This window comes from Bos mutus, chromosome 18 (genome assembly GCF_027580195.1).
Source record: "Bos mutus isolate GX-2022 chromosome 18, NWIPB_WYAK_1.1, whole genome shotgun sequence".
Lineage (NCBI taxonomy): Eukaryota > Metazoa > Chordata > Mammalia > Artiodactyla > Bovidae > Bos > Bos mutus.
Genome location: NC_091634.1, coordinates 44,087,169 through 44,231,347, shown reverse-complemented (window position 1 = coordinate 44,231,347; position 144,179 = coordinate 44,087,169). Strand labels below are relative to the sequence as shown.

General features: G+C 41.9%; 2 protein-coding genes and 2 non-coding genes across 4 annotated transcripts; 3 read left to right on the top strand and 1 right to left on the bottom strand.

Annotated features, from left to right (window-relative positions):
* The first annotated feature begins 51,611 nt into the window (after positions 1–51,611).
* Positions 51,612–66,275, top strand: CNEP1R1 (CTD nuclear envelope phosphatase 1 regulatory subunit 1). Its single transcript, XM_005902645.2, has 6 exons — positions 51,612–51,748; positions 52,801–52,872; positions 55,078–55,151; positions 59,852–59,961; positions 60,077–60,131; positions 64,915–66,275. Exons 1-6 carry the CDS (start codon positions 51,724–51,726, stop codon positions 64,954–64,956), a joined length of 378 nt encoding a protein of 125 aa, XP_005902707.1. The 5' UTR covers positions 51,612–51,723; the 3' UTR covers positions 64,957–66,275.
* Positions 66,276–80,837: 14,562 nt separating this feature from the next.
* On the top strand, positions 80,838–121,426 carry HEATR3 (HEAT repeat containing 3). Its single transcript, XM_005902643.2, has 15 exons — positions 80,838–81,134; positions 81,262–81,434; positions 85,956–86,043; positions 87,410–87,522; positions 89,775–89,884; positions 92,048–92,188; positions 93,635–93,912; positions 99,217–99,307; positions 99,413–99,570; positions 99,838–99,920; positions 101,441–101,577; positions 107,096–107,184; positions 112,106–112,249; positions 116,125–116,301; positions 120,664–121,426. Exons 1-15 carry the CDS (start codon positions 81,000–81,002, stop codon positions 120,784–120,786), a joined length of 2,040 nt encoding a protein of 679 aa, XP_005902705.1. The 5' UTR covers positions 80,838–80,999; the 3' UTR covers positions 120,787–121,426.
* On the bottom strand, positions 88,429–88,501 carry TRNAG-UCC (transfer RNA glycine (anticodon UCC)). The gene has a single exon. It is a non-coding gene; the product is annotated as a tRNA-Gly (tRNA).
* Positions 121,427–124,656: 3,230 nt separating the features above from the next.
* On the top strand, positions 124,657–124,761 carry LOC138991886 (small nucleolar RNA U13). Its single transcript, XR_011467784.1, has one exon. It is a non-coding gene; the product is annotated as a small nucleolar RNA U13 (small nucleolar RNA).
* Positions 124,762–144,179: the final 19,418 nt, after the last annotated feature.

Genomic DNA, 144,179 nt, shown 5'->3' with positions numbered 1-144,179 from the left:
AAGGTGTGATAGCAGTATCATAATTATATAAGGGAATGTCTCTATTCTTAGGAGATGCATGTTGAAGTATTTAAAGATGGCATATCATGAACTTGACATCTTATTAATATTTTTATGATCGAGGAAAAGTTTTATTTATAGAGCATATATATAAGTTTTTGAAATGGCACAATGCTAAAAATTACTGAATCTAGTTATAGAATACATGGGTGTCCATTATACTATTCATTCAAAATTTTATACATAATAAAATATTTCATAATAAAAAATTGGAGCATAATAAAATTAAAAGGGGCCTCAACGCAATGAGGTAGCCAGAACAAGTTCCTGAAACAAAAAAAAACATTAGTAGAAAAACTGGTTAAATATGAATAAAATCTGTAACATAGTCAATATTATTGTACTAATGGCAATTTCCTAGTAAATGCGCATGGTTCTATAAGACGTTAAGGGGAAGTTGGATAAAGGGAACTCCCTGTACTATCTTTGCAAATTTTCAATAAATCTAAAATTACTCCAAAATAAAAATGTTTTTTTGTTTGTTTTTTGGAAAGGGGGTTGGGACTTCCCTGGCAGTCCAGAGGTTAAGACTCCATGCTTCCACTGCAGAGGGCACAGGTTTGATCCCTGGTCAGGGAGCTGAGACCTGCCATGCCTGTGCAGTGCAGAAAAAAAAAAAAAAAAAAAAACGGGGACAACCCGTATATAAGTGGCTTAGTGGTAAAGAGTCTGTCTGCCAATGAAGGAGACACAGAAGACACAGGTTCAGTTCCTGAGTCAGGAAGATCCCCTGGAGGAGGAAATGGCAACCCACTCCAGTATTCTTGCCTGGGAAATCCCATGGACAGTGGAGCTTGGAGGGCTACATGGGGTTGCAGAGTCAGACACGACTGAGCACACAGACACACACACACACACACTCCACTTGACCAGTCCTGCAGTCACACCCACCTTTGCAGGACAGATTGGATTACCCAAGTTGCAACATCAGCAGTCATCCATGCAGTTCTTAACAGCCTAAAGTATTTTCAGTCATATTATCTCATTGAATCCTGGTGACAGCCCTCATTTTGTAAAGGACCAGTAAACACCTAGCCCACCTCACTGAATCATAAACACTTTTCACCTGAAGGTCCGTCTCTAACAGGAGATTCCCACCCACCTTGGCCCAGGTACCCAGATATTTGATTTCCTCCAAGGTCAGCCCTTCCATTGGGCCCCTGGGGCTTCACCTGAGACCCACATTAATGGTAGTACCTAGCAGGAATTTAGTGACACTGTTTTGTGTTCTTTTTCATTATGATTTGTTGTTGTTGTTTAGTTGCTCAGTCATGTCCAACTCTTTGTGAACCCATTGACTGCAGCACACCAGGCTTCCCTGTCCTTCACCAGCTCCTGGAGTTTGCCCAAGTTCATGTCCATTGAGTCAGTGATGCCATCCAGCCGTCTTGTCCTCTGTCATCCCCTTCCCCTCTTGCCTTCAATCTTTCCTAGCATCAGGGTCTTTTCAAATGAGTCAGCTCTTTGCATCAGGTGGCCAAAGTATTGGAGCTTCGGCTTCAGCATCAGCCCCTTCAATGAATATTCATGGTTGATTTCCTTTAGAATTGACTGGTTTGAACTCCTTGCTTTTCAGGGACTCTCACGAGTCTTCTCCAGTTAAAAAGCATCAATTCTTTATGGTCCAACTGTCAAATCCATATACAATTACTACAAAAACCATGGATTTGACTGTATGGAACTTTGTAGGTAAAATAATGTCCCTGCTTTTTAATATGCTGTCTAGGTTGGTCATATCTTTTCTTCCAAGGAGCAAGTGTCTTTTAATTTCATGGCTGCAGTCACCATCTGCAGTGATTTTGGAGCCCAGAAAAATAAAGTCTGTCACTGTTTCCATTATTTCCCCATCTATTTGCCATGAAGTGATAGGACCAGATGCCATGATCTTCGTTTTTTGAATGTTGAGTTTTAAGCCAGCTTTTTCTCTTCTCTTTCACCTTCATCAAGAGGCTCTTATAGTTCCTCTTCACTTTCTGCCATAAAGGTGGTGTCATTTGCATATCTGAGGTTATTAATATTTCTCTTGGCAATCTTGAATCCACCTTGTGCTTCATCCAGCCCAGCATTTCACATGATGAGCTCTGCATATAAGTTAAGTAAGCAGGGTGACTATATACAGCCTTGATGTGCTCCTTTCCCAATTTTGAGCCAGTCTGTTGTTACATGTCCAGTTCTAACTGTTGCTTCTTGATCTGCATACAGATTTCTCTGGAGGCAAGCGAGGTGGTCTGGTATTCCCATCTCTTTCAGAATCATTATGATTACCTTCTATTTTATAGCAATTGACTATGATATCCATTCACGGTAGAGATATAGTATTTCCCTTTTTAAGGATATTGGCAGCTTTTTAAAAGGGGAGGAAGAAAAAGACTAAGAAATAATAGATTTTTACTTGGTAAAAATACAACACACTTTCTTACCTATTTCTATATCTTCTTGGTACCTCTGACAGCCCAGAACTATGCTGACCATTACACAGTAGCAACCAGCCACATATGACTACCATGCAATTACTATAGTATTGTCATTTAAATGAATTAAAATTAAATAAGATTAGAAATTCAGTGAGTCAGTCACACTGTCCCCATTTCAAGTGCTTGGTAGTCACATGTGGCAATGGCTACCATGTTGGACAATGCAGCTACAGAACACTCCTCCCATCACAGAAAGTTCTACTGGTCAGCGTGGGCCTGGAACGCCACTCACGGCTCACCTGGCTACTCATCCGGCAGTGGTGCTAAAAGGCATGGTTTCTCCCCAAGTAGTGGTCACTTGGCAGGCTGGAGAGAGGGGCATCCCAAAGGAGGAGGGCCCTTGGAGGGGGCTGCCAGAATTGGGGAAGGGGAAACAGACCTTTTGTGCTCAGTCGCTCAGTTGTGTCTGATTCTTTGAGACCCCACATGGACTGTGGCCTGTCAGACTCCTCTGTCCATGGGATTCTCCAGGCAAGACTATTGGAATGGGTTGCCATTTCCTCTTCCAGAGGATCGTCCCAACCCAGGGATTGAACCCACATTTCCTGTGTCTTCTGCTGCATTGCAGGTAGATTCTTTACCTGCTGAGCCTTGGGGTTGACCAATCCTGCAGAGAACAAAACCCAAAACATAAAGGGGAAGATGCCTGATGAACCCACTTTGTGGCTACAAACCTTGGTCAAAGATCTTCTCTAAAAGTCTTACCTGTATTAAAACTTAAGGCAGCTCACTAAGAGAAATAGCACCCAGTGAGCTACAAAGTGCCTCCTGTGGTCTTCTGCAGATGTAATATTCATTAAAACTATGACAGCAGACACTGCAACTCCTCTAAGCTGTCCTACTTCCTCAGGAAAATTCTCATGGAAGCAAGAAAGCTACCGCTCCACTGAAGCCCTGCAGGGAAGCACTGACCTGCAGCAGAAGGAGACCTCCCAGCCTCTCACCTATCAAAGGGGCCTTGGCAGCGACCAGGTCAGGAGAGCCTGGGAACCATCTCTTTCCAGGGGTTGGAAGGAGTGGAGGCAGGCTGCCCATGATGGGGGTATGAGGAAATGAGGAATGATCACTGCCAGCCAAAGGATTTGGCATCTCAAAGCCTGGAAAAATGAAGAAAACAAACGGAAGGCGAACACCTGCTGCAGAGGCCAGCGAGCTGCACAGGGAACAGCTCGGGCAACTCTAGGAGACCTTCACATCTTGGAATTCAAAGTTTCCGTGATCCAAATGCAGGATGTTAGCTGGACTTGCTGAGATGAGCACCACACAATACACACAAATATTGAACCATCAGGTTGTTCAGCTGAAACTAATCAATGTTAAGGGTCAAATCTCAAGTAAAATAAAGACAAACTGCTCAGAAAGACACAAAACTGTTACATTTTAAGCTTATGAGTTCCCTCCCCACCCTGAGAAAGTGAGTTCAATAAAACACATTCTGCATTTAAAATATGAATAAAATAATAATAATAAAATATATTCTTTGAATATGAATAATGAAAATATTAATAAAAATATGAAAAATATGAATAAAATAAAAAATAAGAATAACAATTTGTTTAAAGCTTTTTTAACATGGTCCTGTAACTTCAGCTACTTTTCCCTACAAGGGACAAGTGAGTATTATTTTCTTCTCACCTACTTAACTCAAAACAAGCAATCTGAAAAGTCACTGCTTCAAGGACTCGGCTTATAGCTGAAGTGCTTTTAAAATCAATGAGGAACTGCTTCTTCACATTCACCATACACTTCAAGGCACTCTTCAAAATGTCTCAATTAACAAACTTAGAATCAGAAAAATAAACAGATAGAGAATTGGAACTATTTCCTATGCGCCCATCTATATAAAGAGGCTATCCCATTTGTGTATTATACTCTGGTTCAAAAGAAAATGTAGCTTCAGAAGAAGCATTTTAGCCTATAAAGGTTAAACATTAAAATAGTGTGTTCCCATCTGGAACATGTTCAAATCAGATATCGTTGTATTACAGAGGTATATTCTCTTAATTGAATGAAAAATTCTTACTTTTCTATCATACATTGCCAAGTCGCTTCAGTCATGTCAGATTCTGTGTGACCCCATAGACAGCAGCCCATCAGGCTTCCCCATCCCTGGGATTCTCCAGGCAAGAACACTGGAGTGGGTTGCCATTTCCTTCTCCAATGCATGAAAGTGAAAAATGAAAGTGAAGTTGCTCAGTCGTGTCCGACTCCTAGCGACCCCATGGACTGCAGCCCACCAGGTTCCTCCATCCATGGGATTTTCCAGGCAACAGTACTGGAGTGGGGTGCCATTGCCTTCTCTTCTTTCATACATAGATTCGTAGTAAAGAAATTTTGGGGGAGACTCATAGACTTAGAAAATGAACTTACGGTTGCCAGGGAGAAGGGACAGTTAAGGAGTTTGGGATGGTCATGCACACGCTGCTATATTTAAAATGGATAACCAACAAGGATCTATTGTATAGCACACGGAGCTCTGCTCAATGTTACATGGCAGCCTGGATGGAAGGGAGGTTTGGGGAGAATGGATACATGTGGATGTGTGGCTGAGTCCCTTCCCTGTTCACCTGAAACTACAACACTGTTAATCAGCTATACCCCAATACAAAACAAAAAGTTCAAAAAATAAACTACTTAATTAGAGAAGAAAAGGGACAAGGCCAAATACCTTCCTCTTGTCCTTTCCTGGTCTCCAGGTAGTTGATGAGTAGGTCCAGCTCATTCCTGTACAAATATTTGCCCTCATTCAACAGGAAGAGAAGATGCTGAATGCCCAAAGGGACAGTGTAGCTGGTAAGGCATTCCTGGGCCATAATGTCATTTACCAGATGTCCAGCCCTCAGAGAAATGCCAGTGTGTTCCTGCTGCTCCCATTTAGCAAAAAGTCTCCTGTATCCTTCAGCCATCAGCACCAGGGCATTCTCCAAAGGCACATGACGACGCACCAGGGATAAGAGCCCGCGTGTGCTGTGTGCTTAGTCACTCAGTCGAGTCCGACTCTTCGCGACCCCATGGACTGTAGCCCGCCAGGCTCCTTTGTCCATGGAATTTTCCAGGCAAGATCACTGGAGTGGGTTGCCATGCCCTTCTCCAGGGGATCTTCCTGACCCAAGGATCAAACCCACGTCTCATTTCTCCTGCATTGCCAGGAGGTTCTTTACCGCTAGCCACCAAGAAGAGCCTGCTTTACATCAAATGGGTGCCCTAGTTTCTTTTAAAACACATTTACACATTTAAAACACATTTAAAAGACAAAGGGAAAAGCAATCAGAGAAGAACATAGTTAACCTAACGATATACTATTGAAACTGTTTCAGCTTTCAGTACAGATGTGACTATCTACTGGTTCAAGAGACTGGGACCCTCAACAGCAGGTGCCCTGTTGGATTTCAAAATCAAACAGTACATTCTGTTACAAAGAGACAGAATGTGACAGCTCGGTTTACTGTTTGAATGCAAACCCTTACTTCATAATTGGGTAGTTTCATGCTAAGCTAATGAGAGAGACACACACAGACAGTGAGAGCAAGGAAGGGAGAGCTAGGAAGGGCGGGTGGGGACAGAGGGAGAGAGAAAGAGAAAGAATGAGAGATGGGAGAGGCAGGAAGGGAGGAATAGGTGGCCTGCAAGTCAATGGGAATTTCTATGGTTAAACAAACCTAGCCTAAAATTAAGACAGGATGCAACTGAAACCATCACTGGCCACTTGAAAAGCTGAGTAAGAAACAAAATGACAACAAAACCCCTAAAGGTGAAGGTTTGCATTTGGTTTCAGCAGTCAGGGTATATGACTTGAGTGTGATTCACAAGAATCAACCAGGCCCTGAGAACGGCAGGCTTTAGACAGTAGAGTAGGGCGGAAAAAAAAAGTGAGGCAGGGGCTGATGTTTTTCATTATGAACCTTTTAGTGTCTATCTTTTAACTTTGTAAAAGCAATAGAGAAAAGGCAGACAGACAGACACGCCGTGCAGGACTTCCAGGCTCTGTCACCGGAAGACGCTGCTGCTGCTGCTGCTAAGTAGCTTCAGTCGTGTCCGACTTTGTGTGACCCCGTAGACGGCAGCCCACCAGGCTCCCCGGTCCCTGGGATTCTCCAGGCAAGAACACTGGAGTGGGTTGCCATTGCCTTCTCCAATGCAGGAAAGTGGAAAGTGAAAGTGAAGTCGTTCAGTTATGTCCAAGTACCGCAATCCTTTACCTGGCTCCTGTCTGCAGCCCAGGTCTATGAGAGCTTAAACAGTACTGAAAGCCCTTCCAGGTCAGATCAGCAGAGCTCCAACTACTACATAAAAAATAAATTCTAGACGCCAAGAAGAGCTTCCATGAACTGAACTTTCTGGCTGTAGTCAATGCAAGGTATCTTCTGACCTCTCCCAAGCTGATTTACAGGGAGTAAGACTGAATAGAAGTTTCATTTTAAGTGGGAGGCCCCTACCCTATCTTGCCATATATCACTGGCTTCTGAACAAATTTAGGACCCAAGGGACACCATGGAGCTAAAGTGGAGATTATGGTACTTGGCTAAATCTTAAACTATGTTTATTAAAATTACATTTAGGAAGCAATATGAACATATATTTCTCTTCAGGTGTTGAAGGTTCATTGTTTGACTATTTTAAATATTTGTCTCGGTGCAAAAGCAGCTCCACACACTTTTGAATAATGGCTGCATGCAAAGTAGGAAGCAAGCTGCTGGCTATAAAAGCATCGTTAGAGAGAGCCCAGCCAAGACAAATCTTGCTAAAATAGATGGAGCTTATAGGAGAAAACAACGTGCTCTATTTACCTATGATCTGTGTGCAGGAATTAAATTCATGGATAAGAAATGAAACACTTGTCTGTTCATACTATTCTGGACATGAAAAAGAAACTATCTTCTGAGTTTCTTACATGTCAAAAAATAGATTATGCTTTTTTTGAAGGAGTGCTGGAGTTTTTTTTTAAAGTATTTTAGTATTTAACAAATTATTCAATCTACTTGAGTGATAATCTTCTAAACGATCTTGCAGGAACATAACATGCAAATAACCACATATGATTAGACTTTTGAACAACCTGTTCAAGTTACACCGTTCCCCACCCTAGCCCAGGAGATTGGGATTTGTGATTTTTGAAAATATGCATTTTCAGGACTTCCCTGATGGACCAGTGGTTAAGACTTCACCTTCTAATGCAGGAGATGTTTGTTCGATCCCTGGTTAGGAAGCTAAGATCCCATACGCCTCATGACCCACTGAAAAACCAGAACATAAAAACAACAGAAGCAAGATTGTAACAAATTCAAAAAAGATTTTAAAAAGGGTCCACACCAAAATTTTTTTCTAAAAACTTATTAAAACTTGAATTTTCTTTTACATTTTCAGAACTTATATATGATACAAATATGGTTTGGTCTTACTGTTTCTTTAAAATAAATTAGACATTTCCTATGATTAGAAAAGGGGCTTCCCAGGTGGTGCTAGTGGTAAAAAATAAAAACCACCTGCCAGTGCAGGAGACATAAGAGGTGTGGTTTCCATGCCTGGGTCGGGAAGATCCCCTGGAGGAGGGCATGGCAACCCACTCCAATATTCTTGCCTGGAGAATCCCAGGGCCAGAGGAGCCTGGAGGGCTACAGTCCATGCGATCACAAAGAATCCGACGTGACTAAAGTGACTTAGCACACATGCACACATGCTTAGAAAAATTGCAATTTCATACTCTTGAGTAAGAACTGGCTAGGGGGTTGTGCGTGGCTACAAAGAGGCAAAGCAAATGGAATGGTCAGAGTAAAAGATATCCTGGCCTTCCCCCAAAGACAGGAAGCAAGTGTTCTTCACTACCGTCTTTTCACACCCAATATTATGGCTGGATTATAGACCATCAGTCCTACACGGGCCTCTCTGCAGGCTCCAGGAGCTATAAGCAGTATATAAATTCAGCTACTAGTGTTCCACAAGGTCTCTGTCCAAAGCAAATTTCTCCTGACTCAGCAATGAAAACCCTACACTGCTAAGGAGACTTGAGCTGGGACTGATGATCCAGGGCCTGCAGGAGAAGTGGGCCTGGTTGTTGCTCACCTGAACAGAGAAAACAAGCAGGGTTGGCCTGACATCCTATAGACCTCCTGGCGCAGGAGGAATTCAACACATCAGGACCAAACAGAAAATTTCCAAGAGCACCTGAAAAGATGAGAGGACCAGAAAACCCATGGTTCTCTGGGGTATGGCTCTAGGCAAGCTACTAAGGACCTTCAAAAGCCGGCCCCCTCCTCTCTTTTTAAAAATTTATTTATTTATATATATTTTTAAAAATCGTCAATGGGTATGCTATTTTTAAATTTATATATTTTTGGTTGCCCTGGGTCTTTGCTGCTGCACACAGGTTTTCTCTAGTTTCAGAGAGCAGGGGCTGCTCTTTGCTGCAGCGTGCTGGCTTCTCATTGCCTTGGCTTCTCTTGCTGCAGGGCACAGGCTCCAGGCAGGTGGGCCTCAGTAGTTGTGGCTCATGGGTTTAGTTGCTCTGCATCATCTGGAATCCTCCCGGACCAGGGATCGAACCCATGTCTCCTGTGTTGGCAGGCACTTTGCCACCAGGGAAGTCGCTCCTCCTCTCTTGAGGTAGCAGTTCTGACCAGGAGGGAGAGGCAGAGGGTAGTTCAAGATGTGTGCATCTGCTGAAGTCTGGGTATTTTAAGGGGAAAGAGTTCATTTCTGTGGACTCATGAACCTGCTGCTGCTGCTGCTGCTGCTAAGTCACTTCAGTCCTAAGAACAGTTAAATGTTTGAGATATCCTAGATGGGCTTCCCTGGTAGCTCAGACAGTTAAGCGTCTGCCTACAACACAGGAGACCTGGATTCAATGCCAGGGTAGGGAAGATCCCCTGGAGAAGGCAATGGCAACCCACTCCAGTACTCTTGCCTGGAAAATCCCATGGACAGTCCATGGGGTGGCAAAGAGTTGGACTCGACTGAGTGACTTCACTTTCACTTTTCACTTTCAGAGAAAGCAAAGTTGGCAAGAAAGGTAGTGTAAGAGAATGAAGGCGACAATGAACAGAGGGTCTTATTATCACCAAATGTAGAAAAGGTGATGACGGGACCTGGTCAAAAGTTCTACATAAGAGAACTGAATGGATTACATAATATTTTGGTTGAATATTGTTGATTCTTACATAATAAGCAGTAAAGATGATTTAAGTTTCAACTGTCTCTAGTCACCAAAGAGTACTCTGTGATAACCGTCCAAGTCACTTCTTCCAAACTGGGTTCAGTTTAGTTACTGACAAATGTGAACCTTCAAAGCGAACCAGCACACAAAGAAAAAATATTACATTTTAAAAGCAGGATCTATTTTAAGCAATTGTTCTATATTGAGCTAGACTTACTTTTGACAGACTCATGAAGCATAATGATGGTGCAAGGGAAAAGTTTTATATTAGACCGTTTGACAAGAATACTAAATGGGGATCCATCATCTTTAACTTCTGGAGTGCCTGAGTGAGGCCTGACTCAAAGGCAAGGTGAATCATTTCTACCATGAGGCCATGATCCTACAACTGATGACCTATGACTATTGCATATTCCCTTTAAAAAAATACATACACACACAGACACACACACCCATAAATGCAAGAAAAATGTGAGTTACTTTCAATCAAACAACTGAAAAAAAATCTGTGTCTCAAAGCAATTGTTCCCTTTGATGCACCACAGATTTAACTAAGTGAGGGGATAGATACTATATTTTAACTGTATTTAGGTAAGTGAAGTGGAAGATGTATTTTTCTAAAAATCATGCATGCCGTACAACTTGTTTTCATTCCCAGGCACAATGAAAACATTCTCAGTTCAGTTCAGTCGCTCAGTCGTGTCTGACTCTTTGCGACCCCATGAATCACAGCACGCCAGGCCTCCCTGTCCATCACCAACTCCCGGAGTTCATTCAAACTCATGTCCATCAAGTCGGTAATGCCATCCAACCATCTCATCCTCTGTCGTCCCTTTCTCCTCCTGCCTTCAATCTTTCCCAGCATCAGAGTCTTATCCAATGAGTCAACTCTTCGAATCAGGTGGCCAAAGTATTGGAGTTTCAGCTTCAGCATCAGTCCTTCCAATGAATATTCAGGACTGGTCTACTTTAGGATGGACTGGTTGGAACTCCTTGCAGTCCAAGGGACTCTCAAGAGTCTTCTCCAACACCACAGTTCAAAAGCATCAATTCTTCGATGCTCAGCTTTCTTCACAGTCCAACTCTCACATCCATACATGACCACAGGAAAAACCATAGCCTTGACTAGACGGACCTTTGTTGGTAAAATAATATCTCTGCTTTTTAATATGCTGTCAGGTTAGTCATAACTTTCCTTCCAAGGAGTAAGCACATTCTAGGGTGTGTTATTCATCTGATAAAAGATCTGTTAAGAGGACTGGAGGCAACCCCAACCAAAAGAAAACTCATTTTTTTTAAATGTAGTGCCCTCATTTGGTTGGTTATGTACATAATTTTATAAAGAAAGCAGAATATGTTAAACCTTATTTTTGTGTGGGAAGCACCATGAATGTGGGAGGCATTTTTCAAAATGGAATCATTCACGTGTTATTTGATGTTGTTCGATCGCTCTCAGCAGTATTCGACTCTTTGTGACCGCGTGGACTGCAGCACACCAGGCTTCCCTGTCTTTCACTATCTCCCAGACTTTGCTCAAATTCAAAAATATCAGTCAATGATGCCATCCAACCATCTCATCCTCTGTCGCCCCCTTCTCCTCCTGCCTTCAATCTTTCCCAGCATCAGGGTCTTTTCCAGTAAGTTGGCTCTTCCCATCAGGTGGCCACAGTATTCATCAAAATTATTTAAATTGAAATTTAAAGACCATGAGAGAAATTTTTAAACTGTTTTAAAGAACCGATAGGACTTTTATCTTCAGAAAAATGAGAGACTGCTCATTCACAGTTAGTTCCTGGGAAAGACCAATACTTGTTGAGGTTATTACCACTTGGACAATTAATTGCTAAAGAATAAATGAATGATACTGCAGTTAACCATCTCATCCAACATCAACTATCATCCCAGAACTAACCTTGGATCAAAACCCAGCCATTGGAGCTTCCCTGGTGGTCTAGTGGTTATGAGTTCATCTGCCAATACAGGAGACACAGGTTCCATCCCACCTACCATGCATGGAGTATGTGCCACTACTGAGCCCCTGAGCCGCAACTACAGAAGCCTGCATGCCCCAGAGCCAATGCTGCACAATGAGAGAAGCCCCCACAACGAGAAGTCTGCCCACCACACCAAAGAACAGCCTGGCCCCAGGCAGCACAACTGGAGAAGAGCCCATGCAGCAACGAAGACCCAGCACAGCCCAAAATCAATCAATCTTAAAAGACAAAAAACCCAGGGTCATCTCATCACCCACTTCCTTAGCCTCGGTCCTCAAGTCCTGAAGAATCTGTCCTAGACCTCTCCCTTGTGTTTCTGTTTCCATTCCTGCCCAAAACTTTCTGAGAAGCTGCAATGGCCTCCTACCACATCTTCTAGCCTGGATTCTGTTTCCCACTCCAATCCATCCTACACATCAATCTGAGTATTACTCTCAAAAATGCCACAGTAACTGTTAAGCATCCTAAACTTCTCACGCTTGCTTCCCAAGTCCTGGCAAAAGGGGGCTCCATCCTATCATAAGAGGTCTTGTAACCCACTGAGCTTCAAACATTTTGTTTCTCTTCCCAAATTTAAAGTCTTGTGATCTCAGGACAACCAACTCCTCTCACACTTTTCTCAGCTGTGCCTTCCCTGCCATTCTGTTTGTTAGACTCTTAGCAGTCCTCACCTCAAGGGCCCAGCTCAAATTATTCCCTGAAATCTTGATTCAACTCATTGGCCCCATAAAGGTAATACTCTTCCTGTATGTATATTCTGCTTAGAGTATAGGCTATCTTCTGCTTGTTATTTATACAGGTATTATCTTATTAGACTACATGTGGTCCAAATAAGGATTGTTATTTAATTATCTTTAGGTTTCTCTCTGTGCCCAGCACAGAGCTTTACACAGAACAGCACATAAAATGTGCATTTTGTAAATGAAAAAGTAACATCATGGCAAGGAAAATGCTTTTCTGGCAATTTAGGAGAGTATGGATGACTTCGGGTTTTCCTGGTGGCCCAGACGGTAAAGAGTCTGCCCACAATGCAGGAGTCCGGAATTCGATCCCTGGGTCTGGAAAATCCCCTGGAAAAGGAAATGGCAACCCACTTCAGTATTCTTGCCTGGCGGGCTACAGTCCATAGGATCGCAAAGAGACAGACATCACTGAGTGGCTACACGTTCTTTTTTTCCATGGATGATTTCAGAAAATAAATTCAAGAGGAAAACAAGGAAAACATGACATAATTCATATTCACAGAGTAACAGCCCATGAGTCAAAATTATCACACACAAAAAACTATCACAAAAATAATTCACATTTAGATGACATGATTTGAAAATTAATTACTGCTTTGGAATATAAAGGAATGAATGAGCCAACTAATTGATCACTACACATCTTTCTGACACTGAAGAGATGCGCAGGCCAGATGAACGGCCTAGTTCACAAGTTCCCTGGGAGAGGCAGACCCCACAGGTCTGCCTCAACTGCATCTACCAGGGTCCGACTCCACGGCTAGGTGCCAGGCAGAGGAGTGACCTCCACTCCAGATGGAACAGAGAGAAGAGCACTCCCCATAGAACTCTGCCCTCAAATTAATACTGGAGATGGGAAGGTGGCAAGAATACCAGGGTGGGGAACATCGCACAGCAGCTGGAGTTACTCGCGATTCTAAAAGAAGCGCAAGATGCCACAAGACGGGTATGATTCTTGCTACAAGTTTTGAGAAAGCTAAATGTAGTCCAAGATTAACGTAGTTTCCCTGGCTGATGCAGAGTATGGTAGTAAAGTTGCCAAATGCTGAGGGAAAACAAAGCTACGAGGCATGCTGAGTCTTTACTGCCTCTGGGTTCAAAATCAGTTTAAATTACTACATGATCAAATTAATTCAGGGCATGCCTGGTCGTCTTTCAATTATTAAAGGGAAATTCCATAATTTTTCTAATGTAAAGGGAACTGGCCTCTCCCACCCTCTGCACGCTATGACTGACCTCATTTCTTCCACTGTGCTGTCTCCCAAGGTCCAACCTGAATAACCCTGAAAAAAAAATGATTTTGCTTTCACAAACTCAGAGAAAAGATGCTACCAACAAATAGATATCTGTAGAGGAGATATCACAGAATAAAAATTCTGAGGCAAGTCTAAATTACATGTTTTCTTTCTTTTCTTTTTTTTAAATTCTTTCTTTCTTCTAGCACCAGGGCTGCATTTTTGTTTGTTTGCTTTTTAAATATTTATTTATTTACTTATTTATTTGGCTGCATCACTTCTTAGTTGCAACACATGGGATCCCTGTTGTATCAGGTGGATTGCCTAGGTGTGGCGCCTGGGCTCCTGAGCACATGGGCTCTGGAAGTTGCAGCACACTGGCTCAGCTGCTTCTCGACACATGGGATCCAAGTTTCCCAACCAAACGCACATCCCCTGCATTACAAGGCAGATTCTCAACCACTCGACCACCAGGGAAGTCTCATAAATTGCATATTTTCATGTTTAAAAAAGTAGGAAAACCAATGCTGCCTTAACTGATGGGTTATGTTTTGTGTACGCCTGGGCTCCTATTCAGGAATTATCAGTTCTCATCATGCCTGGATCTTCCCTCTCAGTACCTACTCAGTACCTACCTAACCTGGAGTAACTGTACACACCTCCAGCCAACGAGTCTACGAGCCAGACTCTCTGCCAAGCACCATGAAACCCAACATAATCCAGAGACACAGTTACCTTCGCATATTAAGTCTCCATCTGCCCTCAAGTGCCAGCCAATGGTGTGCAGGATCAGGGCCCTGCAGGAGCCCAGAGTACAAGCTGGACACTGACCAGGCTGCAGCTGTGCTTAAGCGGCCCTTGTGAGTGAGGCAGGCGGAGAAGAGAGAACAGCATCCCATGTTAAAACCAAAACAGCACAGAGGCTAAGAGGAATTCAATATGCAGTTAAGAAATGAGAGGACCCAAACCTCCCTGGTGGTACAGTGGATAAGAATCCGCCTGCCAATGCAGGGGACACAGGTTCAATCCCCGGTCCGGGAAAATTCCACAGGTGGCACAGCAAGTAATCCTGCACACTACAACAACGAGCCAGGGCACCTAGAGCCTGTGCTCCACGACGAGAGGGGCCACGGCAACGGGAAGCCTGTGCACCTCAACGAAGGGCAGTCCCCGCTCACGGCAACTAGAGAAAGCCTGCACACAGCATGGAAGACCCAGTGCAGCCAAAAATTAATAAGTAATTTTTAAAAAGAAAAAGAAACAAGAGAACCCTTCTCGAAAGATCAGTGAAAGCAATTTTTCAGCATACTGCACTAGACGGTCAGTGCCTGGGGCAGGGGTTTGTCTGTTATGTTCATCCAAATATCCTCAGAGCCTAGATCTGTGCCTGGCACATGGGCCCCAACCTTAAAAATAGCTTTGGTTTTTTTCTGATTATAAAATTAATAGATGCTCACTGTAGAAAACTCAGGCAATACAGAAAAACTGAATAAGACCGTCATCTTCAGAAATCTCCCCATCTACTGAATGCCTCTACCACCGGTTCAGTAAACCCAACAGCATAATTCTCATAATTCCTAACTCGGGGTTCTAGCAAAGCATTTCGAGAATTTCAACTCTCAGCAACTTATGTATGTAAGGCTGAAGGCTTCGTTATTTGGTTTTACACAACCTCATTTGACACACTAAAAAGAAATAAATCTACCTCTGCTCTTTGTAGACAGAAACAATAATTAGCACCCTAAAGACCATTCTCGGTCATGTTCTTTCTGAATCACTTGATAATAGAGCTGGAAAAACCACCCTTTCAGAGCATTCCTGCCACTGGCATCATCTGGAATATATTGATATATTCATGCTTTTTGCAAGGCCAAAAGCAATGCACAGGTGAACATAAACTCTCCAAAAGAAAGGTCTTCAGGGTTTCTTGCTGCTGCTGCTGCCAAGTTGCTTCAGTTGTGGTTTCTTACCAAAGTGTAAATGAAAGACAGCATGTCTACCAAGAATAGACAAGGAAAACAGAAGATTCTCAACAAGGCTCTTACTTAATAGCGCATGGTTATCTTCATTCCCTTTGGAATAATCAGCCACCTTGTGTCATTATTCTTCAATGCTGTTGGATGCATGAAAATATAATACTTTGTGCAAACACAGTCTCCCTCTATAAGTGTCCCCAAAAGCCAAAAAGTAAATACCAGATCACCAAGCAAAATATTTGCTGCTGTTTAGCCCTAAGTCATTTCTGACTCCTTTATGACCCCATGGACTATAGCCCACCAGGCTCCTCTCTCCTTGGGATTCTCCAGCAAGAATACTGCAGCGGGTTGCCATTTCCTTCTCCAAGGGATATTCCCAAACCAGGGACCAAACCCACATCTCCTGAGTCTCCTGCATTGGGAGGTGGGTTCTTTACCACTGAGCCACCTGGGAAATCCAAGCAGGACAGACAGGCACTTAAATAAAGACTGTGTCAACTCAGAGATAAAACAACACTCAATAATCTGTTCTCATTTTAGAATTCTATTAATATTATTTTCTGGGATTTTCTGCCCTTTTCATTTCTTCTCACCTGTTACAACAAAAAGTACTAAATGGAGCCATTGATCTTTGTCACGGAAGACTCAGATATAGGCAGACAGTGCGATTCACACTTTAAGGTGTTGATTCTAAAGGATATAAGATCATTTTATCTGAACTGTTCATCTCTTGAAGAAGGGGCAGCTATCTCTGAAGGCGCTTATTGGATATGGGTGCACAGTGAATCAGCGAGATCTGCTCACATTACTCCTGAACACTCTACAGCTCCTGTGAGCAAGCTGTGTTCCCTTGCTAAAGGCATGCAAGAGTGCACAGATGCTGGATAATCCATCAGCCATCTAAAGTGGTCCCCTTTGCTGTGATTTAATAAGAAAGGGGGCGTTCGATGCATGATGCCCCCTAAATCAGGCATTTTTACTGCAGCTCCCCAGCATCCAGGTGCCGATGTTTCTGTCCACAAGGAATGTCCTGCCAGGGAGAGAACCACCTGGGCAGGCAGCAATTAGCTCTTTTCTCACCAGAGGCCTCGGGCTGCGTGGCAGAGCGGCACAGAACCCCTCAGTCAGACCGTGACTACTCAGCAAGCTGCCAACCAGCGTCGATCCCTTTGCTGTTCCCCTGGACGATTTTCATTCGGGTTCTTGTCCACACCTGACCTCCCAACAGAGCAGAGTTCTGGCTCCAGATTTCCGATGCAAAGCTTTGCCTGAGTCCATGCCTCCCGTACTGCCCCAAGAATCCTGAGCTACACCAGCACGCTTCCCACTCCGCAGCAGACTCCATCTTTGCTGTCTCACAATAGCTGCCTCTGATTCCACGGCCATTCCTTAGGCTGTCTGCTCTCTCCAGCCTTTGCTACACTGTGCTCTTGCTGGCTTTCTCTCAAACTTAATATACTTACTTTCTTTTAATGAAGTGGCATGTAAACACCCTCCCCCACTCCCCTAAGTAATTAGAGGGGATTTGGAGGCGCCCCAGAAGCGGCCTCATCCAGGAAAGGTGGTGTATTGGTGAAATTGTAACTGCCTGGATTTGAGTCTCAGCTCCTTCACTCACTAAGCAGGGAAGCCTGAACACAATATTAATACTTATGTCGTTACGCCTCAGTTTCCTCACCTGTGAAATGGGGATATTTGGAGACCCTGCCCCTAAGTGTTGCTATGAGGATTACATGAGTTAATACAGGTAATTCCCATGTAACAGTGCCTGACTCAGAGTAGGCCCTCGATAGATGTAAGCCGTTATTATCCACCTCTGCCTTTAGGTTTCTGTCAGGCCCAAGGCTAAGAAAATCTCTCCTTCAGAGGAGCACGTAACAGTGTAAGCATTCTAAGTCTCCTTTTCAGGAAATGCTGCCTGAGAGAAGCTAACCTCCATTAATAGTCACTCCTGAATTCTATACTTCCAAGCACTTCTGCAGTTGAGGAAAGCATTTTTCAATTTTGAATTATTAATCTAATCTGACACAAATCTCATCTTTAATGCAGGCAAGAGAGAAGCCCTGTCAAGGTTCATACATTCAAAAATCAATGCAAATACAGTTCAAGGAAGTCTGCTTTTACCAAAACTACAGAGGTAGATCCAGGCCAGGAATCCTGAGCTGCCAGGTTGATTTATCCATTTCGTTTCTTAGAAGAACTCCACTGTTCGGTGTAGTAAGGCAGAGTAAACTAAATAAGGTAAGCTTCAGAACTGGTCGACTTACTTTGGGATACTACACCATGGTCAAAAACAATGAGGATGAATACTCCTCCATGACATAGTGTTAAGTGAAGGACGTTCCAGAACAGTATACTAGTGTGAGCCATGTAAGCTACAGGCAAGCAGAAAACAACTGGGAGAGTTCTGAAACGGGATTTTCTCTTTTTATTACCAGACACTTTTACATCTATTTACCCATTTCTTGGGTTTAAAAAAAAATTAAGTGACTTTTAGTTCTATACCAGGCTCTGGAGTATTGATCTGTCTCATAGTAGAACAAATCAGTATTTTTTGAGCACATACCTAGGGCTGGATGGTAGCAGAGAGACTGGGTGGAGGCGTGTGAGGGGAGAGTCTTAGAAGAGACGTAGGGCCTCTCTACTGAAAACCCACCAGGTGGGTCGCCCACGTGGAACTGAACGGACCCACCCACAAAGAAAAGGCCTCGGGGCTGAGTCCCCTCAGGCTGTACATCTGTTTTAGTTCCTAGAGCCCAAAGGTCTATGAAAAGGTAAAAGTTAATGTGGAATGGCTTAATATGATCAAGTTGACCTGAGGGACTTCCCAAAAAGCAAATATTAATAACATCAATTTGAACAAACACATAAGTCTGCACAGTAAGACCACATCTAAATTATTACCAAAGCTTTTAGCAAATTGAGCCACAACAATAAAATTTTACCTTAGCATGTCTTCACCCTCCTTTAAGTAGCCCTCTTGGGGAGAATAAGAAGTCGGCAGAAAAGGTTTATACATTTTACTGCTAAAAAACCAACAAAGACAAAATTACACTTAAGAAGAAATTATTTCCCATCGTCCTCACATTGGTTTCCACAGTTCTGGTACACTCAAAGGTGATTAAGTCTTCAGTTCAGCTGGGTTTTAAAAACTCGAACAATGGTTTTTCTCCAGATTTTTTTTTTTCAGAACCCCTACTTTATTTTGTAATGCCTTTTTCTATTTTTGTCTAGTTTGTTTGCAGAATTGACAACGGAAGGCTCGGTTCTGTCACAAGAAAAGACCATTTGAAACTCACTGACAGCAAAGAATCGACACAATGAATCTGATTTGCCCCACTGAGCCGAACTAAACCTCAGAGTAAGTATGCAAGGCTGGTGGCGTTTGGCAATTATGAAAAATAATAATAACGATAAATCACTGTTGTGTTTTTTTAAAGCTTTTCTATGCCAGATGCTCCATCAATAGCACCGTAAATTTTCGTGGATTATCTGACACCTTTAATGTATCTGACACTAACTCCACAATGGAGCTTATGAAAGAAAATTCCTAAATGACTCATGTGTATCAACTGCAAGTATTAAACATCCTCAATTAAGACTTCTCTTATAAATACTTACACTCCAAACACATTTTAACATACAGTGACACCTCCCTCCTCATTCGAAGTTGTGTGGTTAACGAATAACGTAGGTCCAAAACTAAGACAAAAATAAAAGGCAAAACCTAAGAAGAAAGTGCCTGCTGCAAATCATTTAGCTGGAAGCACCAAGGAACAAAACAGGATTAACTGTTATCAATTCGGACTGAGACGGTTAAAGAGTTACTAGAAAGATTTCTGTTTCCAGAAAGGATAAGGAGCGCAGATGCTCCGCTCGACCCTTTCCCCGACGATCCTAGCCAAGTTTGAAGGCCATGAGAAGGAATAAGCAGATGGTTCAATGTGAGTAAGTCAAAAGGAAGTTGCATTTGCCTTATTCGGCTTCCTAGCAACTAGACTGAATGATGCCAAGAAAGCCAGCCGGCTCTGAGGAGAAACACTGCAGGATACTTGGAACCCAGCGGTCGGGCAGGGGAGAGAGGGCCTCCAGATACCCCCACCTGGCAAAACGAATTCTGTGCCTGCCGACACCCACACCTCCCACCTCCCCGGGTCCTCTCATTCCCCTCGAGGTTCCCGCTCTGGCCTACCTGGCCTGGCTAATGCCCACCACCCAACCACACAGAGCTCCTCTCAGGACCACCTTTCAAACTCCAGTAACCTCAGATGAGCAGTTTGGCCCAGCCATCAAAGAGCAACTTCCACTTCTCCACGGGAGGGACGGCTTCACGCTCTCCTCATGCAACTTGGCCAGCTGGACAAAGGATTTCACAGGCCAAAAGGCCGGGGCTCAAACACTGCAGGCCAAGCACTGAGAAAGGAGGGCACACACATCGGCGAGGATCCCGGAGGCCTGGAAACATCCCTCCTTCCGCGCAGATATACACTCAGGCAGGAATTGCCTTTGTGGGAGAACATAAATATGCACATGAAGTACATCCCCTTTATAACTCAAATGGCCAAAGGAAGGCTTGCGCATTACTAAGTGTTGGAAGGTCACCCTGAGCTATGGCAACACCACTGTGTTTCGCCACGTTCTCCGTGGCCTCCGTCTAACTGGTGGCACCCATTAAACTTCAGGTCCTCTCCTACTCACTTCATGAGCAGCAAATTAACCACTATCAAATAGAAAATGGAACTTAAAAATACATCCAAGGAAGTGAATACTGTTTCCCAGATGTTCCCAGAAAATGTTTTCAATGCATTATATCTAAGCCTTACCACAAGCATACAATCTGGGTAATATCAACCTTTCCACACACACTTTTTAAAAACAGATGAGGAAGGAAGTCCCTGGCTATCCAGTGGTTAGGAATGGGTGCTCTCACTGCCAGGGGGCTGGGTTTAAAAAAAAAAACCACATGAGGAAACTGAAGCTTCAGTCATACGACTTGCTGCACAGCTAAGCTATAAAGCCTAAATCCAAATCCATGTGTGTCTGACTCAGAAACCATGTTCCTTTTATTATCTCACAGTCGAGAAACTCGAAGGTTAACCCAGGAAGTCTGCAAGTAAAAAAGTTAGGAAAAGTAATGAAAGAAGGATGCGTAAAAGGAATAAAGATATCATTAATAAGTCATCTTATATTTTTATGGAAACTAAATTCACATACACAGAAAAGTTTCTCATTTAAGAACATAAGGAGTAGGAGGGAGAAGGCTGCACAGTGCTGGGACGCCTCTCCTGGCCGTTTACAGCAGGTGAAGAGTCTTCCTTCACACATCTAAGCAAGAGCAATTCAAACTTCAAACCTCAAGCCTAATGTGGAGAAATGAGAACTCTAGTGTGCTGCTGGTGGGAACATAAAATGGTATAATCACCTCAGAAAATGATTTGGTAGTTTCTAAAAAGTAAAACCACACCAGGCCAGTCCACACCTAAATTTTTAATCAATAAAAATGATAGCAAATGTCCACGCAAAGACTTATACACAACTGTTCTCAGCAGCTGTATTTGTAACAGCCAAAACCTGGAAATATCCATCAAATATCCATGTGAATGAAAAAAACAAACTGTAGTATATCCATATGTCTTAGCTTGCTCAGGCTGCCATAACAAAATATTGTAATCTGGGTGGCTAAAACAACAGAAATTTATTTTATCAAAGTTCTGGAAGTTCAAAGTCTGGGATCAGGATGTCAGCACGGTTGAGTTCTCTCCTCCTGGCTTACAGATGGTCACCTTCTTGCTGTGTCTTCACATGGCCTTCCTGGGTGCATGCACATGGAGAGAAATGTCTCTCTCTCTGTTCCTCTTCTTATAAGGCCACCAATCCTATTGGATTAGGACCCCATCCTTTTGATCTCATTTAGCCTTTAATCACATCCTAAAAGCCCTGTCTGTCTCACACTGCAGTCACGTTGGGGGGTTAAGGCTTCAACATATGAATTATAGGGGATACGATCCAGGCCACAGCACCATAAAATAGAGAACTACCTAGCAATAAAGAAACAAAGTACTACCACACACCACAACTAGAGAGCCCGCGTGCTGCAGCCATTGAACCTGTGTACTCCAGAGCCCGTGTGCCGCAACTGGGAAGTCCACGCACTACAACGAAAGATTCCGCATGATGCAACCAAGACCCAATGCAGACAAATAAATAAATCTGTTTTAAAAAAAGAAAGTACTGATCTACCTGACATGGAAGAATCTCAAAATAATTATGCTGAATGAAATCAGAAACTTCTGCTCCAAAAAAATATACAGTAGTCTACTCTTATCTACAGGGGATACATTCCAAGACCTGCTGTGGATGCCTGAAACCTCAGATAGCACCAACCCCTATATATACCATGTTTTTCCTAAATATATATATCTATGTTTAGTTTATAAATTAGACACAGAGATTACAATAGTAATAATACAGATTAATTATAACCACTGCAATGAAAACTATTTGAAAGTGACCTTTTTCTTGAAATATCTTATTGTACTGTACTCCCCTTCTCGTGATGATGTGAGATGATAATATGTCTGCATGATGAGATAAAGTGAGGTGGATGACGTAGGCCTTGTAACACAGCATCAGGCTACCCCTGACCTTCTGATAAGTAAAAATGAGAATAATCTGCTTCTGTTGATTCTGGCTAATGGAGGTGCGAGATATTGATGGTTGGGGATCCCAGGGAACACAGAATATGACAGTGAGAGATTTCATCACGCTACTAAGAATGGCAAGTAATTTAAAATTTATGCATGGTTTATTTCTGGAACTTTCCAGAAATATTTCCATTTAATACTTTTGAACTCTGATTGACTATAGGTAGCTGAAGCCACAGAAAGGAAAACTTCAGATAAGGGGGGACTACTACATTCTGTACAATTCAATTTAAATAATTTATGTAAATTATATATAATAATATATAAATTTATATAAAGTCCAAACTAATCTATAATAATAAAAGTGAAAAATCAGTTGGTGCATGGAGAAAGGGGAACACAAGGAGGAGTGAGGCAACTTTGGAAAGTAATAGGTGTATTCATTATCTTTATCGTGCTGCTCTGACATCCATATGTCAAAACTCAAATTGTACGTTTTAAATATGTGCAGTATAGTATTACATAACAATATTATACATTAATAATTGTACATCAATAAAACAGGAAAAATCCAAGCCTCTTTATTGCTTCATTTTTTTCCTTCTTTAACATCAATAGGTTTCAATGTGTTTCAGGTCTTAGCACCAGTCAGAAATCATGTAGATTCTGATGTCTTTACACAGAGAGCACCTTATACATCTATGAAGACAGAGTCTGTTGAAACACTTCCCTCCCAATTTCAAATTAGAAGTACATGTCACTCCCAAGGCCTCTAGAAATGCTAGTACAATTATTTTTAACTTTTTACTGTTGTATCTCAATTACTCAACTTATTAGACAGCTGATCTATTAAGTTCTCAGCATAGGACCCACTGGGAATAAATTTTAAAATTAAAAAGATTTTTAAGAATCTACTCTTGGAAGTTCCATCATAATTTCAAATTTCACTGAAAACAATTTGAATTTTAACACTCCTCTAGAGAAATTTCAATGAAGCTGCTAGAAATAGAAGAGAGTACCTAGTAACATGGCACTGTTAAAAGGACCAAGAAGTCATTGGTTCCTTCCATGACACTCTAAAAAGCAGGGTCAGTGTACAGCTAAACCGTGTTATCATGCAAGTTATCAATCACACCCAACTGATTTGAAAATCAGTTCACATAAAAATATCCACACAAATGTTTATAGCAGCTTTATTCATAATTGCCCCAAAACTGGATGCGACCAAGAGGCCCTTCAATAGGTGAATAAAAAAACTGGTACATTCATACAAATACTTTTAAGCAATAGAGAAATTAGCTATCAAGCCACAAAAAGACTTTGAGGAATCTTAAATGCATATTGCTAAGTCAAAGCAGCCAATCTAAACAGGCTCCATAATGTACTATTCCAATTATTAAGACATTCTGGAAAAGGCAAAACTGTAAAGATGGGGAAAGGATTGGAGATTGCCAGGGGCTTGACAGGAAGGAAAGGAGCTGAGAAGGTGAAGCACAGAGTTTTTTTCCAGGCAGTGAAATTATTCTGCAAGATACATGACACTTAATGCATTTGTCAAAACCCACTGAATACAGGATAAAGGATAAAGGATAATATATGCAAATTTTGCATTTAGGAAGTCAGGAGGATCCGGGATAGAGTACAGAATGTGACAAAACACTTACAAACTGTACTTCGAATGTATGAAACAACTTTGCTGATGGGAGAGAGGGAAAAGATATGGGCTTACTTGGTAGAATTTTGTACAAAAACGGGTGGGAGAGGATTTGGCCCTAAAGCTGTAGTTTTCCAACCCCTGCTCGAAAGCCTAACGATGCCCTCAAGTGGTAGCTTTCAAAGCCTGTGAAAGGCAGGCCACTGTGATGTGGGATCTCTGCCACAGGGAAGAAGGCCAGGTCCGCGGCTCCGCCTGCATCTGGCCCCGAGTTGATGCCAAAGTCCTGACCAGGACTTAGAAGGTTCCTGAGGCCCAGCCCCCTCCCCAGCTTGCGTCCACCGCCTGTCTGACCTGTCCTCCCCAGGCTCCGCCAGCGGCAGCCAGCATGCCTCCTACGTGTTCTCTCGTGCCAGGGCCTTGCCCCTTGCTGTTTCCCCTGTCCTGAACACACACCCCCGAAACCCATGCGGGCAGCTCCCTTGCTCCCATCCAGAGCTGTGTCCACTGTCACCTTCTCTGCAGGGCCCTCCTTCACCTTCCCCATTATCTGTACGCCCTGCCCCTCTGACTTGGTTTTATTTTTCTTCTTGTCACTCATCAACATCTGCTATCACACGTACACACACCTTTTTAAAATAAACTTCATATTTTTACAACAGTTGTAGATTTTCAGAAAAACTGTAAAGAGGGTACCTGTATAAGATAGCTCCTATATAACTTATACCTAGTTTCTCCTATTACTAACATCTTACACTTGTATGGCACATCTGTCAAAACGAATGAACCATTATTATGAAATAAGGGCTTCCTCAGTGGAAGAGAATCTGCCTGCCAATGCAGGAGACACAAGAGGCGCGGGTTTGATCCCTGGATCAGGAAGATCCTCTGGAAAAGGAAATGGCAACCCACTTCAGTATTCTTGCCTGGAGAATCCCATGGACAGAGGAGCCTGGCAGGCTACAGTCCATGAGGTTGCAAAGGACTGAATGTGACTAAGTGACTGAACAACAACAAATGCCACATAAAAACCACAACATAGCCTGATCCCTCAGCTACTTCCTGGTTATCAGCATATAAAAAATTGAAAGTGAAGTCACTCAGTCTTGTCCGACTCTTTGTGACCCAATGGACTGTAGCCTACCAGGCTCCTCTGTCCATGGGATTTTTCAGGCAAGAGTACTCGAGTGGGTTGCTATTTCCTTCTCCAGGAGTTATCAGCATATGATCACAGGGAAATCTGACTAACAAAACTGTCAGCAAGATGAGAAGCATTGCTAAGCAACTCCACAGAAATACTGGGGCTTAATGGTCACCAAGCAATCCCATGTCAGTGTGTTTTCAGTTGCTCAGTCGTGCCCGACTCTCTGGGATCCCATGGACTGTAGCCCGCCAGGCTCCTCTGTCCATGGGATCACCAAGGCAAGAATACTGAAGTGGGTTGCCATATCCCCCTCCAGGGGATCTTCCCAACACAGGGATGGAACCTGCGTCTCTAGGATTGGCAGTCGGATTCTTTCCCACTGCACCAACTGGGAAGCTCCTCAATCAATTCCGTAACAATTTATACCTTTCACCTCCCCAAGGGCTAGGTAATTAATGTATTCTATTGAAATGATGAAAGAAAATATATGACCAAAGAACAAAATACAGCATATTAAAGCAAATACTCTCTTAGATACACAGAAGTATTCTCTGCCAAACGTATATTCTGAGATAATTCAGAAACTTCAAGCAAGTCAAGCTGATAGACTTAAGGAAATTTTTACTTATGCGTTTTTATTCTATCTGGTTCCAAACCATTAGGGATTCCACCTAGGAAAGGTGATTCCCATATGGTAGCATTTCATTTTCCAGTATTATTGGGGTACAAGATGGTTCACACACACACACATACAGTGCCGAAACGTTTCATTTTAAGCTTTTTCTAGTGGGCCTTTCTAAAACATACCAGACCCATCCCATCCTTCTTAACAGCTGAAATGTATGTGCTAAGTTGCTTCAGTCGTGCCCTACTCTTTGAGACCCTATGAACTGTATGCCCACCAGGCTCCTCTATCCTTGAGGTTCTCCAGGCAAGAATATTGGAGTGGGTTGCCATGCCCTCCTCCAGGGGATCTTCCCTACCCAAGGATCAAACCTGCATTTCTAATGCCTCCTGTATTGGTGAGCAGGCAGGTTCTTTATCACCAGCGTCACCTGGGAACCCCAACAGCTGAAATAGTCTTTGATTATTTATCTGTCTAACTGACTATTTAAGGTCAATTATCACCATCAGCTACTTTTTTTTTTTCAAATGTAAGACTTACAATTTTCCTTTTTAAAAATTTTATTTCTTTATTTTTGGCTGCACTGGGTCTTCACTGCTGCATGTGGGCTTTCTCCAATTGCAGTGAGTGGGGGCTACTGTTCATTGTGTGAGTGGGCTTTTCACTGCAGTGGCTTCTCTTACTGTGGAGCACGTATTCCAGACACACAGGCTCAGTAGCTGTAGCTCCCTGGCTCTAGAGTGTGGGCTCAGGAGTTGCAGTGCACAGGCTTAGTTACTTCATGGCATGTGGGATCTTCTGGACCAGGGATCAAACTCATGTCCCCTGGATTGGCAGGTGGATTCTTAACCACTGGGCCACCAGGAAAGTCCCCAATTTTTCTTTTTTATATCTGGAATTAAGGATCTTTCTTACAACTAATATGTAAATTTAATGTTGTATATTTTCATATTATAAGCTACTACGATAAATGATTTTTCTCTCCAATTGGAACTGTATCTCATAATAGAATAAACAAACAGTTTATAAGGGGTATTACAGAATTTGTACAGTTAATAAATGAGAGAATAATAGAATTGGTTATCAACATCTTATAACAGCCAATGAATTAATGGACCTAGACAAAGATAAATAGTTGCTAACAATATAAACAGAAAGACCACTAGGCACTGAGTACTTCTCAAAAGTGAACATCACCTATGGAATTATATTGCCAAAAAAGAACCCAAATCATGCCACACCTCTAGACTTGCATGCAACATACAGGAAATACAAGAGGCAGAAAGACAGGCTAAATGACACCACAGGATGCAACTGGCACAATCTAGGCTTCAGGAAACTCTAGAGGACAGAGGATCTGCTTCAACAGTAACAAAATACTTTTTTAAAAATTGAGGGAACTTATAGATTTGAGATAGCATATTGAAAAGCAGAGACATTACTTTGCTAACAAAGGTCTGTCTAGTCAAGGCTATGGTTTTTCCAGTGGTCATGTATGGATGTGAGAGTTGGACTGTGAAGAAAGCCGAGCACTGAAGAATTGATGCTTTTGAACTGTGGTGTTGGAGAAGACTCTTGAGAGTCCCTTGGACTGCAAGGAGATCCAACCAGTCCATTCTGAAGGAGATCAGCCCTGGGTGTTCTTTGGAAGGAATGATGCTAAAGCTGAAACTCCAGTACTTTGGCCACCTCATGCGAAGAGTTGACTCACTGAGACTCTGATGCTGGGAGGGATTGGGGGCAGGAGGAGAAGGGGATGACAGAGGATGAGATGGCTGGATGGCATCACTGACTCGATGGACGTGAGTCTGAGTGAACTCCGGGAGATGGTGATGGACAGGGAGGCCTGGTGTGCTGCAATTCATGGGGTCGCAGAGTCGGACACGACTGAGCGACTGAACTGACTGACTGACTGATAGATTTAAGAAGGCTTAAGAGAAATCAACCACTACAGAAAATTCCACCCTGCAGTAGCAGAACATACATTTTTCAAGTGCACATTGAACAGTCTCAAGAATAAATCATATTAGACCACAAAATAAGTCTTAATAAAACTAAAGACATTGAAATCATAGTAATTCTGATAACAGTGGAATAAAACATCAATAACAGAAGGAAAACTGGAAAATCCACAAACATGTAGAAATACACACTTCTAAACAACCAGAGATCAAAGAAGGAATCACAAAGAAAAATAGAATATATCTTGAGGCAAATGAAAATATAACTTACCAAAACTTTTGAGATACAGTATGGTTGCTAAGAGAAACAATTATAGCTATAAATGCATTTAAAAAGATTTTAAATCAACAACCAAACTTTACAACTTAAGGAACTAGGAAAAAAAGGACAAATAACCTGAAGCTAGCAAAATGAAGGAAATAATAAACAGTAGGTCAGAGATAAATAAAATAAGGACTTGAAAAGTTAATGAAACCAAGAGCTGGTTCCTCAAAAAGGTCAACAAAACTGACAAACCCTTAGCTGGATTTTAAAAAGAGAGAGATAATACACAAAAAAACTTAAAATCAAATATGAAATGCACATTGCTACTAGTTTCATACAAATAAAAAATCTGAGTACTATGAATAATTATACACCACAAACTCGATAACCAACATGAAAGGAATTAACTCCTGGAAACATATAACCTACCAAGACTGAATCATAAACAAAGAAATCTGAGTTGACCTGTAACTAAGCAGTAAGGAGATTGAATCAGTAATTTAAAACCTCCGCAAAGAACAACCTGTGACCAGATGGCTTCAGTGGTGAATTCCACCAAATTTCTCCTCATTGACTCCATAAGACCAGCATTACCCTAGTACCAAAGTCAGACAAAGACACTACAAGGAAAAAAAAAAACAACTACAGACCAATGTCCTTTATGGATATTGATGCAAAACTCCTCAACAAAATATGAACAAACAGAATTCAGCAGCACATTAAAAGAATTATATACCATACCCAAGTGGGATTCATTCCTTCAATATAAGGATGGGTCAACATAGGAAAATATTACACCACAGTAACAGAATGAAGGAAGAATCCACATGATCATCTCAACTGATACAAAAAGCATTTGACAAAATTCAACACACTTTCATGATAAAAAAAAACACCCACAAAATGGAAAAACTACCTCAATCTTTGCTGACAATAGTCCATATAGCCAAAGCTATCGTTTTTCCAGTAGTCATGTACGGATGTGAGAGGTGGACCATAAAGAAGGCTGAGCACCAAAGAATTGATGCTTTTGAGCTGTGGTGTTGGAAAACACTCTTGAGAGTCCCTTGGACCGCAAAAGAAATCAAACCAGTCAATCCTAAAAGAAATCAACCCTGACTATCCTTTGGAAGGACTGATGCTGAAGTTGAAGCTCCAATTCTTTGGCCACCTGATGCAAAGAGCCGACTCACTGGAAAGGACCATGATACTGGGAAAGACTGAGGGCAAGAGGAGAAGCGGGTGATAGAGGATAAGATGGTTCGATGGCATCACTGACTCAATGGACATGAGTTTGAGAAAACTCAGGGAGATAGTGAAGGACAGGGAAGCCTGGCGTTCTGCTGTTCATGGGGTCACAAAGAATCAGACACGACTTAGCGACTGAACAACATCAACAACTTAAACAAAACAAAAGCTATAAATGAAAGTCCCACAGCTAACATCATGTTCAGTCGTAAGACTGTAAACTTTTCCTCCAAGATCAGGAACAAGACAAATATACCCATTTTCATCACTTCTATTCAACACAGTCCGAGAAGTCCTAGCCACAGCAATTGGACAATAAAAAGAAAATAAGGCAACAAATTTGATGAGAAGAAGTAAAATTATGTTTGTTGATGGCATCATCTTAAACACAGAAAACCTCATAAGTATTGAACAACAACAACAACAAAAAACCTGTTAGAATTAATAAACAAATTCAGCTAAGTTTCAGGGTATAAAATCAACTTGCAAAAGAAAAAAAAGTTGCACTTCTATATACTAACAATGAACAATGTGAAAAGAAAAGAATACAATCCCATTGAAAATAACATCAAAAAGAATAAAATACTCAGGAGTAAATTTAAAGAGGTAAAAGACTCTTAATGCTGAAAATGACACCTCCCCCTAGAAGTTATTGGTATGTACTCAAATGTAAGCGCAGGGGATTCCATCATTCTCAACAGTGAGGGCAGTATTTGAAAGCCAACACTGAACTGTGGGTGGCCTCACGTCTCATTTCTCCATCACAAAAGAGCTATAGCAGGAGGCATTTATCTTGCAAAACAACTGGTCTTGGCCTCTACTTTCCTGGGACTGGGAAAAAACTGAAATACAAAGATGACCCAAAAGAGTAAACGCCAGTCTGGGGCTTTCAAGATCCAGTTCCTACATGAGTAATATTGACCTGAACTGATTTTCCCCAGGCACGAGCTCCCAAACAAGTCGACCCTGCTATCTTTGTTCAAATGCCTCTTTCAGACCTAGGGCAGAACTGTCTTGACTGCTCTTGTAGCCCAGCCAGCGCTGGCTTCAGACTCCACGCAGATATCAACCTAGATCAAGGGATACAAGGTGAACAAAGATAAGAGCACTGTCCTGGGAAAAATTCATTAACAAACATTAAGCAGTGAAAAGAGTAATTAAATCACAGAAGCAAAATCACAACTGTGAGGTAATGAACAAGGAAGCAGAGGCATGAGGCTAGGGGTGAAACAGGAGGACATCTCCTGAAAACTCTATCCATACTAACTTCTTTAAATATCAAAAAACCCTACAGGTAAGTTCTGTTACTATTCTATTTTTTAGGTATGAAAAAAATAGAGACATAGCGAGGTAAAGGAACTCAACTAGGGTCACACAGCACAAGTGATCCACCCAGGCTCATGACTGGCCTGACACCAGAAGCCTGGTGTCCTCGCCAAATTTGCTGCCTCAAATGTGGGAGGAAGGAATGAATGGAGACAGACACAACAGGTTAGTAGGAGGAATTCTGCTAAAGAGGTAAAGAGGCAGCAGGCCGAGGAAAGGCTGATTCAGACAGCACCAGCCTGCACCAGGTAAGGGCTCGCCAAGGCAAGAAGTCGAGAGGATCAGCCAGGAGTGTAAAAGGAGGCGCTGCTGGAGCTTCCAAGTTCGCTCCGAGGCAACGCGTCGCGCCCATCTACCCACTTCCCAAATGGGGAAACTGAGGCCACCAAGGAGTGGAAAACCGAGGTTCTGAGGCACTACCCCGCTTGGGCCTCCTATCCTCGAGGTCACTGGCACGCCGGGGCTGGGCTGCAGTGTGGTCGAGCCAGACCTGCCTGCCCTCGGAGGCCGCTGACCTGGCCATAGGGTGCTTCAAGGCTCCCTCAAGCAGCCTCCGCGTGCCTCCTTCCCTCCAGCTTCTCTGCTCCCACCTTGCCCCGCCTGCCTGCGGCCCCGCCCATCGGAACCTCCCTGGGGCCGCAAAGCGGCCACCAGCGCCCCTGCCGGCGGGGAGGCGCAGGCCACGCACTGCTTTGTCCAGTTTTTTCCACTTCCTATGACTTTTCCTCTTTCTTCTCCTTGTTACTTTTTCCTTTCCCTGTCTTCTGTCACTCCTTTCCCCTCCCTCCTTTTCTTTTGTTTCCTTTGTCTTTCGTTTTTTTCAATCAGATAGTTCTTCCATCCATTCTTTCATTCAGCCAGTATCTGTGTGCCAGAAACTCTTCAAAACATTGGGGGATAAGGCAGAGAAGAACATTTATTCTAGTAGCGGAAGGCGACGTTCAATCACTTTTACCACCACCTACAGTTGCAATACGTTTTACATCACTTTCCAGTAAACACAGACACATACATATGCACATACATGAAACTGAAACTCGTTTCACAAAACAGTTCTTACCTTGTAGACTGTCAGCATCTCCAAAGATGACCAGGAAACCTGCTATCAAGCAAAGCTAACTTTGCTAGACTTGTTGCAGTGACGGAGAACATGATCTTGACAATCTGAGTAGGGGGTGGTGAGAAAAGGAAACTTAAAGCGCTGGGGTCTATACTTAGGTAGTTCAAAGCAGGTCTTTCAAGAAAGGAATCAGTTGAAATCGGGCAAATATCGTGACATAGTATGACACCATTTTAGGATTGGTGAACACAACAAAGCAAAGGTCTGAAAGCAAGTTTCAATAAGTAAAACTGCTGTTCAATAGGCAAGGTGTTTTCCCAGACGACCAACCTTGATGGAGGTCCTGATGAGAGAGTCCATCCAGCAAACGATCCAGATAAATAGGCTTGGATGAAATCCCTAAAGTTAGTTATTGGTTTACAGCCTTATCTTGCTGAGCATGGATTCATTTTTGCTGTATTCTGAGGTGAAAGCAATAGTAGAGAGAACCCAGACGCAAGAGAATGGGATGCAGACTGACCTCTTGATGTAAGGAATGTCAAAGATTTTGTGACCATCTTAAATCCCCCAAACTTGGGTTATTTGGAAAAGAAGGAGTTCTTTCCTTCTGAGCTGAAGAAAAAAAGAGGGATCAGGCAGGCTGCATGGATTGCCTGGGCATTGCAGTTAAGCTTTCCTTCTGGCACAGACACCTAAATGCACGTTCTACCCTGAACATTATTTCCCTTTCTGTGAATCACATCACACAGTGAATCAGGCTGGTATTGCTCATGTCTATGGTTACAGAGGATGAGATGGCTGGATGGCATCACTGACTCGATGGAAGAGAGTCTGAGTGAACTCCGGGAGTTGGTGATGGACAGGGAGGCCTGGCGTGCTGCAGTTCATGGGGTTGCAAAGAGTCGGATAGGACTGAGCGACTGAACTGAACTGAACTGATGGTTACACTGACTTTCAAAGAAGTCCTTAGGTCTTTTATTTTAAAACTGTTGTTCTTGTCTCTGAAAGGGATGTTTTACTTGTTTTGGCTATGGAATGGGGAATAATGGGGAGTGACCACCCAACAAAGCAACATGAAAATACACTGAGATGCTTTTTTTTTTGGGGGGGGTGGTATTGGCTATTGAGAAAGCTACTTGTAACCAGCTATTAATATCATATCCAGAAATTACCACACACACACACACTCACACACACTCATAAACCTAGAAGGGGGAAAAGGTTAACATAAAAGCAATTCTTTGGGGCTTCCCTGGTGGCTTAGTGGTAAAGAAACCACCTGTCAATGCAGGAAACATGAGTTTGACCTCTGGTCTGAGAGGATTAGAGGATGGAGCAACTAAGCCTGTGTGCTGCAACTGTTGAGCCTGTGCTCTAGAGCCTGGGAACCACAACTGCTGAGCCCACGAGCTACAACTACTGAAGCCCCTGTGCTCTAGAGTCTGTGCTCTGCAAGAAGAGAAGCCACTGCAAAGGGACACCCCTGCATTACAACAAAGGGTAACCCCCGATCACCACAACTAGAGAAAGTCCACAGGCAGCAATAAAAACCCATCACAGCCAAGTGACAGTCACTCAGTCGTGTCCGACTCTGCAACCCCATGGACTGTAGCCACCCAGGCTCCTCGGCCCATGGAATTTTCCAGGCAAGAATACTGGAGTGGGTTGCCATTTCCTACTCCAGGCCAATAAATAAATAAATAATTTTTAAAAAGTAATAATTTCCATCTTTACATTACTGAACAGTATGTGGGCAGAGAATGAAAGCAGAATGACAAGAATAAGCCAAAGATTTAAAGAGCAAAAGAAGGAAGACAGAGTGAGGTTCTGACCCACATTTTTGTGTGGAAGCTACCTTTCGTCCATTTCCTCCACTTGCTCTGATGGTCACCGAGTAGCTATGTTTCTTCCCATATTGTTTGTCTTTAGAGAAATCTGAGGCTTCTCAGATGGTTGTCTAGTTAACAAATGGTAATGAATGGATCAACAAAATGGGGTATATACATACAGTGGAATATTACTCACTCTTAAAAAGGAAGGAGAGTCTGATGTATGCTACAAAATCAATGAACCTTGAGTTTGTTGTGCTGAGTGAAATGATCAGTCGCAAAAGGACCAATACTCTGTGAGTGCATTAATCGAGGAGCCTAGAGTCAAAACCATAGAGGTAGAAGGTAAAATGGTGGTTGCTAGGAACTGGGGGAGAGTGAGTTACTATTTAATAGGTACAGAGTTTCAGTTTGGCAAGATGAGAAGTTTGCACAACAATGAGAATGTCCTTAAATGGGACAGGACTACACAGCTAAAGATGGTCAAAATAGTAAATTCGATGTGTAGTTCAATACAATTTAAAATCCATTAAAAACAAACAAACAAATAGGGTGTTAAAGAATCTATCCCTGATATTTTCAGAGGTTTCACCTTTCTTACTTGTGTGTCAGGATATGACTCCAATCAACTATCACAAGATATTGGCTCCAGAACTTGTCCAACACCTGCAGCTTTACAAAACCCCTCTGAATCCCTGCACAATAAAGGATTTGTTAGGCCACCCTCCGAGCCTTCCACTGTAACTTTTCTACCCAATTTTTTGCAGCCCGGCTTCTGACTAATGAATGAATCAATTGGTATAGATTGTGAACTCTACCTTCCTAGAACTATTCTAAATTCATCTGTAAGATCTTTTTCCTTTTTAAAACTTTAACCTTTTATTCCTTCAGCACTCCAAATACAAGAGAATATACATGCTTTCAGTGAGAGTTTTTTTTTTAATTTTTGGTAAAATATGCATAAAATTTACCACCTCAATCAATTTAGAGGTATTAAAAGTACATTCAAAAAATAAAAAGTAAATGAAGAAAAAATAATTTAAAAATTTTAAAAACTAAAAAGATTTAAAAATACATTTATATTATTATGCAACCATCACTACCATTCATCACCATAACTCTTTCTACTTTCTACCTCTATAATTTTGACTCCTCTAGGTATTTCAAACAACTGGAATCATATAATGTTTATCCCTTTGTGACTAGCATATTTGACTTAGTATAATGTCCTCAAAGCTCATCCATGTTTTAGCATGTGTCATAATTCCCTTCCTTTTTAAGGCTGAATAATATTCCGCCGTGTTATAGGTTGAACGTTCATGTCTCTCCCAAATTCATATATTGAATTCACATATTGAAGCCCTGACCCCAATTGTGGGTGTATTTGGAGGAAGGTCTTTTAAGGAGGTAACTGAGTTTAAATGAGATTATAAGGATGGGGCCCTGTTCCTATGGGATTAGTGTCCTTATGAGAAGAGAGATCAGAGGGTCCTCCCTCCCTCTCTCCCTCCCTCTTTCTCTCTCTGTCTCACCGCTACCCACCCATCTTCCCCCTAGTGCCTCCCTGTGCAAACAAACACCTGTGTGCACGTGCACACACACACACCCAGGAACAGCCTTAGGAGGACACAGTGAGAAGGCAGCTGTCTGCAATCCAAGCAGAGAGCCCTCATCAGGAACTGAATCAGCTGGAGCCTTGATCAGCCCTGTAGGCCAGTGTATAAGAGCAGAGTAATCAGACAGATATCCATCCTCTTTCCTTGGAACTTCCTCTTACTGACTTGCAGTAAAAAGGGATGAGAACAGACCATAGTAATGCAATAACATTGTTAGTAACAAGGAAGGTTTCTGCCAAGGAGAAAGGTTTCACACAAGAACTATTAAGTTATGGTTCTATTCATGATTTTAAAAAAGAAAAGTCTACATGTGTATAGATGTGTTAAGATATTTGCCAAACTAGCAATAAATAGTGCTTACCCTTGAGATGAGAAGTAAGTTTGAAGACGGGATGGTAAAAGGAAACCTAAATTTCTTATATTTCTGTATCATTTGAATCTTCAACCACTAAAATGCATTCTACATTATATTAATGATGTAATTTTTTAAAGTTGTAACCAAAAAGGCCCATTACTACCTTTTTAAAATCCGGCCCTTTTTTACTCCTAATGCCCTTTATTGCTTCTTTCCTATCTATGGGATGGAAGTCCTTCCCTCCCTTCCTCTCTTCTTCCCTTTCTTCCTTTAACAAGCATTTATTGAGTATCTATTATGTGCTAAACAATACACCAGATGCCTTGGTGAACCAGAGCCAAGGTCCCTCAGGGGAGTTGCAGGCTGTTAGGGGAACCAGACATTAGGCAAGCACACACATAAATGAACTAAGCAACCGTCAAGAGTTGGATGGTAAAAGAACAGGGCACTCTCTCTGCCTGTAAAAGGGCATAATTGGATGACTCTGAGTAGGATTTTCAAAAAATAAGTCTCTTTGCAAGAGAGAGATTTGAGCTGAATGATAGATAGACAGCGGGTGGGACCTTTAGGTACGAAGGCTTCGTAGTAGAGGGTAAACACTGATGGTGATTGCAACTTCCCTAAGGTAATAAACAAGAGGGACTGGCCAGAAGCTCATGAGACTGTCCAGTTCTGCGTGAGGGTGCTAGATTTAGAACAAAGTTGAAGTAGTCAGGGCCAGGGTGTGTATATGCAGGTAAGGAATTCAGGCTTTCTTTTAAGGGCAGGGGAAAGGTCATTATCAAGTTATAAGCAGAAAAGGGAGGAGATCTAACATACATTTAAAAAACTCTCTCTTAAACCTACAGCATGGAAAAAAGACCAATCATTAAAGAAGTTCCAGAAATAAACCTGCACATGTACAGTCAATTAATTTATGGCAGAGAAGCCAAGAGTATACAGTGGGGAAAGAATAGTACATGAAAAGGTGGTCAGCGTCACTCAACATCAGGGAAATGCAAGTCAAAACTACAGCGAGATATCACCTCATGCCTGTTAGGATGCCTTCTATTGAAAAGTCAGGAGGTAAGTATTGACAACTATGTGGAGAAAAGGGAACCCGGTGCACTGTTGCTGGAATGTAGCCACTATGGAAAACAGTATGCAGGTTCCTCAAAAAATTAAAAATAGAACTATCTATGATCCAGCAATTCCATTTCTGGGTACTTATGCAAAGAAAATGAAATCATTCAGAAAAGATACCCGCACCCTCACGTTCAATGCAGCATTATTTACAATAGCCAAGACATGGAAACAAACTAAATGTCCAATGATGGATGAATAGATAAAGAAAATGCGAATGATGCACGTATATAATGCAATATTATTCAGCCACAAAAAAGAAGGAAATCCTGCCATTTGTGAGAACATGTATGGAGCTTGAGGTCATTATGTTAAGCGAAATGTCAAACACAAGAAGACAGATACTGAATGATGTTTTTAAAAAAAACTTTTTATTTTATACTGGAGTATAGTTGATTAACAATGTTGTGTTAGTTTCAGGTGTACAGCAGAGGTGATTCAGTTATACACATACACGTATTCTTTTTCAAATTCCTCTCTACATATTATTACTGAGCAGAGTTCCCTGTGCTGTACAGTAGAGACTGAATGAACGGTTCTACCTGCAAGACCTTTTAGAACTAACACCCAAAAAAGATGTCTTTTTCATTACAGGGGACTGGAATGCAAAAGTAGGAAGTCAAGAAACATCTGGAGTAACAGGCAAATTTGGCCTTGAAGTACGGAATGAAGCAGGGCAAAGGCTAGTAGAGTTTTGCCAAGAGAACACACTGGTCATAGCAAACACCCTCTTCCAACAACACAAGAGAAGACTCTACACATGGACATCAGGAGATGGTCAACACTGAAATCAGATTGATTATATTCTTTGCAGCCAAAGATGGAGAAGCTCTATCAGTTCAGTTCAGTTCAGTCGCTCAATCGTGTCCAACTCTTTGCGACCCCATGAACTGCAGCACGCCAGGCCTTCCTGTCCATCACCAACTCCTGGAGTTCACTCAAACTCATGTCCATCAAGTCAGTGATGCCATCTAGCCATCTCATCCTCTGTCGTCCCCTTCTCCTCCTGCCCCCAATCCCTCCCAGCATCAGAGCCTTTTCCAATGAGTCAACTCTTCTTATGAGGTGGCCAAAGTACTGGAGTTTCAGCTTTAGCATCATTCCTTCCAAAGAATACCCAGGACTGATCTCCTTTAGAATGGACTGGTTAGATCTCCTTGAAGTCCAAGGGACTCTCAAGAGTCTTCTCCAAAGCATCAATTCTTTGGCGCTCAGCTTTCTTCACAGTCCAATTCTCACATCCATACATGACTACTGGAAAAACCATAGCCTTGACTAGATGGACGTTTGTTAGCAAAGTAATGTCTCTGTTTTTGAATATGCTATCTAGGTTGATCATAACTTTCCTCTCTATACAGTCTGCAAAAACAAGACTGGGAGCTGACTGTGGCTCAGATCATGAACTCCTTATTGCCAAATTCAGACTTAAATTGGAGAAAGTAGGGAAAACCACTAGACCATTCAGGTATGACCTAAATCAAATCCCTTATGATTATACAGTGGAAGTGAGAAATAGATTTAAGGGACTAGATCTGATAGACAGAGTGCCTGATGAACTATGGACCGAGGTTCGTGACATTGTACAGGAGACAGGGATCAAGACCATCCCCATGGAAAAGAAATGCAAAAAAGCAAAATGGCTGTCTGAGGAGGCCTTACAAATAGCTGTGAAAAGAAGAGAACCAAAAAGCAAAGGAGAAAAGGAAAGATATTTCCATCTGAATACAGAGTTTCAAAGAATAGCAAGGAGAGATAAGGAACCCTTCCTCATGATCAGTGCAAAGAAATAGAGGAAAACAACAGAATGGAAAAGACTAGAGATCTCTTCAAGAAAATTAGAGATACCAAGGGAACATTTCATGCAAAAATGGGCTTTATACAGGACAGAAATGGTATGGACCTAACAGAAGCAGAAGATATTAAGAAGAAGTGGCAAGAATACACAGAAGAACTGTACAAAAAAGATCTCCATGACCCAGATAATCACGATGATGTGATCACTAGCCTAGAGCCAGACATCCTGGAATGTAAAGTCAAGTGGGCCTTAGAAAGCATCACTACAAACAAAGCTAGTGGAGGTGATGGAATTCCAGTTGAGCTATTCCAAATCCTGAAAGATGATGCTGTGAAAGTGCTGCACTCAATATGCCAGCAAATTTGGAAAACTGGAAAAGGTCAGTTTTCATTCCAATCCCAAAGAAAGGCAATGCCAAAGAATGCTCAAACGACCACACAATTGCACTCATCTCACACACTAGTAAAGTAATGTTTAAAATTCTCCAAGCCAGGCTTCAGCAATACGTGAACCGTGAACTTCCAGATGTTCAAGCTGGTTTTAGAAAAGGCAGAGGAACCAGAGATCAAATTGCCAACATCCTCTGGATCATGGAAAAAGCAAGAGAGTTCTAGAAAAACATCTATTTCTGCTTTATTGACTATGCCACTTTGTGTGAATCACAATAAACTGTGGAAAATTCTGAAAGAGATGGGAATACCAGATCACCTGACCTGCCTCTTGAGAAACCTATATGCAGGTTAGGAAGCAACAGTTAGAACTGGACATGGAACAACAGACTGGTTCCAAATAGGAAAAGGAGTACATCAAGGCTGTATATTGTCACCCTGCTTATTTAACTCATATGCAGAGTACATCATGAGAAACACTGGACTGGAAGAAGCACAAGCTGGAATCAAGATTGCCGGGAGAAACATCAATAACCTCAGATATGCAGATGACACCTTATGCCAGAAAGTGAAGAGGAACTAAAAAGCCTCTTGATGAAAATGAAAGAGGAGAGTGGAAAAGTTGGCTTAAAGCTCAACATTCAGAAAACGAAGATCATGGCATCCGGTCCCATCACTTCATAGGAAATAGATGGGGAAACAGTGTCAGACTTTATTTTTCTGGGCTCCAAAATCACTGCAGATGGTGATTGCAGCCATGAAATTAAAAGACGCTTATTCCTTGGGAAGAAAGTTATGACCAACCTAGATAGCATGTTAAAAAGCAGAGATATTACTTTGCCAACAAAGGTCCATCTAGTCAAGGCTATGGTTTTTCCAGTAGTCACGTATGGATGTGAGAGTTGGACTGTGAAAAAAGCTGAGTCGAAGAATTGATGCTTTTGAACTGGTGTTGGAGAAGACTCTTGAGAGTCCCTTGGACTGCAAGGAGATCCAACCAGTCCATCCTAAAAGAGATCAGTCCTGGGTGTTCATTGGAAGGACTGATGTTGAAGCTGAAACTCCAATACTTTGGCCACCTGATGCGAAGAGTTAACTCATTGGAAAAGACCCTGATGCTGGAAAGATTGAGGGCAGGAGGAGAAGGAGACAACAGAGGATGAGATGGCTGGATGGCATCACCGACTCAATGGACATGAGTTTGGGTAAACTCCGGGAGTTGGTGATGGACAGGGAGGCCTGGCGTGCTGTGGTTCATGGAGTCAGACACGACTGAGCGACTGAACTGAATTTCTGAAGTTCTGACTACCTTGTTTTTGTTGCAAAAATGCTTATATATCCTGGCAGTCCTTCAGAGGTATCTGAAAGGCAGGTCTGGGCTGAAGTCCTCAGAAAACCCGCCAAATTAAACACAATTCTCAACCCTTAAGTTGTGTATTTTTTTAAGGTGACATTGTATGTTTGAAAGTTGCTAAGAGAGTAAATCTTAAAATGCTTTCATCACAAGAAAAGGAGTTTTGTAACTATATATGGTGATGGATGCTAACTAAACTTACTGTGGTAATCACTTCACAATAGATACACTTATCATATTTTTATACTGTACACCTAAAACTAATACAATGTTATGTGTCAATTATATCTCATTTCTTTAAAGGATAACTATATGATGCTATTGACAGGATAGTCAATATCATCAAGATGTCAACTCTCCTCAAAACAATTTCTAATGGAAAAAGAATCTAAAAGAGAGTAAATGGGTTCACAAGGTTTTTTGTGACCATGGTTCATAACCTCCACACATGGTCCTTTATGTTTTTGTATGAATCAAACATTTTGTCATTTTAAAAGGGGATTGGGTCTCTTGAGCAGCAATAAGAAGAATAGCCAAGGGTGGGGGGCTGCAGAGTGGAAGTGGGGAGGAGGAGCAGATGGGAGCCATCACAAGTGTCCCGCTAGGAAATGATGGCATAAGTCGAAAAGGTGGATTCAAGAGGTGTTTTAGACGTAGGAGGGATTTGCTGATGGGTTACACATAAGGGATGAGGAGGAAGGAAATCAGTAATGCCTGGCCAATGGATCAGAGTCCAGAAACAGACCTTCATGGTCATAGAAACTTGATGAATGACGGTGCTGCCCAAGTAGATCGACAGGGACATAACAAGCTATTCAGCAATGGTGCTAGTAGTCCATACGGAAATGGAGAGAAATTCATTATATCTTTGAACAGGCTAAATACATCAGTGTAAAAGGCAAAACTTGAGAACCTTTAGAAGAAAAAGTAAATGGATTTAAGATACGTTTTGAAGAATGGAAATGGAGGGGGGGTGGAGAAAGGGCATGAATAGTTATTTTTAGCTAACAGGATGGATAATAAAAAGAGATTAATAATAGCTTCCCTGGTGGCTCAGACGGTAAAGAATTTGCCTGCAAGGCAGGAAACCTGAGTTCGATCCCTGGGTTGGGAAGATCTCCTGGAGAAGGGAATGGCAGCCCACTCCAGTGGGCTGGAGAATTGCCTGGAGAATTCCATGAACAGAGGAGCTTGGTGGCTACAGTCTATGGGGTCACAAAGAGTTGGGCACAACTGAGTGACTAACACACAGTTGTATAGCAATTACTATGTAGAGGTGGGCACTCTTCTAAGCATTTTACGTACTTTATCCCACCCAATCCTCACACCAATTCTGAAAGAGAGCTTCTCTGACTGTCGACATTTATTGGGAAGCACAGGAAGTTCAGATAACTTACTTGAGACACAGTATTGATCAGCTGTGGAGACTCTGTCCTTGGAAGACTGACAAACCCAATGTGTCCAGGTTGCACCCCTGAAGTACTATGTGAAGAAGGTAGAATTCTCAGGCATTTCAACCACTGCACAGGTCTCCTGGGATTCCCAGGCCCCACCTCCATTAACCTCCTCAGAGAAGGTGTGCATGCCTGCCAATGAAAGGTAGTGAAAAGGTGAGTGTCCTGTAATAAGCTCCAGAAAGCTGCTATCCAAGGCTCCCCACTCTCCAAATGCATAACCACTCTTTGGATACTGGAATTTGGCTTCATTCATTCTTTTTTTTTTTTTTTTGTAACTAAGTAAGTTATCAAATATGTATCATGTGACATCAGTGTGCATTTTTATTGTGGTACATGCTAAGTCACTTCAGTCATGTCCAGTTCATTGCGACCCTATGTACTGTAGCCCTCCAGGCTCCTCTGTCCATGGGATTCTCCAGCAAGAATACTGGAGTGGATGACCATGTCTTCCTCCAGGGGATCTTCCTGACCCAGGAATCAAACCCATGTCTCTATATCTCCTGCACTGGCAGGAGGTAAAATAAACATATTTACTAGAAAGATTGATTCTGAAGCTGAAGCTCCAATACTTTGGCCACCATGACTCATTAGAAGACCCTTATGCTGGGAAAGATTGAGGGCAGGATAAGAAGAAGGCGACAGAATGAAAAGGTTGGATGGCATCACCGACTCAGTGGACATGAGTTTGAGCAAACTCCAGGAGATAGTGAAGGACAGGGAAGCCTGGCACTCTGCAGTCCATGCTCTCACAAAGAGTCAGACACAACTGAGTGACTGAACAACAACAAAAATAAACATAACACAAATATCACCCTTTGCCATTTTTAAGTGTACAATTCAGTGGCATTAGATACATTCACGTAGCTGGCAACCATGAAGCTTCATTCATGCTCAACACACATCTTGAGCTCTTGACAGGCACCAGGCACTGTTCTAGGCACTTAAGGATGTAAATCGGATTTTCACCTTTATTTTCCTGCCATGCTGGCATCTAGGATCTTAGTTCCCTGACCCAGAATAGAGCCCAGGACACCTGCATTGAAAGTGTGGAGTCGTAACCACTGGACCACTGTTGAAGGAAAGGGGACCCCTTCCAGGGCTCGAAAGGAGGATCTTGTCTAACACTCAGAAATGTCTCTAAGGAGACACATGTGTTGACAAAGCAAGAGACTTTATTGGGAAGGGGCACCCGGGTGGAGAGGAGCAGGGTAAGGGAACCCAGGAGGACTGCCCTGCCATGTGGTCAGCTGTCTCGTGTTTTATGGTGATGGGATTAGTTTCCAGGTTGTCTTTGGCCAGTCATTCTGACTCAGGGTCCTTCCTGGTGGTGCCCTCAGCCAAGATGGCTGCCAGCGAGAGGGATTCTGGGAGGCGCTAGGACACACGGTGTCTCCTGTTGACCTTTCCTGAACTCTTCTGGTTGGTGGTGGCTTATTAGTTCCATGTTCCTTACTAGGATCTCCTGTGGAAAAATAACTCATGCAGATGTTTACTATGTTGCCTGGCCAGGGTGGATAGTTTCAGTCAGTGTGTTTCCCCTAACACCAAGGAAGTCCCTGGGATATATTTTGGAAGTAAGGTGGCAGAACTTGATGGGTGGGATAAAGGGTGTGGGGAGTGGAAAGGACTCCAGGATGACCCCCAGGTTCTTGGCTGAGCAACTGGTGGATGCTGAGTCATTGACTGCTGTGGTGAAGATGGGTAAACAGCAGGTTTGGGGCTGAGTCCCTGTAAGTGCACATCCTCTGAGTGGTCTCCACCTCCTGGACTGACAAAGTGAGGGAGGGAGGCTCTAGAGAACAAGGATGCCCAGTTCCCTCTCCCTTGGGCCTTCCTTCTCCTCCCCTCTCTCACGGTTGCTCTAAAGCCCTAAAGCCCACTGTACAAAGGAAAGGCCCACTCCCCACCCTCCAGAATTACAATGGGGCCTGGCACTGGCACTGGTAAGCCTGGGGTGTGGGTGGCAGGAACAGTCAGGGTATCTTATTTGAAATAGAACACCTTTGAAGCCTTTTAAACCAAGGCACGTTAAACCCATCCTATGCCGTTGGCTTTCTCGTCTTGTCAGATTTCTGTTAAGAGTGAAACACTGTTTGGACATGAGCAATTTGGGCTCCTGTTGATTTTTCTCAGGGATTTACAGCTGAAGAGGGTAGGAAAGTTTCTGACAGAAATGAAGAGTGATTTCGCTGATTGTTTTGACAATAAGGACTGATTTGGCCAATTACAGTAAATGGTGAAGAGTGTCTAGAAATTAAATGAGCTCAATCAGCATCTTCCAGCTTTTCATGAAAATATATTTATCGTAGAAGATAAAAGTGTTTTTATTTTTCAAGAAAAATATTAGCAAAGCTGTGTTTAAATTACCAGCACTGCCATTTTCCCAATTGTTTCTGAGCATATTGGGTTATACAAGTTGTCTCCAAGTGAAGGAGAACCAGGTAAAATTAGTTCTCATTTGATAAGTTTTGGTAAAGCCTTTTTGATATATATTCCAGGAACTGAGGAGGTGACAGGGTCTAAGGACAGAGTAAGAAATCCTTTTACAAAAGAGGAAAATCCCACAGAACTGAGGACCTAATCCAGTGAGAGAATAAGAAAAATACTTTTTGATAATAATCTATTATATGATTTTAAATTAAAAAAAAAACTTGGTAAAATATACATGTGATTACCATCCTAGCCATTTTTAAGGCTGTGGTTTGGTGGCACTAAGTACATTCATATTGCTGTGCTTCCATTACCTCTATCCATCTCCAGAACTTTCTTCACCTTGTAAAACTGAAAATTTGTGTGCATTAAGCACTCACTCCCCGGCCCACTCTCCCAGCCCCTGACAACCACTATTCCGCTTTCTGTCTCCGTGATCTTGAGTACTCTAGTTGCCTCACACTAAGTGAAATCATACAGTATTAATCCTTTGCTGCTGCTAAGTCGCTTCAGTCATGTCTGACTCTGTGCAACCCCATAGACGGCAGCCCACCAGGCTCCGCTATCCCTGGGATTCTCCAGGCAAGAATACTGGAGTGGATTGTCATTTCCTTCTCCAATGCATGAAAGTGAAAAGTGAAAGTGAAGTCATTCAGTCGTATCTGACTCTGAGCAACCCAATGGACTGCAGCCTACCAGGCTCTTCCGTCCATGGGATTTTCCAGGCAAGAGTACTGGAGTGGGTTGCCGTTGCCTTCTCGGAGTCCTTTAGTGGCTGGCTTATTTCACTCAGCATAACATCCTCAACCTTGATCCATGTTATAGCATGTGTCAGAATTTCCTTACTTTTTAAAGCTGAATAACATTCCATGTATATACAAATACCACGTTTTGCTTATCCCTTCATTCATCAGTGGAAATGTTCCTCCTTTTCCCCTATTGTGAATAATGCTGCTATGGAGCATAGGTGCACAAACATCTCTCTGAGACCCTGCTTTCAATGCTTTTGGGTATGTATCCAGAAATGGAAGTACTGGGTCACATGGTTTTATAGTTCAATTTTTAATTTTATGAGGAATTACTATGCTGTTTTTCACAGTAGTTGCATTTTATACTTTATTTCCCACCAACATAAGTGTTCCAATTTCTCCATATCCTCACCAACACTTTTTAACATTAACCATCCTAATTGCATTATCACATGATATTGGCAGATGACTCAAAAGGACTTTAAAGAACTGAGTAACACTGATTTTAACAAAATTCCTTCCATGCCCATCCACTTCTTTCTGTGAAAAAGATTTTTCAGTGCTTCAGTTCAGTTCAATTCTGTCACTCAGTTGTGTGAATTGACTCTTTGCAACCCCATGGACTGCAGCACGCCTGGCTTCCCTGTCCTTCACCAACTCCCGGTGCTTGCTCAAACTCATGTCCATCGAGTCGGTGATGCCAGCTAACCATCTCATCCTCTGTCGTCCCCTTCTCCTGCCCTCAATCTTGCCCAGCAGCAGGATCTTTTCCAATGAGTCAGTTCTTTAGATCAGGTGGCCAGAGTATTGGAGTTTCAGTGTCAGCATCAGTCCTTCCAATGAATATTCAGAACTGATTTCCTTTAGGATTGACTGATTGGATCTCCTTGCAGTCCAAGGAACTCTCAAGAGTCTTCTCCAACACCACAGTTTAAAAGTATCAATTCTTTGGCACTTAGCTTTCTTTGTAGTCCAACTCTCACAACCATACATGACTACTGGAAAAACCATAGATTTGACTAGATGGACCTTTTTTGGCAAAGTAATGTCTCTGCTTTTCAATATGCTGTCTAGGTTGGTCATAACTTTTCTTCCAAGGAGCAAGTGTCTTTTAATTTAATGGCTGCAGTCACCATCTGCAGTGATTTTAGAGTTCAAAAAACTACAGTCTCTCACTGTTTCCATTGTTTCCCCATCTATTTGCCATGAAGTGATGGGACCAGATGCCATGATCTTACTTTTCTGAATGTTGAGTTTTAAGCCAACTTTTTCACTCTCTTCTTTCACTTTCATCAAGAGGTTCTTTAGTTCTTCACTTTCTGCCATAATGGTGGTGTCATCTCCATATCTGAGGTTATTGATATTTCTCCCCAGCAATCTTGATTCTAGCTTGTGCTTCATCCAGCCAGGCATTTCGCATGATGTACTCTGCATAGAAGTTAAATAAGCAGGGTGATAATATACAGCCTTGATGTACTCCTTTCCCGATTTGGAACCAGTCTGCTGTTCCATGTCCAGTTCTACCTATTGCTTCTTGACCTGCATACAGATTTCTCAGGAGGCAGGTCAGATGGTCTGGTATTCCCATCTCTTGAAGAATTTTTCACAGTTTATTGTGATCCACACGGTCAAAGGCTTTGGCATAGTCAATAAAGCAGAAATAGATGTTTTTCTGCAACTCTCTTGTTTTTTCAATGATCCAACAGATGTTGGCAATTTGATCTCTGGTTCCTCTGCCTCTTCTAAATCCAGCTTGAACATCTGGAAGTTCATGGTTCATGTACTGTTGAAGCCTGGCTTGGAGAATTTTGAGCATTACTTTGCTAGTGTGTGAGATGAATGCAATTGCTTGGGAGTTTGAACATTCTTTGGCATTGCCTTTCTTTGGGATTGGAATGAAAACTGACTTTTCCAGTCTTGTGGCCACTGCTGAGTTTTCCAAATTTGCTGGTATATTGAGTGCAACACTTTCACAGCATCATCTTTTAGGATTTGAAATAGCTCAACTGGAATTCCATCACCTCTACTAGTTTTGTTTGTAGTGATGCTTCCTAAAGGCCCACTTGACTTCACATTCCAGGATGCCTGTCTCTAGGTGGGTGATCACACCATCATGGTTAGCTGGGTCATGAAGATCTTTTTTGTATAGTTCTTCTGTATATTCTTGCCACCTCTTCTTAGTATCTTCTACTTCTCCAGGGGATCTTTGCAACCCAGGGATCTAATCCAGGTCTCCCACATTGCAGGTAGATTCTTTACCAGCTGAACCACAAGGGAAGCCCAAGAATACTGAAGTGGGTAGCCTATTCCTTCTCCAGTGGATCTTCCTGACCTGGGAATTGAACCATGGTCTCCTGCTTTACAGGCAGATTCTTTACCAACTGAACTATGAGGGGAGTTCTTTTCAGTGCATAGATGTATAATAATGAAAAAATAAGAATAAAATTGCTATTGGTAGAGCCATTTTAGAAAATAGTACAGAGATTTAATTTTAAAAATTTAAAATAGGGAATTCCCAGATGCTCCTGTGGTTAGGGCTCTGTACTTTCACTGCTGTGGCCTGGGTTCAACCCCTGGTCAGGGAACCAAGATCCCACCAGCTGAACAGCATGGCCAAAAAAAATAAAAATAAAATACTATCATTTGATCTAGAAAGAAACCCCACTTCTAGGGATATATCTGAAGGAAATTAAATCAGTATATCAAAGAGCTATCTGCACCCCCAAGTTCATCATAGCGTTATTCACAACAGCCAACATGTGGAAACAATCTACCTGAGTGTCTGTTGGTGGTTGAATGGATAAAGAAAACGTGAGCTACACACACACACACACACACACACACACACATAGAGGAATACTATTTGACTATATAAAAGATTGAAATCTTGCCATTTGTGACAGCATAGATGAGCTTTGAGGATATAATTCTAAATGAGCTAGACATGGAAACTACTGTGTTATCTTATTTAAATGTAGGATCTAAAGAAGTTGAACTCATAGAAGCAGAAAGTAGAACGGTGGTTGTAGGCACTGAGGGATGGGGGAAATGGGTGAATGTTGGTGAAAAGGTGTAAATTCTGAGTTATAAGATGAATAGTTCTAGAAATGTACAGCACAGTGACTGTAGTTAATAATAATAAACTATAACTAAAGAGCCTCTTGATGAAAGAGGAGAGTGAAAAAGTTGGCTTAAAGCTCAACATTCAGAAAACGAAGATCATGGCATCTGGTCCCATCACTTCATGGCTAATAGATGGGGAAACAGTGTCAGACTTTATTTTTCTGGGCTCCAAAATCACTGCAGATGGTGATTGCAGCCATGAAATTACAAGACGCTTACTCCTTGGAAGGAAAGTTATGTCCAACCTAGACAGCATATTCAAAAGCAGAGACATTACTTTGCCAACAAATGTCCGTCTAGTCAAGGCTATGGCTTTTCCAGTGGTCATGTTATGGATGTGAGAGTTGGACTGTCAAGAAGGCTGAGCGCCGAAGAATTGATGCTTTTGAACTGTGGTGTTGGAGAAGACTCTTGAGAGTCCCTTGGACTGCAAGGAGATCCACCCAGTCCATTCTGAAGGAGATCAGCCCTGGGATTTCTTTGGAGGGAATGATGCTAAAGCTGAAACTCCAGTACTTTGGCCACCTCATAAGAAGAGTTGACTGATTGGAAAAGACTCTGATGCTGGGAGGGATTGGGGGCAGGAGGGGAAGGGGACGACAGAGAATGAGATGGCTGGATGGCATCACTGACTCGATGGACCTGAGTCTGAGTGATCTCCAGGAGTTGGTGATGGACAGGGAGGCCTGACGTGCTGTGATTCATGGGGTCGCACAGAGTCGGACACGACTGAGCGACTGAACTGAACTGAATTGTAAAGTAGGTCCTTGTCAGTTATGCATTTCAAATACAGCAATGTGTTCTCTCAAACTCCCAAACTCCCTAACTATCCCTCCCCCTAACCCTTCTCCCTCATAAACCATAAGTTCATTGTCTAAGTCTGACGTCAAACCAACTTTGCATTCATGGGATAAATCACACTTCACCTTGTTGTGTACTGCTTTTTATATGTTGCTGGATCTGATTTGCTAATTCTTTAAAGAATTTTTATGTCCATATTCATAGCAGATATTCATGTATTTTTAAAGGGATGATGGTGGGTGTCAAATTGCCGTGGTATTTTGATTCCATTGAATACCTTTAAAAGAGTCACATAAGAGTTTACTTCCAAATGTCAATATTTACAATACTATAAAATACATCTTTTACAAGGATTCAAGTCCATGATGAAAATCTCAGATGTAGCTTCTGAAACATGTGAGGAGGCATACAATTTGTCAAAATTATTTTAGAAGGTGTCACCATGGAGATGGCAGGAAGATCCCTGTTGTAGTCACTCCAAGGGGCCATTGGAAGTTCCTGAGGACAACGTGTGATCTTTTAGTATTTTACAAATCACTATTTGGCAAAAGGGTAGGAACAGGAGGCTGGTGAGAGGCCACAGCTGTAAATCCAGGCTATACGGTGGCTTGGATTAGAGTGGGAGCTGCAGAGGTGGTGAGACGTGATTAAATTTTAAATCGATGTGGATGGTAGAGCCAAGAGATTTGCTATAGAATCTGATCCACCGTGTGGAGAGAGAGAGGGAGAGAGAGTCAAGGATAATCCCAGCGGAAGTGTTTGGAGCTAATCAACTCATCTGCCTATTTCTAAACGCAACCCTAAAATGGATTTGATAACACCTTTTGGTTCATATTGCTGCTGTGGGGTTTAAGGAGGTTTACATACTCCTGAACTATAAAAGATGTAGCACCAGACCTCCAGGAAAATAGAAGAAACTTTAGTTATTGTACTGGCTATCCCTCTTTGAAGCAGATCTTCATCTTATCACTGATGTTTTAAGGGTCTTCAGTGTTCTTTTGTTTTTACACTAAACACTATCTTTTACACAGGGCAGAAGACCCTAGAGGGAGACCTTTGCATTCTCGGCTTATATCCCAGTGTCTGAAACATGTATTCCTTAAATATTTGTTAACTATCTTCTTGACAAATCTCATTGATATAATGTTTCTACAAATCTATATCCTTCGGTCTCCCCATTACTTCAGGTTCAAAATTTTTTATCCTGACTATGAGCCCCTATTTTCCTCTCTTCCTCCCCTTACTGTTCCCCAGGCCCCCGTGATCCATACATGCAGGTGCCAATAACAGGATAAAAATACACACCCTTTCAAAGGCATGTTCAATGTTTTTGTTTTTTTTTTTTTAACACAGATGAAAATGAATCTGTGACATGAGTGTGTGACTGATACACACACTTCTGGGCAAGTTTGTTTTACTTTTCTCATTGTAAATGAGCCTATTAATACCTACATTGGTGGCTTTCAACCTTTTTTTTGTTGGAATGCTCAGTTACATATATGTTTTACATTATGATCAGAACATAGCACATATGTAATACACACACAAACAAAATAAAGAATCATGAAATGACACATTCTTACTTCTAGTGATGCTAATATTTTAAGTTTTACTTTAGCTCATATTTACAAAATAACAATTATGGCTCATTTCATGCCTTTCATGATCTTCTCAGGGGTTTTGACCCACAGTTTAAAAAAAGATTGTGTTGGAGCGCTAAATGAGATAATGTATGTAAAGGGTTTGGCTCAGAGGAAGGCTCTGGAAGTGTTAGGGTAAAGGAACCTACAAAGTGAAGTAATGGGCAAGAATGTGTCAGTTCTAATAGCAAGTGGGGAAGAGGAAAACTGAAGGATGAGTAAATAAAATACCAACAGTGAAAAAATCCCAGTGCCACTTGGAGCTTCTTAGCACCTATCTTTGTATAGCCAGTTGCTTTTGGGGGCTCTCAAATCAAATCGCCCTATGTATTAAATAGCTCTTCCCTAGAACTAGTTCGGAGAAGGCAATGGCACCCCACTCCAGTACTCTTGCCTGGAAAATCCCATGGACGGAGGAGCCTGGTAGGCTGCAGTCCATGGGGTCGCTAAGAATCCGATAGGACTGAGCGATTGACTTCACTTTCACTTTTCACTTTCATGCATTGGAGAAGGAAATGGCAACCCACTCCAGTGTTCTTGCCTGGAGAATCCCAGGGACGGGGGAGCCTGGTGGGCTGCCGTCTATGGGGTCACACAGAGTGTACACGACTGAAGCGACTTAGCAGCAGCAGCAGCAGAACTAGTTCCCATTTCCCACCACCAACCACCCCACCATCCACCTCCCACTCTTATCTCATTGTATCCTATTACCCTGTTACTTCCTTCACAGAACCAAGATTATCTGAAATTAACGATCTATTTGCATGTTTATTGTCTGCTGTAACCCTTCCATTTTGAGGATAGGAATCTTGACTATCTTGCTAAACTGAATCCCTGATAAATACAGTGCCTGCCAGACATGCAATAGTTCTTGAATGAAAGAGTGACCACAAGGAAAGGAGCAAGACAGCGTTTTAATCAAATATAAATGTAGTCAATGCCTTACAGATTTTTTTTAAAGTTCCAGAACACTTTGCTCATTTTACGATTTATGAAAATTGGATGTCATGAGAAAAAATAACCAAGGGAGAAATGTGTACTTAAAGGGTTCGTCGTCGTTCAGTCGCTCAGTCGTATCCGACTCTTGGCGACCCCATGGACTGCAGCACGCCAGGCTTATTTAAGTAATGAAAGAATCAAGCCGGAAACTAGAAATACACACACGAATGAATGAACTTTCCGGCACAGGCTGCAGTTCCTCCCCAGGGCAGGAGGCGGCGCTAGTGTCACGCCAACTCAGCCGCCGACAACTCTTGGTCCCTCTGGCTGACCGTCCAACGCCGGTGCCCGAGGACCGTGAGGGAACTAGCCAGTAGAAAGCCGTCTTAGTTATAGGGTCTGGCGGAAATGTCCAATGAGCGTAGCGGGTCTATTCAAGGGGCGGTGCCAAGAAGAGGGGCGGAGGGAAGCGGTTAGAGGTGGGAGTTGGCGCTGCGGGCCGGGTAGGGACCGCGGAGCTGAGATGCGGACGGGGCCGCGCCGGTGACCGGAGCTGCCGCCCGACATGAACTCGCTGGAGCAGGCGGAAGGTAGGGTGCGCCTCCTGGGCCCTTCCCTAACTCCTCCCGGAAGCTTGCGGGGCTCTCGAGGCGCCGGAATCGTGGAAACTGGTCGGGAGAGAGGAGGCCGCGAAGGATGGACTGACGGGGCCCGGAGCTGGGGGCGCGGGGGCCGGCCCAGGGGCCAAGGGGCGGCCGGACACGGCCAGGCACTGCTTCCGGCGCGCCTGGCCTCCGCCGGCGCTGGAGAGGCGCTGCGTCAGCTCCCCCCTCATTCCCCCTGCGTGGACCAGGGAGCTTCTCGCCCGGTTACTTCTATTTCTTACTCGTTAGCAAACCGTTGTACTTTGTGCCTTGTAGGGCGCTAACTCACTTAATTTTTTTCTGATAGTCGTTAAGAGTTGTATCCCTAATTCCTGCCTTGGTTTTTGGTAACTGCCGGGGTAAGGGAGTGCTTCTTGGTCTCCTTTTTAAAGTTTGAAAAGCGCAACTGAAAATGATACCTTACCTTGCTCATTCAGAGGGAACACCTTAAACGCCCCTGTCTTGTAGAACCAGGCGTCGGCGCTCCAGAAGTGCCACATAGATCGTCTTGTAAGCTCTTGGGAGGCTGGAAAAGGGAGCGTCTTTCCATTATCCCTCCGTTAGCTGTATCAGTTCAGTAAGAGCAGACTGAAAGCGTAGCTGTTAATTAAACATAAGGGCATCGAGACTTTGGTCCTAGGTAAGACATTATCCAAATACGGAGTTCTTGATTCCAACAGAGTTAAAACTCGACTTGATTTTGATCCTTGTTTTGCAACCCCAAATTTCTAGCTTTTGGCGCCGACTGAGGCTGCTGCTGATTTTCCACATACCATTTTACGAGGAACCAGCTAGTTTTCTTATATGTGAAATTGGAACTATAGAAACCTAGTGTTTCTGTCAAGTGCATAAAGGTGTCATAGTGAAGAAGTAAACAGTGCAGTCATACGTGTAAGTTGGTGTGCAAGACCTGAAGCAGTTAGAGTATTTAAAATTCATCGTAATAGATTCAGACTAGTAAGAGTAGCTAATTTCAAAATTGAAATCTTTTTACCTAGATCTCAAGGCTTTCGAGAGGAGACTTACTGAATATATTCATTGTTTGCAACCTGCCACTGGACGTTGGAGAAGTAAGTGCTTAGACATTTTTTTAAGGGAAAATAAGCTGACAGTTGATACTTTTATTCTACCTAGCAGTGATTTGCTTTCACGTAAAACTTTTGATTAACGAATGCTTGCTTAAAAAGCAAACAAATGCTTGCTTTATTAAACCATAAGGTTCCCTTTTGTTTTGACAGGTTTAGATCTATTTAATTTTGTAAATAACAGCATTTTAAAGAAATTTTAAGAAAAGAAACTGACAGCCCTAAAAGGATAGTCTTATTTTGTGTGGTTGAATTTTTATTTTTATATTAAAATACATATATTTTGTTAGACATATATGGCAAATCTGGTTACCAGAACACGTGATAAAAATTTCAGTGATCTGTTTAGCAGTTTTACAATTTTGCCTATAAACTATTGAAGTAAAGTTTGTTAAAGGAAGTGATATTCACCAATACTGTAAAATGTGACTTGAAAGAATTGTAGTTACTGCCCCATGGAAATATATAGGAAATAGGAAATGTAGACAAATATATAAGTGATAAGATCAGTAAGCAGAATACTTTGGTAACTTATGTTGGGAGAGTCTTAATTTCTTGGCTGTTCATTGCTGAAGTCTAATTTTTTCCAAGAAGAGTGAAAAGTGAAAATCATTCAGTTGTGTCCCACTCTTTGGGACCCCATGGTCTCTATTATAGTCCATGGACTTCTCCAGGCCAGAATACTAGAGTGGGTAGTCTTCCCTTCTCCAGGGGATCTTCCCAACCCAGGGATCACACCCAGATCTCCCGCATTGCAGGCAGATTCTTAGATGAACCACAGGGAAGCCCAAGAAGGACATCCTTTATTTTGAAGTAGGATTCAGTTGGTGGGACTGAACTGAAGAGCACTGTTGAAGTCAGGGGTCTTTTCCTATGTCAAGATTTTTTGTGTAATTTTTAGTAAATCTGTGTACAAAGTGCTAATCATACGTTACAGGAATTCTGATTGGTCAGAATTCACTAGTAGTAATGATTTTTCTCAAGCTCTCCCGTTTACCTAGGAATTATCCCGAAAACCTTATTTCACTGTTACTTGGGAATCTTTTTAAATGTATAGGAGTATAAAATGTAATATAATGAATACACTTTTTCTCTGGTTCACAGTCTCAGTGCTTCCATATAAACGACATCAGCTTGTTTAGTATACCCATTTGTATGAGGTCCTGTCTGGTGGGTTTGATTATGATTTTGCTTCATTTTAAGAAAAGAAAAATCTGTATACTTTAGTATATTTCTTATTGGAAATATAGAAATGTAAGAAACTGAGTTTAATCTGTTCTGAGCTGAGAGCATAAATTTGAAATTTTGAGTATTATTAAATAACTAAAATGAGATTGTTTTTCTGTGATTTGCCTCTTCTAAAAGTGCATCACCAGAGGTTCTAGATAATTAAGGTTTCGCAATATTTCTGTTGGTCTTTGAAGCTTGATCTGTAAATTTTTAAAAATGTTTGCATCCCAATTGAAAGAAAGTAACTGTCTTGGTCTCTAGACCATTAACTAGGTCTTGGTGCCCCTGTATTATTTTTAATAGTATAATAGTATTTTAGTAACACTATTTATTCTCAGGTTTTACTTATGCTCTATCTAGAATTTCTAAAATAATTCTACCTTAATGAGGAGAAAGAATCTTTCTAACTTGTACTGTCAGTAATTCTACCCCAACTTTCCTTAAGTCCCTTAAAGAAAATCTGATACTGATGGGTGTGTTCCACACTCCCTAACACTGACCTTTGTTTAATTCAACAACAGGCAGTTGTCTGCAAGGCAGAATTCTTTAGTCCAGGTTCTCAGTGCATTCATGAAAGAGTCTTTGTTTGGTTTGTTTACATTAAAAAATGAGGTTTTGGTGGGGAGTGTTTTTTGTTTTGAATCTGCAGAAAGCATAAAGCACATAACAGAAATTTACATTAAAGTTTTACCACTTTGGTTCTTACTGCTTTTAATTTCATAAATCTATAGAAATACTGACTAAAAAATTCAGGGGGACAGTATCCGCCTCAGTTACTAAGGTTCACATTGTTTTAGAGAATTCCCCAAGGTCTTGTGGCAAGTTTCCCTAATTCCTGAGTGGAGTACATTTTCCCTTTAGTGAAGTGCTGCATCCTCTGGCTGTTGTTTATTAAGAACTGGTAGTAGTATCACATTAATGGCTTATTTCCTTACTAATTTCGTGTTTATCTTTCATCAGTGCTTCTTATAGTGGTATCTGTCTGTACAGCTACTGGTGCCTGGAACTGGTTAATAGATCCCGAGACACAAAAGGTAGAAGTTTTGATTTAAAATCTTTCATAGATTAAGTGAGACAATGGCTATAGCAGTGCTTTGTTTTTTGTAAAGTATTAATCAAATGCTTCCTATTAGTACTAGTAGTGATATTAATCATGTTAAAAATATGCCTTATATTAATTTGCTTGGAAAAAACTTCAGCTGGCTATTGCGGGTCAAGTATCTTTGCCAAGAAAAAGGTCTAAGAAATACTACTTATATTACTTTTCATTTCTGAACTTGTATGCAGTTGTTATGTATCTCCCTATTACATATTTCAGTGTAAACACTATATTTTGTTTTGTTCGTTTAGTATCATCAGTACCAACTTTTAAAAACTATACAGCAACATTTTCTTCTATGAGTTACTTTTGTTAATGCCTTTCCTCACCCCGTAAAGCATTCGAGACAACTTTGCAGTAAGCGTTATGATTAAATAGTAGATGTAAGTGTACTAAGCAGCCAAAACCAGAAAAAAACAGGAGGACGTCAGAACCAGGACGGAAACCAGCTCACTAATACCATAGACCATCTGGGCCAGCATAATTGCCAGGGTCTCTGAAGTGGCACACCACCCTTATGACAGAAAGCGAACAGGAACTAAAAACCATCTTGATGAAAGTGAAAGAGAGTGAAAACGTTGGCTTAAAGCTCAGCATTCAGAAAACTAAGATCATGGCATCTGGTCCCATCATTTCATGGGAAATAGATGGGGAAACAGTAGAAACAGTGTCAGACTTTATTTTGTGGGGCTCCAAAATCACTGCAAATGGTGATTGCAGCCATGAAATTAAAAGACACTTACTCCTTGGAAGGAAAGTTATGACCAACCTAGATAGCATATTCAAAAGCAGAGACATTACTTTTCCAACAAAGGTCCATCTAGTCAAGGCTGTGGTTTTTCCAGTGGTCATGTATGGATGCGAGAGTTGGACTGTGAAGAAGGCTGAGCGCCGAAGAATTGATGCTTTTGAACTGTGGTGTTGGAGAAGACTCTTTGAGAGTCCCTTGGACTGCAAGGAGATCAGTCCTGGGATTTCTTTGGAAGGACTGATGCTAAAGCTGAAACTCCAGTACTTTGGCCACCTCATGCAAAGAGTTGACTCATTGGAAAAGACTCTGATGCCAGGAGGGATTGGGGGCAGGAGGAGAAGGGGGCGACAGAGGATGAGATAGCTGGATGGCATCACCGACTCAATGGACATGAGTCTGGGTGAATTCTGGGAGTTGGTGATGGACAGGGAGGCCTGGCGTGCTGCGATTCATGGGGTCGCAGGGTCAGACACAACTGAGCGACTGAACTGAACTGAAGTCACTGCCAGTTCCATGGTTTTCATCATGAAGAGAACAGATGTGTAAATTCCCTAAACTGTCAGAGCCCTTCTTTTTCAACTTCATTTTATCTTTAAAAAAAAAAAAAATCTGCCTGAAGTTTAATATAGGAGACGCAGAGAGATCTCCCATTGGACACCAAGAATATCGCTGTGCCAAATGCAATAACAGATTTCATAATGTTATTTCTTGAAGCATCCTTTGATGAAACATGATAGCATGTTTCTGAAATTTCTACCTCTTTCTACCAACTTGTGCCTTAATTTAAAACTTGAGCTTTTTTGTTAAAGGAAGTAATCATCTTCAGTTTTTCAGCGAAGTTTCTTTTCTCTCAGTTCAGCTTTCTTTAGGTATTAATGATATTGTAATTTTCACAAAATTAACCTTCCCCTTTTAAGCTATAACTAGATAAACTATTTTCAGTAGCTTTATTTACAACCGTTAAGTTATATAGAAGAAAAACTTATTAATAAGACTTTTGTCAGCAGTCTAAATGGCAGTTCAGACAACCAGGGGGTTATTTACCATGTAATCTCTCTGACTTTATCCACTGAGGTGGAAACACAAAAGAATAGGAGCAGGGGAGGTTGGTGATGGGATTTCACGTTAATAGAGGGGTTTTTATAATGGATAAGAAACCCTCCTGTGTGTCCCTTTATAGCTGGTACTCATCCTTAGGGGAAGAGTGAAGGAGGCTGGCAAGAAAAAGGTCTGTCTTGGGAAATGAATCTGACTTCTAATTGGGAAAAACATAAGCTGATTTCAGCTAGTTGACATCTTAATAAAACATAGAATTAAATGTAATATGAAATAGGCTCAAAATTCTGTAGTTAATGTAATTCTCTAAATTAGGTGAGAATGTAAATATTAGCCTAAATGTCAACTCTGTATTTCAATATTTAATAACTTCAAACCTGACAAACAGCGATTGTGTCTGTAAGAAGAGTTGCAGACTCGAAAGCCAGTGGCTAGGTGGAGGAGCACAGGGGAGAGGGAATGTGGCAAACTGGAAAGTACAGGAGTGCCCAGACTAAAGGAGAAAATTGTTACTTGGGTGCAGTTGACTGTTGCCATGGAGGAAAGAAGGCGGATGCTGACCTAATTAAAACTAAAACACTGTATGTGCTAATATTGTGCAGGGCTCATAAAACACAGCTAGCCTGTGGGAATTGAACTGTCCTCAAGGGTTTAAGAAGACATTACTCTGGAATATTAATCTTTCTTCAAGATCCCATCCTTCTGGGAGCTTTCTCCTTCCTGATGTTTTCAACCTGTCATCTCTTCACTTGACAAATTTATTTAAGCAGTACCATGCTAGGCCACTGTTCTTCCTTAAGTTTAGTTCTCCGTCTTGAAACATGTACACATATCTTAGTATGAGAGTGGAGCACAGATGCCCTTAGTTTGATTCTGTTGCTCCCATTTAGTTTCTAGTCCACTTGATTTCTTTTTCTAGACTCTAAATACTTGCCTTCTCCATCTGCATTCTGATTCCCAGTAGTCTGGCTTCAGTGCCTATGCTTGTTCCCATTCTGGATCCTGTTCCCTTGTCCTTCTACATAGTCTCAGAATTGTGGATGGTTCTGTTTTTTTTCTACCATCTGATTATGCTCATATCTGAAATTAGCTCTTTGTTTCTCTTGAACTGTAGTTTTTTATGGCTAGCTACTAATTATTCTCTTCTACTGGAATGTCTGTGGCCATCTAAATCTAGTAACTTCAAAAGCAAACTCATGTTTTGTTTCTTTCAGAAAGAAAGGGTGATGCTGAAACTCAGTCTTGTAAGGATATGTAGGAGCTAGCCAGGTGAAGAGAGAAAAGGAAAATGGTAGTGATTAGACTGAGACCAGGTTGTGTATGCAGTTTGATCACTTCTGCTTTTTAACAGGGAAGATAACTAGATCATGTCTGACTTGTGTTTTTGTTGAGATTAGAGGCTTCATCTCCATTCATTCAACAATATTGAGCACCTATATGTGCCTGGGTGGTTGCTCAGTCGTGTGCACCTCTTTGCGACCCTTTGGACTGTAGCCCGCCAGGCTCCTCTGTCCAGGGGATTTCCCAGGCGAGATTACTGGAGTGAGTTGCCATTTTCCTCCTCCAGGGGATCTCCCCAGCCCAGCGATTGAATCCCTGTCTCCTGTGTATCCTGCATTGCAGGCTGAGTCTTTACCCACTGAGCCACTGGGGAAGCCCCTGAGCACCAATATTTGCCAAGTCCTATTTCAGGTGTTGGGAAAATAGCAATGCCATGCCCAGAACAGTATCCCTCCACCTGCAGAACTTTTTTCTTTTTTTTTTCTCTTTGGCCATGGCACTTGGCATGTGGAATCTTTTCTAACCAGAGATCAAAGCCCTCTTCTCTGGGAGCATGGAGTCTTAACCACTGGACCGCCCGGGAAGTCCACGGAACTTGTAGTCTTACGCTTTTTAAATTACTTCTCACTAGGAAGGGTTCAGTAAATATTGTCAGTAGGGTATTTTTTTAATTATAGAATTGAATTTGTAATGGTTCAAGCATTTGGAATGAATGGAGGGAATATTACTATATTGTTTTGCTGCATTGAAGATTTAAAACAGACATTAATTTGTGTAGCATAACAATAGGAAGAACTGGGATTTGGGAAAGTCCTCAAATTCCTTTTTTTTTTTTGCCTTGCCTCGCAGCTTATGGAATCCCAGATCCCTCTTGTTCCTTGTTCAGTGGCTAAGTCATCTCTGACTGTTTGCGATCCCATGGACTGCAGCATGCCAGGCTTTGCTGTCCTTCACTGTCTTCCAGAGTTTGCGCAGACTCATGTCCATTGAGTTGGTGATGCCATCCAACCATCTTATCCTCTGTTTCCCCTTCTCCTCCTGCCCTCCAGTCTTTCTGAACATCTGGGTCTTTTCCATTGAGTTCGCTCTTTTCATTAGGTGGTCAAAGTATTGGAGCTTCAACTCCAGCATCAGTCCTTCCAGTGAATATTCAGGGTTGATTTCCTTTAGATTGACTGGATTGGTCTCCTTGTCCAGCTGACTCTCAGGAGTCTTCTGCAGCACCACAATTCAAAAACGTTGATTCTTCTTTATGGTCCACCTCTCACATCCAGACATGATTATGGGAAAAACCATAGCTTTGACTATACGGATCTTTGTCAGCAAAGTGATGTCTCTGCTTTTGAATACAGTCTAGGTTTGTCATAGCTTTTCTTCCAAGGAGCAGGCCATGGCAGTGAAAGCCCAAAAGCCACCAGGGAACCCACCAAATTCTCGTACTTTAGAGAATTAAATGTTACATGTGTTCATGTACAAGTAAAGAAGTAGGAACCAATACTGTTCTAAGATTTTTAACATTTTTATATTTCAAACTCTTGTTTTGACAGGTGTCCTTCTTCACATCCTTGTGGAACCATCCGTTTTTCACCATTAGCTGCATCACTCTAATAGGCTTATTCTTCGCTGGGATTCACAAGAGAGTGGTCGCACCGTCAATGTATCCTTCATCATGAGTTGAATTTTGTTCTCTGAACTAAACTAAAGCACCTCTCTACGTGTTGTTAAAAGCTTACTTTTGAAATACAAATTTTCCTTTGACCGTATTTATTCAGTATAGCTGCTCGATGTCGAACTGTGTTAGCGGAATACAACATGTCTTGTGATGATGTGAGTATTTTCATTAGAAAACTGTAGACAACATGTGAAAGGACTGAAGTTCTTTGGTTTAAGTAAAACAAGCATTAAAGATAATTTGTCTCAATGGAATTAATAGGGAGAATATTCATTGTAGCATTGATTTGAAGACACTTTTTTTAAAAACACTGTAACATCCCTGAAAATTGAGATATATCTAACAGTCAGTGGTGTCTCATAGTTAAATTGGTAGAGAGTGTAATCTGTCTTAATGACAGAAAGTCATGATGCACCTTCTAACTGAAGCTGTCTTAGATTCGGTGAAATACAGTGGTCATTATTGGCCAAAAATGACTCTCTGGGAGTTGGTTTTATGAACTACTGTTATTTATCTTATGCTGTTGTGTATATAGAGTTTTAAATAGAGTAATAGATTAATTGATAGACTATAGACATATGAACCTGCCGTGTTTTTAAAAAAGTTAATCACATATCAATATGATGAGAATATGTCACAATTTTGATTTTATTTATAAAAAGCATTTTTACCTTCAACTTAAAAAAACTATTTACTAATACCTACCCAGTATAGAAGATTAGAATAAAAGGTCAAAAAAATTCTAGGGCAGGATAACAACTGGATTGGTGAAAGAGAATGATAGAGGATAGTATCCATGATATTTGAAGACCTATTAAAAATTAATAATAAAAAGACAAATAGTACATTTTTAAAATGGGAAAAGGTTAAGTCATATCACACAAGTGGAAATACAAATGGATAAAGGTGAAGACTGGACAGCCTCATTTATCATGGAGGAAGTACAAAGTTAAACAGTTCATTTATAAATATCACCTGTCAGATTAGTAAAAATTAAATACTTTATAACTAGTGTGGTGGTGAAACGATGCAGCCACACACTGCTTGTTGGGACTATACATTGATACAGTGGGTTGCCATTTCTCTCGCCAGGGAATCTTCTTGACCCAGCGATTGAACCCACAACCCAGGTCTCCTGCATTTTAGGTACATAACTTTACCATCTGAGCCACCAGGGAAGCCCTTTTTGAAGGATAGTTTTCATCAGTCTTATAAAACGTAGTATGTGCTTGCCTCATGACCTAACCATTCTGTTTTTCTTCTACCCTGGTTGGGGGTACCATCCCACAGGTACACAGGGTTGTTCATTATAACCTCCTTAGTAGTGAAAAAAAAAATGGAAATAATCTTTGTGTCTCAACAAGGGAGTGGTGAAATAGGCTGTGGGAAAGCCATATCATAGGAAATCAGAAGTAAATCTGTAAATACAGACATGGAAGCATCCAAGACATAATGTAGGAGCAAAAAGTAAATTAACAAACAATATGCTCAGTTTGGTGCTTTTTTTTGTTTTAAGTTTTAATTAGGGAAATTTCCAAACATAAGAAGGCAAAGAGAAGAGCTAAATGAACTTCATTTATCCTCAGGCGGTGTCAACAGTAAATCAGCTCTTGGCCATTCTTTTTTGTTTTCATGGCCATTCTTATGTCATGTGTACCCCTCCCCACCTTCCCCATCATCAGGTTATTTAGAAATGAAACGCTTAATTAGCATGTTAGAAGCACCAAATTTTTATTCATATATGTGAATATAAGTCCATTAAAAAAACAGTATGTAAGAATTCATGCTAAAACTGTTTTCTTCTGTAAGAGGACTAGAATTTGAGGTAAATGGAAAGGATGACTGGCTTGTCTTGTTTGAACTTTTTATTAAATCCGTGGTATTTTTATACAGTGGAATACTACACATCTTATAATAGCAGGCTAAAAAGGTACAAAAGTGCTGAAACATAGTGGCGCCAGTGAGTTTCAGAAACACACTGAGTGAAAGAAGCAGGAGCAGAAAAACACACGGTGAGGTTCCATTTATTTAAAGGTCAGAGACAGGCAGGTTAATCTATGGTGAGCAGTTATGTCGGGAGCTCAGGTTCCATTGACCTTGGAAAGAAGTATGGAGGAACTTTCTAAGTGGTGACGATGTTCTGTAGCTTGCCTTGAGAGGTGGCAACTTGGGTCTATATATTTGTCAGAACTTAACAATTTTATATGAATTACACCCCAGTAAAACTGTAGAAAACTTAGTAAAAGTTCTACCAAGATACAAAAGTATTACCAAAAATTAAGGGAAAGTAAGACTTGAGATAATCACGATGGTGTGATTACTGACCTAGAGCCAGACATCCTGGAATGTGAAGTCAAGTGGGCCTTGGAAAGCATCACTACGAACAAAGCTAGTGGAGGTGATGGAATTCCAGTTGAGCTCCTTCAAATCCTGAAAGATGATGCTGTGAAGGTGCTGCACTCAATATGCCAGCAAGTTTGGAAAACTCAGCAATGGCCACAGACTGGAAAAGGTCAGTTTTCATTCCAATCCCAAAGAAAGGCAATGCCAAAGAATGCTCAAACTACTGCACAATTGCACTCATCTCACACGCTAGTAAAGTAATGCTCAAAATTCTCCAAGCCAGGCTTCAGCAATATGCGAACCGTGAACTTCCTGATATTCAAGCTGGTTTTAGAAAAGGCAGAGGAACCAGAGACCAAATTGCCAATATCCGCTGGATCATGGAAAAAGCAAGAGAGTTCCAGAAAAACATCTATTTCTGCTTTATTGACTATGCCAAAGCCTTTGACTGTGTGCATCACAATAAACTGTGGAAAATTGTGAAAGAGATGGGAATACCAGACCACCTGACCTGCCTCTTGAGAAATCTGTATGCAGGTCAGGAAGCAACAGTTAGAACTGGACATAGAACAACAGACTGGTTCCAAATAGGAAAGGGAGTACGTCAAGGCTGTATATTGTCACCCTGCTTATTTAACTTATATGCAGAGTACATCATGAGAAACGCTGGACTGGAAGAAACACAAGCTGGAATCAAGATTGCCGGGAGAAATATCAATAACCTCAGACATGCAGATGACACCACCCTTATGGCAGAAAGTGAAGGGGAACTCAAAAGCCTCTTGAAAGTGAAAGAGGAGAGTGAAAAAGTTGGCTTAAAATTCAACATTCAGAAAACGAAGATCATGGCATCCGGTCCCATCACTTCATGGGAAATAGATGGGGAAGCAGTGGAAACAGTGTCAGACTTTATTTTTTGGGGCTCCAAAATCACTGCAGGTGGTGGCTGCAGCCATGAAATTAAAAGGCACGAATCCTTGGAAGGAAAGTTATGACCAACCTAGATAGCATATTCAAAATCAGAGACGTTACTTTGCCAACAAAGGTCCGTCTAGTCAAGGCTATGGTTTTTCCTGTGGTCATGTGTGGATTTGAGAGTTAGATTGTGAAGAAAGCTGAGCGCTGAAGAATTGATGCTTTTGAACTGTGGTGTTGGAGAAGACTCTTGAGAGTCCCTTGGACTGCCAGGAGATCCAACCAGTCCATTGTGAAGGAGATCAGCCCTGGGTGTTCTTTGGAAGGAATGATGCTAAAGCTGAAACTCTAGTACTTTGGCCACCTCATACGAAGAGTTGACTCCTTGGAAAAGACCCTGATGCTGGAAGGGATTGGGGGCAGGAGGAGAAGGGGACGACAGAAGATGAGATGGCTGGATGGCATCACTGACTCCATGGACGTGAGTCTGGGTGAACTCTGGGAGTTGGTGACGGACAGGGAGGCCTGGCGTGCTGCGATTCATGGGGTCGCGAAGAGTCGGACACGACTGAGCGACTGAACTGAACTGAAGACTTGAGAGGGAACCAGAATCCTGACAATAGTTTTGACCTAGAACCTTGCAACCAAAGATAATCACCATGTTTTATGTTTTATTGTGTATCTCATGTACTTATTATAAGAGAAAGAGGTTATAATCAAGCTTATGAGTAAAGAACCTCTAAACAGTGTTACAGGGTTTTCAATTCTGCTCTTTGACCCAGTGTTAGGATTTCAGAGCTGCCATATATTGGACATTAACTGTATACAAGGTCTTGGGCCTGTTTTTCCTTTTTATTTACATGATCTCAGTTAATGTCATCCATTTTGTTTAATTACGTAGTGCTCCACTTTATGGATGCATCGTAATTTCATCCACACTTTGCGTGTTGTATATGTTATGCATATTTCATTAGAGCTTAAGCTCCACAAGGACAGGAAACTGTCTTGTCCGTTACTGGGTTTCTAGCATCTCTTGAGGCCTGGCACGTGATAAGCACTCAGTCAATCCTGAATGAAAGAACAGGACTTAAATGAGCATCCTTAAACTTGGATCTCTTCAGATAAGTTCCTAGAAATGAAATTCTTTGGATTATATGGTACGTCCTTTTTTTTTGGTAACTATGACACTGGCCCCGCACGGGCCCTACTGTACCCATCTGCACATGGAAACAGAAAAGTTGCATCCGTGTGCGTGAGTACCAGCAGCATATGAGTGTCTGTCATTCAACCTTAGGTGTGCATTTTAACTTGAGGAAATTAAAGTTTTGATGTTAGAAAATGGGAAAGTTTTTGTTCAGATACACAGTTTTATTTATGTTTTATAGACTCCACTTGGTAAGGAGCATAAATTAGCCTATACAAGTCTGGATTTTATTTTATCCAATGGGTTGGTTGGCTGATTTTCAGGAAGACTGTGTGTGTGTGTTTTAAAGTACTAAAGATTTTAGAAGAAAATTCTACACAAAGAACACTTAGAAAATATAACTATTAATTGCTTAATCTTGACTAAATGTTGAGGGATGTTCTGATGCCTTATAAGGCTTTTAGGAAAGTGGTGATAGTTTTAATAGAATTGTATATATATATATTCTTAACCTTTTTTTCTTTTTATTTTTACAGACAGGAAAGCTAATTTTGAAACCTAGGCCTCATGTTCAATGACAATCTACACTCATTGTTTTGGGACTTAAAACAACCTTTCTTCAAAAAGTGATACAGCAAAAAGCCATAAAAGATTCCTTTTACAGTTGGATATGTGACTGTCATAGCAACAACGGACAAGAAATGTGCAATATTTCCCCAGATTATCTTCATGATGATGACTCTCGTTATCAGTGCTGTGGTACCTTGATTATCTGTGTTTCAGTATTAGTGTCACTTTAGTACTTCAGATCCTGCGAAGGTTTTTGCAGATGAAGTATGTATGTAATATGTTACTAAGTTAAACTTAGAAACAGAACCTCATCCAGTTTTTATAATGTATTTTTGCAAACTACTGTAAATAGCCAATCAATGCCAATGTTAAAGAGGAAATGTTATGTGGACTTTGTTCTCCTGCACCAGTATTTCAAGAACATCCGCTTGCCATCTCCACAGCTCTTTAAAACCGGCTATTACTTATAGCTGTGCCTTTCACTTGAGACTCCTCTTTTAATCATAATGCAGGAAAAACATCGGATTGAGCTTAGGCTAAGGAAAATTCATCTCCATTATGTTGTAAGAAATTGTAGATGTTTTGAGAAACAGTTTTTGTTAAACCAGATAGTGAATTTCAGCCACTGTAGTGCTATTTTCCAGGTTCATTGTTTTCATTTAATGCTAAATATACTTTATATTTTTTTAAATGATTTTAAGAACACTCCAAAGGCTTCTAAGTAGACAGATTTAGTTATAAATTACGTATTGTCTGGGAATTTGACCGTCATTGTTTTAGATTATTGGATTTTATGCTGTGGTAGACATGCTGTTACACTAGTATTGTGCAGGTGTGATTGGTCATCCACTCTGTCATGGGATCACTTGGGAGCAGCGCCACAAACCAGAGTCTAAAATTCTCACTGTTTAGAGAGTGTTAATGACATACTGTGTATGCATATTAGCCACATGTACTATAATAACCCTGAAGATTAAACTATTGGGATTGCTGTAAATATTTTAAAGAACTGGAGGTGCCTTTTACCTGTTTATTAGAAGATTTTGAAAAGGTTTAAATTATTTCATGAGCAATCTTTTTAATTTCATTTAATGTAAAGCTGAAAATTCAAAGACAGGACAAAAAATTTTTAACAAGGCTGCCATTTATCTTAAATGTGTTCATCTTGGCTTTCACATGTACAAAATTTTATTCTTTGAACTGCAGCAATAAACCCTCTGCTCCTACTAAGTCTTAAGAGGGTATTCTATATATTCTTCATTGTTTTATTTCCTGTAAATTTTGTAGGTAAATATGTGCATAAAAATAAATACTTTATATATACATAGTGATTGGGCTTTTCCTTGGTGTAAGTCTGTAACTGAAAAGAATTTTAAACATACTGTGTGTCAGATACAGGCTAGTTCCAAATGAGATATTTCACTCTAACTGTAGTCAGTAGGTCCAGTAGAGCAAATTGCAAGTGACAGTTGAAGGTGCACAGTTTATCAAGCTGGCAGTACTTTTAATATGTCTTATTCTGTGTGCTATGTGCTCAGTTACTCAGTTGGGTCTGCTGTGGACTGTGGTCCACCAGTTTCCTCTGTGCTTGGAATTTTCCAGGCAAGGATACTGGAATGGGTTGCTATTTCCTACTCCAGAGGATTTTCCTGACCCAGGAACTGAACCCAGGTCTCTTGCGTCTCTTGCATTGGCAGGTGAATTCTTTACCACTGTGCCACCTGGGAAACCCCATTTCTTATTCATCATTATCTAATAACATTTGGCTCTTAAAATTCAGGTTTTCTCAAAAACTGATCGCTAGTTTCCTCCAAGAGTATAAAACTAAAGAGTGATTTTATATGTCCTTAATCCTTTATGGAATCAAAAGCTACTTCATGTATTTAACAAAAGCCTTGACTGTCCTTCCCTAGAAAACTATGTCTGTGTAATGCATATACTTCACATGTACATGGAGAGGATTCCAAGGATTTCCTGATGCCAGGCTGCTTGGAATCCAGTGGCTCCAAGAAAGAAACTTTTGTAACAGTTCCAAAGACTTTTCATACCTTAACTTCTAGCACAACAATTTCTTTTCCAAAAAAGTCTTTACTCTGATTGAAATGGCCCAAGGATCCTTGCCAAGCTAGCTTCTTAACCACCAGCACCCTCACTCTTGAATATCCTTCCACACTGTTAGGAAATTACTGTTGAGACTAGTCCTCTAACTTTACAGGTGGGAAAGACATTCTTAGATTTGCAAAGTGACTTTACATCCACCTGACTTACTGAAGACAACCAACACTAAGTCTCTTGACTCAGATTGAACGGGTGTGTGTGTGTGACTTAAGTCATGAGCCATTACAATGGTATGGTTAAGAATGTACACTCTCGTGCCAAACTGTCTGGATTCTGATCTCAGATCTACTACTTGCTACTTTTGTAACCTTAGGCAAATTATGTAGCCTTGGTTTTTTCATTTATAAATTGGGCATGATGCCAGTCTTCTAGATAGGGAAAGACACAGTGTGTAAGATAAAGGTGTGTTGCCAGTCATCCAGGCTTATATCCAGTATTACTAATTCACGGAGAGCACTTAACCAGCGCTTGGCACAGAGTCAATGCTCAGTAAATCTAGTTGTTAAACACTAAAGAAAGAAAGAGTTGACTCATTGGAAAAGACTGATGCTGGGAGGGATTGGGGGCAGGAGAAGAAGGGGACGACAGAGGATGATGGCTGGATGGCATCACCAACTCGATGGACATGAGTTTGGGTGAACCCCAGGAGTTGGTGATGGACAGGGAGGCCTGGTGTGCTGCAGTTCATGGGGTTGCAAAGAGTCGGACACGACAGCAACTGAACTGAAAGAAAACCTCGTTATAGCTACTTTACCTAATATTAATATCTCAGTTGAGATAGCCATGAGGGGAATTTTCAGTTAGAAGGCTAAATGCTAAGATTTGTAATGTAAAAAGTCATAGTGCAACTAACATAGCTTCATTATAACTTCATTAAGTCAAAAGAAACATCGTTTATCTTTGCTTTCTGTATTCTAATTTTCGACATTTGCCCCTGCTCTACCCTAAAAAATCATTTTTTTAAATCTAACAAATTGTTAAGAAAAATTTTAAAACAAATGTAAAAGTAGAGAAAGTGATATAATGGACACCCACGGACACATTGCCCAACTTTAACAGTTAGCAACATAAACGTAACCAATTTGTCTTGTGTTCTATTTCCTCACCCCCACAGAGGATTATTTTGAAGTAAAGCCTAGATAATTTTTCATTAAAACCGTAAACAGTCCAGTAAATATCTCCAAAAGATATTTCAACATAGTCAACAATACTGTATCACATGTAAAGCAATAATTTTGTACTATCAAAGGTACAAAGGGTCTGTTGCCCCCTTCTGCCTTCAATCTTTCCCAGCATCAGGGTTTTCCAGTGAGTCGGCTTTTGGCATCAGGTAACCAAAGTATTAGAGCTTCAGCATCAGTCCCTCCTGTGAATATTCAGGGCTGATTTCCTTTAGGATTGACTGGTTTGATCTTGCTCTCCACGGGACTCTCAAAAGAGTCTTCTCCAGCACCACAGTTTGAAAGAATCAATTCTTCGGTGCTCCGCCTTCTTTATGGTCCGACTCTCACATCCATACGTGACTACTAGAAAAACCATAGCTTTGACTATACAGACCTTTGTTGGCAAAGTGATGTCTCTGCTTTTTAATACACTGTCCAGGCTTGTCATAGCTTTTCTTCCAGGACGCAAGCATCTTTTAATTTGGTGGCTGCAGTCACCCTCTGCAATGATTTTGGAGCCCAAGAAAATAAAATCTGTCACTGTTTCCACTTTTCCCCATCTGTTTGCCTTGAAGTGGTAGGATTGGATGCCATGATCTTAGTTTTTTGAATGTGGAGTTTTCAGCCAGCTTTTTCACTCTCTTACCCTCAACAAGAGGCTCTTTAGTTCCTCTTCCTTTCTGTCGTTAAGAGTGGTATCGTCTGCATGTCTGAGGTTGTTATTTCTCCCTGCAATCTTTTTTTTCCCTCCCTGCAATCTTGATTCCAGCTTGTGATTCATCCAGCCCAGCATTTCACATGATGTACTCTGCATAAAAGTTAAATAAACAGGGTAACTATATAATCTTGATGTCCTTCTTTCCCAATTTTGAACCAGTCCATTGTTTCATGTCTGGTTCTAACTGTTGTTTCTTGACCTGTATACAGGTTTCTCAAGAGTCAGGTAATACAGTCTGATATCCTCATCTCTTGAAGAATTTTCCACAGTTTGTTGTAATCCACACAGGCAAAGGCTTTTGTGTAGCCAATGTAGCAGAAGTAGATGTTTTTCTGGAATTCTCTTGCTTTTTCTATGATCCAGTGGATGTTGGCAATTTTACCTCTGGTTCCTCTGCCTTTTCTAAATCCCACTTGTAGGATTCAGGTACTGTTGAAGAAATTTTAAAAAAGAATCAGATAAATTTGAATAGCCACAGTTTGGGGAAAAAAATAAAACAACAACCTAGGGTCTGGGACTGGATTTCTGAAATCCCTATTTCTGAATGTCTGATTACGTTTGTGAACTCATGCATGTAAAATATTTTTTCAATAAATTATGTAAAGTGACTCCAGTCAAGAGCTTCCAGAGTAAACAGCATTATCACAGTGAACACCACTGCTATCTCTTCCGTGTATCAACAACTTCAAAGGAAATGGAGAACCCACACGCAATCCACCTTGAAAGTCCAGTATGACTGCTATGCAGCATAGACAGTTCCTAGTCCGGATAAGGGCAGGAGGAAAGGAGAAGGATGACAGGGAGAAACTGGAATGGATATGTGTGAACATGTGAGAAATACAATTGACAAAGTAATGAAAATAAGGCAATTATTAAGTCCAAGGAAAATGAAGGATTGTATAAGAAAGAGACTGGTTTTAGTGGACTTCTTAGACATTTTAACTTTCCTGATGGTTCAGAATGTAAAGAGTTTGCCTGCAATGCAGGAAACCTGGGTTCAATTCCTGGGTTGGAAAGATCCCCTGGAGAAGGAAATAGCAACCCACTCCAGTATTCTTGCCTGGAGAATCCCATGGACAGAGGAGCCTGGAGGGCTACAGTCCATGGGGTCGCAAAGACTTGGACACGACCGAGTGAATAATACTTAATACTTAGACATTTAGCAGTGTCCAAGTAATTTGAATAGCGATAGCTGATTTAACCAAGAATTGTGGTATGGTTTTGTCGGAGGAAGTAGAAATGGAGGAGAAGGTACAGGAGAGTAAAATCTTTATACCTCCCAGGGCAAGAAGGCAAGAAAGAGAAATAATAGCTTACTCTTGGGAATGTGGAGATAATAACAGGAGAAACAGTTGAGAATGTCTACTTCCTAGTAGACATTGGCTTGGGGTTGGGGAGAAGAAAAGCAAGGGACTGCTGTTCTTTTATAACTTTTCAAATTGTGCATTTATGTAAGAGACTTCTTTTCAATGAGGTAGTAAAATAAATACAAGTTTGCTGGGGGCAGTAGTTCATTTTATGAAACACATTTAGAGCATTTTGCCCAGTTTGGGAGCCCTTGCTCTGCTCTTATACTTAGTCATTATGTTCCTCCTTTTACCTGGTGTTACCCAATAAAACTTTGGTGTTTTGTTTTTTTTTTTTCAATTTGCTAGCTCTTCAGTAGATACCAAAAAATTCATTAGGAGACAATGTATTGGAGTTATTTTGAGCCAGTTCAAGTCTGTGTGAGTAGGGTCAGTCCTATCTTTGTCATTTAGAAATCACGTGCTCTTAGGCAAGTAACTTCTCAGTGCCTTGCTTCTCTCATCTCTGACATGGCAGTGGGTGCCACGTGGGGTTGTTGATGGGCTAAACAGCTTAATCCACGCAGAGCTCTCGGAGCACTGTCTGGCACACAGCGATGGCTCAATAAATACTGTCAAGGGTACCCTCACTCTCCAAATAGGGAATGGAATCCATTATAATTACCAATGAGTATGGGGGAGATGATCAAACCAGGGATAGGTTCTGCAGGCTTTTTAAAAAATCAACTTTATTGAGGTTAATTTATATGAAACAACTCTAATTTTTATCATAAAATGCAATTTTAACTGTACAGTTTGATGAACTTTGATAAATATAGTACCCCTGCAACATCACTACAAGGAAAATGCAGAACAATCACCCCAAAGGGTTCCCTCACCCATGTGCCAGTCAGTTCCCATCCCCAACCTCTGGCTCTGGGCACCTCTTGGCAGCTCTGTCACTATAGACGAGATTTGTGATTTCTAGAGATTCACACAAATGAAATCATGGTATAATCATACAGTACAATTCTCTTTTGTCTGGTTTCTTTGCCAAACATGTTTTTGAGATTTTTATCTGTGTTAATACATGTATCTGTAATTCATTTCCTTCCGTTGCTTTTTTGTTTTTTCATTTACCTGTTGACAGGTATTCCAGTTTGGGGCTGTTATTACTAGAGCTTCTGTGAATATTCATCTACGGGTCAGTGTGGATATATTCACTTTTCTGGGAACACCTGGATCATAGGCTGAGTATATGTTAACTTTATAAGAAACCACCAAAATGTTATCTTTCTTTTTTTCATTATTTATTTATTTTTATCCTTCTCAAATTATTACTACAGTGGCTTCTCTTGTTGCAGAACTTGGGCTCTAGGCTCATGGGTTCAGTAGTTGTGACACATGGGTTTTGTTGCCCCGAGGCATGTGGAAGCTTCCCAGACCAGCAATTGAACCTGTGTCCCCTGCATTAGCAGGCAGATGTCTCACCATTGAGCCACCAGGGAGGTCCCCACTAAAATGTTTTCTGAAGTAGTTGCCCCATTTTACATTCCCACCAGCAATGTTTGAGAGTTCCAGGAGCTACACAACCACTAAAAAGGCTAAAATGAGGAAGACTGACAATACTGGTTTAGGGGATAGCTGACTCTGTTGACTTTGGGTTATATAGGATGCTCTTAAAATGTACTCCCATCACTCTCTTTGGATCAAAACCATTAAGGTTTGTTGCTTTCCAAAGGTTGATTTTGAACTGTGCTGCTGAAGACTCTTGAGAATCCCTTGGACAACAAGGAGATCAAACCAGTCAGTCCCAAAGGAAATGAATCCTGACTATTCATTGGAAGTTCAGTTCAGTTCAGTCACTCAGTCATGTCTGACTCTTTGCGACCCCATGGACTGCAGCAGCACGCCAGGCCTCTTTGCCCATCACCAACTCTTGGAGTTTACCCAAACTCATGTCCATTGAGCCGGTGATGCCATCCAACCAACTCATCCTCTGTTGTCCCCTTCTCCTCCAATCTTTCCCAGCATCAGGGTCTTTTCCAATGAATCAGTTCTTCATATCAGGTGGCCAAAATATTGGAGTTTCAGCTTCAATATCAGTCCTTCCAATGAACACTCAGGACTGATCTCCTTTAGGATGAACTGGTTGGATCTCCTTGCAGTTCAAGGGACTCTCAAGAGTCTTCTCCAACACCACAGTTCAAAAGCATCAATTCTTAAGTGCTCAGTTTTCTTTGAAGTCCAACTCTCACATCCATACATGACCACTGGAAAAACCATAGCCTTGACTAGACGGACCTTTGTTGACAAAGTAATGTCTCTGCTTTTTAATATGCTGTCTAGGTTGGTCATAACTTTCCTTCCAAGGAAAAAGCGTCTTTTTATTTCATGGCTGCAGTCACCATCTGCAGTGATTTTGGAGCCCCCCAAAAATAAAATCTGCCACTGTTTCCACTGTTGCCCCATCTATTTGCCATGAACTGATGGGACCGAATGCCATGATCTTAGTTTTCTTAATGTTGAGCTTTAAGCACAAGCTGGAATCAAGATTACCAGGAGAAATATCAGTAACCTCAAATATGCAGATGACACCACCCTTATGGCAGAAAGTGAAGAAGAACTAAAGAGCCTCTTGATGAAAGTGAAAGAGGAGAGTGAAAAAGTTGGCTTAATTCATTGGAAGGACTGGTGCTGAAGCTGAAGCTACAGTACTTTGGCCACTGGATGCGAAGAGCCAACTCATGGGAAAAGACCCTTTGCTGGAAAAGATTGAGTGCAGGAGGAGAAGGGGTCAACAGAGAATGAAATGGCTGGATAGCATCATGGACTCAATGGACATGAGTTTGAGCAAACTCCAGGAGATGGTGAAGGACAGGGAAGCCTCGTGTGCTGCAGGTCATGGGGTCACAAAGAGTCGGACACACAGGACTTAGCAACTGAACAACAACAGCAAAGGTTGGTTGAGTTAGATGGAGTTTAGGGCGACTCAGGATTAAATCCTATCAGGTAGAAATTGTATGTTCCAATCTAGGTATTTTTCATAGTGTTTATTTCAGCCAAACAGCCCACAAAGCAGGCAATAGCTTTCAAGGGCAGAAATGTGAATATCCTACAACACAAAATTGATTTGGCTCATTTTAGGCAAGACCACTAGGTTTCAGCTTTCTTAAAAAAATTTTTTTTAATATTAGTTCTCTATTTGAAGAAAGTTTTAACCTGCTAGGACAAAATTTAAAAAAATTGAAATGCTATTTATTTGAAGAAAGTTTTAACCTGCTAGGACAAAATAAAAAAAGTTGAAATGCTATATGAGCAACTGGTATTATTTCTGTCACTTTTGCTATTGGCTAAACACGTGAAATGACCATTTAAACCTGAACTTTTTATAGAGAGGCTATTACTAAAAGCTCAGCCTCTCTATAATACCAGTGCTAAATCAAATTCTGGAGACAGAGTTTGGAATGAAGTAGGAAAGGACAGCTTCATTGCTTTGCCAGGCCAAGGAAGACACACCAGGCTCTGCCTCGAAAAACTGTGTCCCTTACCCCAGAGAACTTGATGAGGGCTTTTGTGTTAGTGGGTCAAAGGTGGGGTCTCTGACAAGATGAGGGTGTGAGCAGAGTCTCAGGTGTTCAGTCTTCTAATCTTGATGAGCTTTTCTGGTCCCCTTAATCCTGCATCAGGTGTTACGTTGGCTACTCCTCCTTTGATTAGCAGCTGTTCCAATCTGACCTTCGGAACCCAGGGAAGGTCATGATGGCTGGAGTCTTGCCTACAAGAAATGGGGGAGAGAAAGGCCTCTGTGCCTGGGAGCCCCACAGGGCCCCACTTGTTTTCAAGGCTATATATTTCTTTTGGATGTAAAATGTGGTATCATTAACCATGATCTTTTAATTCATATGATTTTGCATGTTTTATCACATATGATACAGATTCCCTAGGGAGTCAATTTGTAACATTTTTTAACATTTGAGATACACAAAAACTGTCAGTCATCTAAAAAAATCCCTTACTTTCAGTTTTACTTGAGAATTTGATAAATCCTGATTTTGATCTGGCTTAGAAGGTAATGAAAAAGCAAAATTATATAATCACAGTTACTTCAGTGATATTATCCCCTGATCAGTTAAATAAAACATATACGAAAATACAATAATCTTTAGACGCCCTAAAGCTAATTCCTGACAAGCTCATTTAAAAACAAATGGGAAGACTTCCCTGGGTGGCCCAGTGGCTAAGACTCTACAATTGGGAACCCAGGCTCCAAATGCAGCGGGCCTGGGTTCCATCCCTGGTCAGGGAACTAGATCCTACATGCCACAGGTAAGGATCCCACGTGCCACAACAAAGATGGAAATTTCCGTGTTCCACAGGAAGACCCAGCACAGCCAAATAAAGACAGAAAAAAAAAAAAAAAAGACAAGTGAATTTTAAAAAACACGTGGGAATACACCAGCTCTTCACTGGAGAGCTTGGTCTTGTGGTCTTTGCACTCAGTCGCTCAGTCACGTGTGATTCTTTGCAACCTCGCGGACTGTAGAAGCACCTAGACTGAGAATGGATTCATGAAGAGCTGGGTAAAGAAAGTAAGCAACTACCAACAGGAAGAAAATGTTGCCCGTCTGGAGAAAAAAGAACTGCAGAATTAAATGGGTTTATTTGGAAAATTACAATTTTTTTAAAGTGAGAAATTTTTAAGAACTCTACGAACATAAGACTGTTGTACGGGACTCGTGCTACAACTAACCTGGAAACAACATTCAACAATATTCAACAATATTCATATTAATGGTATTGATCTTAACAAAAGATACAAAATGCCGATCTAGACACAGGAGTCATGGGAGGAGCCCTGAATGGGGCAGAGTCTTTACAGCAGAGTCTCTGGCTCCAGGGGCAACCGCTGATCTGTGGCAGGTAGTTGGGTAATACGAAAGGAATAGGGACTACATCAGGAAATTGAGTCACATTTCTTTTTCTTTTTTTAACATTAAAAAAAAATTTCTTTTGGCGTGCTGGGTCTTCATTGCTGCATGCACACTTTCTCTAGTTATGGCGAGTGGGGGCTACTCTTCATGGCAGCGTGAGTTTCTCTTTGCCGTGGCTTCTCTTGTTGAGGAGCCCGGGCTCCATGGTGCCTGGTCTTTGGTGGTTGTGGCACACAGGCTTAGTTGTGGCAAGGCATGTGGAATCTTCCCGGACCAGGGATTGAACCCATGTCCCCTGCTTTGGCAGGTGAATTCTTAACCACTGGATCACCAGGGAAGTCAAATCACATTTCTTTTTTAAATTGTTCATGATTAAAAAAAATATATGCGAAGACTACCTGCTCATTCTAGAAAACCTCCAAAATAAGATAGTTCAAAAGTAAGATAATTAGATAATCTCCTTTAGTTCCCCCACAGTCAAACACAAGTTACGCTTTGGTATATATGTGAAAGAAAAGTGTTGGTCACTCAGTCGTGTCCTACTCTTTGCAACCCCATGGACTGCAGCCCATTAGGCTCCTTCTGTCCATGGAATTCTCCAGGCAGGAATACTGGAGTGGGTTGCCATTCACTTCTCCAGGGGATCTTCCTGAACCAGAGATTGAACCCAGGTCTCCTGCATAGCAGGCAGATTCTTTACCATCTCAGCCATCAGGGAAGCCCTTGGTATATATACTTTCAGAGATATTCCCTCTGTGTGTGCTTTTCTATAAGTGGGATTTTACTATATATGCTGTTCTGTAACCTGCCATTTTACTTCATATCTGGTGAACACCTTTCTTGCCTTATGAATAAACACTGTCAAAGGATGATTTCCACAAGTTTAAATTTTTGTGTTTATCATATAAACATATAGTGATCATGCGTCAGTTCCTTAATGAAGGAACCAGGAAGATGGAAACATTGGTTTAAAGGAGGAACAGAAATTTAGTCACTGAGGAAAAATATGCTTAAAGAAGACTTCTAGGAAACCATAAATCTTCTAGAAAGAAGCAAACATAGGCAGAACTCCTTTTTTTCTTTGTTCTTTTTTATTTATTTTAAAATTAATTTTTATTGGAGTATAGTTGCTTTACAATTTTGTGTTCATAGGCAGAACACTTTGACATAAATTGTAGCAATATTTTTTTGGATTTGTCTCCTAAAGCGAAGGAAATAAAAGCAAAAATATACAAATGGGACCTAATTAAACCTAAAAGCTTTTGCACAGTGAAGTAAATCCTCAAGAATATGAAAAGACAACCTAGTGAATGAGAGAACATATTTGCAAATGATATTACTAAGGGGTTAATACCCAAACTAAATAAACAATTCAACATCAATAAACAGACAACCCAATTAAAAAATGAGCAGATGAACTGAACAAACATTTTTCCAAGAAGACATACAGATGGCCAATAGACACATGAAAAGATGCTCAACATCATTAATCATCAGAGAAATGCAAATTAAAACCACAGTGAAATATCACCTCACACCTGTCAGAATACCATCAAAGCTACCATCAAAAAGAACACAAATAAATGTTGGTGAGGATATAGAGGAAAGGAAACACTTGCACACTGTTGGTGGGAATGTAAACTGGTGTAGCCACTGTGAAAAACAGTATGGAGATCTCTCAAAAAACTAAAAAGAGACCCAGAAATTCCACTCCTGGGTGTGTATACATAGATACACACACACATACATATGTGTGTACGTGTATGTATATGTGTATGCACTCATGTATGTATGTGTGTATATATGTATGTGTATATATGTATATATACATAGAGTGCACTAATTTAAAAAGATCCATGCACCCCAATCTTCATAGCAGCATTATTTATAACTGCCAAAATGTATTTGTGTTGCTGTTGTTCAGTTGCTAAGTTGTGCCCAACTCTTTGCAGCCCCATGGACTGCAGCACACCACGCTTCCCTGTCCTTCAACAGTGTGAAAGGTGAGAAATAGGAATCTGAGAAAACAGCTCATTCTTATTTGAAACAGAATTTGTCTGCAGATAATTGATTACAAGCATTTTTATTGTCTCAAAAGTGAGGAGGATTCTATGCAATCCAATTCAAAAATTCCCTCTTAACAAAGATAATTTGTAGGAGTATGGATGGTTGACTGGATCACTGACACTGATCATGTCAATTATTGCTTGGCTGGATTTTTTTGTTTTAATGACTGGTTAAGGATAGGGCTCCCCTGATAGCTCAGTTGGTAAAGAATCTGCCTGCAATGCAGGAGACCCTAGTTTGATTCCTGGGTCAGGAAGATCCACTGGATAAGGGATAGGCTACCCACTCCAGTATTCTTGGGCCTCTCTTATGGCTCAGCTGGTAAAGAATCTGCCCGCAATGCAGGAGACCTGGGTTCGATCCCTGGTTTGGGAAGATCCCCAGGGAAGTGAAAGGCTTCCCATTCCAGTATTCTGGCTTTGAGAATTCCACAGACTGTATAGTCTGCGGAGTCACAAAGAGTCAGACATGACTGAGGAACTTTCACTTTCACTTTAAGGATTATTAGACTGGTTAAAGGTTGCACTGCCTCTGAGACTGATGTGGGTTCTGGAAGGGCTCCTAAGTTCATTAAATAGTTTTTTGTTGTTGTTCAGTCGCTATGTCATATCTGACTCTGCGACGCCATGGATTGCAGCATGCCAGGCTTTGTCCTTCACTGTCTCCCGGAGTTTGCTCAAATTCATGTCCATTGAGTTGGCAGTGCTATCTAACCATCTCATCCTCTGTTGTCTCCTTCTCCTGCCTTCAATCTTTCCCAGCACCATGGTCTTTTCCAACAAGTTACCTCTTTGCATCAGGTGGTCAAAGGATTGGAGCTTCAACATCAGTCCTCCCAATGAATATTCAGAGTTGATTTCCTTTAGCATGGACTGGTTTGATCTCTTTGCAGTTCAAGGGACTCTCAAGAGTCTTCTCCAGCACCACAATTCAAAAACATCAATTCTTCAGCGCTCAGCCTTCCTTATGGTCCAACTCTCATTAAATAGTTCAGTATTCATTTTTTAGCAGAAATGTTAATTTCTTACTGGAGATATTAATGAAATAGATCCCAAAGTTCTCCCTGGGTTTAAGGTTTTGAACTTTTTTTTTTTTTTTGCGCTCATCCCTACAGTGGGAGAAATAGCAAGAATCTGTCTCTCCCTATTCTGTCTAGATTGCTTGCCCTACTCTTTCAGTTCAGTTCAGTTCAGTTGCTCAGTCGTGTCTGACTCTTTGCAACCCCATGAATCGCAGCAAACCAGGCCTCCCTGTCCATCACTAACTCCCGGAGTTTACTCAAACTCATGTCCATTGAATCGGTGATGCCATCCAGCCATCTCATCCTCTGTCGTCCCCTTCTCCTCCTGCCCCCAATCCCTCCCAGCATCAGGGTGGTCTCTATTCATTTAAAAAAATGGCATGCTTATTTTGTGCCAGGTTTTGGCCAGTGTTGAGAAGACAGTGATGTGTTAAAACAGGCAGTCTTATCCTCACAAGGTTTAGTGTGCAGTTGGACAGAGCATGGGCATACTTATAACTTAAATTTACTTGTGTATAGTTGTAATTTTGAACTGTGCTTTGAAGCAAAGGAACAAGATGAATGTCATTTCAAGAGAGATCCATCTCAGACTTCAAAATCAGAGGCGGCACCTATGAAGAAGCGACTCTTGCATTTACCAGGACATGGGTTGGGTCTGGGGCTTGTCCAAAATCCTAAGGCAGGAGAGAGGTTGGCCCTTTGGAGGGTGGCTAAAGGACTGGATGCAAGAGGTGACATGAGATGAAGCTGGAGGCTGAATGAGACACTGCAGCCAGCCAAGGTTTTGATCCCTGTCCTAAGAGAAAGTGAAGCCACTGAAAGGTTTCAAGCAAAGGAGTACATATGAAAAAGTTGGAAGGATATTTCAGTTTGAAAAAAAAAAATCACTCCAGCTGCTCTATAGATGGGCAAAGTGGGGAAAGCAAGGCCAGAAGGCCATGTGACAAGACAAGAGCAGACAATAGCCTGGACTAGGGAGGTATACAGATCAGTAACCAGATAAGAGAGATCTAGGAAGTTAAGGTTACCAATGTATGCCTGGGGTTTCAACTTTTCCTTGTACCTAAACCTGGTCTTTGATAGGCACGAGCTTCTGTACAACTTTAGTTACACCTCCATGATTATTTTCCAAAATATACTAAATTAATTAATCATTTCCCTTACTAGAAAGTCAACTCTTTGAGGGCAGGGTTGCATGGAGTGGAACTTTTCTCCCATACATTGTTGACCTGCAAGCTATGTATCTATTGGGTGCTCAATACATACACGTAATTATAAAGAGTACATATGCTATGCTATGCTAAGTCACTTCAGTCGTGTCCAACTCTGTACGACCCCACAGACAGCAGCTCACCAGGCTCCCCCGTCCCTGGGATTCTCCAGGCAAGAACACTGGAGTGGGTTGCCATTTCCTTCTCCAGTGCATGAAAGTGAAAAGTGAAAGTGAAGTCGCTCAGTCGTGTCCGACTCTTTGCGACCCCATGGACTGCAGCCTACCAGGCTCCTCCATCCATGGGATTTTCCAGGCAAGAGTACTGGAGTAGGCTGCCATTGCCTTCTCCAAAACAGTACGTAAGATTCTCCTATACTTTCCTCCTTTCTTATTACTTACCATAATTGTAATTAAATATTCATATAATTATATATTATTTAACACACCTCTCACTAAACTGTAAACTCCATAAGGACAAGGGTAGGGTCCATATCTGTCTTGGTTATTGCTTTATCTCAATGCCCCACACTGCACCTGGTACTCAGTAAATATTTGTGAAAGAATCCTTCTGTTAAGTAAAAGTTTCAACCAAACATTTATATCATGCTTATTTTGTGCCAGTCTCTGTCTTAGTGTCTTACAAACATTAGAACAGTTTTTCTCATTACAACTTCATTGGGTATATATTATTGGTACCCCTATTTCACTGATGAGGAAACTGAGGCAGGAAGATTAAGCAACTTCTTAGGGAGTCCATCTTATGGACCAATACATGGACCTTGTCTAGGACAGGACCTGGGCTAGGCACCGAATAAAATCATGGTTAATATTTTGGGGCAGTAGTGGTAAAGAAACCGCCTGCCAATGCAGGAGATGCCAGACACGTGCGCTTGATCCCTGGGTCGGGGAAGAGCCTCTGGAGAAGGAAATGGCAACACGCTCCAGTATTCTTGCCTGGAAAATTCCATGTCCATGGGGTCGCAAAGAGTCGGATAGGACTGAGCACAAAGGATAGGAGAGGATAATATCTTTTGAGTACCAACTATAATACACATATCAGGTTTGGAGTTAGGGGCTTTACATGGTATTTTTTTAAGCCTCACACTAAGGTTAGGCAAGTTAGGTATCCTTAATCGCCCTCGATTATTATGGAAATACGTAAAGGTTTGGCAGATTCAGTTTCTTGATAGACGTCACTAGCTCAGTGGAGGAGGAGACAGTGCCATCGTTCAAAGGCAACCTTTCCTCTTCCGAGCAGGTCCCCAGGACCTGCCCCTCCGCAAGGCCTGGCCCCGCCCGCCGTCCCCTCTACGCCTGCGCGCTCCCCGCGCCTGACCCCCGCCCCCGCCGCCGACTCGCCAAGCGCAAGCGCAGTGCTTCTCCATGTGGGCGCGAGCCGTCATCCGGCCCAGCTGAGCAGTGGCACGTAAACCTCTAGGTTGCAAGACCCTCCTGCCCGCCTGTACCGTCTTGCTGTAGCCCTCCTCTCTCGGTCTTCCCACCCCCACACTCCACCACAGCGCACTTCGCAATGGGCAAGAGCCGGACGAAGCGCTTCAAGCGACCTCAGTTCTCGCCTACGGGCGACTGTCAGGCCGAGGCGGCGGCGGCGAACGGGACGGAGCCAGAGGAGGACGACGGGCCAGCGGCGGAGCTGCTGGAAAAAGTGAGGCGAGGGCTCGCCGGGGCCGCGCAGGGAGGGCGGGGAGCAGGGGCGCCGAGGCCCCCAGCCGTGCCGCGCGCCCCTGCGCGTGCGCTCTGCTGTCCCCCTGACCACTTACTCTGTCCCGCAGCTTCAGCACCCGAGCGCCGAGGTTCGCGAGTGCGCCTGCGCGGGGCTGGCCCGGCTGGTGCAGCAGCGGCCGGTGCTCCCGAGCCTGGCTCGCCGGGACGCCGTGCGCCGCCTCGGGCCGCTGCTGCTCGATCCCAGTCTGGCGGTGAGGGAAACAGCGACCGGCGCACTGAGGTGAGCGGGGAAGGGGGATACGGGCTGGTGCCCTCGGATCCGGGCATTGGCGTCCAGCCAGCGCCTCCTGTGCGCCTGGCTCCGTCGCTCATTGATTTCATCCTCAGTGCTCTTGTCTGCGGCACAGCTCGGGAGGGCCAAGAACTGGCTATGCTCTCCTGTTTGCAGAGGAGGGATCTGAACTCAAGCTTCGGATTCCGGAGGACCTCATGAGCCCCGGACTACCCGTATTCCATCTGTCCGCCTGACTGCTTCAACTGCAGTAGCCATCTGCCAAGCGTTCTCTGCTCAAGGCTTATTAGGGCACGTTGTACCCTCCCCAAGGAGACTTCATAGAGTCCTGAGGTTCGGTGAACTCTTCCATTGTATGTGCCAGATTTTCTAGATGCGAGGGATTTTGAGAAAGCAGGACACTGAACAAGACAGCCAGGATCTGTGCCTTCACAGAACCATGTTGATGCAGACAGGGAACTAGTAACCAGATGGAACGTAATATTAGGTTTTAAGAGGTGGTATGGAGAAACCAAGGAGGTGATAGCCGGAGGTGGGGAGTTACTTTAAATTGGATAATCTCTAGATAACATTTGTGAGCTAAGAGCTGAGGTAGCCTAGAGCCAGAGGTGGACACACAAGGGGAAAAGCATTCCTGACAGGGAGTAGCAACAGCAGAGGGCTTGGCACGGTTAAGGAAAGGGAAGGTTATGTGGCTGAGCAGAGTAGAGGGTGCACATTATAGGGATTGCAACTGGAGATAAGGACTCAGTGGTGCAGAGCTTAAGGACCTATTCTAAGCTAGAGTGACTGGTCTAATTTGCCTTTTCAAAAGGGCTGGTAGCTGCACTGAGAATGGACTGTAGAGGGGGCCAGAGTAAAGTTAATATTTGTAGTTCTCATCAGATCAGATCAGATCAGTCGCTCAGTCGTGTCCGACTCTTTGCGACCCCATGAATCGCAGCACGCCAGGCCTCCCTGTCCATTACAAACTCCCGGAGTTCACTCAGACTCATGTCCATCGAGTCAGTTATGCCATCCAGCCATTTCATCCTCTGTCGTCCCCTTCTCCTCCTGCCCCCAATCCCTCCCAGCATCAGAGTCTTTTCCAAGCAGTCAACTCTTCACATGAGGTGGCCAAAGTACTGGAGTTTCAGCTTTAGCATCATTCCTTCCAAAAAAAATCCCAGGGCTGATCTCCTTTAGAATGGACTGGTTGGATCTCCTTGCAGTCCAAGGGACTCTCAAGAGTCTTCTCCAACACCACAGTTCAAAAGCATCAATTCTTTGGCCCTCAACCTTCTTTAACTCTCACATCCATACATGACCACAGGAAAAACCATAGCCTTGACTAGACGGACCTTTGTTGGCAAAGTAATGTCTCTGCTTTTGAATATGCTATCGAGGTTGGTCATAACTTTCCTTCCAAGGAGTAAGCGTCTTTTAATTTCATGGCTGCAGTCACCATCTGCAGTGATTTTGGAGCCCAGAGAAATAAAGTCTGACACTGTTTCCACATCTATTTCCCATGAAGTGATGGGACCGGATGCCATGATCTTCGTTTTCTGAATGTTGAGTTTAAAGCCAACTTTTTCACTCTCCACTTTCACTTTCATCAAGAGACTTTTTAGTTCCTCTTCACTTTCTGCCATAAGGGTGGTGTCATCTGCATATCTGAGGTTATTGATATTTCTCCTGGCAGTCTTGATTCCAGCTTGTGTTTCTTCTAGTCCAGCATTTCTCATGATGTACTCTGCATGTAAGTTAAATAAGCAGGGTGACAATATACAGCCTTGACGTACTCCTTTTCCTATTTGGAACCAGTCTGTTGTTCCATGTCCAGTTCTAACTGTTGCTTCCTGACCTGCATACAGATTTCTCAAGAGGCAGATCAGGTGGTCTGGTATTCCCATCTCTTTCACAATTTTCCACAGTTTATTGTGATGCACACAGTCAAAGGCTTTGGCATAGTCAAGAAAGCAGAAATAGATGTTTTTCTGGAACTCTCTTGCTTTTTCCATGATCCAGAGGATGTTGGCAATTTGATCTCTGGTTCCTCTGCCTTTTCTAAAACCAGCTTGAACATCAGGAAGTTCACAGTTCACATATTGCTGAAGCCTGGCTTGGAGAATTTTGAGCATTACTTTACTAGCGTGTGAGACGAGTGCAATTGTGTAGTACTTTGAGCATTCTTTGGCATTGCCTTTCTTTGGGATTGGAATGAAAACTGACCTTTTCCAGTCCTGTGGCCACTGCTGAGTTTTCCAAATTTGCTTGTATATTGAATGCAGCACTTTCACAGCATCATCTTTCAGGATTTGAAATAGCTCAACTGGAATTCTATCACCTCCACAAGCTTTGTTCGTAGTGATGCTTTCTAAGGCCCATTTGACTTCACATTCCAGGATGTCTGGCTCTAGGTCAGTGATCACACCATCGTGATTATCTGGGTTGTGAAGATCTTTTTTGTACAGTTCTTCTGTGTATTCTTGCCATGTCTTCTTAATATCTTCTGCTTCTGTTAGGTCCATACCATTTCTGTCCTTTATTGAGCCCATCTTTGCATGAAATGTTCCCTTGGTATCTCTGATTTTCTTGAAGAGATCTCTAGTCTTTCTCATTCTGTTGTTTCCTTCTATTTCTTTGCATTGATCGCTGAAGAAGGCTTTCTTATCTCTTCTTGCTATTCTTTGGAACTCTGCATTAAGATGTTTACATCTTTCCTTTTCTCCTTTGCTTTTCGCTTCTCTTCTTTTCACAGCTATTTGTAAGGTCTCCCCAGACAGCCATTTTGCTTTTTTGCATTTCTTTTCCATGGGGATGGTCTTGATCCCTGTCTCCTGTACAATGTCACGAACCTCATTCCCTAGCTCATCAGGCACTCTATGTATCAGATCTAGGCCTTTAAATCTATTTCTCACTTCCACTGTATAATCATAAGGGATTTGATTTAGGTCATACCTGAATGGTCTAGTGGTTTTCCCTACTTTCTTCAATTTAAGTCTGAATTTGGCAATAAGGAGTTCATGATCTGAGCCACAGTCAGCTCCTGGTCTTGTTTTTGCTGACTGTATAGAGCTTCTCCATCTTTGGCTGCAAAGAATATAATCAGTCTGATTTCGGTGTTGACCATCTGGTGATGTCCATGTATAGAGTCTTCTCTTGTGTTGTTGGAAGAGGGTGTTTGCTATGACCAGTGCATTTTCTTGACAAAACTCTATTAGTCTTTGCCCTGCTTCATTCCGTATTCCAAGGCCAAATTTGCCTGTCACTCCAGGTGTTTCTTGACTTCCTGCTTTTGCATTCCAGTCCCCTATAATGAAAAGGACATCTTTTTTGGGTGTTAGTTCTAAAAGGTCTTGTAAGTCTTCATAGAACTGTTGAACTTCAGCTTCTTCAGCGTTACTGGTTGGGGCATAGACTTGGATTACTGTGATATTGAATTTTTTGCCTTGGAAACGAACAGAGATCATTCTGTCATTGTTGAGATTGCATCCAAGTACTGCATTTCGGACTCTTTTGTTGACCATGATGGCTACCCCCATTTCTTCTGAGGGATTCCTGCCCGCAGTAGTAGATATAATGGTCATCTGAGTTAAATTCAGTAGTTCTCATAGCTCTGTATTTATTCTGTTTCATTCATTAATGTAGTAGGTTTATATTGAGGGCCTGCAGTGCTAGGCAGTGGGCTAGTGGGAGTGAACAAGACAAATAATTTCAGTCCTTAATGGATCTTAACAGTATTGAGGGAGGCGAGCATTATGCAAATAATCATGTAAGTGTGTAATTACAACCAATGATATTTACAAAAGGTGCTGTGGGAAGGGGTTCGGGGAAGAAAACTAAGGGCTTGATGTTTGAGGTAAGATCTGGGGGATGAGGGGGAATTAACCAGTTGATGGAGAAAACAACACACGCACTGGGAGCTCCTGGAAGATGGTGAGACGTCTTCTCATTTCTCTTCATAGCCTGAATGCCTAGCTCAGTGCTGTGCACTCACAGGGTAAGCCGTGTCTTCACAATTAAATGTAGTCAGGATTGTTTCAGGGAAGGTCATTCTCAGTAGCCTCACTGAAAGTCTTGACTCCAGGAAAAGGTCCCTTCATACAAGATCAGGCAGGAGAATTCCCTAGCAGTCCAGGGGTTAAGACTGAGCTCTCACTGCTGAGGGAGCAGGTTCAATCCCTGGTCAGGGAGCTAAGTTTCCATAAGCAGCATGGCATGGCCAAAAAAATAAAAAAAGATCAGGCAGTAATTGATTTACATTAAATAGAAGTCTTCCCTCTCCCTGAGTACTGCCTCAGTCCTGAGAATTACACTGTTACAAGACAGAGTCATCTGTTCACTTCATGTAGAGCAAGGATCAGAGCAGGTGGAGTTCTGTGGATTGGTTCTGCAGGGTCTTACAGAAATTGTAAAGCTATTTCAAACGGGAAATGTTAAGTATGGGTAGACAGAAATAAACTTGAGTGCTTAGTATGTTTTATGACATGTGATCTGAAACTGGTGTGTTTTAAACTTCTTGTGTAGAAATCTCAGCGCTTGTGGCGGTTTCGAAGTTTGTGATGACATGGTGACCAAGGATATCATGACTCCGCTGGTTGCACTGTTGAAAGAGGTATGCTGCTTTCCCAAGTCTCTGTTAGTGCACGCACTCGAACAGTGTGGGGTTTTGTCTTGTTTCTAAGTACTTTGGTGTCATTTTGTCTTCCCTCAAAACATTCTGTAGGAATTGTGTTTCTTTTCCTGCAATCACTGATCTCTCATGGTTGACACTAGTCTCTAGTTTGTCCCCTCTACCTTTATTTATCTGCTTGTTGGAAAACCCTTCCTACAAGTATAGACTGCCTCCTTTAGACTTCAGACTTCATAGGATGAAAATGATTTGTGTTTACTGGATGCTTAATTATGTGTCTTATTTTACTGAATCCTCAAAGCAATCCTATTTGGCAGGTATTCTTTGTTATTCCTGTTTTACAGATGAGGAAGCTCAAGCATGGACGTTAAGAATTTGCTGAGAAGACTAGATTAAGTTTTCAAATTTTCTAATGTACCACCTTTATTGCAAGATGCAGTTCAGGGATTAAGGAATTCTCCCCCTGTCATGCCTCTGATCCACTGTTCTGTATTGATGGGTAATTTTCACTTGAGGCCGTAGGAAGAATATCCAGGTTTGATAAGAGACATCATCATCAAAGGGAAAAGACATCTTGTCCCTTTAGAACAGTAATTCTCGTAGGGGTGATGTACCCTGCAGGGGACCTTTGGCAATGTCTGGAGCCATTTTTGATTGTCTCAGCTTTGGACGAGGGGTTGCTCCTGGTAGTGCATGGAGGCCAAGGATGCCGCTAAGCATCCTGCACTGGGCGTGACAGCAAAGTGTCCCACATGCACCACAGCAAAGCATCATCCCGTTCAAAATGTCAGCAGTGCCAAGTTTGAGAAGTCTGATTGAGAGGATGTCTTGGATTGTAGGAGGGGGCAGAACTGCAGAGGGGTTCAGAGCACCCACTTAGGAGCCAGGATGCCTGGATCTGAATCCCGCTTCACTAGATACTAGGCTGCACCCTCAGCAGGCTCTCTGTACCTCAGTTTCCCATTTGTAGCAGGAGATTGGGGATAATAGTTCATCTGCGTTATAGGTCTGTGGTGACAATTAAATGACTTAATAGACATGAAATGCCAGAATAGTGCCTCGCACTTAGAAGATGCCGTATAGATGTTAGCTCTTATTATGGATTATTTTTCTTTGCCTTATATATTATCTTGACCAAGTTAGATAAAATATTTTGTATTGATTTTACATTTTCACTTAAGATGTGAAATGCTTTATATCCAGCTTGTACAGTGACTTGTGAGAACTTGATGGGCTGGTGTTAACCTGTCATTTTTGATGTTTAGTTTTTGTGATGCTTCACTGCCTTTTGCACTTCTGCTTGTTTATTTTTTTGAACAAAGGTGCTAATCATGGTATTTGTTTACAGTGTAGTACTGGACTGGATTCAAATGAGATGTCTCCTCAGAAAAAAAAAGATCAGAACAAAAATTCTATTGAAAACATAGCCAACGAGGCCATAAACGTGCTGTGGAATATATGGTAAGATGCTTTCCAGATGCAGCTTCCTGCTTCAACACTACTCAGGCTTCTACTCTCTCTGTTAAACTGCAGAGGAATCTCTGTTCTCCTTGGTAGGCCTGTAAATCTGTTAATGCTTGGTAGCAGATCTCGTCAAGTGACCTAAGATCAACTGTCCTTCCCAAGCTCTTGTCCTGGTAGCAACACTGTATCTTTTTTTATGTTTTTGCCTTTCCATGTGGCATGCAGAATCCTAGTTCCCTAACCAGACATTTAACCTGTGCCAGTGCTTCTCGGAGTCTTAACCACTGGACTGCCAGGGAAGTCCCACTACATCTTTCCTTGCTTTACAATTCTTCTATCCAGTTATTGCTACCGACAGAAATAAGAGAAATTGTGATCATTAGTGGTTCCTGCACCCCTTCCTCCCCCACTGCCTGTGTGCCTTAAGCAGCAGTTGTCTTAAAGCTGGCCAGGCTCCAGTGCAGTAGATACTTTGATCTGGAATGACACAGGGACCACAGACCTTGGTGAGTGCCATTTGACAGGGAAGTAGATGTCCGAGAAGAGCTCCTTTGGCCCCAGTGGAAAGGAGACCACGCGCCATTCCATCATTGTAGCAGTGGAAGGGGGCTTGGAGATGGAGGCATGCTTTTAGGAATGGAGATGGCTAGAAACACAACCTGGATTTTTTTTTTCTGCCCCATTTTATTGGACCACATTTCTAGCTGGAGTCTGTCATAGTTCCTTATTTTCCATCCACAGCCATGGTTATTTCTGACCTCTTAGAGGTATCTCTCAGAATACAAGGTTAAGTTGGATCCTGGAAAGCTGCCTACACTGCTTGACTACCTACAAGCAGTCAAACTTGCCTATGGTTTCTTTCTTTCTTTTTTTGACTGCACCACTCAGCTTGTGGGGTCTTAATTCCCCGACCAGGGGTCAAACCTGGGCCCCCCGCAGTGGAAGCGCAGCGTCCTAACCACTGGACCACCGGGGAAGTCCCTGTGATTCATTTTGAACTAGTGGATGCATTCCACCAGGGAAATAGGAGAGGTCAGATTTGAGGAAATGGCATTCAAGCAAGCTAGTGTGTGCTGTTTTTCTAATAACTTTAACTTATATAAATTGTTGAATTTGCAGTTTTTTTTTTTAATTTTTGAATTTGGAAATTAAAAAAAAAATTTTTTTTAAAGTGCCTGAAAAAGTGGTCCAGTAATCTTTCTTTCCTGAGTGCCCGTGAGCCCTATCTATATCATTTCTGGTTATCATAGCTCTTAACACTTTAGTTGCATAGTTTATGTTTAAATTATGTTTACACATGTATATGTTTTATTATCTTAACATATATATGCTTTGTTTTCCTGACTATACCTGAGCTTGCTGTGGGCTTCTTGAGGGGAGGTTCATAGCAGTGTTGCAGTAACTAGATGGATGGATGGATAGATGGATATGCAGACAGAAAACAGTTTATCTTTAGACAGCAGGATTGGATTTAACCATTTCGTCAGCTCTGTCAGGGGTTAATCTGTCATGTGTGTATGTGGTATGTCTAGAGGAATATGCTTCTCTGGAACCATGAATAAAATTGTTATCAGTAACTGTTTACCCTATATTTAGCATATATGTCAATTAATAGCATTGATTACATTCATTCTGATTCTTGTATTAGAAGATACTATAATTTCAAAAGTATTTTTTGTAACAGTTTCTCTGTCGAAGATTGTAGAATGTTATTATTATAACAGTCTAGATGGAATAATTAAAACTTAGTTTTACTTTCTTTAAATGTGTGCTTTTTATATGATAAAAATAGAGGCCTTTAATCCTTACTTTAATTTATTATTACTGTGATATAGTGGAAAGACAGGTAGACTGGATCCAGGGACTCACCACTAACAAAATGTTTGATCATTAGACAGATCACTTTACCTTTGGGGGTCTGGGTTTCCTTGTTCACAAAAAGAGGAATTGAAGCAAATGATTTCTAAGATCTTTTCCATCTTTAACCTCCTGTAAGGAAGCTGGCATGTAGATAAAGAGATTGGCTAATATATTGTACTGTAATGGGAATAAAAATTCAGATAGCCAGCTGTATTCATGCACAGTGACTATGAATGGGCATTAATTTCTTCATCTGTAAAAATGGTGGGGGGTTGACTACAATTCTGGTTCTTTTATAAAGCCTAATTATTTTTTCATGAATTTCTGTGGTTGATTTCTTAATGTTAAAATGTGAATAGTAAAACTTTTTTTTCCCCCCTTCAATTTAGTGAATGCAGTAGTAGAGCAGTATCTATATTCAACAAAGAAGGGTGTTTGGAGATTGTATTAAAGTATTTAAGTAGGTTTTCCACCAATGTTGACCTGGCTATTTCAGTAGGTAAGTGAAGAAAAGTTTGTGTGCCCTTATTCAAGGTTTTTTATTCAGACATAACTTATTTATTCTACGGGAGTGATTTTTTTTTCTCATTGTATGTAAATACATCGCTGAGTTCTATTCTGAATCTTTTAAAATGTGTGATTATTTAATTATTCATGCAGTTTTCCTGCTTTTGTCTCTAAGAGGGAGGAAAGGGATTATGTGAGCATATGTGGTTTCTAATGTCTGAGCATTCTTAGAAGTTTTTATTAACTCTTGAAAGTTTTCATCTCCCATTTACGGAGAAGCAGTAACCCACAACTGCCAGGCCTTTGAGCCAAAGTTAATTGGAATGTAGACGATAACCTCTGCTTTTTTTGAGAGAGGAAGATAGTGATTGGAATTTCACGTAGGCCTGCTTCCCTTCCAGACAGGGAAAACAGAGTCTGGCAGCGTTAGCAGCCTTGGCTCCCTCGCTTTCTGCCCGTGGGGTTACAAGCCACTGGGGGCCCTCACTCAGCAGGGGGAGGAGGCAGAAACCAGGGGTGGGTTCTATCTCAATAGAACGCGGGGCGGGGAGGGGCGAGTGGAGAAATAATGGATAAGAAGCATTTTTTATTCAACCCTTCATAACTATAGGCATCTGTCCTTTTATTTAACTACACTTTTCTCCTGGCAAGGACAAGTTTATTCCCCTTACTGAAGTGTGTTCCCCTTACCGATGTTTCTCTTGGCTCTAGTGGAAATAGAACAGAGAAGGAAAAAATAATAGTGGAATAAATACTATTGGGAAATATTTTTAAATCAGTTTCTCAAAATGGAATCTTTGGCAGAGGGGAGACTTGTGAGTAAATGTGGATTTTAAAAACACTTGAACTAGAAAATTGGCAGATGACTTTTAGTCTCAGAGGACAGTCTTTATGACAATAAGAGAATTTCAGGAAAGTTCATAGCTTTGAAAAGAAAAACTTCGCTTCTGTTTTTTGGGCCTTAAGTTTTGTAGATTTGGTTATTTCATTTTTTTCCTAAAGAACTTTTAAAAAGAACTTTTAAAAGGGATCAGAATAAAGTAACTTTACAGTGTATAGCAGTATTTTCTTCGGCACTTAGCTAGGTTCATAACTTTTTTAAGGCAAATGTCAGATTGCTTCTGTTTTGAAAATCAAGCAAAGTTTATATATAGTAAAGTGAAATTCTGAAATTCCATACTATGTATTAATACAGCTTTCTTTGAGCTCATGCTGTCTTAGCAATCACAACTTACCTTGGCTTTTTGTTAAAGTGAATTTAAGTAGTCTTAATGAAAAAAAAATTACACTTGGATATATGTATATGTTCATATATGCATACATACGGATTTGTATATAAATGTATTTTGGAATGCAGACTAGAGCACAATAATAACATGTATTTTGACTACTAATTTGGATGGAAATGATCTGCTTTGGAATTTTTAGACCTGGAAAGAAATGCATTTTATGGAATGCAGTATCTCAAAGAAAATAAATTTGGGCTTCCTCATTTGTGTGTCAGAGGTCTCTTCTGTCAAGCTTTTCGTGCAGTCCCAGTTGTTTTCTACTTTCAGTTAATTATTTCTAATTTACAAGTTATAATCCATGATCTTGTTTTAATTGCGAGAGAAGAGTTAAGTGCTCAATGAATCATACGTCTATTAACACTTTACCCATCTCTTAATTTACTCATATTTTTACATAAAATACCTTTTTTCTTAAATGTGCTGTATCATAAATTAACTTTTAAGATCATGCTGAATTTTTTAAATGTCCCCAAACCTAGGCTTGTCATAGACAACACTTGTCCATGCACTGGTGTTCAGCCTACAGGCTGTTTGCCACAGGTCTGCGATGAGTACAGAAATTGAAGCCAAATCTTTATAAGTGTTTATAGTAATTCCACATTGTCACGGCAATTGAGAGCCTTTTAATTTATAAAAGTATAGTTCTGTAAAGGATTATAAGTTAAGAAAAAAGAAAAGTCTTTCATAGCTCTGATAATTTGGGAAGCCTCATTTGCACGAACTATGTTTGAGGAAAAGGGTGAATCTCCTACAAAATGTGTTCAGAGAAGTTCTAAGGATGCAAACTTTTTTTGCTGAGTCATTTTGGTTTAAATTATCCTAGCGGAATTCACTTGTTTCTGAATATTTGATTTTTGTCTCTCTAGCATATTGTTTGCAGACGGTGACCGAAGATAACCCAGAGCTACTGAAATCTTTCAGTACCCCAGCGTTGCATGTGCTGGAATCAGCAATGCTTTCTCCTGTCAGTTCCATGGAGTATCTTCTATTGAAGACGTTGGTGGCAGGTAAAAGTTAACCACTTGCGATAGTGTGCATTTTAGTGACTTGTAGCAGGCAGAAATGAAGAGGCCAAAATTCAATCAGTTCCCCATTTCACCACATCAGGAATTTCTGTGCTTATGTCTGTTCTGAAATTTTTAGTATTTAAATGGAAACCTTTAATTCAAGCGATACTACATAGTTTCAAAGCCTTATAAGATTAGATGTGTTTTCAATTTAACAAACTCCTGTTGTCTGATAAAGAAATAGTGCTCTCAGGACCCCCTCTTATTTATGAAGCGGTGAGTTCAGAAGTTGACAGCAGGCATCTCAGACGTGACCACTCACTTTCCTATAAGATCTTTACCCCCAGTGCTTCTCCCCAGAATTTCTAAATACAGAAGTAATCTGATGGCATGTGAGTAGTAGGTAACTTACTGTGTATTTTCCTCCTGCCCTTTGTTTGGTCTTCAAAGGTAATTTATCTTGAGAGATGTTTTGTTTTTTTCCTAAACTGATAAAATACACACAAAATAAAATTTACCATCTTTACCATTTTTAAAGCTTTTCTTTTTTTGGCTACACTGCTCTGCTTGCAGGGTCTTTAGTTTCCCAGCCAGGGATTGAACCTGGCCTCCATAGTGAAAGCGCCGAACCCTGGCCGCTAGACCAGCAGAGAGCTCCGCCCGCTTCTTAACCGTTTTTTTTTTTAATTGGAGGATAATCGCTTTATGATATTTCTTAAGCATCTTTAAGTGTACAGTTGTGTTAAGTATATCCACACTGTTGTGTAACCATCCTGCAAAACTGAGACACTGTGCACATTAAACAGCTCCCCGTGTATGTTCGTCCGTCCTTGGGTAGACACTTGGGTTGCTTCACTCTTTGGTTATTGAATGATGCTGCTAATATGGATCTGCAAATGATCTGTCTGACTCCTTTCAGTTCTTTTTTAACATAGCAGAATATACCGCAGAACTATTTTTATTTTGTCACATTTTAAAAAATTAGTGTACTTCGCAGTAGCTGTTGTTCTGGTTTCACAAGTGCAACACCAAGAACCTGCTCCCTGGTTTGTCCGTGAGATCTTGGAATTTTAATGCATTCCTTTCCCCTCTTGGACTGTAAGAAACTGCTCAGGAGAGCATCTCAGGTTAAGATGAAAGAAAGCCGAGGCAACTTAATTTGTCATTGTAAAAGAAACTCGATCGGTGTTTTCTCAGTCTGTTGGCTCTCTATCAGGGCAAGGCATTGTATGCCAGGAACGGGAGACGATTATGAAGGACCGCTGCAGTAAAGGGAGCTGCCTCTGGGCAGAGCTTTTTGACATTTAATAAGAACTCAACAAAGGCAGTAGGACTGAGATTTCTTGAAATTATGCCTGAGCTTTTAGAACCAATATGGTAGACACTGTATTTAATAAAAGATTTCACAGCCGATTTCTTTGTCCTCATGCTCATTTTTTTCCACAGGCACAGTTTGGAATCTAAAGGACATTATTCCATCCAAGAGTCAGGCAGAAATCATAAATGCCATACTAAAGATCTTATCTGAAGTTCTGGAAATGGATGCTGGCGAAACGGTTATTCAAATGAAGGAGGCTGAAACTCAAAGGATAAAAACCGCTGCAGAGACTGAGGACACACTACAGAGTGCTAATGGTGATGACCTGATGGAAGATGAGGAAATGGAAGAAATTCCGCACAGAAGGAAAGTCAGAAGGAAAACGTTCATTTCAGATTTACTTCCAGTAAGTCAGATTGGTGCTTTCAAGCATAGATCAATACAGCTATTTTCTTTCAATAGATATCCTAAGCTTCGTAGGAAAATGTTGTAGCAATTAATTATGAAGTGAATTTCCGTAAAAACAGCCATGTTTTCCCATTAATTCTCATTAAAACATCAGAAATCTCCCAAAGGAGAAAAAAAATCTGAGATGAAACATTTATATAGTAGAGAAGTTGAAAGATGGGTAGACCAGTACTTTTGCAGTATTTGAGAAACATGCAGTCATGTGATGAAGAGTCTGAGCTCCACCCCCTGGGTTCGATTCCTGATCAGTGGGACATGGGTTCGGTTCCTGGTCAGTGAACGAGGATACCTAATGTGGCATGGTGTGGTCAAGAAGAAAAATATGTGGTCCTCTTCCTAACATTTGTAGCTCACTTAAGTTTCCTACTCTCTCCCAGACTGTCTTCAAACTAAAGGATTTTTACTTTGCTCAGATAGTCCCTTGTATCCTTGTCTCTTCTACTTTAGAGTTTAGCCTTACTAAGCCAAAGTAGCAAGCCAAAGTTATATTTAGTCACTACTGTTGAGCAGAGGAGGTAGGGTGACCCTGAGAATTAATGATGGTTTGTAGGTTTGCAGCCTGGATAATCGTGGCTTACTTGTGCTGGGTGTGATGTTGGGGTGTGGGCGACCAGTCTCCAGTGCAGGCAACTTTTCAGCTGAGCCCATCGGTAGAGATGGAGCTGTTCTTTGGGAAAACATTTTTCCCAAGGAGGAGAGCAAGTCCTCAGAAAGCCAGGGAGGACGTCGAGCTGGGCTTTATTCATCGAGGTGCGCGTTTTCTATGCTTACGCTGAGTCCCAGGCACTGTGCCAGAGGCTACTGGTAGAAAGATGATAAGACGTATTTCCTGTCTTCAGGGACCTTTTCCATCTTGTAAGGATGGACACGTAATTTTTTTTTTTTTTCCCATTTTATTTATTTATTTATTTTTTTTTTTTTTTTTTTTAATTTTTATTTAATTAGTATACATGTGTTCCCCATCCTGAACCCTCCTCCTCCTCCTCCCTCCCCATACCATCCCTCTGGTCGTCCCAGTGCACCAGCCCCAAGCATCCAGCATCGTGCATTGAACCTGGACTGGCATCTCATTTCATACATGACATTTCACATGTTTCAATGCCATTCTCCCAAATCTTCCCACCCTCTCCCTCTCCCACAGAGTCCATAAGACTGTTCTATACATCAGTGTCTCTTTTGCTGTCTCGTATACAGGGTTATCGTTACCATCTTTCTAAATTCCATATATATGCGTTAGTATACTGTATTGGTGTTTTTCCTTCTGGCTTACTTCACTCTGTATAATAGGCTCCAGTTTCATCCACCTCATTAGAACTGATTCAAATGTATTCTTTTTAATGGCTGAGTAATACTCCGTTGTGTATATGTACCACAGCTTTCTTATCCATTCATCTGCTGGTGGACATCTAGGTTGCTTCCATGTCCTGGCTATTATAAACAGTGCTGCGATGAACATTGGGGTACACGTGTCTCTTTCCCTCTGGTTTCCTCAGTGTGTATGCCCAGCAGTGGGATTGCTGGATCATAAGGCAGTTCTATTTCCAGTTTTTTAAAGAATCTCCACACTGTTCTTGATAATGGCTGTACTAGTTTGCATTCCCACCAACAGTGTAAGAGGGTTCCCTTTTCTCCACACCCTCTCCAGCATTTATTATTTGTAGACTTTTGGATCGCAGCCATTCTGACTGGTGTGAAATGGTACCTCATAGTGGTTTTGATTTGCATTTCTCTGATAATGAGTGATGTTGAGCACGGACACGTAATTTTAACTTATTACAGTACCTGTGCTAAGAGCAGTGATAGGTCTGTGCCCAGACTTCTGAGTGAGTAGGCACAGCTGACTCAGCCCTGATGGGAGCAGAAAGGAAGAGACTCTCAGAAGAGGCTTGGCAGACCTGAGCCGTCTGAAAGGATGGGGCAGACAGCATGGTGAAAGCAGGTTAGTGTTGTTCGAGGGGCCTGGAGGTAGGAGAGCCAGTCAGGGGCTGCCGAAGTCATTCTAGGGAAGGATGGTGATGCTTGAACTGGAAGGACTCTAGGGATGTCCTCTCACCCTCTCTACCGTCGCACGTGTGGCCTGTCCTAATTCGTGTATGAGAAACTGAACCTGAGAAGTGTCTTAAGTCAGTGTCTTCGAGTTTGGATAGATTTATTTTTAAAGAATTCTTTTTAAACATTTTAAAATTTATTTTCTGTCCACACCACATGGCATGTGGGATTCCCTCATAGCTCAGTTGGTAGAGTCTGCCTGCAATGCAGGAGACCTGGGTTTGATTCCTAGGTGAGAAAGATCCCCTGGATAAGGAAATGGCAACCACTCTGGTACTCTTGCCTGGAGAATCCGATGGACAGAGTAGCCTGGTGGGCTACAAGTCCGTGGGGTCACAAGAGTCAGACATGACTTAGTGACTGAACAACAACAGCAACGTGGCCTGTGGGATCTTAATTCCCCAACCACAGATTGAACCCATTAGAAGCACAGAGTCCTATTAGAAGCATTAATTAGAAGCATTAGAAGCACAGAGTCCTAACCACTGGAACGCCAAGGAAGTCCCTAAAGAATTTTTAATGGGCATAAACTCATCAGCATACCACCTTACATTGACGAAGTCTTGTAAAGCTGAATTGGTGGTGTTCTAAAGTACTCAAATGTAGTTAAGAGCTGTTTTCTCAGTCCCTGTGAATGGCTGTTAGGTGCAAAGCTTTGTGTTAAGTGCTGGGTTGAACACAAAAATGAAAAGTCCCTCCTGCCCTTGAGTTGCTTGGCAACTCCGTATCATATCTCTCTTGTGCATCTGAGTCAGAGTGGGTAGAGTTTAAAGTCGGTAAACAAGATAGACAAAGGCATAGCTGTGAGCCTTTTCATCCCAAAGGGTGTTGATAGAACCCCAGCAACACCTTCTCAGGTGCCACGTGGAGGTAAGTTACAGATCTGGGGTTCTCGTGTGGAGCGTCAGGTGTAAAAGATTGGCGCTCGGAGGCTCTTCCGCAGGGGCTGGCATCGCGCTGACCAGGTCACTTTATCCTGATGGACACATCTGTACTGCGTTTCCCCACCCCAAAATCCAATCGGGAGCAGTGGGAATTCCACTTGGGCTGCCTGGGGACTCTGAGAGATCGGATGTCCCTGGCTGGGGGTGGGAGAAGAACCACCCCTGCGGGTTTGCCCCATCTCCAGCTTTGCTTCCGGGGGACCCTCCAGGGAATGGGTGAGTGGGGATTGGGATCCCAGTCCACCAAGATGAAGTGCCACTATTTGAAAGTATCAGTGTTTAACTGTTATTAGAGATACACATTCTCAAGTATTACTTACAGATAGAATTTTGGTGCTTAGAAAATGCAGTGTTTTCTCCTAACAAAAGCTCACTTTTCAAAGTCTGTCACCGTGGCTGAGCAGACTGGGTGATTAACATGCTGGTCAGGCAGCCAGTGTTTTGGTGCCAGTAGGGTGCTAAGCATCCTGCTGCCACGTGCCAGGAATACAGATTCACAGGCAGGCAGCTCAGGTCTTTTCACGCTGCGCAGTGGCTTGTGCAAGTGTAATCACAAACCTGGAAGGAGAGAACCAACCCAAGTTGTTGCCATAACACGCAGAAGTAGAACACTCCTTCCCTGGCTTCTGCAGTTAGCAATCATCAAATCATGGTCTATTTTCTTTCATCTGCTTCCCTACCTACTCTCCCCTCTCACTACTGAATACTTTGAAGCAAATCTCAGCTGTCATAACATTTCCTCTAGCTTGGTTCTTTATGTCAGTTTGGTAACAGTAAGAAGCAGGGGATTGTTCTGAGCAGGAAAGTCAGGTAAAGAAATGGAACTTCTTTCAGAGTTGTTTCATGCCGGATCTTCATACATGTTAAGTGGATGAGAGGCCAGCAAGGGTGTGTCTTATTTAGAGTCTCAGCATACATGTATGAAGTGAATAGGAATAAATTTTCTGGGTTCGATCCGTGGGTTGGGAAGATCCCCTGGAGGAGGGTATGGCAACCCACTCCAGAATTCTAGCCTGGAGAATCCCCATGGACAGAGGAAGGAGTCTGGTGGGCTATCGTCCATGGGGTCTCAAAGAGTCGGACAGGACTGAGCCACTCAGCACAGCACAGCAGAAGAATAAATTTTGGATACATTCTTGCCCGTAATAAAAGGAACATAAATGTAGGGATTCCTAAAGTCTGTCTACTAAATTAGCAGTCTGCTTTTTTATTTTTTAAGAGTATGTTTCAAAATTACAGTTAATTCATTGCACAGGGAGTTGCTGGAGGATTATAAATGAGTATGAACATTCTGGAAAAGGAGAACAGAAATATGTCATAGGATCTGTAGATGTGTTTTTAACCTTTGATCCAGTAAATCTGAGGAAATAATATAACCAAGTAATGTGAATTTTTCCACACTAGAGGAATGCTTATAAATTATAAAACATTCATTTAAGGGAATATTGCACAACCATTGAAAAGACAATTTTTAATAGAAACTTTTGAGGTTGGGAATCATCCAGACAACAAAATATACATCATTTTTTAGCTTGTGCACTACTTTGGAATAGCAGTATAGCTATTTCACTTTTCATAGGTGACTTGAGAATTAAGGTCATACAAATTTATGCAACCCATTTTGAGACTGTTAATTGATGTTAGGTTCACATTATTTATTTCCTCAAGAAAAAGTCTCCCTTTTTCTTCAGTCTTAAAGGAATGCTTTATTGCAGCCTTCAGAGAAAGCCAGAATGCGGCAAACCCGTCTGCTCCTTAGCCAAACTCTGTTGGTCACATAAGGGCCTGTTAGTAATTCTGGTTAGCGCAGACTTTTCTGGGAAGACATCTAAGCATCTAAAGGCAGGTTTGTTGTGTATAAGTGCCTGGCGTCTATAACGAACCCTTGTTTTAATCTTTGTATGCTGAGCCACTTCTTAACACAGTACATCAAGTTTCAGGGTGAATTCAGTTCAGAATTCCTGAATATTTATCTGTTCTCCCCAGCTAACTAAGCAGCACTTAGAGAAGCCGTGCGGAGAGATGGGAACCCAGTGAACAGTGGTGTGGCGCACAGTGTCGAGCGGAATCGTAATGCCTGCGCGTCCTTCAGCCCGTTAGGACTCTTCTTCTGCTCACCCACCCCTGCCGCCAGGTCCCCTGTTCCAAGTGCAAATACCATTTAGTGGGCTTTAACTAAAGAAAGCCACCTGAAAATAGTTTTCTAAACCTTGGGGTGAGCGTTGGTCGTTTGCCTTTTTTTTTTTTAGCCCACCGACAAGGAGCTGAGAGAGACCATAGCATTGCTGACAGCTCAGCAGACAGCTCTGGAAATCATTGTGAACATGTGCTGCAGTGAAGGTGTGTTGCCAGTTCCCATTTAGATATCCTCCCCGGCACTGGGCGGGCGCTTCCATGCAGATTATCTTAAACAGTCCAGTTCTCTGTGATCTGCACTCTTCCCAGATCCCACAGACGACGAATGGGAAGAGCTTTCTAGCAGTGATGAAAGCGATGCGTTTATGGAGAATGCCCTCAGTGAATGCGGTGGGCAGCTGCTCTCTCCCCTCTGCCTCTCCCATGAGGTTCACACGGCTCTCACCCACCACCTCCTCCCAAAGAAGGTAATCGGTTTTCAGTCTGGGCTCACTCTAGAGCATCGAGGTTTCAGAAAGCCATTCTTTCTGTGCACAGAGGAAGTGTGTCAATCCACTCCAGGTGTGGGCGATGGGTGAGATACGGAAAGTGAGACAGTGAACAGCACTGGAGGTGGGCTGAAGCTTATCAAGCCTAACCATCTCACTTAGAAGTTGGGATTTTATAAAGGAATCATGTGTTCAGAAAAAAACCTTTCCTTGTAACGTTTGCCTTACTGTCTTTCTTAAATTTAGATTTTTGACAAAACTGCCTTTCCAAACAGCGTTGCAGTTGACGTGTGCTCTAGGAGCCCCACTTGGAAACCTTTGATTAGAAAGTAAGAACATTTCTCCTTTCAAAACCATTTGTCATTATGTTATTATCGGAAATGATGGACCATTAAACAGAAGATGCCGACTCCCCCTGCATTCGAGAGTTCTAGTCCTGTATCTTGTGTGTGTTCCCTAGAGAAGTGAGCGCATATGTGCCCTAAGGGAGGAGAATGCTCAGAGCAGTGTGGCTCACAGTTGCCCCAACTTGGAAGCAACCTCAGTGTCCATTGGAGGCAGAATGGATAAGTCAGTGCCGACATGCTCATACAATAGAATACATACAGCAGTAAAAAGCATCCGAACTGGAACCACTCACAAAATAGTGAGTAGTTCATTGAGAGGTGCATACATAGATGGTTCCTGGGCTTCCCTTGTGGCTCAGCTGGTAAGGAATCCGCCTGCAATGTGGGAGACCTGGGTTCGATCCCTGGGTTGGGAAGGTCCCCTGGAGAAGTGAATGGCTACCCACTGCAGTATTCTGGCCTGGAGAATTCCATGGACTGTGTAGTTCATGGGGTCACAAAGGGTCAGACCCCCTCGCTTTGGGGGTCAGGGAGGTGGGTGTGACAGGGAGGGGATGAGTGGCTGTGAGCGTGCTAGAAGCATTTCTTTTTTTCCTCCTCCTAGTGAAGTAGGGTTGGTTTCCAGTGTTGTGTTAGCTTCAGGTATAAGCAGAGCGATTCAGTTATATATATGTATTCTTTTTCAGATTTCCCCCTTCTAGGTTATTACAAAATATTGAGTAGAGATCCCTGGGCTATACAGTATGTCCTTATTGGATATCTGTTTTATATAGAGTAGTGTGTATATGTTAATCCCAAACTTCTAATTTACCCTTCCTCGCCTTTCCCTGTTGGTTACCATAAGTTTGTTTTCTATGTCTGGGAGTCTATTTCTGTTTGTAAATAAGTTCATTTGTATCTTTTTTTTTAGGATTTCACCTATAAGCAATATAATACATTTGTCTTTTTCTGGCGTACTTCACTTAGTAAGATAGTCTCCTGGCCCACCCATGTTGCTGCAGATGGCATTATTTCATTCTTTTTTGTGGCTGAGTAAGATTCCATTGGATAAGTACGCCACATCTTCTTTATCCATTCATCTGCTGATGGACATTGAGGTTGCTTCCGTGTCTTCAGTATTGTGAATAGCGCTAACATTCTTATCCAGGTGCACCAGTGTTTGCTTTGTAAACTATCAAACTCTATATATTCCTGAGTGCTTTATGTGGGTCATATTTCACATTTAAAAATAGGCTTTAAAGATGCTGGCACACACAGAAATTTTTCTCAAGCAGATTCCATACGACTCATCAGTTTACTGTGCCTCCGAGGCCTTGAGTGCTCAAGCAGTTTGATCTGGTCAGATTCACAGTTCACCTTAAGCGTTCTTGCCAGCTGCCCGAGACCTCCTTCTGCTTATAGATGGTCCCCATCAGAACCGGATGCCTGGGTTCAACGTCAGTGCTGAGCTCTGTCAGGTCACCGTGAGAGGCCCAGACAGCATTCTCTTTCTTCCTTTCCAGAATGAACACTATACAGTGCAGAGCCCTCGTGTGTCTCCAGAGCCTCGTCTCCCTTCTGGATGTGGACCATCTGGGAGGACCTGCTGCCCTTCAGACGCTTGCACAGCACCTGTCACAACTGCTTTTTTCTCAGCCAGGTAAATGTGCTGTATTTTTTTCTTTTTTAATTTTACTGGAGTAGTGTTTTGTCTCTGCCATACAGCAAAGTGAATCAGCTATGCATATATATATATCCACTCTTTTTTAGATTGTTTTCTCATATAGGCCATTATAGAGTATTTAGAATTCCCTGTGCTATACAGTAGGTCCTTATTAGTTATCTGTTTTATAAATAGTAGTGTATATATGTCAGTCCCAATTTCCCAATTTATCCCTCCCCTCTCATCCCCCTGGTAACATAAGTTTGTTTTCTACACCTGTGACTCTTTGTACATCTGAGGAAATAGAGTATTTTACATAGTAAAGGAAAATTCTCCATGTTACTTTACCCTGCATGTATGTCTGGAGTGAGGGTTAATATGGGAGGTACGAATCTGCTCTAATTCTTTGCAAAATTGTTTTAACATTTCCCCTTCTTAGAACACTGAATCCAAGAGCTGAAATTCTTAGAAGATCAAAATAAGGTCACTTTTGACTAAATACAAGTTTCTGTATAAACAGTCCTTCAAAAGTTGTTCCCAGATTCTTTCCTTTTTTTTTGGCTTTGCTGGGTCTTCACTGCCGTATGGGCTTTTCTCTGGTTGCGGTGCACAGGCCTCTCACTGCCGTGGCTTCTCTTGTTTCAGAGCAGCATGGCCTTCATGGGGCTTCAGTAGCTGTGGCTCCCAGGGTTTAGAGCACAGACTCAGTAGCGTGGTGCATGAGTTTAATTGCTCTGAGGCATGTGGGATCTTCCTGGATCAGGGATCGAACCCGTGTCTCCTGCATTGGCAGGCAGATTCTTACCACTGAGCCACTAGGGAAGCCCGATCCCTGATACTTTAAAACATCTATTTTGCTCTCTATGAAGAGGTTCTGTGTATTTAATGGTACCTGTTTTAGAAGTTCTAGATTAATTTTTAAAGATTAAGTAAATAAATGTTCAGAAACTCATTATATAGTTGTCAGCATTTGTCAGTTTATAGATAGAGTTTTCAAGTGATCTCAAGCTATGTATTCTTTAGCTGGTGCCATCATGTGAAAACCAGGCCCATCCATATGTAAGACAGGACATAGACAGGATATGAGCAGTGCCATTCCCATTCCGAGCCTGGACTGAGCCAGCTCTGGAGTGCAGAGGTGACTGTCCGTGGAAGCTGGCCAGGTGATGACTAAAGCTTTGTATTTCTTTCCCAGTCTTATAAACCTAAGAGATCTGGGGACTTCTTTGGTGATCTGTGGCTAAGACTTCACCTCCCAATGTAGGGGGTATGGGTTCAGTCCCTGGTCGGAGAACTAAGATTCCACACGATGTGAAGAACGCCACAATTTTTTTTAGGAAGTAAACCTAAAGAGACCTGGATGGCATGAGAAGTACAGGGGATGGCTCCTGTCAGCCCAGCAGAGTGTCCTATGGAGGGGTGCCTGGCAGAGCGCTGCTACCGCTCATGCCCGCTCCCGATCCACCCATTCCCGTGGGCTCCCTGCAGGGAGCAGGGCCGCACAGGAGGGTCCACAGCCAAGCCCCCGGTGAGCAGGACTTACCCGGGTCTCTTAGTGCTCCCAAGACCTGCTTAACTTGAGTGACCCCTTGTATTGCCATCTCTTTCCTCTGGGCCATTTCTCAAGGAGAGTCCAATCAAGGTCCCACTGGCTCCGTCTCCTGCCAGCCTGAAGAGTTTATTTCACAGGAAATAAGTGGATGTGTTCTGCCCCTCTGCTGTAGAGAAAACACTGAGGCGTGTTTCTCCTGGTTCAGCCAGCTGCTTGTGGTCACTGGTACATCCCCATTTATCTCCGGGAAAGGTCACAGGAAAACCATAACAAGTCGAGTCTTAGAGAAATAATGAAAAGTTTCTGAATTGTGGGAAAGTATAATTAAACACTTTGATCTTTTAATAAATTTCACTTTCATAGCTTTGTTGATACAACCGTTTTATCAGAGTGAAATTTTATATTTAGAGACAGTATTCTTATATAGTCCTCCCAGACATTTGGGATTTTTAAGTCATGTAACCCTGTGAGTTCTGGGTGGATAATGTGAACTGTTACTGAGGAATTTGGTGGGGAGAATGGGGCTAAAGTTCTCTACATTTTTGTGTTACCATGTTTGAAAGTAATGTATGAGGATGGTACAGCTGTATTGTATTTAACTTACTTTCATCTTAATGCTTAAATGCAGTCTGAATAGTTATAAAATTTGTGATACGTACCTGTATAGGCTTTTTGTGGCTGACATCAGAGATAAAAGGAAAAAGTTTTTAGTAGAATCTGGCCCTTGCATTCAAAACACCTGTATCTTTGTCTCCTTCATTTAAAATATTGATCTTCAGAACATCATGAGATTCTTAGCAATGTTTTATTTTCAGATTGGGTCAGTTTGTCATTTGTTCCATTACATGGGTTCTAAAATCATTTAGGATTCCCTGTTTCCCTAGGTTTTGGGAAGCAGAAAGCTTCTTCTCATTACAATTAAAACAGTCGTAGCTCCCGTCCTGGGATATGCTTTTTATTCCATGTCAACACTGAAAATAGGTCTGTAAAATTAAAAATAATTTGCGACTTGATTACTTGTGGGTTGACTATTTACCTGCATTTAGGTGTGCTGCAAATTCTCAGCTCCTATACAAAGTTGTTGAGAGGCGAAAAACATTTCGAATCGCTTAGCTTCTTTTGCCAACATCGTGTGTTGCTGACCTTTCACTGAGAATTTGTCAGAAAGGCAGAGTCATTTGAACTTCCTCCCCTAATTTGGGGTAGATGACCAGAAATATGAATTAAGTAAAAATCTTCCAAATAGAGGGAACATGTGAATTTCATGTAATATAAAATAGTAGTGTGGGTTTTGAATCTCAATTGTGTTCTGTGCAGCTCACAAACATCCAGGGTTACACTTACAGCTTTAATCAAACGTAAGTTACTTTTCAGAGCCAGTGTGGTGACTTTTGGAACTTTAATAGTAACAATTTTATGCCAGCTTTTGAGGACCTACCTGTTAAGTACTAGGTTTGATGAGCTAGGCGTTATCACCCCACTTTCCTGATAAGGACACTGAGATTTAGACGTTTAGGAAGTTTTTCAGGAGCATTCCTTTTTTGTTTTTCCTAAATTAAAAAAAATTATTTTTGTTTATTTATTTGGCTGGACCAGGTATTCGTTGTAGCACTCAGGATCTTCAAAGTTGGTAGTGGCATGCAGGAGTTTTAGTTGCAGCGTGTGAACTCAGTTGCAGCATGTGGGATCTAGTTCCCTCACCAGGGGTCAAACCCAGGCTCCCTGCATTGGGAGCTTGGAGTCTTAGTCCCTGGACCACGAGGGAAGCCCTTGGGGCCTTCCTTCTTTTAACAACTATTTATTGACTGACTTAATGCCATACATTGTGCTAGGTCCAAGGGATCCAGGCATGAACAAGATAGGCAAGGTTGCTATGCTCATGGAGTTTGCATTCTCACATAAATAAAGGTTTGATGTCATTCTGGCCAGACAGGAAAAACTCAGAGCAGAGTGGTATGAGGTGTCACGTTAGTTAGTATGGAAGGACCCTTCTGAGGAGCTACCACTTCTCTGGCTTCTAATATTCTCTGGCTAAGACCAGGATGAGAGGTCACATCGTGTCAAAGGCTGCATTCTGTCCCTGTTCTGTCTGACCCTAAAGAATCCTGGTACCTGTTCTGTGATACTTATAGGAATTCCCTGCCTCTGTGCATGGCATAGATCTGAAAATGAGAGAGCCCAAAGAGATAGCAGTCCTTGATTCCAGTCTGTGCAGAAGCTGCCTCGCTCTCGTGCAGCCGAAGAGGGGGCATCAGTATCTTTATACGGCCACACGCCCCACAGGGGAGAAAGCCACGGTGTCTCCTGCCACGTAACAGATCACCCCAAAATCTTGTGGCTTGAAACTGCAGTAATCACATATAATGTTTTTCTCATGGTTTCTATGGGGGAGGGATTTAGAAAGGGTCCAGTGGAGGTGGTTTTCTCTTCTCCACGATGTCTAGGACAGAGGTTCTCAACTAGTAGCAGTTTTTGCCTCCTAGGACTTCTGTCGATGTCTGTTGGCAGTTTTTGCTGTTATAATTTGGGAGGTGCTACTGGTATCTAAGGAGAAGGCAATGGCACCCCACTCCAGTACTCTGGCCTGGAAAATCCCATGGACGGAGGAGCCTGGTGGGCTGCAGTCTGTGGGGTCGCTGAGAGTCGGACACGACTGAGTGACTTCACTTTCACTCTTCACTTTCATGCATTGGAGAAGGAAATGGCAAGCCACTCCAGTGTTCTCGCCTGGAGAATCCCAGGGACGGCAGGGCCTGGTGGGCTGCCATCTATGGGGTTGCGCAGAGTCGGACACGGCTGAAGCGACTTAGCAGCAGCAACTGGTATCTAAAGGGTAGAGGCCAGAGATGCTGTTAAATATCCTGGTGTACAGGGGACCTCACACACACCACAAAGAGTCACCTGGTCCAAAGTGTCCACAGTGCTGAGGTTAAGAAACCCTAGCCGGGGCCTCTGTCGAAAGACTGAGAGGCAGACTCGTCTGAGGTCTGTCTGCTCACATGTCTGGTAGCATGGAGCTGTCAGCCACAACACCCACAGGTGACCTCTTCATGTGACCTTAACATGATGGCGTTTCCAAAAGCAAGAACTGAGAGAGAGGAGAGAGCAAACACATGTGAATCGGGTGGAAGTCATGCCTTCTACCACCCAGCCTGCCACTTTTCATATTCTCTTGGTTGAAGAAGCCACAAAGTCCCACCCAGGTTCAAGGGGAGGGGAAATAGACTCCACGTCTTTGTGGGAAGTGGCAGGGTTCTGCAGAATCATGCAGAACTGGAAGCACTGTGGTGGCTGTTTTTGGAAAACATAACATATCACGTGCATCAGTCACTCTCCCTTCCCACCGAAGCAGGGAGGGAGCCAGCTTACGTAGTAGCCCTCACCCTGCTGCATGGCTTTGTTCGCATAATTGTTGATTGCTGTTGTGTTCTGTCCTGTATGAGAAGAAGGGACAATAAAAAAGGAGTAAAAATGAACCAAAGTGGGAAGGGGAAGGTGGGTCAGTAAAAACCACGAAAGCCACTGAAAAGCAGAGAAGCATGGTGGCCTGGCCCTGCACTTGCGATACTTCGCGGCTGGGCAGTGGCTTTGGGTTGCCAGGCGGCACTCTGATTTGGGTGACGACTCCACCCTCCGTCTGCCCAGCACAGTGATAGCGATCAGTGAAAAGCTGACTTCCATCTACAGTGGCCCACTCAGGTTTATTGTGTGCTAAAGTGTGAGTTAAGTGAAAATTCAGTATCTACAAGTTGAAGACTGTCAGGATTCTTTCAGTTATGGTCATCTTTCAGACTCAAATATTCAGTTCGCAGGGGGCTGTTCACTGGAAGTTTGGGCTTAAATATCAAAGTGTTTTTATTATAGTAGCATATATTAACATTTAACAATGCTTTGTTTTGACTTTTTCTAAAAACTCACTCTTCTTAGGAAAAGACAAATTTATGTTTCACTTTTGTGTTTTAGATTTTGCTAAGCACGTTGACTTTTTAGAAGCCATAAGTAGTGCCTTGAGAGCCCTTTTGCAAACAATGGCCTCCAAGAACATTCCTCAGGTAAGATTTTAAAGTTTTTTACATGAAACTAGCAAAGCTTCTGTATAATGGAGGCAAAGTTTAATAATTTTTTGAAGCATTTCTATTAGAAGAGTAATGCTTGTTCCTTGTAAAGTGAAAACAAAAGTACTTGAAGCATAAAAATGAAATCTTCTCCTTGTCGCCACTCTGCCACCAGAGCATAGTTTTATCCATTTGTTTTGCTTTTGGCTGCCTCAGACCTCAGTTGCGGGTGTGGAATAATTTTCCTTGCGGCACAGGGGCTTCTCTCTAGCTGTGGTGCTCAGGCTCAGTAGTTGCCCCTTGGCACGAGGGAGCTTAGTTCCCTGACCAACCTCATCCCCTGCCTCATTATAAGGTAGATTCTTAACCCTGGACCACCAGGGGAGTCCCCTATACAATTTTCTTTTTATTGATATAATGTATTTGACATATGTATGTTGTATTTTCTCTGAAAGCCATTTGTCTGTTTTTGAAATACTGCAGTACAGAAATTTTCAAGCATGTCCTCCAGGTACTCCACAGTGACTTGTCTGCGCCTCTCTGATAGGTGCCTTTTCGCTTTTATTTTTTTACTTTCCGTGAAGGAAATTTTCAAACATCACGAAAAGCAGAGATGATAGTAGTTACCTGCAAGCATTCCACGTAGTGTCAGCAAGTCAGTCTTTGTTTTCTTTCTTTCTTTTTGGCCGCGCTGGGCTTCACGGCTGTGCACGGGCTTTCTCGACTTGCGGCAGGTGAGGGCCGTTCTGTAGTTGGGGTTCACGGGCCTCTTCGCATTGCGTTGGCACTTCTTGTTGCGGAGCCCGAGTTCTAGGGCGCGTGGGCTTCACTGGTTGCAGCGCGTGAGCTCTGTAGTTGTGGCGCACGGGCTTGGTTGCCCGTGACACATAAAGCTTCCCAGACTAGTGATCGAAGCCCCGTCCCCTGCCTTGGCAGGCAGATTCCTAGCCATTGGACCACCAGGGAAGGTCCCGTCTTGACTTTCTTGTTTCTTTCACTTTCCCTACATTTTCGTTTTTGCTTCTTGGAATAGTTAAGGCAAATCATGTTATTTCACCCATGAATGTTCTATTGTGTGCTTCATTATGTTGTCTGTGACAGAAAATGAACTTTTAAAAAACTTAACCACATTACCATTATCTCAAACCTCCAAATTAACAGATGTTTTAAAATTATCATTTAATAGGCAGTCTGAGTTCAGTTTTCCCTAATTGCTTTAAAAATGTCTCTCTTTTTTAATGGTTTGTTCAAATCAGCATCTAAGCAGTATCCACATATTGTTCTTAGTTGATATTTTGGTCTCTTAAATACATATTTTTTTATAATTCACATACCATACAGTTCTCACACTTAAAGTATGTAATTCAGTAATTTTTAGTTCTGGACAAGGAAATGTCAACCCACTCCAGTATTCTTGCCTGGGAAAGCCCATGGACAGAAGAGCCTGGTGGGCTACAGTCCATGGGGCTACAAAGAGTCAGACACGACTGAGCAACTAGACAACAATTTTTCGCATGTTGACAAATTCTTAAATCTCTGAATCTAAAACATCTCCCCTACCTGCCCGCCTTTCCTCATACTATCTTTCCATTGAGTAAGTTACCATTGGTCCTAAAGAATTTCCCCCATTCTCACATGTGGCTGGCTAAACAATGCTGTTTATTTAACGGGTCTGTCTGTCTTCCATATCTCCTACAAATTGAGGGGTACGTTTGGAGCCTTAATTAGATTCAGGATCTGAGTTTTTAGACAAAATTCATTGTGGTGTATGTATATTTTATATCACAAGTGATACATCACTGTTGTAAAATAATGATATTAAAATCTTAATGTCTATAGATTCACTTGTAGCAACCAGTGATTATTATATAGATCCATTATTTCATCAGGGTTTGCAAGATAAAGATACCCTAATTTTGTCGTTCCTTTTACATTGATTAGCTGTGATTCTTCCATAAGTAAGAACTTGTTATTTCATCAATTTTTGGTAACTTTGGAATACACTTCATACCGAAAAAGGTAGGATATGGGTCTCTCTCCCCACCCAACCCTTTTTCCCAGAAAATGAGTTGGTTTCCTAGCAGTCTCTAAAAAGCATCAGTGAATTTTTTTAAGTATCATTATGAACTCATTATTATTTACTTCATCGTATGGCATATCGTTACTAGTTTCAAAGTAATGCTGTTATTACTAACATTAACACTGCTGGATGCAGTTTAAGATTTCTTTGTGATTTTTTTTTGTCCTTAGGAAGAAAAATCCCTCTAGGACTGTACAAATTACTATGCTTTAAAGTTGCTTTGAACAAATTCTCTTGTGTGGTTTGTTATAAAGTTAGTTTCAGTTTCAGCTTTTTTTTAAAGCATTTTTTGATTGCTCTAATTTTTCTTTTTTAATTATATAAAATATTTACCCAATTTCAGAGTTAAAACTAAAGCAGGATATATTCAGGGGAAAACATGGTGTATACATACTTTGAAGTATTATTCAGCTCTAAAGAGGACTGAAGTTCTGGTACATACTACTGCATGGACGAACCATGAAGACATTATGCTAAGTGAAATAACCAGACACAAAAGGATGAGTATCATATGAATCCTCTATAAGGGACCTAGAATAATTAAATTCGTAAGGACGGAAAGTAGAAGAGTAGTTACCAGGGGCTCAGAGAGATATCGTTTAATAGGTTGAGGGTTGCAGTATGGGATGATGACAAAGTCCTGGGGATGGATGGTGGTGACAGTCGCTTACACAGCAGTGTGAATGTACTTCCTGCCACGGAACTATACATTTTAAAATGGTTGAAATGGTAAGTTTTATGTATATTTTATATGCACACACACACAAGTATATGTAGAGGGATGCCTAGTTTCTGTCCATTTGCCCCTGTTCCTTCCTTTGTGCCATTGGTAATCATCCTTATTGATGTTTTTATTTATCATTCTGTTGTTCTTTTTTCAGAAAACTTAGCAAAAGAACAACATAAGCAAAATATGTGTGTATTTGTATTTCACCCTTTTTCTTAAAAGGATGCTTCTGCACTTTGCTTTTCTCTCTTATTAGTCATCATAGTATGTCAACCTGTTTCTCAGTTCTTTTTACAGCTTGATGGCCCTCCATTGTGGACATATTCCATATTTATTCACCATGTTGGCATTGATGGATTTTTTAGTTCTCTCCAGTCTTTTGCTATTACACATAGAACCACAACGAGTAGCACTTCTACCGAAGTTCCCTTGTGTTTTTGCCATTATGTCTTTGGGCCGATTTCTAGAGGTGGGCTGCGGCTCAGAGAACAGACGCATCAGTAGCTCTGCTCCAGGCATTGCTCTCGTCCCCCTTAGAAGTCTGAGCCGTTTCGAATCTCCACCAGCACTGTTGGAGAGTGCCTGTATTGTCACACCCTCACCAGAAGACTATGTTGTCAAAATGTTGGATTTTTACTGGTTTGTTGGGCGAGAAATTGTGTCTCAATTTTAATCTGCATTTCTTTTATTATGAGGAGGTTGGAGATCGTTTCATGTCTTTTGAGGGCTCTTGCATTCTTTTTCTGTGACTTTCCCTGTCTTTTGCCAGCTTTGCTATTGAGTTGGTGGTCTTTTTCCTTTTTGTATTAAAGGGTAGATCCCAGGATCTACTGAAGCAGAAGCTCTGGAGAGGCACCCAACAGTGTCTGTGTTTTAACCAGTTCTCCAGGCGACGGTCGTACACACTGATGTTTGAGAATCACAGATCTAAAGCATGCTCACTTCTTCCTTTCTAAAATCCTCCAGTTTTGAGTAACATGTCACTAGACCACGCCACCTACCTCTCAGTTACAGTCACCCACCATCCCCAGGGGCCACTCATTGCTTGAAGATTCCTGCTGTTGGACCCTGTTGTTTGTTACTGGTCCCATATGATTCTGGGTGATTTCAGAATCCACGTGGAGACTCTTCCCAGGAACCTGGCTTTGCAGTTCTTGGGCCTCCTTTCCTCCTATGGGCTGTCTTCCATCCTTCCTTCCTTAGTCATTGCATGGCCACGCCTCTAGAGCAGTGCTCTCCAGACTTGGCCTTCCTTCAGAGTCTAACAGAAAGTCGCTCATGTTTTACTATTAAATATAGTATATGATGTTGGCCTCTAATGTATATCTTTAAATTTTATTCTTTTAATTTTTTTCCAGGAACAAAACTTTTGACCTTCAGTTTCTGTGAAATGGAAAGTGACGTTTGCACTCTTATGATACCTGCATCCATGAGTGTGTGCAAATCAGCTTAAGGCACTTCCCTGGCAGTCCAGTGGTTAAAACTCCATGCTTCCAATGCAGGGATGCAGGGGGCACGGGTTCGATTCCTGGTCGAGGAATGAAGATCCCACATGCCACATGCTGCATGGTGCGGCCAAAAATGAAGTCAAATCAGCTTAAAGTACAAGTTATCACTATGTGATGGAAACTCTACGTAACTGAAAGCATTTTACAATCTTTAATAATCTACCATAGCACAGAAATCTCAAGAGTTAGCTCTTGCCTTGTGTAGGTTCAGCCCATTTTTAGTAAAGCTGCATGATCCTATTTCCATTTTCAAAACGTTTTCTTTTTTTTGGTGACCAATGTTGAACAGAAGTTAGAATCTCTTTGGTCTGTCTACATTTGAACGAAAATCTTCACACGAGACAAACAGGAACTGAAGGCTCTTTTACAGGCTCCCAGCCATGATAGAGTAAGTGGTGACAGTGACGTGAGCAGGCCTCATCCTGGTGCAGAATTAGTTGTTTTTCGGAGTGTTTAGAATATTTAATAACTTGCCCACCCAGTGTTCTTGTCACTTGCAGAGTCGTGCTGCCGGTACAAGAGATTCTCGCCAATCCCAAGGCATGTGCTGTTGGAATTGGCCGAGTTTCACACGCTAAACACTCTCTCCTTCTCTTTCAACAGTGCATGACTCCCGACCAGCTGATGACGCTGTGCACAGCAGGCGTCCGCAGTAGTAATGTGGGGGTGAGAGTGAATGTGGTCAGTATTTTAGGAATCACAGGCAGCGTCCTAGCCAAAGAAGACGGCACACTCGACACTCTCAAGGTAAAACACTGTGCTTCCAACCTGAACCATTAAATCACTGAAAATGGGAGGAGAGTGACTTTAAAATCATTCCTGTGGATTTTAAAATCTCCTGTGGATTTCATGAGATGAAATCATATCAAGAAGTTGTTTATTAAGATATATTATAAAGTATACCCTTTGGCCTGATCTTACTCCATGAGTCACACTGAAGAGTCGAGTCGCATTTTGCCATTTAACTTTATTCCGGAGATGTTTCTCAAAAGTAAATTTGTCTTCAGTGGAAGGCCAAGGTTCAAAGTTGTTCAAGTTGACCCTGCTTTGACTGTTGCGTAAACTGTGTGCACGTTGTATTCTCCTGCGGATATAGAGCAATCCAAACAGTTTTCCCAGCACACCAGGCTGAAGTGCAGTCTGCACCTTGCCACCCAGTTCGTCCCAAGACCACTCCATAAATTTTAAGCGGCGACTCTGGTAGTGCCCGCACACAAGGAACTCACGCAGCCTGTTTGCTTCCAGCACTTGATCCAAGCAAGTTGCTCAGCAACTGCACTGCCAGAGGTACCGCCTAGTAACTAAAGGGACAGTAATAGTGAAGTCACCCTTCTTTGTGCTAAAAGTAATCGGCAAAGCATGGGTTACTGGTAGTGGATAATAACCTGGTTATGATAAGTTATTTCTTTTTTACATATAATTTAATGTAATTTATTTATTTATTTTTGGCTGTAGTGGGTCTTCTTTGCTGTGCAGGCTTTTCTCTAGTTGCAGCGCACAGGCTTTCGTTGTGGCGGCTTCTCTTTTGTGGAGCGCAGGCTTCAGGGCTCGTGGGCTTCGCTAGTTGCAGTGCACGGGCTCAATAGTTGTGCTGCACGGGCTTAGTTGCCCAGGGCATGTGGGATCTTCCCAGACTGGGGATCGAACCCATGTCTCCTGCACTGGCAGGCAGATTCTTTACTGCTGAGCCACCAGGGAAGCCCCTAAAGTACTTCTTAACTTGCTAAGAGCTTACCAGTGTGACTGGTATTTTTTAGACGCCTGTTTCAAAAAGATGATATATGCACATCCAGACCATTTGAAAGTGAAAGTTGCTCTGCTGCTGCTGCTGCTGCTGCTAAGTCGCTTCAGTTGTGTCCGACTCTGTGTGACCCCATAGACGGCAGCCCACCAGGCTCCCCCATCCCTGGACTCTCCAGGCAAGAACACTGGAGAGGGTTGCCATTTCCTTCTCCAATGCATGAAAGTGAAAAGTGAAAGTGAAGTCGCTCAGTCGTGGCCGACTCTTTGTGACCTCATGGACTATATTTTTCAGGCCAGGATACTAGAGTGGGTAGCCTTTTCCTTCTCCGGGGAATCTCCCAACCCAGGGTTCGAACCCAGGTCTCCCGAATTGCAGGCGGATTCTGTACCAGTTGAGCCACCAGGGAAGCTAAGGCACATCACTCCTGAAGTTCCAGTCCCCTAGTTCCACTCCAGAGAGGCCGCCACTGTTACCCATTCCTCATGTGTCACTCCAGAGATTCTAACATATAGACCTAAGTGAGAGAGCACGGCTGTATCAGTCTGTACATGTACACACATACCAGTGAGCACGTGTAGGTGTAGTCTCTTCCCAACCCTTAAGACTCTCAAGTCCAAGGCCCACTTTAGAGGAACAGCACATTTTTCTCAGGCATAACGTAAGATTTCCAAAATGTTTTTATTTAGTCACATTTTCAAGCATGAATGAAAGTAGAAAGCGCAGTGAATTTTGTACAGCCACCAAGCGTATTTAACAGTCATGAGTTTTCTATCATATGTACTTAAAGTAGTTCCTCTGCTGAATGTGTTAAATTAATGACATCCTGGTATTGTGTCCCTGTTATTCCATATGCACGACTTAAAAACACAGTTTTTTTGTATCAGATCAGATCAGTCGCTCAGTTGTGTCCGACTGTTTGCGACCCCATGAAATCGCAGCACGCCAGGCCTCTCTGTCCATCACCAACTCCCGGAGTTCACTCAGACTCACATCCATCAAGTCAGTGATGCCATCCAGCCATCTCATCCCCTGTCGTCCCCTTCTCTTCCTGCTCCCAATCCCTCCCAGCATCAGAGTCTTTTCCAATGAGTCAACTCTTCGCATGAGGTGGCCAAAGTACTGGAGTTTCAGCTTTAGCATCATTCCTTCCAAAGAAATCCCAGGGCTGATCCCTTTTTGTATAGCCACCATTATTATGCCAACGCAATTATTTCTTAATATGTTTAATACGTGGTCCATATTCAAATTCTTCCAGTTGTTCCCAAGATAACTGTTTATAGACTGTCTGTTTAAAGCAGGATCTAAGTCGGGTCTCCATGTTGTGCTTGGTTTGGGGTCTTCGAAAAGACCCTGATGCTGGGAGGGATTGGGGGCAGGAGGAGAAGGGGATGACAGAGGATGAGATGGTTAGCTGGCATCACCGACTCGATGGACGTGGGTTTGGGTGAACTCTGGGAATTGGTGATGGACAGGGAGGCCTGGCGTGCTGCGATTCATGGGGTCGCAGAGTCAGGCACGACTGAGCAACTGAACTGACTGCAGTCTCTCTTCATTGAGGGCTTTGCCCCGTCTAGTACCTCCCACACGCCGCCTCTTTCTCCTGCAGCTTCGGGGTCAGTTGGCTCCTAGTGTTCAGCCTTGCTGATTTGTCCTATTGCCTCCCTGTGGCGTTAAGTTTGTTCCTTTATCTTCTGAATTTCCTGCAGAGTGGAGTTTAGATCTAAAGGCTAGGTTAGATTCAGGTTCAACTTTTTCAGTAAGACTACTTCATAGGTGATGCTGTACATTCCATGTTTATATAGGATATTAAATGTATTTATTATTTATATTTTTGGCAGTGCTTGGTCTTCGTTGGTGCGTGTGGGCTTTCTCTAGTTGGAGTGAGCGGGAGCAACTCTTCGTTTCAGTGCAGACTTCTCATTGCAGGGCCTTCCCTTGTTGCCCAGCGCGGGCTCTTGGGCACTCGGGCTTCAGTAGCTGTGGCTCCTGGGCTCCGGAGCGCAGACTCAGTGGTTGTGGCACGCGGCCTAACTGCTCCCCAGCATGTTGGATCTTCCCGAACCAGGAACTGAACCTGTGTCCTCTGCTTTGGCAGGCGGATTCTCAACCACTGTACCACCAGAGAAGTCCCAATGGGATATTAAATTTAAATACTCTCCTAGAGGTTGTCTTGCCCACTTAAATTTAGATGAGAAAATGGAAGTCCAGAGTGAGTAGCAAGGTCCCAGAGTCACCCTGTTATTTACAGGAGAGCTGTATTTCAGACTCAGCATTTTCACTCTCTCACCCATAATAACAGGTGTGCACATTGCCCTTAAAGATGTAAACGGTGAAGCAAAACAACCAAAATAAAATAACTTTACTCTTGACCAGTTCTTCAGATTGGGAATAGTTTGTTCCTATAGCTAGCTAATCATAAAAAAAATGAGTGGATGTTAAAAATCATCACAGTGAAGCAAAATGAGATTGTATGTTCTTTATTTTTTTAATGTCTGAGTGTTTCCTCATATAATTTAAAAAGAGTTTTTGTTTGTTACTGATAATGTTTATATGCATTTGACACCATGGGAAAAGCCTTCTTGATGGAGATAGATAGAAGGGAAAATCTAATAATTTCCAGTGTCAGTCTTTCATAGGTCATTTATGGATCTTAGTTCACTAATATAAACTAAGGTTTTGAATTTATCTTGCTTACATTATACTTGGTATTTTTGTAAATATATGTTAAGTCTTTAGTCTTTTAAAAATGTTAACTTTTCCCCTAGCATTTGTATGTAAAACTTTATGCGTGAATTGTTGTCACATTTAGAGTTAGTACTTATTTTGAAAACTGACTTAGAATATTGGACGATCCCTTGCTGTGTTTTGTTTTCTCCAGACCATCGGGTACTCTCTGCTTGAGGTTGCCACCAAAGACCCCTGTCTTGTGGTAGCAGGGGAGGCCTTGGATGCCCTCTTTGACGTTTTTGCAGACGGTAAAGAAGCTGAAAGGGCCTCAGTTCAAATTAAATTGTTATCTACTCTGAAAGAATTCCAGCCAGTCTTCAAAATGAAGGTATGTAACATTTTATTTGGCTTCCCTGCTGGCTCAGTGGCAAAGAGTCCACCTGCCAACGCAGGAGACGTGGGAAGATCCCCTGGAGAAGGAAATGGCAGCCCACTCCAGTATTCTTGCCTGGGAAATCCCATGGACAGAGGAGCCCGGCGGGCTTCAGTCCGTGGGGTTACAAAAGAGTCGGACACGACTTAGGGACTAAACAACAAATGGTTTATTTAGAAATGCTGAAGTCTCAGCATTCTGTGGGACAAGGGTGTGTGTGGTTCCCTACTTGCAGTCTTGGTGATTCATACAGCACTTCAGCCCCAGTTCTGTGTAAATGCTTGTCGGCTGAGTCAGGGCGACTGAGCCCTTTCTGTTGAATCACTGTGACTTGAGCTAAAATGGTGTGGACAGGTTCCTCTCTCTGCGGTGGTTTAGCAATGTTAACGATGCTTATGTGTAAGCACTACAGTGTGGCCTGCAAAGCACTTTCAGAGACAGTGTTAAATTTATTTTATATCATGTAATGCCGATGTTGTAGGCTGGCTTCATGTGTTTCCCTTTGGTCCTTTGAAAAACAAAAAGGCAAACAAACTCCAGCTGGTCTGTAATGGAGCATGCAGCTACCTTCATTTGCCTTTTTATCGATCGATCGATTGATTCATCAGAAGCATCAAAGCTAACTTGGAGTCAAAAAGACAATTAAAAACAACTGTTTTGGTGGTTGGGGGAAAGCAATGAGAAATTTTAAAAACAGACTTTGATCACATATTCACAAATTTAAGTTGGCCAGTTCTCCTCTTATCTAAATCCATATATTTCATTTCGAGAAATAAAAATATTTGTATGTTTTGACTTTACATTTTGAATTAAACTTTCACCTTTAAATCTCTGTCAGGAAAGTAGAGGTTTTAATGGAAAATTAGCTTACTTTTGTTGCTTTCCAATGTGTATTTCTTTTCTCTAAGAAGCGTCAAAGGCAGAATTCAATTCCCATAGGCAGAACTCTGTGACAAGTTTTTAGGTAAAATGATTTTATGTCTAGAAATGTAAACTTTTTGAATTTTTTTAAGGTGTGAAAAATAGTTTTCTTTTCCAGAAGAAAAAAACATAGCCACACATGCCATGCACATTCTCACAGATATATCAGTGTTCATTTAGGAACATTAATAACTGGTTTGTCTTGTAACATTTTCATGTTTTGACATCTTACATTTAAAAATATAGTAATATAGCGGCTGACATTGAGTTAAGCTTCACTAGTAAGTGTCTTTAGTCTTGAGGGGGGAAAATTAATCAGTTTACTCTTAATTATGCTTTGTTTAAGCCCCTAGTTTTGTTGGTTTGGGTTTTGTTTTGTTTTGAGATATAATTGACATACTGCAACATGGTGTTAGTTTCAGGTGTGCAGCGTAATGATTGGATATGTATATATATTGCAGAATGGTCACCACAATAAATTTAATTAACATACATCACCATACATATAGTGTTGTTAACGGGAGTCACCTTGCGTTACATCCTCAGGACTTAGTTCTCTTACACAGTTGATCCTTGAGTGACACTGTGCAGATGCACTTAAACACATGGATCTTCTTCTGTGGTAAATGCTGCAGTACTGTATGATCTGCAGCTGGTTGGATCGGTGGCCAGCAGTGAACTTGCACTTGGATTTTCAACAAGGGATAGGGACGTGGCCCCCCAACCCCTGCAGTGTTCAGGGATCATCTGGAACTGAAGGTGTGTACCTCTGGACCACTTTGACCCATTTCACCCTCCCCACACGCTGGGGGGGTTATTTTTGTTTTGGGGTGGCTTTTTTTTCTTTGTTTATTTTCGCTGCTCGGCCTCTTAGTTGGGGTACACTGGATCTCGGCCTCTTAGTTGGGGCACACGGGATCTCGGCCTCTTAGTTGGGGCACGCTGGATCTCGGCCTCTTAGTTGTGGCACGCTGGATCTCGGCCTCTTAGTTGGGGCACGCTGGATCTCGGCCTCTTAGTTGGGGCACGCTGGATCTCGGCCTCTTCGTTGGGGCACGCTGGATCTCGGCCTCTTAGCCACGCTGGATCTCGGCCTCTTAGTTGGGGCACGCTGGATCTCGGCCTCTTCGTTGGGGCACGCTGGATCTCGGCCTCTTCGTTGGGGCACGCTGGATCTCGGCCTCTTCGTTGGGGCACGCTGGATCTCGGCCTCTTCGTTGGGGCACGCTGGATCTCGGCCTCTTAGTTGGGGCACACTGGATCTTCTGTCTCCGCTGTGGCATGCAGGATCTTTAGTTGCAGCAGGTGGATCTAGCTCCCTGACCAGGGATCAAACCTGGGCCCCCTGCATTGGGAGCATGGAGTCTTAGCCACTGGACCTCCAAGGACATTCCCTTGGTGTTTATTTTTTAAGCAGTGAGAAGTTTTATTCCCACATGTTCCCAGCCTGCCTCATGGGTAACCAAACCGAATGGTGTTTCTCTGCACAAAGACAAATGCACGCTAGTATTTTTCCCCTTTGTTATCCAACAGATAGCATAATATATTCACAGCCTTGTACTTCATGCGCTTTCATTTCACACTGTCTCCTAGAGACATTTCTAAACCAGTACATGGAGGGTGTCCACATTGTTCTTAAAGGTCACAGGCCCTCTAAACCTCTGAAAAAGGAGTCTGAAGGGAAAGGAAAATATCTCCTTTCCTTGCAGCCCCTGAGAAGGCAGATGTGGTTGAGAGTCATCAGACTCTGCAGAAGCAAATGCTTAGAGAGCAGTTATGTAAACTGTGAACTAGGAGAATAACCCCTCATCTCTGGCACGTCCATTGTTTGATTGATTTGCCTACCTAGTATGCATTGCAGTGATGGTGCTATTTAACTGAGTGTTTTTCTTTTCTCAAAGCTATAAAGCCCTGATGAAGTGTCTTTGTTAGCCAGAATGGCAGCATGCAGTTTTTTATATGACTGTCTTTTGTAAATGAAACCACAGTTGCATTAAAGGCTGTTTGGTTTATATTTAGCCCCAAATTGCATTTAAACACAGCACAATGCATTTTACTAAAGAACTTCTCTAGAGCAGACATCCTCAAAAGTGCCCTGTATCAGCAGTGCCAGCATCACTTGGTAACTTGTTGTAAATGCAAATTCTCAGGCCCAACACCAGACCTACCAAAAATCAGAAACTATGTGGACCGGCCTTGTTGTTGCTCAGTTGCTCAGTCATGTCCAGCTCTTTGTGACCCCATGGACTGCAGCATGCCAGGCTTCACTGTCCTTCACTATCTCCTTGAGTTTGCCTAAATTAATGTCCATTAAATTGGTGATGCCATCCAACCATCTCATCCTCTGTCATCCCCTTCTCCTCCTTCCCTCTCTTTCCCAGCATCAGGGTGTTTTACACTGAGTTGGCTCTTTGTATCAGGTAACCAAAGTATTGGAGCTTTAGCAATCTGTTTTTTAAATAAGCCTTCCAAATGGACTTGCCTGGTAGCTCAGCTAGTAAAGAATCCGCCTGCAGTGCAGGAAATCCCAGTTTGATTCCTGGGTCGGGAATATCCCCTGGAGAAGGGTTAGGCTACCCGCTCCAGTATTTTTTTGGGCTTCCCTGGTAGCTCAGCTGGTAAAGAATCCACCTGCAATGCTGGAGACCTGGGTTCGATCCCTGGGATGTGAAGATCCCCTGGAGAAGGGAACGGCTACCCACTCGAGTATTCTGGCCTGTGTAGTCCACAGGGTTGCAAAGAGTCAGACATGACTGAGCAACTTTCACTTTGACTTTTCCAAATGCTAAAATTTGAGAACCACTGCTCAAGATTAGAGGTGAGGGTTAGTTCGTATACCATAATACTCATTCTTTTTAAAGTCTACAATTCAGTTTTTCAGTATCATTTGAAAGGTGCACAGGATTTCCCTGGTGGTCCAGTGGTTAAGAATCCACCTGCCAGTGCAGGGGACACGGGTTCAATCCCTGGTCCGGGAAGATCCCACGTGCCAAGAGGCAACAATGCCCATGCACCGCAACTATTGAATCCACTCATTGGAGTTACTGAAGCCTGTGCACCCTAGAGCCTGTGCTCTGCAAAAAGAAAAGCCAGCACAATGGGAAGACCATGCACCGCAACTAGAGAGTAGCCTCTGCTCACTCCAACTGGAGAAAGCCTGCACACATCAGCGAAGACCCAGCACAGCCAAAAATAAGTAAAAAATAAAAGGTGCATGATCTAATTTATCTTGGTTACAGCTCATGTACTATGTTCCATCACCTTGGAAGTGAAAATGTTCCACCAATTTCTGGCAACCGTTTGTTCTAAAAATGAATACACCCCAAATTAAATGCTTTCTTATTTAAAGGAGTTAGTGGTAGATACCAAAAATCTCATATGATATTTTTTTGGCAGATACGAAAAGAAGGGAGAACTAAATACAGTCCAGATCAGCTGTGTGTTCTTGACAACGTGAAGATGAATTTGAGAAGATTTGTCGCTTATCAAGAAACTGTTGAGAAAAGACTGACTACTTGAACCTCTGAAAGAGACCAGTCCTCACCCCAGAGTTTTCAACACTGAAGAATACTAGATGGTTTCCTTTTAGGGTGTTTCTTCTGAAAGTCATTTTTTTTTTTAAACGACTTGGTGTTCTGTGTGTTAATTTGAAGTTGATGAAAACTCCAGGACATATCAGGAACTCTTTTGAAGCTCTGGGATCTGTGTGGCATTTCTAGTGCTCTCAGGTTTCCGGCATGTTTTAATCACTGGAAACCCAAAGGTTGGAAACACTGCATCTCAGGTGCTTCTTCATGAGCAGTGAAGACACTGCCAATCATGTTTCCCTGAATTTTGCAAAAGAAAATCCAGAGCATAACTTGGATGCTCTTTTAAGCCAATATCATTTTATAATAACTAAATATTTAACTGAAATGTGAAAACATGCTTTATAACTTTTTTTGGTATGAGATCTATCAATTATGTCTGCCTTTCATGACGAGGGGAATGAGTTGGATTCATATTCCACTATTTAGTAGTCTATACTCCTCGCTAATGAGGCCATTGTCACTCTCTGTACGAAAGGATCTGATCCGTCGATTTGTAACATCACTCCTTATTTAATCTGAAATGCAATCACAATTGGGAGAATATGTTTTTTAATAAATAATTTTAAAATTGAAAGCTTTGTGTCTTGCAAAATCTTTTTAAAATGCCAGATAATCCTGTTCCTGGGTGTCTGCTTGCTAATGGATTTTGCTTTGAATATATGTGTGCTATTAAAAACAAGATTTATAAAGGGAGGTGGGATGAACTGGGAGATTAGGATTGACATACCCACTATTGATAGAAAGCATAAAATAACTCATGAGCGCCTGCTGCATAGCACAGGAGACTGCTCGGTGCTCTGTGGTGACCTAAACGGGAAGGAAATAAAAGAAAGAGGTGTATATGTAAACACACAGCTGATTCACTTTGCTGTACAGCAGAAACTAACAGCAATAAAGCAACTACTCCAATAAAAATTACTTTTTAAAAAAGGACATCTTAATTCCTCGAGTCTCCAGCATCGCTATCGTGTCCTTTGAGAAGCAAGTGGCAGGTGGATCAAAGGGAGGGAGTTTCAGTGCACGTCACCGAGCGCGGCCCCTCTCCCAGGTCCATTGTCTGCCCACTTGCCTGATCAGGGGAGTTGGAGACTTGAAAATTTCCCTCCTGTAGATCTCAGTTGATCTGTTAAAAGGCCCCATACCCAGCACAGGACTTTAGTTAACTCACATCCATCACCTCACGTGGTTATATTTTTTTCGCCTTGTGGTGAGACTCTAGGATCTGCTTTCTCAGCAGCTTTCAGCTGTACAATACAGTATTAACTGTAGTCACTATGCTGTACGTTGCATGCCCAGTAATTTACAATTGGGGGTTTACAGACTTACACCTTTGACTGCCTTCACCCATTTTGCTTGTCCTCCAGCACCCAGTCCTGGCCCCCGCCTCAGGCAACTGACAGTCTATTCTCTCTTCTCTATGCGTTTGGTTGTTTGCGTGGTTTTTAGGTTCCACGTATAAGTGAGATCATACAGTATTTGTTTTTCTGTGATCTATTTCACTTAGCATAATATCCTCAAAGTATATCCTTGCTGTCGCCAGTGGCAGGATTTCTGTCTTTTTTATGGCTGAATAATATCCCATTGTGTACATGCACTACGTTTTCTCTATCCATACATCCACTGGTGGACATTGAGTTGGTTTCCCTGTCTTGGCTACCATGAGTAAGGCTGCAGTAAACATGCAGTGCAGCTGTCTTTTTCTGACAGTGATTTTGTTTCCTTCAGATCTATACCCAGAGTTGGAATTTCTGGATCATGTGGTGGTTTTATTTTTAATTTTCTGAGGAACCTCCCTACTGCGTTGAATAGTACCTACACCAATTTACTTTCCCACCAATACTGCACAAAGATTCCCTTTTCTCCACACCTTCACCAACACTTTATCTTTTTGAAAATCATTCTAGCAGGTGTAAGGCTCATTGTGGTTTTGAGAGACAAATTCTTTCAATGAAGAAAAGTTTCAGAGTTCTTGAATATGCATCGAATATTTAAAGCATATATTCATTTTCAAAGAGAATAAAATTTCCAATTTTGTCATCTTTCCCACACTTTCTAACCCATAAACGTGAAATATCTAGCACAGGGCCTAGTTCATAGTAGGCTCTCGATAAATTTGTCAAATAAATGTTAGTGATTTTCTGTCTTATTAAGCAAGCTTGTTGCAGTTGTTCAATGTAGAATCATCCTATGGAACAGTAGAATGTGAGTTATTACATTGGAAATGTGCCATCCCCCCAGTTTTTTAGGCTCTGAGGCATTAATAGTCTGCATTGCTATCATTTAATTTTACTACTCTGAACAACAGGAAAGATAGGAAAAGATTAAATGTACAGCTGTTTATATTACTAACTCAGTAAGCATATGAATATTATTCACACAGCACAGCAAAATAGAAACTATAGTTTTTTTCCTGAAGGAAAAAAATTGCTTTAACATAGTTATTTGCAAATTATCCAGAATAGTCCATTAAAAAGATACACTGTTTTAATAGCTGAAATATTCAAGCTCATGTGACAGCCTTTGTTCTAGAAGGTACCTTTAAGTGTCCAGCCTGCCATGGCATGCTATCCAAGGAAATAAAAATCACTGCTTTAGTTCTCTTTTTCTGTAACATGGAAACTCATTTTAAGATAGAATTGATTTTGGAATATTAGTCATGTAATTACATTTCTTTATCTGCAGTCTTATCTTTTGCCTTTAGTCTTTCAAAAAAATACCTCTGAGTTATCAAGATGGAGCAAGTTTCTTATCTCTTCAGCGTTCCTGTTCATACAGTTCTGTTGTCGCCTTGCTCCCTGCCTTTTTGAAATTGCATGGACCAATACTTGATTATACAGGCAGACCTCAGACACATTGCAGATTTGGGTCTAGACAACCACATTAAAGCACGCATCACAATAAAATGAATCACGAATTTTTGATTTCCCAGTGTATATACTGTACTATGGTCTATTAAGTGTGCAATACCTTAATTTTCAAATACTTTATTGCTAATAAAAATGCTACCCATCATCATCTGAGCCTTCAGGGAGTTGTAATCTTTTTGCTGGGAGAGGGTCTTGCCTCGATGTTGATGGCTGCTGACTGATCAGGGTGGTGGTTGCTGAAGGTTTGAGGTGGCTGTGGTAATTTCTAAGTCACCAAGGAAACATCCATGGCCTCTTTCGCAAACAAGTTTTCTGTAGCATGCAAAGGTGTTTGATACCATTTTATCCACACAACTTCTTGCAAAATTGGAGTCAATCCTCTCAAACCCTGTTCCTGCTATGTCACCTAAGTTTTTGCTGATCAATGAGAAGAACTCCTCATCCATTAAAAGTTTTAAAATGAGATTGCAGCAATTCAGTCACATCTTCAGACTCCACTTCAGATTCTAGGTCTCTTGCTATTTCCACCACATCTGCAGTAACTTCCTTCACTAAAATCCTGAACTTCTCAAAGTCATGCATTAGAGCTGGAGTCATTTTCTCCAAAACTCCTGTTAATGTTGCTATTTTGACCTCTTCCCATGAACCGTGAATGTTTTTAATGGTATCTAGAATGGTGAATCCTTTCTACAAGGTTTTCAGTATATTTTGCCCAGGTCCACCAGAGGAATTGCTATCTCTGGCAGCTATAGCCTTATGAAATCTATTATAAGACTTGAAAGTGAAAATTACTCTTTATCCATGGACTTCAGAATGGGAGTTGCATTAGCAGGCATGAAAACAGCATTAATCTCATTATACATTTCTGTTAGAGCTCTGAGTGACCAGGTGCATTGTCAGTGAGCATTAATATTTTGAAAAATGTTTTCTAGATCCTTTTGTAGTTCGTGAGCGTGATGATTGGGTGTTCACGCTACTGCGTGACATGTGCCTCCCTGCAAACCTTGTTACGACACCAGTACATTACCTGTCTGACGTGGAAAAAAAATTTTTTTTTCTGAGCAGTAGGTCTCAACAATGAGCTTAAAATATTCAGTAAACCATGTTTTAAATAGATATGCTGTCATCTAGACTTTATTGTTTCACTTGCAGAGCACCAGTAGGGTATATTCAGCATAATTCTTAAGGGGACGAGGACTTTAGGAATGAAAAAGGAGTATTGGGTTCAACTTAAAAGTCACCAGCTATATTAGCCCCTAACAAGAGAATCAGCCTGTCCTTTGAAGCTTTGAAACCAGGAATTGACATAACCTCTTCAGCTATGAGTCCCAGATGGCATCTTCTCCCAGTTTAAGGATGTTTCATCTCTAGGGAAAATCTGTTGTTTAGTTTAGCCACTTCCATGAATAGAGGAGCCTGGTGGGCTGTAGTCCATGGGGTCGCAAGAGTTGGACATGACTGAGTGACTGAACACACACACACATGCACATACACACACTCACCCCTCATTAACTATGAGCGCTAACTCTTCTGGGTGACTTGCTGCAACTTCTACAGCAGCACAGCCTGCTTCACCATGCTCTTCATGTTATGGAGATGGTTTCTTTCCAGAAACCTCGTGAACCAACCTCTTCTACCTTCTAACTTCCTTCTGCAGTTTCTCACCTCTCTCAGGAGTCACAGAATTAAAGAAGGTTAGGGCTTTGCTTGGGATTAGGTTTTGGTTTAAAGGAATGTTGTGAGTGGTTTGATCTTCTATCCAGATCACTAAAATTTTCTCCATTTCAACTATAAGGCTCTTTGACCTTATCGTTCATGTGTTCACTGAAGTAGCACTTTTAATTTCCTTCAAGCCCTTTTCCTTTGCATTCACAACTTGGCTAACTGGTGCAAGAGCCTGAGTGTTTGACCAGTCTCTGCTTTCACCTGACTTTTTCACTGTTGTTATCGTTCAGTCATTAAGTCGTGCCGACTCTTTGTGACTCCACGGACTGCAGCACACCAGTCTTCCCTGTCCTTCACTATCTCCCAGAGTTTACTCAAACTCATGTCTACTGAGTCAGTGATGCCATCCAATCATCTCATCCTCTGTTGCTGCCTCCTCCTCCTGCCTTTAATATTTCCTAGCATTGGGGTCTTTTCCAAGTAGTAGGGTCTTCTCTACTGATCTTAATCTAACTTTTGATTTAAAGTGAGAGATATGTGACTCTTCTTTTCACTTACACACTTAGAGACTAGTTCAGTTCAGTTCAGTTCAGTCTCTCAGTCGTGTCCGACTCTTTGCAGCCCCATGAATTGCAATACGCCAGGCCTCCCTGTCCATCACCAACTCTCAGAGCTCACCCAAACTCATGTCCATCGAGTCGGTGATGCCATCCAGCCATCTCATCCTCTGTCGTCCCTTTCTCCTCCTGCCCCCAATCCCTCCCAGCATCAGAGTCTTTTCCAATCAGTCAACTCTTCGCATGAGATGGCCAAAGTATTTGAGTTTCAGCTTTAGCATCAGTCCTTCCAAAGAATACCCAGGGCTGATCTCCTTCAGAATGGACTGGTTGGATCTCCTTGCAGTCCAAGGGACTCTCAAGAGTCTTCTCCAACACCACACTTCAAAAGCATCAATTCTTCGGTGCTCAGCTTTCTTCACAGTCCAACTCTCACATCCATACATGACCACTGGAAAAACCATAGCCTTGACTAGACGGACCTTTGTTGACAAAGTAATGTCTCTGCTTTTTAATATGCTACCTAGGTTGGTCATAACTTTGCTTCCAAGGAGTAAGCGTCTTTTAATTTCATGGCTGCATTCACCATCTGGAGTGATTTTGGAGCCCCCCAAAATAAAGTCTGACACTGTTTCTACTGTTTCCCCATCTATTTCCCATGAAGCGATGGGACCAGATGCCATAATCTTAGTTTTCTGAATGTTGAGCTTTAAGCCAACTTTTTCACTCTCCACTTTCACTTTCATCAAGAGGCTTTTGAGTTCCTCTTCACTTTCTGCCATAAGGGTGGTGTCATCTGCATGTCTCAGGTTATTGATATTTCTCCTGGCAATCTTGATTCCAGCTTGTGCTTCTTCCAGCCCAGTGTTTCTCATGATGTACTCTGCATATAAGTTAAACAAGCAGGGTGACAATATACAGCCTTGACGTATTCCTTTTCCTATTTGGAACCAGTCTGTTGTTCCATGTCCAGTTCTAACTGTTGCTTCCTGACCTGCAAACAGATTTCTCAAGAGGCATGTCAGGTGGCCTGGTATTCCCATCTCTTTCAGAATTTTCCACAGTTTATTGTGATGCACACAGTCAAAGGCTTTGGCATAGTCAGTAAAGCAGAAATAGATGTTTTTCTGGAACTCTTCTTGCTCTTTTGATGATCCAGCGGATGTTGGCAATTTGATCTCTGGTTCCTCTGCCTTTTCTAAAACCAGCTTGAACATCTGGAAGTTTACGGTTCTTGTATTGCTGAAGCCTGGCTTGGAGAATTTTGAGCATTGCTTTACTAGCGTGTGAGATGAATGCAATTGTGCGGTAGTTTGAGCATTCTTTGGCATTGCCTTTCTTTGGGATTGGAATGAAAACTGACCTTTTCCAGTCCTGTGGCCACTGCTGAGTTTTCCAAATTTGCTGGCATATTGAGTGCAGCACTTTCACAGCATCATCTTTCAGGATTTGAAAGAGCTCAACTGGAATTCCATCACCTCCACTAGCTTTGTTCGTAGTGATGTTTCCTAAGGCCCACTTGACTTCACATTCCAGGATGTCTGGCTCTAGGTGAGTGATCACACCATCGTGATTATCTTAATCGTGAAGATCTTTTTTGTACAGTTCTTCTATGTATTCTTGCCACCTCTTCTTAATATCTTCTGCTTCTGTTAGGTCCATACCATTTCTGTCCTTTATTGAGCCCATCTTTGCATGGGTTCCCTTGGTATCTCTAATTTTCTTGAAGAGATCTCTAGCCTTTCCCATTTTGTTGTTTTCCTCTATTTCTTTGCATTGATTGCTGAGGAAAGCTTTCTTATCTCTCCTAGCTATTCTTTGGAACTCTGCATTCAGATGCTTATATCTTTCCTTTTCTCCTTTGCTTTTCACTTCTCTTCTTTCCACAGCTATTTGTAAGGCCTCCCCAGACAGCCATTTTGCTTTTTTGCATTTCCTTTCCATGGGGATGGTCTTGATCCCTGTCTCCTGTACAATGTCATGAACCTTGGTCCATAGTTCATCAGGCACTCTATCTATCAGATCTAGTCCCTTAAATCTATTTCTCACTTCCACTGTATAATCATAAGGGATTTGATTTAGGTCATACCTGAATGGTCTAGTGGTTTTCCCTACTTTCTTCAATTTAAGTCTGAATTTGGCAATAAGGAGTTCATGATCTGAGCCACAGTCAGCTCCCAGTCTTGTTTTTGCTGACTGTATAGAGCTTCTCCATCTTTGGCTGCAAAGAGTATAATCAATCTGATTTCGGTGTTGACCATCTGGTGATGTCCATGTGTACAGTCTTCTCTTGTGTTGTTGGAAGAGGGTGTTTGCTATGACCAGTGCGTTCTCTTGGCAGAACTCTATTAGCCTTTGCCCTGCTTCATTCCGTATTCCAAGGACAAATTTGCCTGTTACTCCAGGTGTTTCTTGACTTCCTACTTTTGCATTCCAGCCCCCTGTAATGAAAAGGACATCTTTTTTGAGTGTTAGTTCTAAAAGGTCTTGTAGGTCTTCATAGAACCATTCAACTTCAGCTTCTTCAGCGTTACTGGTTGGGGCATAGATTTGGATTGCTGTGATATTGAATGGTTTGCCTTGGAAACGAACAGAGATCATTCTGTTGTTATTGAGATTGCATCCAACTACTGTATTTTGGACTCTTTTGTTGACCATGATGGCTACTCCATTTCTTCTAAGCGATTCCTGCTCACAGTAGTAGATATAATGGTCATCTGAGTTAAATTCACCCATTCCAGTCCATTTTAGTTGGCTGATTCCTAGAATGTCAACGTTCACTCTTGCCATCTTCTGCTTGACCACTTCCAATTTGCCTTGATTCATGGACCTGACATTCCAGGTTCCTATGCAATATTGCTCTTTACAGCATCGGACCTTGCTTCTATCACCAGTCACATCCACAGCTGGGTATTCTTTTTGCTTTGGCTCCATCCCTTCATTCTTTCTGGAGTTATTTCTCCACTGATCTCCAGTAGCATATTGGGCACCTACTGACCTGGGGAGTTCCTCTTTCAGTATCCTATCATTTTGCCTTTTCATACTGTTCATGGGGTTCTCAAGGCAAGAATACTGAAGTGGTTTGCCATTCCCTTCTCCAGTGGACCACATTCTGTCAGACCTCTCCACCTTGACCTGCCCGTCTTGGGTGGCCTCACATGGCATGGCTTAGTTTCATTGAGTTAGACAAGGCTGTGGTCCGTCCGTGTGGTTAGATTGAGAGATTAGTTAGGGCTATTAATTGACCTAATTTCAGTATCGTTTTGTCTCAGGGAATAGGGATGCCCAATAGAGGGAGAGTTAACGGAACAGCCCATTGGTGGAGCAGTCAGAACACACACAAAACTTGGGAATTCCCTGGTGATCCAGTGGTTAAGAATCCACCTTCCAATGTAGGGGACATGGGTTGGACCACTGCTTTGGGAACCAAGATCCCACGTGCTGTTCAACAGCTAACCCTATGTGCAGCAGCTACCAAGCCCACATGCTACAACTAGAGAGAAGCCTGTGTTGCAGTGAAGATCCCAAGCACCATGGTTAAGACCCAATGCAGCCAAAAATTAGATAAATCTCTTTTTTTTTAAATAAAAGAAACACAAAAAATTTATTAAGTTCATCATCTTATCTTATAGCATCACTGACTCAATCGACATGAGTTTGAGCAAGCTCCGGAAGTTGGTGATGGACAGGGAGGCCTGGCGTGCTGCAGTCCATGGGGTCACAAAGAGTTGGACACAACTGAGGAACTGGACTAAGCTGATTTTATCTAGGTGTGGTTCATGGTGCCCCCAGATAATTAACAATAGTAAACATCGAAGATCATTGACCACTGCTGCTGCTGCTGCTAAGTCGCTTCAGTCGTGTCTGACTCTGTGCGACCCCATAGACGGCAGCCCACCAGGCTCCACCGTCCCTGGGGTTCTCCAGGCAAGAACACTGGAGTGGGTTGCCATTTCCTTCTCCAGTGCAGGAAAGTGAAAAGTGAAAGTGAAGTCGCTCAGTCATGTCCGACTCTTAGCCACCCCATGGACTGTGGCCCACCAGGCTCTTCTGTCCATGGGATTTTCCAAGCAAGAGTGCCCATCATTGACCACAGAGCACCATAAAAATATCACAATAGTGAAAATTTTGAAACATTGTGAAAATTACCACAATATGACACAGACACAGAGTGAGTGAGCAAAATGTGACACAGACACACAGAGTGAGCAAATTTGTAAAAAAAAAAAAAAAAAAAAAAAAAATGCTGTTAACTGTGAAGCACAAGGTGTGCTAATTTAACTCATATATAGAACATGGGCAATGTTAGCACTCTCATCTCCATATCCAGAAACTCTTTGGGTTCAGCAGCAATTAAGTTGTATTATACTATTTTAAAACATCTGCTTTTAAGACCAGAACACTTCCTTTCCTTGCCATTTTGTTTTTTAAAAATAGGGATTTATAGAGTATTGTTAGTCCATATATTCTTTCCCCTTCAAAATAAAGTCTGTCATTGTCTCTATCTTGTTACCACTTAGATTTATTTTTTTTCAATTTCTTTCTTTTTTTTTTTACTTTACAATATTGAATTGGTTTTGCCATACATCATTTACAATGCTGTGTTAACTTCTGCTGTACAGCAAAGTGATTGTGTTTTATGCATGTATACATTATTTTTCATCTTCTTTTCCATTATGATTTATCACAGGATGTTGAATATAGTTCCCCGTGCTGTATAGTAGGGCCTTGTTGTTTGACCATCCTATATATATGAGTTTGCATCTGCCAACCTCAAACTCCCAGTCCTTCCCTCCCCCACTCCTCTTCCTCCTTGGCAACCACGGCCTGTTCTCTGTGTGTATGAGCCTGTCTCGCTTTCACAGATGAGTTCACTTGTGTTGTGCTTTAGATTCTGCACATAAATGACATCATATAGTGTTTGTCTTTCTCTTTCTGACTTCCTTCACATGGTATGATAATCTCTAGGTCCATCCGTGTTGTTGCAAATGGTATTATTTCATTCTTCCTTATGGCCTAGTAATATTCCATTGTATATATGTATCACGCCTTCTTTATCCATTCATCTGTTAATGAACATTCCATGTCCTGACTGCTGTGCATAGTGCTGCTATGAACATAGGGATGCTTGTGTCTTTTCAAATTAGACTTTTGTCTGGACGTATGCTCAGGAGTGAGATTGCTGGGTCATATGGTAGCTCTATTTTTAGTTTTTTGAGGAACCTCCATACAGTTTTCCATAGTGGCTACACTAATTTACATCCTCACCAGCAGTGAGAAAAGGAGGGTTCCCTTTTCTCCACCCACTCTCCATCATTTGTTATTTGTATATTTTTAAATTATGGCCATTCTGATTAGTGTGAGGTGATACCTCATTGTTTGCCTAGATTTATTTCTAAGCATTTTTTTTTTATTTCTAAGCATTTATTTTATTTATTTCTAAGCCTTTATTTCTGTTTTAAGTGGACTGTGGTAATGATTGTCCGTTGCCAAAGAAATTCTTGGTCCTTTGGTTGATTCTGCCCTAGGACTTGGACTGTTGTGGAACCAATGGAAAGTCAAGGATGAGTGAGATATTCCCAGCAGGAACACGAGGCCTGTGCTCACACTGGTGTTCTCTTTGGGGTGGCAGCTTTTTACTAGACGGCTCCTATGACTGCACCAGGTCCCTTGTGTCCTGTGTATTTCCAGAACCGATCCTCCTGCCCTCTCATTAATTTTTGAGCTACCCTAGAATAACAAGCTTTCTTTTTAATTTAAAATTTTTGATTTTGTCTTGGGGTATAGCCAGTTAACAATGTTGTGATAGTCTCAGGTGAACAGTGGGGGGACTCAGCCACACATATACACGTATCCATCACATGTATCCATGCTCCCCAAACTCCCTCCCATCCCAGTTGCCACATAACTCTGAGGAGAGTTCCATGTGCTATACAGTAGGTCGGTGTTGGTTATCCATTTTAAATGCATCCATGTGTATGTGTCCATCCCAAACTCCCTAACTATTCCTTCCCCCCGGCAGCCATAAGTTTGTTCCTAAGTCTGTGAGTCTCTCTGAATAAACTGTTTTTAATAGCCATTCTCGATTTCTGTTGCTTGCCACCTGAAAACCCTGATCCTTCCAGTACTTTTCTGGGCACATCCATCTATACCTACATGAAAATATTCTTTCTACAACAGGAACACAATGTTCAGCAGCTTGGCTTTTTTCTTTAACAGTAATTCAGAGATGTCATGTCAGAATCATGATTAGGTCTTAGGGTAAACCTTGTTTCTTGAACAGGAAAAATCACTTCATTTCCACATGAGAGTCTATTAGATCTCAGTCTGATAGATTGGGGTGGTTTACTTTTTTAGGCCGCCTCTTTTTTTGTTTAATTGAAGTATAGGTTATTTACATGTTGTATTAATTTCTGCTGTACAGCAAAGTGATTCATACACACACACACACACACACACACACACAGACACGGGCTTCCCTGGTGGCTCAATGGCAAAGAAACTGCCTGCCAATGCAGGAGATGCAGGTTTGATCGCTGGGTTGGGAAGATCCCCTGGAGAAGGAAATAGCAACCCACTCCAGTATTCTTGCCTGGAAAATTCCATGGACAGAGGAGCCTGACAGGATGCAGTCCATGGGGTCACAGAGTTGGACATGACTGAGCCTGCACACACATGTATAAACATATATATATATATATGTTCTTTTTAATAATTCTTTTCCATTATGGCTTATCACAGGATATTGAATATAGTTCCCTGTGCTACACAGTAAGACCTTGTAGTTTGTCTATTTCACATATAATGTGGAATGGATATTTGCATCTCTAGGCCTGTTCTTGAGACAGCACTTTTAAACATTCTTTTGAGTCTTCCAGTGATTTGGAGAATTGAATCTCCTCATTTGTTGGAAGCAATCCCAAACTTGTATTAAAAATAAACCCAGAAGAACTATAAGATGGAAACCAGAGATTTTTAGAAATCTAGTACTTATACAGTAGTAATTCCTAGCCTTTTCCAGGTCATTAATTATGCTGAGAGTCTGATGAAAATCATAGACCCTTCAAATAAATGCACTGCATTAGTAGTTATCTCCTGTGTAACAAGTTATCCCAAATTTAATAGCTTAGAGCAACAAAATTTATTACCTCACAGTTTCTGTGGATCAGGAATTGAGGAGCAGCGTAGCTGGGTGGTTCTGCCTCAGGGTCTCACAAGATTGCAGTGAAGATTTTGCCCAGGGCTGCAGTCAGCTGAAGGATTGACTGGGCTGGAGGCTTTCTTCCAAGGTGGCCCATTCACTTGGCTGTTGGCAGTCAGCCTCCGTCCTCATGACACAGCAAGTGGCTTTCCCCAGAGTCGAGATTCCAAGAGAGAGAGAAGGAGAAAGCAGTGATGCCTTTTATCATCTGTTTTCAAGAATATGAAAAGGAATATGTATGCGTATAACTGAATCACTTTGCTGTACAGCAATTAACACAAAACTGTAAATCAACTCTACTTCAATAGAATTTTGAAATTAAATAAACCTGTTTTCAGAAGTAGCACACCGTCACTCCAGCCACGTTCCATTTGTTGTAAGCGAGCCACCAAATCCAACCACAGTCAGGAGGAGGGAAACTAAGATCCACAGCTTGAAGAACGGGTGGACATATTTTCAAACAGACGTACCTTTATTCTGCATCAGAGTAGAGGTTGCTTTTGGATTTTTCAACTCACCCATGCACATTAGGTTGAGTTTTGTGATTTTATACTGAGTTGCTTACTCTTCCAACTTTAAGTCAAAAAGTATTCTGAACACTGCTAGATTCAATTGTCCATTGACTTTTAAAATTTTTATTGAAGTATAGTTGATTTACAATGTTATGTTAATTCCTGCTGTATAGCAGAATGACTCATCTGCATATATATCCATATTTTTTCATAGTCGCTTCCATTATAGTCTATCCCAGGATATTGAATATAGTTCCCTCTGTTATATAGTAGGACCTTGTTGTTTATCCATTCTATATACACCAGTTTGAATCTGCTAATCCCAAACTCCCCATCCTTTTCTCCCCTCTTCCTTGGCAACCACAAATCTATTCTCTATATCTGGGCATCTATTTCTGTTTCGTAGATTGCAATTTGCAATAATGTAAATAGCATTATTTCATTCTTTTTTATAGCTGAGTAGGTAAAGAATCCACCTGCCAATGCAAGAGATGTGGGTTTGATCCCTGGATCAGAAAGATCCCCTGGAGAAGGAAGTGGCAACCCACTCAAGTATTCTTGCCTGGTAAACCCCATGGATAGAGGAGCCTGGTGGGCTACAGCCCTTAGGGTCACAAAGAATTGGACACGACTTAGCAACTGAACGACAACAAGTATTCTACCACATCTTCTTTATCCATTCATCTGTCCATGGACATTTAGGTTGCTTCCGTGTCTTGGCTACTGTAAATAGTGCTGCTATGAACATAAAGATACATGTATCTTTTCAAATTGTAGTTTTGTCTGGATGTATGCCCAGGAGTGGGATTGCTAGATCATATGGCAACTCTATTTTTAGTTTTTTGAGGAACCTCCATACTGTTTTCCACAGTGGCTGCACCAATTTACATTCCCACCAGTAGTGAAAAGCACCCTCTCCAGCATTTATCTGTAGACATTTTAATGATGGCCATTCTGATTAGTGTGAGCTGATACCTTATTGCAGTTTTGATTTGCATTTCTCTAATAAATTAGCAATGATGAGCTAGATGTAATTGTCTATTAATAGATTTCTTTTATTCATTCAACATTTAATGTTTTATTAAACAAATATTGCTCCATTGTTATATTTTCTCCACACTGGAGTAAGATTAGTCTTTTTGAAACATGAGTGAACTCATGTTGCTTCCTTGCTTTTTACTCTGGATACTTCAGTGGCTCCCATTACCCAGAAGACAAAGTTTGAAATCCTTGCCATCACCTGCGAGTATGCCCAGGTTTGCCTATGAGTCCAGCATAATTACTAATAGGACTGTATTTGACTATCAGAGGTGCTCAGGATTAAGATGAAAGGAAACCAATGATACAGTGTGAGATTCAGAATAGGGTCCAGGACCAGGGTAGAAGCAGCTGTAATGGGCATAACAGACAAGTGACCAAGTTGAACGTGTCATGAACTAGATAATAGTATTTTATCACTGTCAAATGTCCTCATTTGATCACTGTGATTGTGAAAGGGGGTGTTCTTGTTCTTAGGAAATGCACACTGAATCATTTAGAAGTAAAGGAGCAAAGTGTCTCTGTGTGTGTCTTAGTCACTCAGTCATATATGACCCCTTGTGACCTCATGGATTGTGGCCCGTCAGGCTGCTCTCGCCATGGGATTCTCCAGGCAAGATCTCTTCTCCGGGGGATCTTCCTAACCTAGGGATCGAACCCAAGTCTTCTGCATTGCAGGCAGATCATTTACTGTCTGAACTACCAGGGAAGCCCTCTGATGTACTCTCAAATGATTCAAAGGGGAAAAAATTCATTTATATATAAATGTAGAGAGAAATAATGGAGAAGGCAATGGCACCCCACTACAGTGCTCTTGCCTGGAGAATCCCATGGACGGAGGAGCCTGATAGGCTACAGTCCATGGGGTTGCTAGGAGTCGGACACGACTGAGCGACTTCACTTTCACTTTTCACTTTCATGCATTGGAGAAGGAAATGGCAACCCACTCCAGTGTTCTTGCCTGGAGAATCCCAGGGACGGGGGAGCCTGCTGCACTGCCGTCTCTGGGGTCGCACAGAGTCGGACATTACTGAAGCGACTTAGCAGCAGCAGAGAGAAATAAAGCAAAATGTAAACTGTGGGACAAAATGGGACAAAATGTAAACAGTGCATTAGGTAAAGGGTACATGGGACCTCTTTGAACTATTCTTGCACTTTTTTCAATAAGTTTGAAATGTTATCAAAATTTGTTGTTGTTCAGTCACTCAGTCGTGTCCACCTCTTTGCAACCCCATGGACTACAGCACACCAGGCTTCCCTGTCCTTCACTGTCTCCTGGAGTTCGCTCAAACTCATGTCCATTGAATCAGTGATGCCATCCAACCATCTCATTCTCTGTTGTCCTCTTCTCCGCCTGCCTTCAATCTTTCCCAGTATCAGGATATCAAAATTAAAACTTAGGAAAGTAACGTTTTTAAATTGGGGAAAACAAAGTTCTTCAGTTTAAACAGTAAATTAAAAGATCATCCCAACCATAATCCCCTACATAGTCTTGTCCTGCTTGAACCTCTCATTTCTCCTGCTCTACTACCTGCCTTGTTCTCTAAGTTTCAGCCTTCTTGTCCTTTATTTGATTGTTTGAATACACCATGTTCCTCAGTATCACATATGTATGCAAACCTACCATCTGCTTGCTTTTGCCCCTTAATCTAGTTAAGTCCTATTCATCCTTCAAAAGTCAGTCAAATAGCAGTTTCACGGGGGAGCTTTCACAAATGCTCAGGACAAGATCTAGACACTCAGAGGGTCTTGTATTATATACCCTTCCTTCATAGCACTTCATTCTTCATCTGAATGTTAGTATTTGCCTAACTGTGTCCCAGGTCAGGTGGTCTGGTATTCCCATCTCTTTCAGAATTTTCCACAGTTTATTGTGATCCACACAGTCAAAGGCTTTGGCATAGTCAATAAAGCAGAAATGGATGTTTTTCTGGAACTCTCCTGCTTTTTCCATGATCCAGCGGATGTTGGCAATTTGATCTCTGGTTCCTCTGCCTTTTCTAAAACCGGCTTGAACATCTGGAAGTTCATGGTTCATGTATTGCTGAAGCCTGGCTTGGAGAATTTTGAGCATTACTTTACTAGCGTGTGAGATGAGTGCAGTTGTGTGGTAGTTTGAGCATTCTTTGGCATTGCCTTTCTTTGGGATTGGAATGAAAACTGGCCTTTTCCAGTCCTGTGGCCACTGCTGAGTTTTCCAATTTTGCTGGCATATTGAGTGCAGCACTTTCACAGCATCATCTTTCAGGATTTGAAAGAGTGCAACTAGAATTCCATCACCTCCACTAGCTTTGTTCATAGTGATGCTTTCTAAGGCCCACTTGACTTCACATTCCAGGATGTCTGGCTCTAGGTGAGTGATCACACCATCGTGATTATCTTAATTGTGAAGATCTTTTTTGTACAGTTCTTCTATGTATTCTTGCCACCTCTTCTTAATATCTTCTGCTTCTGTTAGGTCCATACCATTTCTGTCCTTTATTGAGCCCATCTTTGCATGAAATGTTCCCTTGGTATCTCTAATTTTCTTGAAGAGATCTCTAGCCTTTCCCATTCTGTTGTTTTCCTCTATTTCTTTGCATTGATCACTGAGGAAGGCTTTCTTATCTCTCCTTGCTATTCTTTGGAACTCTGTATTCAGATGCTTATATCTTTCCTTTTCTCCTTTGCTTTTCACTTCTCTTCTTTCCACAGCTATTTGTAAGGCCTCCCCAGACAGCCATTTTGCTTTTTTGCATTTCTTTCCCATGGGGATGGTCTTGATCCCTGTCTCCTGTACAATGTCACGAACCTCCGTCCATAGTTCATCAGGCACTCTATCTATCAGATCTAGTCCCTTAAATCTATTTCTCACTTCCACAGTATAATCACAAGGGATTTGATTTAGATCATACCTGAATGGTCTAGTGGTTTTCCCTACTTTCTTCAGTTTAAGTCTGAATTTGGCAATAAGGAGTTCATGATCTGAGCCACAGTCAGCTCTCGGTCATGTTTTTGCTGACTGTATAGAGCTTCTCCATCTTTGGCTGCAAAGAATATAATCAATCTGATTTGGGCACTGTGTGGATCACAATAAACTGTGGAAAATTCTAAAAGAGATGGGAATACCAGACCACCTGACCTGCCTCTTGAGAAACCTATATGCCAGTCAGGAAGCAACAGTTAGAACTGGACATGGAACAACAGACTGGTTCCAAATAGGAAAAGGAGTACATCAAGGCTGTATATTGTCACCCTGCTTATTTAACTTATATGCAGAGTATATCATGAGAAACGCTGGGCTGGAAGAAGCACAAGCTGGAATCAAGATTGCCAGAGAAATATCAATAACCTCAAACATGCAGATGACACCACCCTTATGGCAGAAAGTGAAGAGGAACTCAAAAGCCTCTTGATGAAAGTGAAAGTGGAGAGTGCAAAAGCTGGCTTAAAGCTCAACATTCAGAAAACGAAGATCATGGCATCTGGTCCCATCACTTCATGGGAAATAGATGGGGAAACAGTGGAAACAGTGTCAGACTTTATTTTTTTGGGCTCCAAAATCACTGCAGATGGTGACTGCAGCCATGAAATTAAAAGACGCTTACTCCTTGGAAGGAAAGTTATGACCAACCTATATAGCATACTCAAAAGCAGAGACATTACTTTGCCAAGAAAGGTCCGTCTAGTCAAGGCTATGGTTTTTCCAGTAGTCATGTATGGATATGAGAGTTGGACTGTGAATAAGGCTGAGCGCCGAAGAATTGATGCTTTTGAACTGTGATGTTGGAGAAGACTCTTGAGAGTCCTTGGACTGCAAGGAGATCCAACCAGTCCATTCTGAAGGAGATCAGCCCTGAGATTTCTTTGGAAAGAATGATGCTAAAGCTGAAACTCTAGTACTTTGGCCACCTCATGTGAAGAGTTGACTGATTGGAAAAGACTCTGATGCTGGGAGGGATTGGGGGCAGGAGGAGAAGGGGGCGACAGAGGATGAGATGGCTTGATGGCATCACCGACTCGATGGACGTGAGTCTGAGTGAACTCCGGGAGTTGGTGATGGACAGGGAGGCCTGGTGTGCTGCAATTCATGGGGTCGCAAAGAGTTGGACACGACTGAGCGACTGAACTGAACTGAACTGTGTCCCAGGCACTCTGCTCCGAGGACACCAAGGTCAGGAAAATGTCTTTACAGGGCTTATGGATTCATAGGAGGCAGACATAGTCAGTGTAAAATTACAAAAGTGAAAAGTGCTGTAGAGAGTACACGCTGCTCTGAGGCTGTAAGAGAGACTTGCTGTAGATAGTGAGGTCAAGGGTAGTCTTACCAGGATGCACAGGAGTAACCTGAGAGCGAGGAGAAAAACCAGATGAATGTGAAAACGGGGCACTAGGAAATGCTTTCGGGAGGAAGGGGCTAAGATTGTGGAATGTGATTAAGGTCCAGAAAGAGGAGAGATGAAAAGCAGCCACTGGTTTAGTGACTCAGATATCATCAGTGTCAGTAGCAAGAGCTATTTCTGTGGAGTGGTCAGGTCAGAGGTCAGCCTGGGCAGAGTTAGGGGAATGTGAGGAAATGAGTCTGGGGCAGAGACCAGTGTTTAGAGAGATTCGTGAAGGGAGGAAGAAAATAAGGCAGCAATTGAAGGAAGGAGCCATTCTTGTTCACTTATGATAAATCAATGAATGAATGAATTGCTGATGCACTGGTGTGTGAGCGTGCTCAGTTGCCAGGTCTGGTCTGACTCTTTTGTGACCCCATGGATTGTAGCCATCAGGCTCCTCTGACCATGATTTCCCAGGCAAGAATACGGGAATGGGTTGCCATTTCCTTCTCCACGGTATCTTCCTGACCCAGGGATCGAACTCGCGTCTCCTGCCTTGGCAGGTGGATTCTTTTCCACTGAGCCACCTGGGAAGTCCATTGGATATGGACGATAGAGCAAAAGAAAATCCAAGAATGACCCTGGTTTCCAGCTTATAGAACTAATTGAATAGTGGTCTGTTTTTCAAGATTAGAAGCAGACCTAAGTTAGGTAGAACATACCTGTAGCTTAGATCAAGGAAGCTTTTATCTAGAAAACTTTTCAGAGAAGTTTTTTTTTCTCTCAAACCTCAAAACCTGCTTACTGCTTCTGTTGGTAACAAACATGGAGAATTTCAAAGTCTTAGTAAAAGCTTTTTTAATCTTATCCCTTCTTAGTTTTAGCATCTACCCAGGATAATGTCATATCTTCATATAATGGAAGATTCTCAAATTTTGCCCTATTAAAGACATTTATCTCTTTCATTGAAACTATTTTGGTCCCCTCAATTGAGCAGTTTCTTATTTTAATAAACAGAACTAACTTGAGTCATTTTTTTCTAGGCAGAGTGAGAAATTACAAGCAAGTGGTTTCCAGTATTTGCTTAAATATATTTTTATCCTCCCTAATCTCCTATAGGAATCCTAATTATGAGAACACAGTTGCCCTAAAATTTTAACATTTTCAGCAATGTATGCCTGTCCATGAAAAGAACAAATTCTTTTTGAATAAAGGAGATACAGTCTTCGATTACTTTCATTTACTGTTAATGAAACCAGGAAAAAATGCTTTCTTACTCTCATTTGTAGGAACCAATTTCCTGATTTTATTTAACATAAAGATAATTAAAGTTATTCAAGTAAAATAGAAAGAAATGAAGATTTTTTGGGAAACTGAGTGCTATTGAATTAAAAGAATAGTGGATTCATTTTTAGGGCCATGAGATTTTAAATTACAGATAATGGAATAGGTGCCGAACATGGAGCCAAAATTATTTCACAAAGGTGTTGGAAATAGTTGCCTTTCTTTTTCTTTTTTATTTCAAAGGTTAGTGTACAAAGTCAGAAAAGAAGCTTGAGATCATGGCCACTTTAAAAACATTATACACTCTAAGGAAGTAACTCCATATTGTGCAATTATTTTCATTAAAATTTACTCGTGAATTTAATGCGTTTCACAATTTGATAAAAGTAAGCTGATAAGTCACCCAAAATTTTTTAAGCCATATGAAAGTTAACGAAGTTTTCACCTTGGGTCTTTTACTTTGACCTTGAAGTATAAAGTAAGTTCTGAAAAATTTCAGAAGATGAGGGCTTCCCTGGTGGTCCAGTGGTTAAGAATCCACCTGCCAGTGTAGGGGACATGGATTTGATTCCTGTTCCCTCGGAGAAGGCAATGGCACCCCACTCCAGTACTCTTGCCTGGAAAATCCCATGAACGGAGGAGCCTGGTGGGCTGCAGTCCATGGGGTCGCTAAGAGTCGGACACGACTGAAGCAACTTAGCAGCAGCAGCAGTAGCTAGGAAGATCCCATATGCCTCAAGGCAACTAAGCCGACACAGCACAATTGTGGGCCCCTGCATTGCAGCTGCTGAAACTCAGGTGCCTAGAGCCCATGCTCCACGACAAGCAGCTGCAATGAGAAGCCTGCACAGTGCAGCAAAGAGTTGCCCCCACTCCCTGCAACCTGAGAAAGCCCGTGAGAGGTAGCAAAGATCCAGCACAGCCAAAAGTAAAATAAACAAATACATAAATCTTAAAAAAAACTCAGATGACATTTTCCATTGCTCTATTGGCAGAAGTTTTATTTCCTTTCAATTTTTATTACATTTATTTTAAAATATTTTTAATTTAAAAGATTTTAATTTTTGACCATACTGTGCAGCTGGCAGGATCTTAGTTCTCTGACCAGGGATTGAACCTAGGTCCCAGCAGTGAAAACGCTCAGTCTTAACCACTGGACTGCCAGGGAATTTCCTCAATTTTTTAAAGTTATAGTCAATAAAATAGGTATTACATGTGCATGATAAGCAATTAAACAATACCAGAAAAGTCTTAAAAAATTTTTCTATCTCCCAGTTCCTCTGCCCCCCAAAAGTATACCCCTTTATACCCCTTCTGTTTTTACATGCATCCTTATAGAACCACTGTCTAACTGATACAGCACATACACGTGTTCTTCCCCTCTTTTGTAAAAATGTTAGTGTAGTTTTCACACGTTCAGTATCTTCATGCTGTTAGTTAATATCTTCAAGAGATTTCCATATCAACTGTTATAAAACTGCCCTCATTTTTTTTCTTTTTTTTTTTGGGGTCTGCACTTCGCGGCATGTGGGATCTTAGTTCCCTGACCAGGGATTGAACCCATGCTCCCTGCATTGGGTGTCTTAACCACTGGACCACCAGTGAGGTCCCCCCATTTTTTTAAAAAAAGCAATGCCTTAGAATTCCATTGAAGTGTTGGAACCTTGATTTAATTAATCTCCCCTCAGAGGAGAAGACAGCATCCAAGTCAAGTGTTCAAACTCTGAAGCTGTATAGGCTGAGCTTGAATCTCGATTCTGCCACTTCATCACTGTGCTAAGTTGGACAAATGACCTGATTTCTGTGCCTCAGTCTTCTCATCTGAAAAAGGGAATAATGACTTTATGCCCTTAATAGGTTTCTTATTGATCATTAAGTGAGTTTATATCTGTAAAACACAGAACAGTGCCTGACACATATTAAAAGCTATACAAATGTTTCTTACCTAGATAGATGGCTAGACTGTTTCTAGTCTTGGCTGCTACAGACACTGCTGAAGTGAATATTCTAGTACTTACACAAATATCTATGCACAAGATCCTAGAACTTGAATTACTAAAGGGTAAGAACTGTATAAGAAAGCCTTCTTCAGCGATCAATGCAAAGAAATAGAGGAAAACAACAGAATGGGAAAGACTAGAGATTTCTTCAAGAAAATCAGAAATACCAAAGGAACATTTCATGCAAAGATGGGCTCAATAAAGGACAGAAATGGTATGGTCCTAACAGAAGCAGAAGATATTAAGAAGACATGGCAAGAATACACAGAAGAACTATACAAAAAAGATCTTCACGACCAAGATAATCACGATGGTGTGATCACTGACCTAGAGCCAGACATCCTGGAATGTGAAGTCAAGTGGGCCTTGGAAAGCATCACTACGAACAAAGCTAGTGGAGGTGATAGAATTCCAGTTGAGCTATTCCAAATCCTGAAAGATGATGCAGTGAAAGTGCTGCACTCAATATGCCAGCAAATTTGGAAAATTCAGCAGTGGCCATAGGACTGGAAAAGGTCAGTTTTCATTCCAATCCCAAAGAAAGGCAATGCCAAAGAATGCTCAAACTACTACACAACTGCACTCATCTCACACGCTAGTAAAGTAATGCTCAAAATTCTCCAAGCCAGGCTTCAGCAATATGAACTTCCATGAGCCATGAACTTCCTGATGTTCAAGCTGGTTTTAGAAAAGGCAGAGGAACCAGAGATCAAATGGCCAACATCTGCTGGATCATGGAAAAAGCAAGAGAATTCCAGAAAAACATCTATTTCTGCTTTATTGACTATGCCAAAGCCTTTGACTATGTGGATCACAATAAACTGTGGAAAATTCTGAAAGAGATGGGAATACCAGACCACCTGATCTGCCTCTTGAGAAATTTGTATGCAGGTCAGGAAGCAACAGTTAGGACTGGACATGGAACAACAGACTGGTTCCAAATAGGAAAAGGAGTACGTCAAGGCTGTATATTGTCACCCTGCTTATTTAACTTATGTGCCGAATACATTATGAGAAACGCTGAACTGGAAGAAGCACAAGCTGGAATCAAGATTGCCGGGAGAAATATCAATAACCTCAGACATGCAGATGACACCACCCTTATGGCAGAAAGTGAAGAGGAACTCAAAAGCCTCTTGATGAAAGTGAAAGTGGAGAGTGAAAAAGTTGGCTTAAAGCTCAACATTCAGAAAACAAAGATCATGGCATCCGGTCCCATCATTTCATGGGAAATAGATGGGGAAACAGTGGAAACAGTGTCAGACTTTATTTTTCTGGGCTCCAAAATCACTGAAGATGGTGATTGCAGCCATGAAATTAAAAGACGCTTACCCTTGGAAGGAAAGTTATGACCAACCTAGATAGCATATTCAAAAGCAGAGACGTTACTTTGCCCACAAAGATTTGTCTAGTCAAGGCTATGGTTTTTCCTGTGGTCATGTATGGAGAGAGAGTTGGACTGTGAAGAAGGCTGAGCACCAAAGAATTGATGCTTTTGAATTGTGGTGTTGGAGAAGACTCTTGAGAGTCCCTTGGACTGCAAAGAGATCCAAGCAGTCCATTCTGAAGGAGATCAGCCCTGGGATTTCTTTGGAAGGACTGATGCTAAAGCTGAAACTCCAGTACTTTGGCCACCTCATGCGAGGAGTTGACTGATTGGAAAAGACTCTAATGCTGTGAGGGACTGGGGGCAGGAGGAAAAGGGGACGACAGAGGATGAGATGGCTGGATGGCATCACTGACTCGGAGGTGAGTCTGAGTGAACTCCGGGAGTTGGTGATGGACAGGGAGGCCTGGCGTGCTGCGATTCATGGGGTCGCAAAGAGTCAGACACGACTGAGCGACTGATCTGATCTGATCTGTAGAAGTGTATATATATACCCACACATGTGTA

What these genes read in the sequence shown, in the direction of transcription:
- CNEP1R1 (XM_005902645.2), top strand. Translation starts at nt 51,724, where the DNA reads ATGAACTCGCTGGAGCAGGCGGAAG. An exon ending in TGCCACTGGACGTTGGAGAA is followed by an intron (nt 52,873 to 55,077) that starts GTAAGTGCTTAG and finishes ATCTTTCATCAG; the next exon opens with TGCTTCTTATAGTGGTATCT. An exon ending in TAGATCCCGAGACACAAAAG is followed by an intron (nt 55,152 to 59,851) that starts GTAGAAGTTTTG and finishes TTGTTTTGACAG; the next exon opens with GTGTCCTTCTTCACATCCTT.
- HEATR3 (XM_005902643.2), top strand. Translation starts at nt 81,000, where the DNA reads ATGGGCAAGAGCCGGACGAAGCGCTTCAAGCGACCTCAGTTCTCGCCT. An exon ending in TGACCTGGCTATTTCAGTAG is followed by an intron (nt 89,885 to 92,047) that starts GTAAGTGAAGAA and finishes TTGTCTCTCTAG; the next exon opens with CATATTGTTTGCAGACGGTG. An exon ending in TGGAAACCTTTGATTAGAAA is followed by an intron (nt 99,921 to 101,440) that starts GTAAGAACATTT and finishes CTTCCTTTCCAG; the next exon opens with AATGAACACTATACAGTGCA.